This window comes from Erinaceus europaeus, chromosome 9 (genome assembly GCF_950295315.1).
Source record: "Erinaceus europaeus chromosome 9, mEriEur2.1, whole genome shotgun sequence".
Classification (NCBI taxonomy): Eukaryota; Metazoa; Chordata; class Mammalia; order Eulipotyphla; family Erinaceidae; genus Erinaceus; species Erinaceus europaeus.
Window position 1 is genome coordinate 45,502,997 of NC_080170.1, and position 102,250 is coordinate 45,605,246.

The 102,250-nt window shown below is 45.0% G+C and overlaps 3 protein-coding genes and 2 pseudogenes across 3 annotated transcripts; 1 reads left to right on the forward strand and 4 right to left on the reverse strand.

Moving 5' to 3' along the window:
• Nucleotides 1–24,214: 24,214 nt before the first annotated feature.
• LOC103115983 (peptidyl-prolyl cis-trans isomerase-like 1) lies at nucleotides 24,215–25,989 on the reverse strand (annotated as a pseudogene).
• Nucleotides 25,990–36,560: 10,571 nt separating this feature from the next.
• On the reverse strand, nucleotides 36,561–46,354 carry GLUL (glutamate-ammonia ligase). Its single transcript, XM_007525838.3, has 7 exons — nucleotides 46,226–46,354; nucleotides 43,131–43,309; nucleotides 41,606–41,767; nucleotides 39,694–39,840; nucleotides 39,040–39,167; nucleotides 38,659–38,858; nucleotides 36,561–37,552 (listed from the first exon to the last, which is right to left on the reverse strand). The coding sequence occupies exons 2-7, from the start codon at nucleotides 43,294–43,296 to the stop codon at nucleotides 37,234–37,236; spliced, it is 1,122 nt and encodes a 373-aa protein (XP_007525900.1). The 5' UTR covers nucleotides 43,297–43,309; nucleotides 46,226–46,354; the 3' UTR covers nucleotides 36,561–37,233.
• A 12,504-nt stretch (nucleotides 46,355–58,858) lies between these two features.
• LOC103115981 (transmembrane epididymal protein 1A-like) lies at nucleotides 58,859–59,755 on the reverse strand. Its single transcript, XM_007525837.1, has one exon. It carries the CDS (start codon nucleotides 59,753–59,755, stop codon nucleotides 58,859–58,861), a length of 897 nt encoding a protein of 298 aa, XP_007525899.1.
• Nucleotides 59,756–76,328: 16,573 nt separating this feature from the next.
• LOC103116004 (transmembrane epididymal protein 1-like) lies at nucleotides 76,329–77,245 on the reverse strand (annotated as a pseudogene).
• Nucleotides 77,246–89,534: 12,289 nt separating this feature from the next.
• LOC103116003 (transmembrane epididymal protein 1-like) lies at nucleotides 89,535–90,395 on the forward strand. The gene has a single exon (XM_007525858.1). It carries the CDS (start codon nucleotides 89,535–89,537, stop codon nucleotides 90,393–90,395), a length of 861 nt encoding a protein of 286 aa, XP_007525920.1.
• Nucleotides 90,396–102,250: the final 11,855 nt, after the last annotated feature.

The window sequence follows — 102,250 nt, forward strand, 5'->3', positions numbered from 1 at the left end:
CACACTCAGTTAAGCACACATAGTACTAAGCTCAAGGACCTGGGTTCAAGCCCCTGCTCCCCATCTGCAGGAGGTCTGCTTCATGAGTGAAGCAGGTCTGCAGGCGTCTTTCTTTCTCCCTATCTTCCTGTTTTTGCTCAATTTCTCTGTCCTCTCCAATAAAATTGGAAAAAATGGCTGCCAGGAGCATTCGTATTGCCAGTACCGAGCCCCAGCTATAACCCTGAAGGGGGGGAGGAAGAAAGAAAGAAAGAAAGAAAGAAAGAAAGAAAGAAAGGAAAGAATATATTTCAAAGGGAAGCTTTTGTTAAAAATGAAAAAGTGGGGCTGGGTGGTAGTGTACCTAGTAAAACTTCCTGAGTGGTGAAAAGTGCTTCAGTGCCTTTCTCTCTCCCTATCTCCTCTTTCCTCTCAATTTCTCTTTGTTTCTATCAAATAAATAAATAAATAAATCGGGAATGGTGGTGGCATACCTGGTTAAGTACAAGTATTACCTACCATGCACAAGGATCTGAATTCCAGCCCTGAAACTCCCACCTGCAGGGAGAAAGCTTCACGAGTGGTGAAGCAAGTCTGCAGGTATCTCTCTGTCTCCCTCCTTCTCAATTTTTCTCTGCTCTATCAAGTAAAATAAATAAAGTTTTAAAAGTTTAAAAAAGTGGCCCGGGAGGTTGCACAGTGGATAAAGCACTGGAGTCTCAAGCAGGAGGTCCTGAGTTCAATCCCCAGCAGCACATGTACCAGAGTGATGTCTGGTTCTTTCTCTCTCTCCTCCTATCTCTCTCACTAATAAATAAACTCTTTAAAAATAAATTGAATAAAATAAGTAAATAAATCTCCCAAATTCAGCATTCTGAGAGGTGATACAGCGGATTTAACCTTGAACTTTCAAGTGTGAGGTCTTGAGTTCAATAACTGCATTGCAGGTGCCTTATTTTTAGTTATTTATTTTCGAGGGTAAGAGGCAGAGAAAGCATAAGGAACAAGGAGACAGAGAGAGAGAAGAGACACTTTAGCACCCCTCCACAACTCCACTTATCACACTTCTCCTCAGCAGGAGATCCCATGTTCCCATGCGGTCCTCACACATGGTATGTGCACTCTACTTGGTGAGTGATCTCTGGGCCCTGTGACTTCTTGTGTGAGAAAAATAAGCCTCTTTGGGGTTAGGCCCACGGTCAGATTTTATGCTGACAAATGCAATCAAATAAATACACAGGGTCTAGAGAGGATCATTAGGAAAGAACAGCGGTACCTAAAAAGATCTTAGCTGGGCTGGCTCTGAGCATGCGTAAAGGGGTAGGGGTGATAGCATAAAGGTTATGCAAAAAGACTCTCAGGCCTGAGGCTCTCAGGTGTCAGGGTCAATTCCCTGCTGAGCCAGAGCTGAGCAGCACTCCGGAAAAGAAAGAGGGAAAGAGAAAGGAGAGAAAGAAAGAGAGAAGGAAGAGAAGGGGGGAGAAAAGAAAGAAAGAAGGAAAGGAAAAGGAAAGGGGAAAGGGGCATGTGTCTGCCACAGTGGCATCAGACAGCAACCCCCAGAGCCTTGAGCAGATAAAGGATGGGTCCAGGGGACTCCAGAGCTTCAAATACCCTAAGAAAAATACAAAGCAAGACAGCTAGAGCTGAGCTGAGTAACTTGATTCCAGCATTTAGGGCTATAGACCCCATTCTACTCATAGCACCAAGTGCTGCCCTGAGGGCTGGGGCTTCATTTGTCAGCTGTTTGTTTTGAATCTGGTAAGAAGTTCCTTGAATATCTGTTTCAAATGCAGGCAGCAGGGGGAAGGAGACCACTTTTGGAAGTAGAAAAAGGAACTTGAGAGAAGGGAAATGGGGGTGGGGGTTGAGGGGGCAGATAGCATAATGCTTATGCAAAGAGACTTTCATGCCTGAGGCTCCAAGGTGCTGGGGGGGGGGGGGATGGTATTTTTGTGGTTGAGGTCTTCTTCTAGCGTTTGCCCTTCTTCGGTAGCCAGTCAACAGCATCAGGTTGAGCCTGATGTAAAGTTTCGAGACCTCCTTTGAATCTGGAGAGGTGGCAGTCGTTGACTATGTGGGTCATAGTCTGTCTGGAGCCGCAGGGGCAGTTCGGGTCATCTCTGGCTCCCCAGCGATGGAACATAGCGGCGCACCGGCCATGGCCTGTTTGATAGCGATTGAGGAGGGCCCAATCATAACGTGCTAGGTCAAAGCCGGGTTGACGCTTGCAGGGGTCTGTGATGAGGTGTTTGTTCTTTACCTCAGCTGACTGCCAGCTCTGTTTCCAAGAGACTGGAACAGAGAAGTTCAATGGTTGAGGTGGTGCAATAAAGCACAGAACTCTCAAGCCTGAGGTCCTGTTGATAGAGAAGGCACCACCCAGAAATGGGAGTGGCTTCAGGTGTGGGTGGGGCCTTTGGCTTTAACTGGGGTGAACCTTTGAGGGTATGTTTTCTCCAGGGACCACCATGTGACCTTCAAGCCTGTAAGTGGGTGGGATTCTCTTCTCCTTCTCTCTCCTCTTTCCCTCTCCCTCTCCTCTCTTTCCCTCTCCCTCTCTATCTCAACATGTTTTTGTGTCCAGTTTAATTTACCTGAATAATCATCTCTTATCAATCCTTTGCTGGGAAAAGGCATAGCGAACTCTCAGAATGGGGGGACAGATGATGCCCCCCCTTATTCCTTTAACACTATCAAATGAAACTGATAATTTAAAAAATAATAATAAGGGGGTCAGGCGGTAGCACAGCGGGTTAAGTGCACATGGTGCGAAGCGCAAGGTCCCACTTAAGGATCCTGGCTGGAGGTCCCAGCTCCCCACCTGCAGGGGAGTCTCTTCACAGGCGGTGAAGCAGGTCTGCGGGTGTCTATCTTTCTCTCCCCCTCTCTGTCTTCCCCTCCTCTCTCGATTTCTCTCTGTCCTAACAAACAACAACATCAATGGCAACAATAACAACAACAAGGGCAACAAAATGGGAAAAAAACAGCCTCCAAGAGCAGTGAATTCGTAGTGCAGACACCGAGCCCCAGCAACAACCCTGGAGGCAAAATAAATAAATAAAATAATAATAAAATAAAAAGTTGTCAGTGTGACTAAAATACCAAGCGAGTGAGGGTTTTAGGTTGTATACCAGCTCCAGTTTTGCCACACTGCCACCCAACTTCCCATCCCTCACACCCATTTTGTTTGTCTGTTTTCTGCTTGTTTGCAGAGACACCAATAGGGAGGGAGGGAGAGGGAGAGGGAGAGGGAGAGGGAGAGGGAGAGGGAGAGGGAGAGGGAGAGAGAGACTACAGCACCAAAGCTTCCTTCAATGTGGTAGGGGTTGGGCTCAAATCTGGGCTGCCCACATGGCAAAGCAGCAAACTAGGGCTGGGCAGTGGTACACCTCATTGAGCACTATGTTACAATGCTCAAGGACCCGGGTTCAAGCCCCCAGTCCCCACCTGCAGGAGGAAAACTTCACAAGCGGTGAAGCAGGGCTACAGGTGTCTCTATTTCCCCCTTCCTCTCAATTTCTGGCTGTCTCTATCCAATAAATATAGAAAGATAGAAAAAAGCAGCAAACTACTCAAGTGAGCTATTCCACTGGCCCACCTGTCTACTTTTAGGATCTCACAATCATAAAAAATGGAAACATCTGTAAGGACTAATGACACAGTTATAATGGTGGCTGCTGAGTGACAAAGGTCCAGTGATCACTTAAGTGACACGACACAGAGTCAACCCTTAAGAAGAATCTGAAAGAATTGTCCATGGCCAGAAAGAGGTCAGAAGTCCAGAACTTGAAAAAGGAAGAAAGGGATTTGGGTCACCTAACACAACAGGAAGGTCAGAGAGAGGAAAGGAAGTGTCCATGTCACATATCTAACATAGGGATAGCAAAAGCAAAAACTTAAGACAGTGCATATACCAGGAAATGTATGACTTACATTCATTCATTTAATTTTTACATTTACCTTACCAAGTACATACTATGACAGGTAATGCAAAACCTGAGATCACAGAGACAGGAAGGGACAGCACTGGGGGATTTGAGATCACCTCATCTGGCTCCAGAGAGTCTGTGCTCTTATTCACTTCTTGTACTTCTCTTAGAAGTTTTTACTCCTCCACTGTAAGTCCCCCACCCCCTTGCCCAGCCCCCAATCCTCACAGTGACATCAGGATGCCTTTACCTTGCTCCTGTGTCTTCTCTGGTGAGAAAAGAGCAGCAGAAGAGGAACAAAGGGAAAATGGGGAATCCAGGAAGCTAGGAGGAGGCAGAAACTAGACAGGGCCCACAGTGAGTTCAAGTGGTGCCTCTCTCCCTTTCTATTGGGTTCCAGTAGGGTTGGTAGGGGAGGCCAAAGAGATTTGATGTGCTGGCGTGATGAGCCCCAGGGAAATGGTATGGAAAAAAAAAAAGTATACAATTTATTTATTTATTTGTTAGAAAGACAGGAGAGAGAGAAAGAGAACCAGAAATCGCTCTGGCAAATGTAATTCCAGTGGTTGAACTCAAGACCTCATTCTTAAAAGCTGAACACTTTGTTAAGCGCACATGGTGTGAAACTCAAAGAGCAGCATAAGGATCCCGGTTCGAGCCCCTGGCTCCCCATCTGCAGGGTAGTTGCTTCACAAGCGGTAAAGCTGGTCTGCAGGTGTCTATCTTTCTCTCCCCATCTCTGTCTTCCCCTCCTTTCTCCATTTCTCTCTGTCCTATCCGACAACAACATCAATAACAATAATAATAACCACAACAATGATAAAAACAAGGACAACAAAAAAGGAAAATAAATAAAATATATATTTTTTAAAAAGTTCAACACTTTACCCATTGTGTCATCTCTCAGACCAGCCAGTTTAATTCTATTTGAGTATATTAGAGACCTCTGAGTCCTAGTCTCCCAGGGACCCAGTAAATGGAAGGAAGAGACCCAGGAGGGCTTTAATTACTAAGAAGGAAAGATTGCCACTAGGGAAAGCTGTGTCCACAGAGCAAAGACAGGCACACCTGAATCCCTCCAAAAGGACTAGCACCCTCTGCAGAGGGGACAATGTCAAGTTCCCCCTTTTTTTTTTTTTCCAGCATCCACACAAATGTTGAAATGTGTAGCAACTGAGAATATTCCCATGTTGGAAAATGCTTAAAAAACAAAAAAGACTATATATATAGATAGATGGTATATAGACAACTAAGGCAAATGAATTTGCCAAACTGTTTTTCAGACTCTGAAAATTATGGTAGTTATCAAAGGGGAGAGGGACCACAGGAACTTTGGTGGATTTGGTGAGTTGTATATATACAACTAGGTATGAAACAATACCCCTTGTTGTTAAAATTTGTAGGGCTCTTGCCGGCCTGGCTTGCTTCACGGCGGGTAACAGAGACGCGGAGACAACGGCTGGGCAGGGAAGCTGTATTTCTTTATTCAGGAACCACGATTCATAAACTAAGACAAACTAATCACCAAACAGAACTCTGCTGTCTCTTTGCGGCGGCGCAAGCACTCTTTCTTTTACTCTGGAACTCAGGAACCCAGGAACTCTGTCTCTCTGGTACTCTCTCTTACTCTGTAACCCTGAAACTCTTGAACTCAGGAACTCAGGAACTCTGTCACTCTCGAACTCAGGAACCCTCTGACTCAGGAACCCTCTCTAGGGGTTCCTTGGGGCGGGGCCAAGCAGGCCCGCGAAATTAACAGGACTCATCCAATTCTCTTGGCGGGGGAGGGCTAGAACAAACCAATGTAAAGCATACGACAATTCCCCCTTTTCTTTTTAACTAAATGACTATAGTATCAAGGGTGTGGGGTGAACAGAAACATATATAACAAAAACCAGCATGTTGCCAAGGGAAGGCCTGAGGGGGCCATATCTGAAAAAAAAAAAAATTTCTTGCCTCTGGGGGGCTACTTGCCTCGACGGGCAACTGCATGGGGGCGGGGAACGGCCTAGGGTCCCACAGGCAGCTGGCTGCAACTTACTTACTATGAAACAAAACTTGTTATTAGCATATCTACTGCACGATCCAACGTTTCTAATAGAGAAGGAATTTGAGACTTTTACATATCAACAACGTCTTTTAACCTTTTGTTACACCCATTCAAGATGGAGACACACCCTAGGTGTGGGCCGGAGAGGAAACCTCAGGCATGAGAATAATTAGCATAGCCATTGTGCGATCTACTATTTCTAATAGCGAAGGTAGTGTTTTACATATCAACAAGTCTATTTAACCTTTTGTTTAGACTAACTTAGTTAAAATATATTGATTGTTAACTAATTTTTACCTTAGACTTTAAATGTAAGTTAATTTTATCTTTATGAGAATTACATTGAAAACCTTTTTCATTTAACTTTGACTAGTAAGAATTTAGCCTTAAAGCTACTGTTTACCAAACTTTAAACATACACATAAACATGGTCATTAATACACAAGGAGAGAAACCTTTGTTACGAAGACATGTCATTTTAAACACGAATTTAAATCTGTACTGTCTTAGTGGTTGGGGGGGGGGGTCACCATTCGGAGGTGGCTTCCCGCGCAGCTCCATTCTCGAGCAGCTCCACTTCTAGGAATTGCAGGTTGCGATCTCTGCACAAATCTCTGCGTACTCCAGCTTGTCTGTCTTCAGACCGGACCGGCGGCTGGAGATCTCGTGTGCCCAGTTTCGGCAGGGAGCCCGGGGGTCCGGGAGGCCCGGGATGGTTCCAGAATTCATAGAAAGAGGGCAGGCTGGCCAGTTTTGCAGAAGGCGTGGGCCTAGGTGCCCAGGGGTGGCGGCCATGATAGGCCGCCGCGGCCCTGCCCCATGGCCCTGCCATGTCTGCTGCCCTGTTCGCAGTGGCAGAGCAGTGTGGAGGGATCACGCGTCCAGTGCCCTGCGCCTCGCGGTGGAGATCTGGCTCCTGTGGGCTGGCCTTAGGCTCTTGCGTGTTGGCATCGGGCTCTAGCGTGTTGGCTTCGGGCTCCAGCGTGTTGGCTTCGGGCTCCAGCGTGTTGGCATTGGGCTCCTGCGTGCTGGCGTCGGGCTCCTGCGTGCTGGCGTCGGGCTCCTGCGTGCTGGCGTCAGTCTCCTGCGGGCTGCGGGGCTGCGGGCGCGGTGCGCAGGGTTGTCTGGGCGCAGCCGGCTGGCTGGCTGTTTGACCAGGTAGAAACAGCAGCTCCGCGCCTCGCCTCCCGCCCGCTGGCTCTTCCCGCTGGCTGTTCTGAGTTCGCCCGAGCGAGTGGAAACCACAGAGTGGTCCAGAGATAAATGTTCCAGAAACAGCAAAACAGTCTCGTGAAGAAAGAGCAGAGGCCTTTGGAGATCTCTTCACAAGCAGAAGAGAAGGCCATAGTGCATAGGTAGCCAAATTGTCTTTACTTATCTGAGAGATGCGCAGGTCAGGTCCACGTGGGCGCCATTTGTTGTTAAAATTTCGGAGGCTCTTGCCGGCCTGGCTTGCTTCACGGCGGGTAACAGAGACGCGGAGACAACGGCTGGGCAGGGAAGCTGTATTTCTTTATTCAGGAACCACGATTCATAAACTAAGACAAACTAATCACCAAACAGAACTCTGCTGTCTCTTTGCGGCGGCGCAAGCACTCTCTCTTACTCTGGAACTCAGGAACCCAGGAACTCTGTCTCTCTGGTACTCTCTCTTACTCTGTAACCCTGAAACTCTCGAACTCAGGAACTCAGGAACTCTGTCACTCTCAAACTCAGGAACCCTCTCTCGGGGTTCCTTGGGGCGGGGCCAAGCAGGCCCGCGAAATTAACAGGACTCATCCAATCCTCTTGGCGGGGGAGGGCTAGAACAAACCAATGTAAAGCATACGACAACCCCTGAAATCATACACTTTTGTGAACTAATGTTCAATCACTTTTAGACATAACATTAAAAAGCAATAAGTGGGGGTCGGGGTGGCGCAGTGGATTAAGCGCATGTGGCGCAAAGCGCAGGGACAGGCTTAAGGATCCCGGTTCGAACCCCCGGCTCCCCACCTGCAGGGGAGTTGCTTCACAGGCAGTGAAGCAGGTCTTCAGGTGTCTTATCTTTCTCACCCCCTCTCTGTCTTCCCCTCCTCTCTCCATTTCTCTCTGTCCTATCCAACAACGAACAATATCAACAATGGCAATAATAATAACCACAACGAGGCTGCAACAACTAGGGCAACAAAAGGGGGTAAAATGGCCTCCAGGAGCAGTGGATTCATGGTGCAGGCACCGAGCCCAGCAATAACCCTGGAGGGAAAAAAAAAAGCAGTAAGTATGTAAATACATACATACCAGGGAGAGATAAGAGCACTGTTCAGTTCTGGCATGAATTTTCATCCTAAGAATTTTTCTGAAAACACAAATAGAACCTGAAATGGAATTGGCGTATTGCACCAAAGTAAAAGACTCTGGGGTGGGGAGAATACAGGTCCATGAAAGATGATGAATGACATAGTGGGGGTTGTATTGTTAAATGGAAATCTGGGGAATGTTATGCATGTACAAACTATTGTATTTACTGTTGAATGTAAAACGTTAATTCCCCAATAAAGAAATAAATTATAAAAATAAAAAAAATAAAAGAATTTTTCTTTCTTTTCTAAAGGTTCATGTACTTATGAGGGACAGGAAGAGGAAGGGAGAATGTAAGAGAGTCAGAGCATCACTCCAGAACATGTGATGTCAGGGTTACAACTCAAGGCCTCATGCTTGAGAGTCCAATGCTACCTCCCAGGTGATGCTGTCTTTACACCCCACCTTCTCTATTACATCCACTGATCTAGAATGAACTAGGCTTTGGATGCCACTCTCTCACACACCTCCTGGGACCCCAGGGAAGACACCATGACATGGAGGCAAGAGCACTGAGACTGGGTTAGAAAAGTGGGTTCAGAGACCCTCCATGCCACTTAACTAGCCATATGATTGCTATCAATTCACCTACTTGGATTTGGAGCCTCAGTTTCTTTCTTCTTTTTTTTTTTTAATTTTATTTATTTTCCTTTTTGTTGCCCTTGTTTTATTGTTGTTGTAGTTATTATTGTTGTTATTGATGTCATCGTTGTTGGATAGGACAGAGAGAAATGGAGAGAGGAGGGGAAGGCAAGAGAGGAGGAGAGACCTGCTTCACCGCTTGTGAAGCGACCCCCCTGCAGGTGGGGAGCCGGGGACTCTGAACCAGGATCCTTACCCTGGTCCTTGTGCTTCGTGCCATGTGCGCTTAACCCGCTGCAATGGTGCTCGACTCTCCAGTTTCTTTTTCTGATAAGTGAAAACAACCTGCCTCTTATCTATAGGAACTTGTTGGGAAACAAGCTGCCAGTGAGCACACCTCTTCAAGGGTGACCTGAGCCAACCCACAGATTGCTGTCCCCTCTGACTCCAGGACCTACACCCCGAGTCTCAGGGGCACCTGAGAGTCTCCATGACAGGAGCCAGTTGAAAGAGAACTTAGAAATTTAGTGTGGGTGGGAGTAGATAGCATAATGGTTATGCAGAGACTCTCAAACCTGAGGTTCCAAAGTCCCAGCTTTAAATCCCCGCATCACCATAAACCAGAGCTGAGCAGTGCTCTCATTTAAAAAAAAGAGAGAAAAAAACAAATGTAGTGCCTCAGGCATGCAAGTCTTTATGCATAACCATTATGCTATCTCCCCAGCCTTTAACTTAGAAATTTGATTTTCACTCAAAAACCCTATTTTGTCACAGCATCAAACACCCTGTTAAAAATCAATTTTAAATGTTTGCAGTATATAGCCACACTGGTCTTGGGGAGATAATACAATGGTTATGCAAAAGATTTTCTTGCTTGAAGTTCTGAGGTCCCAGGTTCAGTCCCCAGCATCAACATAAACAAAAGCTGAGAAGTGCTCTGGTTGGTGTCTCTCTATATCTGTCACCCACCCCCACCCCACCCCACCCCTGCATCTCTCTTCGTCAAGACAAAAAAGTAAAGTGAAATACTTTTTTTAAAAGGGGGGTGGGGTAGATAGCATGGTGGTTATGCAAACAGACTCTCATGCCTGGAGGCTCTTTAGTCGCAGGTTTAATCCTCTACACCACCATAAACCAGAGCTGAGCAGTGCTCTAGTTTAAAAAGAAGAAGAAGAAGAAAAAAAAAAGGCATGGGGTAGAGGGTAGAAACCAGTATTCTGGTTTCTTTGTATCTTTCTCTCTGTACTTCTCTCATTTAAATAAATAAAACATTAAAAATAATAAAGGGGCTGGGCGGTAGCACAGTGGGTTAAGCACACATGGCATACAAGCGCTAGGACAGGCACAAGGATCCCAGTTCGAGCCCCCTGGTGGGGAGCCGCCTCACAAGTGGTGAAGCAGGTCTGCAGGTGTCTGTCTTTCTCTCCCCTTCTCTGTCTTTCCCTCCTCTCTTGATTTCTCTGTCCTATCCAACAATAACAGCAATAATAACCACAGCAATGATAAAACAAGGGCAACAAAAGGGGAAAAAAAATAGCCTCCAGGAGCAGTGGATTTGTGATGCAGGCCCTAAATTCCAGCAATAACTCTGGAAGCAAATAATAATAATAATAGATGAGTGAAATTAAAAAATCTGCAGGCAAAGAATGAAAGGAGAAGAGAGAAACCTGATGCAAGTGGTGCACTCTCACTTCCGAATTCCAGTGTCTCCAGTGCAAACCTTGGCAGACTCTATTCTAACCATCAGCTTGCACCGCACCCAGTTTGAAAAGGACAAAAGGCTGGGTGTCCAGGGCAGAAAGTTGTTCAGACCTGGTAGGAAATGCCCTCCACCCAGCCTCGGTCTCCTTCTTTGACTACATTTGGGCTGTCACACAAAGAACTGGGTTTTGTGAATAAATAAAAGAATAAAATAAAAGTACAGTTAAAAAGAGAGAGAGAAAGGGGAGGAGAAAACATCAGCCTAGCACATATGATGCTGGAGATCCAACTCAAGACCTCAAGTTTGAGAATCTCTTTTTTTTTTGCCTCCAGGGTTATTGCTGAGGCTCAGTGCCTGCACTACAAATCCATTGCTCCTGGGGTCGGGCCGTAGCGCAGTGGGTTAAGTGCATGTGGCATAAAGCACAAGGTCCGGCTTAAGGATCCTGTTTCAAGCCCTGGCTCCCCCACCTGCAGGGGAGTCACTTCACAGGCGGTGAAGCAGGTCTGCAAGTGTCTATCTCTCCTCCTCTGTCTTCCCCTCCTTGCTCCATTTCTCTCTGCCCTATCCAACAATGACAACAATAACTACAACAATAAAAAAAAACTACAACAATAAAACAAGGGCAACAAAAGGAAAAATAATTTTAAAAAAATCCACTGCTCTTGGAGGCCATTTTTCCCATTTTTGTTGTCCCTGTTGTCGTTATTATTGTTATTGTCATTGCTGTTGTTGGATAGGACACAGAGAAATCGAGAGAGATGGGGAGATAGTGATGCTGTTGACTGGCTACGGAAGAAGGGCAAACGCTAGAAAAAGAAAGTGAGGGGGAGAGAAAGACAGACACCTGCAGACCTGCTTCACCGCCTGTGAGGCGGCCCCCTTGCAGGTGGGGAGCTACAAGCTCGAACCGGGATCCTTATACCCGCCCTTGTGCTTCACCCGTGTGCACTACTGCCCAACCCCCTAGAGTCTTTATCTTTAAAAGAACTGGAGTCGTGAGCATGTGGAAGTGAGTCTACCACTTGCATCAGGTTTCTCTCCTCTCTGTTGTTGAGCCAGATGTTGTTGTGCGCGGGCCGCAGAGATGAGAGAGAGGAGGTCTAGAGCGCGGGAACACAAATCTTTATTTGTGCTGGCACCTCAGAGTTGGGTGCTAGAGAAGCCGGTTGGGCCACGTGGAGGTGGCGAAAATGGCCGCCTCACGCAGTAACCTTTCCTGCGTCTGAACACCGGAGTGAAGCGCTGGCAAGAGAGTGAGGTGCCAAAAACGAAGGGTTTTTATAGGAGTAGCTTTCGCGAGAATGGGAAGGGGGAGGAGTAACCAAAGCACTCCAGATATCGCGGGGATATAGACAATGTCCTGAGGGCACAACATGGCTGAACAGGCACTCCTAGAATGTCCCAACTCTCGGGAACTAGCAGTAGCCTGAGGGGACAACATGGCAGATGTGACTGCATCTGCACAATTTCCCAGCATCTCTCCTTTCATTTTTTGCCTGCAGATTTTTTATTTCATTCATCTATGTTTCTTAAATTTATTATTAGATAAAGACAGAGAAATTGAGAGGGGAGGGGGAGATAGAGAAGGAGTGTTACAACCAAATGTAGACAAAGAACACAACTAGCGCAGTGATCAGCTCTAGCTCAGACCGTTTTTATTTCTAAATAACTGTAACGGATTTTTCCCAAAACGTAATAAATAAATACTCGACTCTCAAACATGAGGTCTTGAGTTGGATCTCTAGTATCATATGTGCTAGACTGATGTTTTCTCTTCCCCCTTTCGCTCTCTCTTTAAATATTCATTTTTTATTTTAATGAGCGAGAAATACAGAGAAAAAGATACAATAAGAGAAACCAAAGCACTGCTCAGCTCTGCCTTATGGTGGTGCCTGGTATTGAACCTGGGACCTCAGAGTCTCAGGTATGAAAGCTTTTTGCATACCCATTATGCTGTTTCCTCAACCTCTTTCCCTTTCTCTATCATAAATAAGTAAATAATTTTTCGAAGAATAATTTTTTAAATAAAATCTACTATTCTTAAGCTTTGGTTTAAAAAAATTTTTTTTAATATTGTTACAAAAAAATTGGTTCTTGGGTCTGGGTGGTGCACATCTAGTTAAGCACACATGTTTCAATGTGCAAATTAATGAAAGAGACAGCCAGAAATCAAAAAGGGGGATACAGAGGAGGGAGAGAGATTAGGACACTTGTAGAGCTGTTCCATCACTCATAAAGCTTCCCTCCTGTAGGTGGGGACTGGGGGCTTGAACCTGGGACTTTGCCAGTTGTAACATGTGAGCTCAACCAGGTGTGCCACCACCGGGCCCCAAGAACCAATTTTTGTGTAAAGCTTTGTGGAAGCCATGTCAGTCATTTGCCCTTGAGTGAGTTTAGCTTTACCCCAGGAGTTTTCTAGTAGGCTGTGGTCCTGTGTGTGTGTTTCTCATGATAGCAAGACATTGGTTTTTTAGACTGCATGATGGGGTGGAGGTTTAATCACATGGCTTTCTTGGTGGGGTCACTTGGCTTGAAGGGACCAGACAGAAAAATGACATTCTGCCAGTGCCTTGTAAGGAGAAAATGAAATGTCTATCTCTCTACCTCTTGTGCCCTAGAAAGCTTGCTAGTCCAGCCCAGCTGTTGTAACGAAGCTCCGTCGCTACAAGAGAGGGTTTCCGGTAGCCCTGGCAAGGAAGAAAATGAAAACTCTGGCAGAAGAACAGGGGCCAGGGAAAGGATGGGAGCTGGAGCCACGAGCCCTGCTATTTCTATCTTCTCTGAGATTACTGGTCTGGTCTGGCTGGCTTCTCTATCAAGAGAAATGTGGTGAGCAGGAGCGCCAGTTGGTCATGTGGGCCTGCAGCAGGCATGGCCCCACCCCTGCCCCACCTCCCGACATCATCAGCCTTAGTCATCAAACTGCCTAAGATAGAGGTGTCCTGGAGCTTGAGCAGGAAAGGTCAGTGGATTTAAATAGTTGTGGCGTCTGCGGCAACTTTCCTGGCCTGAGAAAGGAAACCTAAGTCATGAGAGATGATGTGCCCAGGCTCTACCTATGGCAGAGGGTGGGCAGAACCGGAGCCCAAAAAGCATCTGCTAGATATCTGCTGTGTTCCCTGCTATGTGTTTGGACACGTCTGCACTGTGGCCTCACTTAATCCCCAGTCTGTACATTATTATACCATGTTACAGGTGATGAAGATCTCAGCCAGACTGACTTGCCTAAAAGTAATAGGTGCAGACACCTGTCCTTTACTGACTGGCTTTAAAAAAAAAAAGATTTTTTTTTTCAGATGGTTCTAGGGTTATCACTGGGGCTTGGTTCTTGCAGGAGGACTCCATCACTCTTGGCAGTCAGTTTTTTTCCTTTTGTTTATTTTTTAGTAGGCCAGAGAGAATTTGAGAAGAGAGGGGCGAACAGAGAGACACCTGCACTACTTACTTTACCACTTGTGAAGCTTCCCCTTGTAGGTAAGGAGCAGGGGCTCAAACCTAGTCCACACGATAACATGCTCGCTTAACCAGATGTGCCTCTGCTCCCTCCCTTTTAAACATACCTTAAGTGTTAATTGTTTTAAAAACTCTTAACTGTAGATAAAATCAGCTATCATTTTTCTCATTGTTAAAGTGTTTGTTTATTTACTTATTTATTATTGGATAGAGACCCACATAGTCAACGACTGCCACCTCTCCAGATTCAAAGGGGGTCTCGAAACTTTACATCAGGCTCAACCTGACGCTGTTGACTGGCTACGGAAGAAGGGCAAACGTTAGAAGAAGAAGAAGAGACAGAGAGAAATTAAGAGTGGATGGGGAGATAAGAGAGAGGGAGAGACACAGAGGGACACCTGCAGCCCTGCTTCACCACTTGTGAAGCTTTCCTCCTGCAGGTGGAGAACAGGGGCTTGAACCTGCATCCTTGAGCAGTGTAATGTGTGCACTTAGCCAGGTGCTCCGCCACCTGGCCCCCATTTTCTCATTTTTATAGAGAGGGGGAATGGGTACAACTTCCTTCTTTCCTCCTTTCTTTCTTTATTTCTCTCTCTCTTTTACCAGAGCGGTCACTCATGGTGCTGGGGATTAAACCTGGGCATGAAAGTCATTTGCATAACCACTTTCTTCTTCTTCTAGCGTTTGCCCTTCTTCCGTAGCCAGTCAACAGCGTCAGGTTGAAAGCTGTCAGGAGCTGCTTGTTGCTGGCTTTGAAAGTGACTGGGATCCATGTGGATTCAGTCGGCTAGGAAGGATCATCAGTTTCCCCAATGAATGGGTACTCACGGGATGCACCACGGGAAGGTCGATCCAATGCATAACCATTAGGACAGAGTTTCTCTTTTTTTTTCTTTTACCAGAGCACTGCTCAGCTCTGGTTTATGGTGGTGGGAGGGACTGAACCTGGGACTTGAAAGCCTCAGGCATGAAAGTCTCTTTGCATAACCATTATGCTATACCCCCACTCTCTCTTTCTTTCTTTCTTTCTTTCTTTCTCTTTCTTTCTTTCTTTGACAGAGTTTCTCATCTCACTGTGTTAGGTGTCTGCAGAACACTCTCACCTCCAATTTAGGTCCTATTCTATCATCATGCACCAAGACCCCAAGCCTTTTTTCACCTCCTCCATCTCCTTCTTCCCGAGTCTTTTGCTTAGCTATCATTTTCTACTGTTCCTTCTAAATAAGTCACTACTATCAGTACTGAGACTTTCAGAGTCTGTAAGTGTACGTGTGTGTGTGTGTGTGTGTGTGTGTGTGTGTGTGTGTGTGCGCGCGCGCGCACACTGTGTATTCATATATGCAGAATCTACCCTCAACAGATTGTATGGGGCTTCCCACATTTGTTTTGTCCATGTTTTCTCTGTATTGTGTACACAGAGAACAGCACCTTGTTCTTTTCACCGAAGGAAGCTATGTCCTGCTTCCCTGTTGGCACACACAGGCTTCCTTCATTCTCGGTGGCAGTTGTGTAAGACTTGCACAAGTAGGCTGGGGAGGCCCTGTGACTTGCCATGACAGTGGTACAGGTTCTGGCCCTGGGAGGTGTGAAAGGGTGAAGGGCCAGTGCTGAAGGGGGTGGAAGAGGGTCTCGGTCTCTCTTCCCCTTTGTCTCTACTGGAATGAATTAAAAAAAAAATCCACTGGGGTTGGAGGAGATAGCATAATGGTTAGGCAAAGGAATTCACGCTCTGAGGTCCCAAGTTCAATTCCCCCCCACAGCTCCATAAAAAAGAGGGCGGGGGGCGGGGCCGCGTTGGTAACAGAATCGCACATTGGTGAGGCCCCCTGTTCAGGGGGGAAAAAAAACAACTTACAGATAGAGGGGCAGCATTTCTTTGGTCTCCTGTTAATGTGTACACCGGGCCACTGAAGTGTCCACACAGGTTCCTAGACATTCCCCGACGTCTGGGCCACTCCTCCTTCGAGCTGGAAATTCTTCACAGCACTTTCGCCTCCGCCCCATGGGCCTTTCGCCACAGGCACTTTCGCCACAAAACTAATTGGCCTTCAGGCAGTTTTGCTTTTTTTTTTTTAATTATTATAATTATTTATTGGATAGGAACAGCCAGAAATTGAGACGAAAGAGAGGGTGATAGAAACGAAGAGAGATACCTACGGCACTGCTTCACTACTGGCAAAGTTTTCACCCTGCAGGTGGGGATGGGGTCTCAAACACAGGTCCTTGCCCACTGTAACATGGGCACTCAACTAGGTGCATCACCACTCAGTCGCAAAGTTTTTATTTTTTAATTTTTTTATTTGTTTTTACCAGAGCATTGCTCAGCTCTGGTTTATGATGGTGCGAGGGACTGAACCTGGGATTCTGAAGCCTCAGGCAAGAGAGTCTCTTTACAAAACCATTATGCTATTTACCCAGGGTCCCACCCCTTTCGGGTAGTTTTACCATTAAAAAGGGAGAGATAAAGTTGGGGGGGGGAAGAGACTTTAATTTAATTTAAAAGGATATAATGTGGGGCTGGGAGATAGCTCACTGAGTGAAGGGCGTATTTAGCCTTAGGGCTAAGGGATGGGGCTCACCACCGCATGGGGAAGCTTGGCCGGTGGTGGAGCAGTGCTGCATTGTGTCCTCTCCATTTCTCCCTCTATCTGGGAAAAAGTGAAGGAGATTAACAGTCAGCCTGAAGCGATGGAATCATGCAGGTGCAAAGTCACAGCAATATCCTTGATTGGGATATATATATTAAAAGGATATAATGAAAAATTAGTAACAGAGTTAAAGCTGAAATGACGGTAAATTTTACAGCCTGATGACTTTAGCAATGGTGTAAAGGTCACAGGACTCTCCATCAGGGGATACCAAAGGAATGTAGGATGCTATTGTAGATAGCAACAGCATTTCTGCTAAACAGGCCCAGCGTCCTAGGGCATCTCCCTGCTGCCCAGTGCTCCCCCCTTTAATGGAACTGTGCTGGTCCTTGAGCTCCTGTCCGGCCAGGCTGGCTGGGAATTCCATCTTAGCACCATTGCAGTTCCTTGCTCCGATCAGAGTTAAGACTGCCCTGGACTAGAAAACAGGCAAGGTGGCATGGAGTCTTGCTGAGATGTATAGTGGAAGACTCTACAGACAAATGGCCTGCTCACTGCTGTGGTCTCCCCTCTTCAAGGGAGCTCTACATCTCTTTCCCTAGGAACTCTTGTCACCTTCTTGACCTCCGAAACAATGTCAGAGTCATTTCTGTCTTGGGGACCTAGTTTTCTCTGAGACTGTTTCTTGGGTACTACTCTTTTCCCTTCTCTATAAGAATTAAAGACTAAAATAGAGCACAGAGTTAAAGCTGACAGACTCTTCACCCAATCTGGTCCCCTACGCCTACACTGAACTTCTCTGTTCCAGACTCTTAGAAACAGAGTTGGCAGTCAGCTGAGGTAAAGAACAAACACCTCATCACAGACCCCTGCAAGCATCAACCCGGCTTTGACCTAGCACGTTATGATTGGGCCCTCCTCGATCGCTATCGAACAGGCCATGGCCGGTGTGCCGCTATGTTCCATCGCTGGGGAGCCAGAGATGACCCGAACTGCCCCTGCGGCTACAGACAGACTATGACCCACATAGTCAACGACTGCCACCTCTCCAGATTCAAAGGAGGTCTCGAAACTTTACATCAGGCTCAACCTGACGCTGTTGACTGGCTACGGAAGAAGGGCAAACGCTAGAAGAAGAAGGCTGGCAGACACTCCTTGGTTATGAATTCTGTGCCTGTCAAGCACCAAAGATTGCAGTGCAGGCTAGAATATAAATCTCTGCGGGAAGAAGTTTGGCTGGGAACTGCAAAATGACAGGTCTGGGGCTGGGAAGACAGTATAATGGTTATGCAAAAAGGCTTTCAAGACTTAGGCTCCCAGGTCCCAAGTCCAACCTCTAGTATTATCATAAGCCAGAGCTGAGCAGTGTTCTGGTATTTCTTTTTTTTTTTTAAATAATTTATTTCTTTATTGGGGAATTAATGTTTTACATTCAACAGTAAATACAATAGTTTGTACATGCATAACATTCCCCAGATTCCCATTTAACAATACAACCCCCACTATGTCATTCATCATCTTTCATGGACCTGTATTCTCCCCACCCACCCACCCACCCCAGAGTCTTTTACTTTGGTGTAATACTCCAATTCCATTTCAGGTTCGACTTGTGTTTTCTTTTCTAATCTTGTTTTTCAACTTCTGCCTGAGAGTGAGATCATCCCATATTCATCCTTCTGTTTCTGACTTATTTCACTCAACATGATTTTTTCAAGGTCCATCCAAGATCGGCTGAAAACGGTGAAGTCACCATTTTTTACAGCTGAGTAGTATTCCATTGTGTATATATACCACAACTTGCTCAGCCACTCATCTGTTGTTGGACACCTGGGTTGCTTCCAAGTTTTGGCTATTACAAATTGTGCTGCCAAGAACATATGTGTACACAGATCTTTTTGGATGGATGTGTTGGGTTCCTTAGGATATAACCCCAGGAGGGGAATTGCAGGGTCATAGGGTAGGTCCATTTCTAGCCTTCTGAGAGTTCTCCAGACTGTTCTCCACAGAGGTTGGACCAATTTACGTTCCCACCAGCAGTGCAGGAGCGTTCCTTTGACACCACACCCTCTCCAGCATTTGCTGCTGTTACCTTTTCTGATGTATGACATTCTCACAGGAGTGAAGTGATATCTCATTGTTGTCTTGATTTGCATTTCTCTGACAATCAGAGACTTAGAGCATTTTTCATGTGTTTCTTGGCCTTTTGGATCTCTTCTGTGGTGAATATTCTGTCCAAGTCTTCCCCCCATTTTTAGATGGGGTTATTTGTTGTCTTGTTGTTGAGTCTGGCAAGCTCTTTATAAATGTTGGTTATTAAACTCTTATCTGATATATGGCATGTAAAGATCTTCTCCCATTCTGTGAGGGGTCTCTTGGTTTCTATAGTGGTTTCTTTTGCTGTGAAGAAGCTTTTTAATTTGATGTAGTCCCATAGGTTTATACTTGCCTTAGTCTTCCTTGTAATTGGATTCGTTTCATTGAAAAGGTCTTTAAAATTTATGCGGAAAAAAGTTGTGCCAATATTTTCCTCTAAGTATTTGATAGTTTCTGGTCTACCATCCAAGTGCTTGATCCACTTGGAATTTACTTTTGTATTTGGTGAAATACAGTGATTCAGTTTCATTCTTCTGCATGTTTCAACCCATTGTTTCCAACACCATTTGGTGAAGAGACTCTGCTTTCCCCAAGTAATAGTCTGGGCCCCTTTGTCAAAAATTAGCTGTCCATAGGTGTGGGGCCTCATTTCTGGGCTCTCAATTCTATTCCACTGGTCAGTGTGTCTGTTCATGTTCCAGTACCAAGCAGTTTTGATGACAATGGCCCAATAATACAGTTTGAGATCTGGGAGTGTGATGCCTCCGGTTCTGTTCTTTTTTCTCAAGATTGTTTTGGCAATTCTAGGTCCTTTCTGGTTCCAGATAAACATTTGTAGCATTTTTTCTATTCTACTAAAAAATGTGCTTGGGATCTTGATGGGGATAGCATTAAATTTGCAGATGGCTCTGGGTAATATATTCATTTTGATGATGTTAATTCTTCCAACCCATGAACATGGAATATCTTTCCACTTCTTTGTGTCTTTTTCAATTTCTTTGAGTAGTGACTCATAAATTTCAGTATACACGTCTTTCACTTCTTTGGTTAGGTTTGCTCCTAGATATTTTATTGTTTTTGTTGCTATAGAAAAAGGAACTGATTTCTGGATTTCAATTTCTTCTAACTTAGTGTTTGCATAGAAGAATGCCACTGACTTTTGAATGTTAATTTTATAGCCTGACACCTTACTGTATTGCCTGATGATTTACAAAAGCTTCTTGCTGGATTCCTTAGGGTTTTCCATGTATACTATCATGTCATCTGCAAATAAGGAGAGCTTGACTTCTTCTCTTCCAATCTGTATGCCTTTAATATCCTTGCTCCTGCCTGATTGCTATGGTAAGAACTTCCAACACTATGTTGAATAGTAATGGTGATAGTGGGCAGCCCTGTCTAGTACCTGATCTGAGGGGAAATGCTTCCAGTTTTTCACCATTAAGTATGATGTTGGCTGTAGGTTTGCTATATATAGACTCCACTATCTTCAGGAATTTTCCATCTATTCCCATTTTTTGTAGTGTTTTGATCATAAAGGCATGTTGTATTTTGTCAAAGGCTTTCTCTGCATCTATTGATATGACCATGTGGTTTTTGGTCTTGCTTTTGTTGATGTGGTGGATCACATTGCTTGATTTACGTATATTAAACCAACCTTGCATGCCTGGGATAAACCCCACTTGGTCATGATGAACAATCTTTTTGATATACTGCTGTATCCGGTTGGCTAGAATTTTGCTCAATATTTTCGCATCTATGTTCATCAGAGATATTGGTCTGTAGTTTTCTTTTTTGGTTGTGTTCCTGTCTGCTTTTGGTATCAGGGTGATGTTGGCTTCATAGAAGCTGGCAGGGAGTATTCTAGTGTATTCAATCTTCTGGAAGACTTTTAAAAGTAGAGGCATTAGTTCTTTGAAAGTTTTGTAGAATTCATTTGTAAAACCATCTGGTCCAGGACTTTTATTTTTGGGAAGATTTTTGATAACTGTTTCAATTTCATTAGCTGTGATGGGCCTGTTCATGTTATCTACTTCCTCTTTACTTAGTTTTGGAAGTTGGTAGGTATCTAGGAAATCATTCATTTCTTCCAGGTTCTCTAGCTTGGTGGCATATAGTTGTTCATAGAAACCTCGCATGATATGTTGAATTTCTGCAGTGTCTATTGTGATTTCTCCTCTTTCATTTACTATCAGATTTATTTGGGTCTTCTCCCTTTTTTGTTTTGTGAGTCTGGCTAAAGGCTTGTCGATTTTGCTTACTCTTTCGAAGAACCAACATTTACTTTCATTGATCTTTTGTATGGTTTTCCTATTCTTAATGTTATTTATTTCTGCCCTAACTTTAGTAATTTCTGTCCTTCTGGTTGCTTTAGGATTCGTTTGTTGTTCTTCTTCTAGGTCTTTGAGATGTGCAATCAGGCTGTTTATTTGTGCCTTTTCTTGTTTCCTAATGTGTGCTTGTATAGCTATGAACTTCCCTCTTAGGACTGCTTTAGCTGTGTCCCAAATATTTTGATAGCTTGTGTCTTCATTTTCATTGAACTCTCGAAACATTTTGATTTCTTCCTTGATTTCCTCTTTGACCCAGAAGTTGTTAAGAAGTGTACTGTTGAGCTTCCACATTTTGGGACTGTTACTAATCTTTTGTTGATTGTTAAGTGTTAGTTTAATTCCACTGTGGTCTGAGAAGGTGCTTGGGATGATTTCAGTGCTCTTGAATTGGCTGATGCTGTCTTTGTGGCCTAACATATGGTCTATCCTTGAGAATGATCCATGTGGATTTGAGTAAAATGTGTATTCCAGTTTCTTGGGATGAATGACTCTGAAAATGTCCAATAGTTCTAGTTTATCTATCTCTTCATTTAGCTCCCTTATGTCTTTACTGATTTTCTTCCTGGATGATCTGTCAAGTTGAGAGAGTGGGGTGTTGAAGTCCCCTACTATGATTGTGTTACTGTTAATATATTGCTGTAGCTCTTTCAGTATTTAGATGGCTTCTCATTGGGTGCATAGATATTAATAATTGTTAAGTCCTCTTGATTGACTGATCCTCTGAGCATTAAGTAGTGTCCATTCCTATCTTTTTTAATCTTATCTATTTTCAAGTCTATCATGTCAGATATGAGAATAGCTGTTCCTGCCCTTTTTTGTGGGCCATTGGCTTGAATGATAGTTTTCCATCCTTTCACTTTAAGTCTGTGTTTGTCTTGTTGCGTTAGGTGAGTTTCCTGTAGACAACATATTGTTGGGTTGTGTTTTCTGATCCATCTTCCTACTCTGTGTCTTTTAATAGGTGAATTCAGGCCATTGACATTTATTGATATCAAAGATTGAAGATATTTTAACGCCATTCTTGTAGAGTTTTAGAGTGTTTTGATATATGTCCTATTTGTGGTGCTCTGGTTATTTATAGGAGACCTTTCAGAACTTCTTTCAGGGCAGGCTTGGTGATAGTTGATTCCTTCAACTGTTGCTTGTCTGAGAAGGTTTTGATGCCTCCCTCTAGTCTGAATGACAGTCTGGCAGGATATAGTATTCTTAGCTGAAAGCCTTTCTCATTGAGCACTCGATAGATATCTTGCCATTCTCTTCTGGCCTGTAGTGTTTGTATGGAGAAGTCTACTGCTAATCTTATGGGTTTTCCTTTGTAGATGACTCTTTGTTTTTCTCTTGCAGCCTTGAGGACCCTTTCTTTATCCTTGTTCCTTTCCATTCTAAGTATGACATGTCTTGGTGTCTTTAGGTCTGGGTTAATTCTGTTTGGGACCCTCTGGGCTTCTTGAATCTTTATGTCTTTGATATTGTCTAGAGAAATTTTCAGCTATTATGGCCTGGAGAATGCTTCTTCCTCTCCTTCTCTTTCTTCCTCTGGTAAGCCAATAATGAGTATATTGTTTCTTTTGAAGTCATCCCATAGGACTCTGTTGTTGTTTTCAGCATCTCTTAATCTCTTTTTGAGATCTCTTACTTCTTTTTTAGTTGTCTCTAATTCATCCTCAATCTTGCTAATTCTGTCTTCAGCCTCATAGATTCTATTTTCTCTGCCCTCTACTGCTTTCTGGAGTTCATCTATTTTGTTGCCCTGCTCTGATACTGTTTTAGCTTGTTCAACTAGTTGCCTTCTTAGCTCAGCGATTTCAGCTTTCAGCTCTCTAATAACCATGAGATAATTAGAATTTTCTTCCATATTCTCATTTGTTGTTCCTGCATTCCTGATTACAATTTTTTCAAATTCTTTACTCACTCCTGTGATTATTTCCTTAGCTAATGTTTGGATGTTGAACTCGTTATTTTGTGCTTCACCCTCTGGAGGACTTTTAGCTGGACTCTTGTCCTGGTTCGAGTCTCCAATATTTTTTCTTGTTGTTTTAACCATTTTATATATTATGTTATGAGTTCCCTTTATCAGTACTTTTCAAATTATTGATCACTATTGCCTGGATTGACTTGTGTCTAAGTAATTTAATTAAAGGGTTTACCGTGGTGGAAATTAACAGTTTTTTCAATCCCTGAGTTGGAGCTCAGTGGTGTAAAAGCCTCTTTTTTTTTTCTTCCTTGTAGGCTATGGGAGCCTGAGGGCTTTTAAACTATCAATAGGCTTCTTAGCTTAATCACTGACTCCTGACCAAGAGATAAAGCAGGGTGTGGCAGAGATAATCCAGTGGTTATGCAAAGAGACTTTCACAGCCCCTCAGCTATGCCACCGAGGTATAGGTCTTCTCCTGAGTTTCCCGGTTAGATCTCTGTCCCCTGGTGTCCCTCCCTGTTGCTGCTCCAGATTCTGAGGGTAGTAGCAATGGAGACTCAGAGTTGCACTTGGTGAGTCTCTGGGGAGTCCTTTCCTCCCTTCAGCTGTCCCCTTGTTATGGAGCAGACTGGAGGTGGTGTCTCCACTGATAAACTGTTGAACTGTTAGCAGTCACTTAATCTCTCCTTAGGCCCCTCTCTCCTCTCTGTCACCAGCCACGCGTGTTTGTACTCACGGGTGATTTACTGGGTTCCTGTGGTCATTCTAGTCCTGTCTTGTTTTGGTCCAGGTGGTCTCCATTGGTATTCCTAGTTGATCCGGGAGAGGAGAGGAGAGGAGAGGAGAGAAAGCGATCTGCTGCTCGTAGCTCCGCCTCCGGAAGTCGAATCCCTGGTATTTCTCTCATTAAAATCAAATAAAAATATTTTTAAATGACAGTTTGTTCCATTTTTTTTCCCCCTCAAGTTTCTCAGAGCAGACACACAAGAAGGAACAGTGTGGGTCACTGGTCCTGGACAGTAAGTAACCTGTGAGTCAGCACATAGGAGCACCTCTGACTTTTTCAAACTATATAACAGGGAAAGAAAAGAGACATCCTGTTAAGATACACTTCCATCTCTAACTCACTCAAGACCCCAGACCTCCTTAACTTCATGATTTGTAAAAGTCAAAACATTCTAGGTCATCTGGACACTGATTTGCTGTCATCTCAGAAGACCTGAGTGTGCCCAAGAGCAGTGACAGTCTACCCTGAAGGGTACTTCTTAATGATCTTCACATAATCTAGAGGTCAGTCCTGGGGGTTTGTTTCTACCATTCCTATTCTATTCACCATTCTGATACCTAGGCATACATGGCCAAAAATGGTGTGTTTGTTGTCAAGCCACTGGGTGAGAGCAAGTGCCAGGGGCCAGCCCCAGCAGGTTATTAGAGTATCCTGAAAGATGAGGGGTGTTGGCAGAGAATGAGGAAGAATGAGAGTGAGTTGATGTTGAATCAAGCTCAAGCATACATCTCTGTCATATTTAAGCAGAATTTTGTTTTTATAGTCTCATAAGGCTTAGCTCATTAAAACAAAAATCACCAAAGCTTTAATTATTAATACAAAAACCACCAAGGCTTTGGTCACTAATACTTAAATCACCAGGGCTTTGATTATCAAAACAAAAATCACCAAGTAAGAACAGCACAGGCAAGGAACACCTCTTGCCTTGTGGAACATTCACATTCCAGGGACACTTTTCTCCCTAGAGATCACATCACAGTTTCTATGTCTTTTGTTATTCCTGTACCTGTGTGCTAGGCAGATGTCCTAATGATTAAGATTAATATTCTACCTGCATGTTTATGCCATTTTCTTGCCCCTATGCATCAGAAGCCATGGTTCATAGAAAGTTCAAGCTTGTTATGTTTCTAGGGGCCTTAAACAAATTGAACAGCCCATTTTTCATAAAATCTATTCCATTGTTTGATCAAGGAGTTTTGTTTTGTTCCTTACTGAGAAGGCACCAAGGTGGTGCTGACCTGGCCAGCTTCTTCATAAAGTTAAGCTCTCTAGCTGGAATACATCTTCTGTGTATGCTCACTATGTGACCTGGGTTCTTGTGTACTATTCCTGCATAAGGAAGTGGGAGCATAGTGGTGGGTGGTAGATTAAAAGGCCCATTGTATCTAGGCAGGTACCATAACTTTCCACTTATTAATTATGCTATGTAAGGTGGCCCCTTCACTGTGGGAACCACCAATCTTTCTCTATATTTTAGGGGGAATACTAAAGGACATGGTATAGATAAAGGGGAAAACAATTTTTCCTACTGGAGTCCTAAAAAAATTCTGCATTACTGATATTGCTTGTTCCATTATGATCAATCTTACAGAGTGCAGTGCAGGTTTTGTCATTATTTTTGTTATTGGTCAGGCTCTGAGCCTGGCCATAGGTAAATATTATTATTAAGACCACACAGAGCTTAATCCCAAGCCCTATACATGGCAGAAGGTAATATGGTTTCAGTTTGGCCTGGAGAGTCCAGCCCTGCTCAACTTCCTGCGAAGCTGGTACCATGTCAAGCAGCTTGCATGGTGGTGACTGCGCCAAGCAAGGGTAATAAAGAAGTAGCTGCCATTGGTGTCTGGCCCTGCATTAGCCATTGCAAGGATTCCAGCTCCTGTGAATTTCAAGTCTGGATGAAGTTCATCTTCAAACTGCTTGCCATAGATGTAACACCTGTTGGGTCACCTCCCTGGATCATAAAGTCTTTGATGATTCTGTTGAATTTGGTGCCAATGTATTCACCTCAATGAGCCAACTCAGCAGAGTACTTACAGGTCTTGGGAGCATGCTTCCAGTACAACTCCAGCACAATGATCCCCATGCTGGTCTCCAGATACATAGCGGGCAGCTGCCAGGAGTCCAGGGGAATTGCTGCCATCGCCAGCCCAGGAGTCTCTAGCAACTCGCTGCTACCTTTTCTGATGTATGACATTCTCACAGGAGTGAAGTGCTATTATTTTATTTATTTATTTTTACCAGAGCACTGCTTAGCCCTGGTTTATGGTGGTGCAGAGGATTAAACCTAGGGTTTTGGAGCCTAAGGCTTGAGAGTGTCTTTGCCTAACCATTATGCTATCTGCCTCCCACTCCTCAGCTAGCTTTTTAAAAAGAAATGAAAAAATAGATTTAAAAAAAAATCTCTTATGGGGGTGCCAGAGGTGGTGGCACACCAGGTTAAGTGCAAGGACCCATGTAAGGATCCCGGTTCAAGTCCTCGGCTCCCCATCTGCAGGGGAGTTGTTTCACAAGTAGTGAAGCAGGTCTGTAGGTGTTTATTCTTCTCGCCTCTCTCTATCTTCCCCTCCTCTCTCAATTTCTCTCTGTCCTATCCTATAAAAAAAAAATAGTGGAAAAAATGGCCTATAGGAGCAGTGTATTCATAGTGCCTGCAAAGAGTCCTAGTGATAACCCTGGAGGCAAAAAAAAAAAGAAAAGAAAAGAAAAAGAAAAATCTCTTATGGAGCTGAGGTGATCACAGCGGTATCTACAGCATATTTGTGTGCTTGAGAATCCAGAGGTCCCCAGGTTCAATCCCAGACATCTCTTTCTTTTGTGAAAATAAGTACATATTGGGAGCCAGGTGATGGTGCACCTGGTTGAGCGCACATGTTACAGTGCTCAAGGACCCGGGTTCGAGTTCCCAGTCCCCACCTGCAGAGGGAAAGCTTTGCAAGTGGTGAAGCACGGCTACAGGTGTCTTTCTTTCTCTCATCCTCTCTATCTCCCCTACCCTCTCGATTTCTGGCTGTCTCTATCCAATAAATAAAGATAGTTAAAAAAAAAGAAAAGAAACATGAAGTGACAAAAGAATGTCGTGTGGATTAGTATCTGGTAGGATAACCAATATTCATAAGAGTACTGATTCCAATCTGAAATAAATCTCTCAACAGAATATTCTGTTTCATGCCTCCAGTCAGTCTTCTGTCATTTGTCAAAAAATGTAATACGTTTATACCATTTATCAGTGACTGCTAGAGGGAAAGACAAAATACATTCCCAAAGATCACAATGGCATGAAAAGATTTTATCAAAGTTAGCAAGATGAAATGTAACACGGATGAACTTTATAACTTTATGAAAATCAAGGGCTTAAATTGACTTAGGAGTAAATTGCTCCTTCTTTCAAGATGGCAAAACAACAGGTGTGAAATAATTTTCTGGGAGTGAATGTTTTCTTATGCTAATTAGACATTTGGTATCCAGAAGGAAAAAGAGGTTGCCTGTTCTGAAATCATACCACTAAGTGGGCTATGGGCAACTCAGAGAATATCTAGAGGAATGGGAAGGGCTGGTGAAGGATCTAGAAATCATCACAGCACAAAAGTAATTGGGGATGTTTATAAGACACATTTTGTGTATTGGTTTTGCTTTAAGAATTGACAGTTCTTGAGGTGTCTGAAGACAGGACTCCTGCTTCCACTGAGCCAACTTCATCAGGCTAAACATTCTCAGATCAGCAGGCTGAGCAGTGGTGCACCTGGTTTAGCACACATATTACAAAGCTCAGGGACCCGGGTTCCAGCTCCAGCTCCCTACCTGCATGGGGTCTGGTTCACAAGTGGTGAAGCAGGTCTGCAGGTGTTTACTTTCTATCTCCTTGTCCTCTTTCAGATCAAAACATTGAGTCAGTGGAACTCTCAAGAATGGTCATATGGAAAAGAGTTTACCCTTGATGTGGATAAAGACAGAAGAAGAAGAAGGAGGGGAGGGGGAGGGGAGGGGGAGGGGGAGGAGGAGGAGAAGAAAGCCAAATAGCAAACAACTACACAGAACAAAAAGACTTTCTTAGCTGAGGTGCTTAAGTTCAGGTTCAAGTCCCTACACCACCCTGAACAGTGCTTTGTTAAAAAAATTCACAAGGGTGCTGAGTGGTAGTGCAGTGGGTTAAATGCACATGATGCAAAGTGCAAGGACTATGTAAGGGTCCAGGTTCAAGACCCCAGCTCCCCTCCTGTGGGGAAGTCGCTTCACAAGCGGTGAAGCAGGTCTACAGGTGTCTGTCTTTCTCTCCCCCCTGTCTTCCCCTCCTTTCTCCATTTCTCTCTTTCCTATCTAAATAAGATGATACCAATAACAACAAAAACAGTAACTACAACAATAAAACAACAAGGGCAACAAAAGAGAAATATATATATATATATATATATATATATATATAATTAAAAAACATTTTATTTTTTAAAAATTTTTAAAAATTTTTTTAAATATTTATTTTATTTATTCCCTTTTGTTGCCCTTGTTGTTTTATTGTTGTAGTTATTATTGTTGTTGTCGTTGTTGGATAGGACAGAGAGAAATGGAACGAGGAGGGGAAGACAGAGAGGAGGAGAGAAAGATAGACACCTGCAGACCTGCTTCACTGCCTGTGAAGCGACTCCCCTGCAGGTGGGGAGCCGGGGTTCGAACCGGGATCCTTATGCCGGGGTCCTTGTGCTTTGCGCCACCTGCACTTAACCCGCTGCGCTACAGCCCGACTCCCTAAAAAAAAAACATTTAAAAAAATCCACAAATCAATAAGGCTTCTTTATAATGCAGTGACTTCCCTGCCCTGTGCTCAAACTGAATGACCACTTTTCATGGAACTGTAAATAAGGATCCTGAACGTTGAAGCTAGACAATATGACCTGTGGGATTTTGTCTCCAGGATTGGTTATTGCTGAGTCTTGGTAGTGGCACTGTTGTTGTGTGCCGCGGAGAAGAGAGAGAGGAGGTCCGGAGCGAAGAGGGAACTGGCACCTCAGAGTTGGGTGCTAGAGAAACAGGTTGGGCCACGTGGAGGTAGCGAAAATGGCCTTTCCTGTGTCTGAACACCGAAGTGAAGCGCTGGCAAGAGAACGAGGTGTGGAAGAAGAAGGGTTTTTATAGGAGCAGCTTTTGCGAGAATGGGAAGGGGGAGGAGTGACCAAAGCACTCCAAATATCTTGGGGAAATAGACAATGCCCTGAGGGCACAACATAGCAAAACAGGTACTCCGAGAATGTCCCAACTCTCACGGGAAATAGCAGTAGCTTGAGGGGACAACATGGCAGATGTGACTGCATCTGCACAATTTCCTAGCATGGCACTACAAATCCAATGCCCCCAGTGGCCATTTTTTCCTTTTTACTTCATTTTCATTTGACAGGACAGAGAGAAATTGAGAGGGAAGGGGAGATAGAGAGAGAGAAAGATAGATACCTGTAGACCTGCTTCAGGTAGGGAGCAGGGGCTCGAACCCAGATCCTCAAGCATCGTGATTTGTGTGCCATCACTGGTTCCTGGGACAGGAACTTAACCTGTCTCCTTCAAGAAGACCCTAGGGGGTGGGGGCAGATAGCACAATGATTATGTAAAGAGACTCTCAATACTGAGGCTCCAAAGTCCCAGGTTCAATACTCCACACCACCATAAGCCAGAGATGAGCAGTGCTGTGGTTACAGAAAAAGAGAAAGAGAGAGAGGACCCTAGGGATACTAACGTTTACCTTAAAGCATGTTTTGGAGGAGAATAGCCATATTATCTTCATCATCATAGCACTGCTCATCTCTGGGGTGGAAATGAGGGTTGTATCTGGGGCTTTGGAGCCTCAGGCATGTGAATCTCCACATAATTATTATGCTATCCCCCCCACCCAAATGGTTTACTCAGAGCGATTTACTCCAGGACCCAAATCTATGCTCCAGCATCTTGCAGCACCTAAATTCAGTAGAATTTCTACAGAACAGGACTGATGAGAAGGAAGAGAGGCCAGGTGATGGTGTAAACGTGGGAATCTGAACAAAAGGCAAGACACCTGGGATACTGAAAAACAGAATTTTATTCAAGTGGCACCAGAATCAGCTCATGTTAACAATTTCTGGGCCTTGATGTTCAATAAGATTTCCCTTTTGGGCAGAGGGTAGATAGCATAATGGTTATGCAAAGAGGTTCTCATGCCTGAGGCTCCAACATCCGAGGTTCAATCCCAGGCACCACCATATGCCAGAAGTGAACAGTGTTCTGGTAAAATAATAATAATAATAATAATAAGATTTCCCTTTTGGGCAGGGTTATGCAAACACTCATGCCTGAGGCTCTGAAGTACCAGGTTCAATTCCCCGAACCACTATAAGCCAGAGCTCTGGTTTTTCTTACTGTGTCTTTCTCTCTCTGCATCTCTCTCAAAAATAAAAATAAGTGGTCCAGGAGGTGGCGCAGTGATAAAGCTTTGGACTCTCAAGCATGAAGTCCCGAGTTTGATCCCCGGCAACATACGTGTAAGAGTGATGTCTGGGTCTTTCTCTCTCTTCCTGTCTTTCTCATAAACAAATAAAATCTTTAAAAAATAAAAAATAGGGAGTTGGGCGGTAGCACAACAGGTTAAATGCACGTGGTGCAAAGCACAAGGACAGGCCTAAGGATCCCAGTTTGAGCCCCTGGCTGGCTCCCCACTGCAGGGGAGTCGCTTCACAGGCGGTGAAGCAGGTCTGCAGGTGTCTATCTTTCTCTCCCCCCTCTGTCTTCCCCTCCTCTCTCCATTTCTCTCTGATCTATCCAACGACAACATCAACAATAACAATAATAACTACAACAATAAAACAACAAGGGCAATAAAAGGGAATAAATACATTTTCTTAAAAATTAAAAAAAAAATAAAATACTTAAAAAAAGATTTCGCTTTTATACTAAAAGAAAGGTTGACAAAAAAATAATTCACACTTATGCATACAAGGACTAAGAGGTGGGCAGAAGTCATAAAGATCAAAGGCTGTCAGGACTTTTATAAATACCAGAAGCTGGCTTTAAATATGCCAGGGCTTTTACAAACACCAGGAAGAAGAGGGAGTTAGGTTTAGAATTTACGGGTGGCTTAAAGGAGCCTGGTACAAGCAGTTGCCATTAATTTCTATACACTACTTCGGTGGTGCTAGGTAGAGTGCATAAGGTCCTAAGTTCGAAGCCTTGGTCCCCACCAGCAGGGGGAAGTTTCACAAGTGGTGAAACAGTGCTGCGGTCTCTCTCTCTCTCTCCTTCCCTTCTCAATTTCCTTGTCTCTATCCAAACTAAATAAAAACTAACAAACAAATGCCCTTAGATGCTTGGGACAGAGATGCAGACCCTGCCTCAGCAACAATGGCTTCACATTTCTTTTGAGAAAATCAAATTAAGTGACATTCTGTGGCTATAAATTCGGAAACTTCCACCTGGTCTTTGGCTCCTGACATCAGAGTTCTTGGAAGTGAACTATACTATGACTACATGCTTCTGAATAAGAAAATAGGAAAAAAGGCCTCAGGTCTCTCTGAGGTTCCTTTACTCACAGGCCCCCTGATCAAGGGGTTGGGGTGGAGGCTGAATGTGGGTGAATGGAGACAATGGAATGTCTGTTTGTTTTCCACCAGGAACACTCAGTGCTACACCCATGCCAGGCAGCCACAGCCTCCAACTAGGATATCAGTGCCCCTCCCCACCCCAGCCCCACCTCCTCTCGATGCCTGCAGGCAGCTGGCACTCGGCAAACTCCTCCAAGATTGTGGACGCACAAGCCTCTTGTCCAGCTGAATCCAGGGAGAACTTTTCAGGCAGCCTCCGCTGGCCCTGGAGATCAAGATGAGATGAACAAGCAGTTGTTTTTTCAATGGTCATGCTCTCTCCTCTCCCCTTCCTCCTCCCTTTCCTTATTTTCTCTCCATTCTTTTTTTTTTTTTTTTTTAATTGTTCCACCCCTCCTCTTATGCTGTGACCTCTGAATTGGCTCAGCCTTCCTGCTGGAGATCTTAGTTACATAATAAGGCTTATGAAAGCAAAATAAGCCTGCTGCTTGCCCTACCAGGCTTGGTGGAGCCCAGGGAGAAAAGCAAACACCTGGTGCCTAGGACTTCTGGGCCTTTTTGGACTGTGCAAGAGAGGGCTTGCATGTGCCTTGTCTTGGATGCCCAGACATCAAAGTCTTGCCAGACACTAACTTGGTCACATCATACAGTCTTTTTTTTTTTTTTTTCAATCCTTCTTCTTCTAGCATTTGCCAATCCTTTAAAAAGCAGAGACAGTAAGTGTCAGACATGGGGGCGGGGTGGTGTGGGGTGGGTAGTGGTAGAGACACTCTGGAGTCTACTCTCAGCACTGGCTCTAGAATTCTCCATATCAGGTCTAAAATTCCAATCCACATTGGTATAGTAGTCCCTGGAAGTGTTTTTTGTTTATATTATTTATTTATTATTGGATAAAGACAGAGAAATTGAGAGGAACCAGGAGATAAAGAGGGGAAAAGGAAGAGAGACACCACTTGTGAAGTTTTCCCCTGCAGGTGGGGACCAGTGGCTTGAACCTGGGTCCTTGTGTACTGTAATGTGTGTACTTAACCAGGTGTACCATCACTACCCTGGCCCATTTGTTTTTATTTTTAATGCTTTTATTAGGTTTGATAGAGACAACCAGAAATCAAGAGGGAAGAGGAAAATAGGAGACAGACATCTGTATCACTACTTCATCACTTATGAAGCTTTCCTCTTGCAGGTGGGGACTTGAACCCGGGGTTCTTGTGCGTTGTACCATGTACACTCAACTAGGTGTGCCACTACCCAGCCCCCTGTTTGTTTTTACTAGAGCACTACTCAGCTCTGGCTTATGGTGATGTGGAAGATTGAACCTGGGACTTTGGAGCCTTAGGCATGAGAGTCTCTAAATAACCATTATGCTATCTACCCCCACCCTTTTTTGGGGGTGGGAGGGGGGCTTTATTTTGTTATTATTATTTAAAATTTTTGTTCTCTTTATTTATTGGATAGACAACCAGAAATTGAGAGGGAAGGGGGTGATAAAGAGGGAGACACCTACAGCACTGTTTCACCACTCCTGAAGCTTCCCCTACCATGCAGGTAGGGACCAGGGGCTCGAACCTGGGTCCTTGCACACTGTAATATGTGCGCTCAACCAGGTGTGCCACCACCTGGACCCCTTTTTTAAATTTATTTTTTACTTTTACTTTTTATTTTTTTACCAGAGCACTGTTCAGCTCTGGCTTATGGTGGTGTGGGGGATTGAACCTGGAACTTCAAAGCCTCAGGCATGAGAGTCTGTTTGCATAACCATTATGCTATCTACCCTCCACTGCCTGGTCCCTTTTATTTTTAAATTTATTTGTCTATTACTGGATAGAAACAGAGAGAAATTAAGAGGGGAGGGGGCGATAGAGAGGAAAAGAGACAAGAGACACCTACAGCCCTGCTTCACCACTTGTGAAGCTTTCCTCCTGCAGGTGGGGGCCAGGGGCTTGAACCCAGGTCCTTGTGCATTGTAATGTGTGTACTTAACCAGGTGCTCATGCCTGGCCCCTTGGGGGAACTTTTCAATGGTAGTGTGGACAAAAAGGTCAGGGCCATTATCAGTGTTTTTAAGCTTCCTAAATTGACTCCTACTAACTTGACCCTGGGGTATGCTTTGATTGCTAATGCTTCCTTACTCCCAAACCCTTTCTGGGTTACTGTGGCTTCTGCAGAGGGCTTGCCTTTCTCTTCCTTAGGGCTGATCTATGAAGGCACTTTTAGGCATTTGAGTAAGCCTAGCCTGGGGTCAAACTTGTGAACTCATACAAGCAAGTCCAGTGTTTGGCAACTGAGCTATCTCATCAATCCTAATAAGGACATCTCTGTGTGTGTGTACATATATATATAATCTTGTTTATTTTACCAGTGTACAGTTCAGCTCTGGCTGATGGTGGTGCTGGAGATTAAACCTGGGACCTCAGAGCCTCAGGCATGAAAGGCTCTTTGCATAACCACTGTGCTGTCTCCCCAGTCCTATACACACACACACATATATATATTTTTCCCTTTGCCACCAGCATTATCATTGGAACTTGGTGCCTGAGGATTCCACTAATAGTTAAAAAAAAAATCATTTGTTGAGTCACTGAGAGGGAGGGAAACACCTGCAGCACTGCTCCACAGCGTGTGAAACGTCCCGCCTACAGGTGCATGATCTACTGGGTGTGCTACTATCCAGCTCCTTAGTTCAGTGCTGTGGTCAATTTAAAGATTCACCCACAAATTCTACTCCCTCAAGAGGTGATTTTTTTTTTTCTTCTAAATGTGGTCTTATAAAGTGGGGAGGTATCTGGGACAAGGTGGTGGTGGATTTTTTTTTTACATAAATCAAATGAAGAACTTCTTTGATGAATTCTGACCTGTCTCTTTCAGGCTTAAGACTTGGCCATCATTTTTAATCTATCACTGATAGTTAGTGTGTAACCTAGTGTCTGTTCAATGAAATATATATATATATCTTAGAAATACAAGTTCTGCACTGTGACCTCTAGGTCACAGCTAATACTGTGTGATAGGGTGGAGAAGGAAAATTTACTAGTCATTTCCACCAAAGCTGTGACCCTATTAAATTAGAGTAGGTTTACAGTTGGGAGTAATCACATAATTTATCAGCAAAACCAGGAAAATACTAAGAAGAAAAAAAAGAGTAGCACAGTAATCAGGCTTGAACAAGTACAAACCAGGGCCACACAAGGGAACTGAGAGGCATGGCCGCCCTGTTTATTTGCCACTGGGGTTATCAATGAGGCCTGGTGCCTGTATGAGGACTCCAGTTCCCAAAGGCCCTTCTCCTCCCCACCCCTTTGTTTTCCTTCTGATAAAGGGTAAGGCAGAAATATATGGACAGAAAGAAACTGCAGCATTGTTCCACTACTGCTTCCCTGCTGCAGGTGGGGGGAAGGGGAGGGCTTAACCCTAAGTCTTTGCACCAAAGATCACTGGTAGAAGGTAGAGTCCTTCTAAAGACAGGCATTGGTGGGCAAAGGTGCTCAGAGTCCAGGATTGGAATGCACTAGGTCCCCAAGTTTGATCTCTAGCACAACATATGCCATGGCAGAGATATTCAGGCCTCTTTTTTTTTTTTTTAATTTTTTACTATATTTATTTATTGGATAGAGATAGCCAGAAATCTAGAGAGCAAGACAGAGAGACACCTACACTTCACCGCTTGTGAAGTTTCCCGCCTGCAGGTGGGGACCAGGGGCTTGAACCTGGGACCTTGCACACTATAATGTGTGTGCTTAACCAGGTACGCCACCACCTGGCCGCCTGCCTTACTTTCTTGAGCACTGTTCAATTCTGGTTTATGGTGGTGTGGGGGATTGAATCTGGGACTTTGGAGTCTCAGGCATGAGTCTGCATAACCATTATGTTATCTACCCCCTGCCCCCCCTTTATTTTTTTACCAGAGAACTACTGAGATTTGAGCCTGAAACTTTGAAGCCATAGACATGAGCATCTCTAAGCTTAAATTATGCCAAGTTCCCCAGCCCTCAGGTTAAACTTCTGAGTGTTTGGCCTTTTATTGATTTAAAAAAGGAAAAAAAAAAAAAAAAAGATGGGCTAGGTATATATAATGGTTATGTAAAGTAGCTTTTGTTCCTGAATCACCAAAGGTCCCAGGTTCAATTTTTAGCATCACTATAAACTAGAGTTGAGTAGTGCTCTGGTTAAAAAAAAAAAATAGACCTTGCCTTCATAAGGGAGGGAAAAAAAAAAAGAACAGCACAGAGTCTTGAAAAAGTCAGAGAACTTGAAAAAGTCAGTGCTATGTTGGTCTATAAGAGCAGCTCTGGGGGCCAGGTGGTGGCGCCCGGTTGAGCACACACATGACAATGTGCAAGGACCTGGGTTTGAGCCCCCGGCCCCCATCTGCAGCGGGAAAGCTTTGTGAGTGGTTAAGCAGAACTGCAGATGTCTCTGGCTCTCTTTCACTATCACTATCTCCCCCTTCCTCTAGATTTCTGGCTGTCTCTAATAAATAAATAAAAATAATTTAAAAAATTTAAAAAGCAGCTCTGGGTGACTGAACAGCTTGTTTACAATGAGGAGTTATCTAACTCTGAACATACTATACACAGCAGGCAGTTGTTATAGCGAGAAAATCACAGCCTGCTTGCCACAGCCAGCACAGAACCAGTCACAGACCACAGGGAAGTGCAGATATAAAGAGTGGGGTTGGGTGTTTATTATAAAAGATTAATTCTTTAGCAAATAAGTTTTTCCCCACTTGAGGATGTCAGGATACAAAATGAAAAGTGTTTGGACTCTAGCTCTGAACCCACCCAGGTCATAAGAAAGCAGGATCGAGCAGACAATTTGAAACTGTCTTTAAGACCTTACAAAAAATAAATCTGCTTTACTTAAAATTCCTTTTTAATCTATTAAAAGGCCTACTTGAATGGCATGTTGATTCCACTAGAAAAGTACCCCAGAATCTTTTGGGAGAAATGTTCTCACACTGACCAGGCAACTTGGGTCCTCAAGTTCTTGTGTACCTTTTAAACCAAAGCGACAGGGCTAAACAGCTTCCTCCCACAGGCTACTGGCTTCTCCTAAGTTAGCGCAAGCGCGCGCGCGTGCGTGTGTGTGTGTGTACACACATGCAGAGAAATCAAATATAAGGGAATGAGGGCCCGACTGTGGGCTTCAAGAAAAGATCCTCCCTCTCAACCAGTTAACACACCCTTTAAAATGGGTTTCCCACAACATAGATGGTCTTTCTCCTTTAGGAAAAACAAAAAACCACACGTGTCCACATACTCATATATAGAATTCTTTTTTTTGTTTTCACATTTAAATATAAAAATACTACTCTGCTTTGTGTTATAAAAAGGGAGGACCAGGCCCTTAGGAATTTCTTTTCTTCAGAGGTGGGCCTGCTGTTTGCTTTTCTCTGAGCAGAACTTGTCCCTTCTCGAGGCGGAGAGTAAGAACATATTCTCCCCCTCCTCTCCTAGTCCTCACTCTTGATAAGGTGACTGCTATCCTTGTAAGAACTGCAACTTCCCCGCAAAAGGGGAAGCCCTAACCTAACTTCAGAATAAGCCAGCTACCTTGAAGAAGTAAGTCCTCCCCTCCCTTGACAAACACTATGCCACCTGTCCGGAGCTATACCTACTGGACAAACACACCTGATTAAATGGAAGCAGTGGTTATGATGTTCCCCAGCCCTTCCTCCCCACTAGTACACAAGGAAGCGTCAGTGATGGGGGAAAGGGGCTATAGGGAGGTGAAGAGATTAAAGACTTGACCCGTCTATTCTGGCCAGAAAAAAAAAAAGCAAGAGATATTAAGTGGGCATGAGGAATAAAAAAAAGACCTTGATATTCCGCCCTTTGAGTTACAGCTATTAGGACAATGGGGAGGGGGGCATGTGGGGTGTGGGATGAACAATTAAGGGACCCGCTGGCTGCCAGTCTAGTCCGCTTAGTTTTTGTACTGGAAGGGCTCGTCTCCGGTCTCATTGAGGAGACACGTGCGTATGAGGGCTTCCGTCACCGCAAAAGGGTCGCAGTTGGCAGAGGGGCGGCGGTCCTCGAAGTAGCCCTTCTTCTCCTGGCCCACAGTCCGGGGGATGCGGATGCTGGCGCCACGGTTGGCCACTCCAGCAGAGAAGTCGTTGATGTTGGAGGTTTCATGGAAGCCCGTCAGGCGCCGAGCATTGTCCAGGCCCCCCTTGGGGTCATAGGCCCGGATGTGGTATTGGTGCCGCTTGCTTAGTCTCTCGATGGCCTCCTCGATATGTCTGAAGAAAAAGGAAAGGCCAAGAAACAGGTAAGGACCCAGAGGCAATACAAATTCTACCTGTGTGTTCCAGGGCTCAGAAGGGTGCTCAGCACGCAACGTGGTACTTGAAGGTTTTTTGGATGTGAGGACTTTGTACCTGTGTGACTCTACCTCTTATGGTGGGCACTTCTCCTAAAGAAACCAGAGAGTTCACAATACAGTGCATGAGGACCAAGGTTCAAGCCCTTGGGTTCCCACCGGCAGAGGGAGAAGCTTCACAAGCTGCAAAGCAGTGCTGCAAGTGTCTCTCTCTCTCTTTCTCTCTCATCTCCCCCATCCCTTCTCAATTTTCTCTGTCCCATTAACTAAATATATTAAGAAAAGACAGACACCAGAACACCTGCTATGCATGGTGGTGCCAGGGTCCGCAGGCAGGCAAGTCCCGCACTCTACACAGGCCTACCTTCTGGTCTGCTGTTCCTGCTCTTGCTCTTACTGACCACTTGAATGGATTTTCTTCCACTTGAGGCACCAAGCTCTCTTTCAAGTCTGAACTGTCACCATCAGTTCTTACTATCATTGTCCCCCATCACTTTACACCACTTTTTAGAGACTTCTTTGGGAAAGAGACCATGGTACTGAAGCTCCTTTCCATGAGGTCGGGGCAAGACTCCAACTGTGGCTGCACACGTAGCACAGCAGCGGACTATCCAAGTGAGCCACTTCATTGGCCCACTACCACTTTCCAGGCACACCAACCCTTGCCATCTTTCCCCTGTCTCCATCCTTGAATTTCCTTCCTGAACTATTACCTGACAATTCAAAGAGGAACAAAATGATGATTTGGAAACATTATTGAAGCCTGTATCAGGAGCTAGGTGAAGTATAGTGGAAACATCCAGATACCTCAAATCCTTGATCAGGATTCTAACTAAGAGAATAAGAGCAGGTGGGGGTAGATAGCATAATGGTTATGCAAAGAGACTCTCACGCTCGAGGCTCCAAAGTTCCAGGTTCAATTCCCCCTACCACTGTAAGCTAGAGCTTACAGTGTAAGTAGCACTGTGGTTAAAAATAATAATAATAATAATAAAAATTAAGAGAGCGAGATGAGAAGGTACTTACTTCAGCCCATTATCCTCCCGCATGGCCTTGGTGCTGAAGTTGGTGTGGCAGCCAGCACCATTCCAGTTGCCAGGAATGGGTTTCGGGTCGAAGGTCGCTATCACACCAAAGTCTTCACAGACGCGGTGCAAGATGAATCTGGCCACCCAGAGGTGATCGCCCATGTCGATTCCTTCACAGGGTCCTACCTGGAATTCCCACTAAAGGACAAGAAGGTTGGTCTTTGAAATAAAGCCAAATCCTATTCCAACCTAGCTCTAAAACCAGCTCTTCTCCAGGGTTTAGGATGAGGCAGCAAAAGCCATCAATAAGTAAAGGAAGGTCCCCCCACTTGTTAACCCTGAAGCCCCCAGATGGAGCTATGTAGACAGGGTCACTTACCTGGGCAGGCATGACCTCAGCATTCGTCCCCGCAATCTTGATGCCAGCATACAAGCAGGCCCGGTAATGGGCCTCCACAATGTCTCTGCCATAGGCTTTGTCCGACCCCACACCACAGTAGTAAGGACCTATGGGGGAAGCATCAAGAAATGTCAAACGACAGGAAACCCTTCCGCATAGGATGCTAGCCCCAGTCAGACATCATAAAGCTTGCTCTCTGGAATTGCTCTCCTTGATTTAACTTGGAGGTGAGGAGGACAGAGATCCTCCTGGTCTCACCCTCAGTGGGTCCCATGGTTCCCCCTCAATATCAACATATTTTTTAAAAAATGTCCATCTGTATATGGATAGTCTGAGTGCTACCTCCTTACAATATATCCAGTCCATTTCAATATTCTCACAGTTTTCTGACCCAGAGTCAGCCCTAGGGTGGAGGTAGCCAGCATAACGATTATGCAAAAGATTCTCATGCCTGAGGCTCCAAAGTCTCAGGTTCAATCCTCCACACCACCACAAACCAGAATTGAGCAAGCAGTGCTCTGGCTTTAAAAAAAAAAAAAAGTCACTCCCATTTTCTGGAAAGACTTTCCCTCATACCTAAGCACTTGGGGGGGGGGGGGTGGCAGCTCAGATTCACTTCCCAAATGGACTTACCTTGGGGCCCAGGGAAGCCATTGGAAGGCCAGCCAAAAGGGTGCCCGTCTGTGCCCATCAGCGTATATTCCTGCTCCATCCCAAACCAGGGGTGCTGGTTGCTCACCATGTCCATTATCCGCTTACAGGTGTGCCTCAAATTGGTCTCTACAAAAAAAAAAAAAAAAAATCAACATCTGTCAGAGGTGTAGGAACATATAGGCCTCATCATGTAGGCTGAGTCCTAGAGTTGATGGGAAAACAACGCTCAGACCCTGTGCAGCCTAGACATGGGCCACTAGCTGAACTGAAATAACATAACCTTTCTGTGCTGCTTGGCATGAGAGGACTGTGGGAGGTCTAACTGCCCATCTGTAGGCAAAAGCCTTCTAAAACTGAACTGGGTACTAAACAAGTCATATGGGAGTGGATATAGAATAGGGCAAGGCATCACCTAATCTGTTTGCCAACCACCATCTAGGTACCATAGGGCAGGTGCTAAGCCTCCATTCCTAAGAGAGCTGCTTCTAAAAAGATGCTATTAACACAAGAAGAGAAAGAGACAACCAGAATATCATTCTGGTACATGTGCTGGATGCCAGTGACTGAACTTGGGACCTCATGGTTGTAAATCCAATGCTTTAGCCACTGTGCAACTTAAATTCCTGGCTACTAGAAGTTTCCACCTAGGACAAGTGAGATACCAGGGTCATCCTGGCTCTAGAATTCTGCCTTACTCGTTCTTCTTCTTCTAGCGTTTGCCCTTCTTCCGTAGCCAGTCAACAGCATCAGGTTGAGCCTGATGTAAAGTTTCAAGACCTCCTTTGAATCTGGAGAGGTGGCAGTCGTTGACTATGTCGGTCAGTCTGTCTGTAGCCGCAGGGGCAGTTGGGGTTGTCTCTGGCTCCCCAGAGATGGAACATAGCGGCGCACCGGCCATGGCCTGTTCGATAGCGATTGAGGAGGGCCCAATCATAACGTGCTAGGTCAAAGCCGGGTTGACGCTTGCAGGGGTCTGTGATGAGGTGTTTGTTCTTTACCTCAGCTGACTGCCAACTCTGTTTCCAAGAGACTGGAACAGAGAAGTTCAGTGTAGGCATAGGGGACCAGATTGGGTGACGAGACGTCAAGCGTTGGACAGGGTGGGCAAAGATATCCGCGTATATTGGCAGGTCCGGTTGAGCGTAGATGTGGGAAATGAACTTAGATGATGCCGCATCCCGACGAGTATCTGGCGGGGCGGTGTTGCTAAGAACTGGCAGCCATGGAACCAGGGTGGAACGGATAGTTCCAGAAATTATCCTCATGGAGGAATATAATTTGGAATCGACCAAGTGGACATGGGGGCTACGGAACCATACTGGGGGGCACAGTATTTTGCAGTATTCTTACTGGGGTACAGTATTCTTACTCCAGTATGTTGCTGCTTCTTAAAAACACAAGCAATCAGGGCCCAGAATCAATGAGTAGCTTGTCTCACTGGCAGAGTATAGGTGGGAAGAAAATCCATCATGAATCTCCAACTGGGCTTAAAAAAGATGTCTGAGAGTTTGCACCAGACAAAAACCAAAGGTGCTGTGACAGTAAGACTCCAGCAAGTCACCAAATGTGCCCTTCAAGTCTGCATGACAGAACTGGTCTAATCCTCCAAACAACTTTGAGATACATTTTACTATGTCTTCTATTTGAAAAAAATTAGGGAGCTATAGGGATATATAGGGAATAAAAAATGAGTTGTCCAAGTTCACAGTCTGTGAATTACAGATCTAGGACTCAAAACCCACATTCTAAGCTCCCAAATCAACGTGCTGACACTGTGGACAGGCAGGAAGGGGCTCCAATGGCAGGCTAGTTTTCCCAACAGATGCTGGACTGTCCTCTCCCCTCTTGTTAAGCATTCACGATGCATTGGAGGCCCCCCTCCCATACACACCTGCGGGCTTCCGGTTGTACTTAAAGACTTCACAGAACACCAGTTTGTTGGGGTCCTTGCGGAAAGGGTCCCGAAACATGGCAGCAGGGACAAGATACATGTCGCTGTTGGAACCTTCAGACTGAAAAGTACTAGAGCCATCAAAATTCCACTCGGGCAATTCTGGGATAAAGCCAAGAGAAAAAACAAGTTTAAAATGCAGGGAGCTCTCTTGGAGCAGATGGATGCAGCTCTTACATACTTCCCCATCCCTAGCAATCACCTCTCCCTCCCAGAAAGTCAGTGAGGTATGAACACCCACCAAGGCTATGCAAAGCCTGGCGTCTGCCTGTCAGACTACACTACCTGGCCAACTCCCACCATGCGCCTCCCCTTACAGCTAGAACTCAAACACGCACAAAAAAAAAGCGGTACTCCCTCCTAACACAAGTCTGGACACCAAAAGCAAGTTGAAATGTTCTAGCGAGCTCCAAGAAGCCAGCCGTCCTTTAAAATATTTAAGTAGGAGAAAGGCAATAGTCCTGATTCCCAAGAGGCTTTCTGTGTTACTTCCTGCTCTAAGCCACCTCCCCAGTGTCCATGGATAGACCTAGCTCAGCTGGTGTCCTTAGATTAGCTGGGTGGCTCAGTCAAGGATACCACTTGTTCACTTTTTCCACTGTGTTTTTAAAGGCCAGCTTCTTGTCAGTGAGCTATGAGTTATCTGAAAGCAGACACCAGACTCAGCGTATGTCCTCAAAGCAGGTCTCACACCTGCCACGCAACAGGTGTAACTATTTCATAATATGGTTGTTCATCACGTAAATTCCAGAACACACTATCCTAAAATTAGATAAGGGAGTTTTCCTCCTTTGATCCCTTTCTGGAAGAATGACTATGGACTGTTCTAGACTGAAAAATGAAGGTCATAAACTTAAAGTAGTAGCCACTTGTAACAAGTTGGACAAGCAACTTGATGGTGGCAAGAATTTTTAAGAATGTCATTAACTAAAACAAATAACCTGCACTGGGGTGGGGTGGCAGAAAACACCAGGTTGAGTGCACATGTGGAAGGACCTTAACAAGTGGTGAAATAATACTATCTTCCCTTCTTTATCCCAGCCCCTCTCAATTCCACAGTCTTATCAAATAAAAGGGAAGCAAGTTCTATTTAGAAATCAGGGCACGTTTTCACCTATAATCCCAGTGATGGGAGTGAGGTACAGTATAAACACTCAGTAGTCAAAGAGTTTTTAAGGTCAATGGCATGACCAGGTTGGAGCAAGTTTTCACACTGGGTTCCTGGGAGTGGCCTAGAGTCAACTCAGTAGAGATGCCCATCTATAAAATTTCTAGGAAACTCCCACCACACTTTAATTTGTACTTCAATATATTGGTTTTCATATAAGTCTCACAAAACAGACCCACTGATGCTCTGCTCAGAAACAGTGGCAAAGCTCAATGTTGAAGTCTGAAAAGCACTGCCTTTTGGAAATTTTGCAAACACAAGGCAAACTCAGGCCCACTCCCAGTCAGCATGCCTCACCTTCGATGGACTTGGGCTCACAGTCCAGGGTTCGAGTCTTGCAGCGAAGGCCTTCCCCAGTCCCATCAATCCAGATGTACATTGCTTGTACCTTCTCACCCTGAGGCAGGCCCATGTACATCTGCTTGATGCCTTTGTTCAGGTGGGAGCTTGCTGAGGTGGCCATGGCTGAAGATGTTCTGGATAGGAAAGAAAAAGACAAACTAAGAACAGAACTCCAAGCAGATCTAGAGGAACGGAACGACTGCAGTCATACTAAAGGCTTGGTGAGTGGCAGCCCCTCCCTTTGGGAGTCACACACCCAAAGGCATATATTTTATTTGCTTTGCCTAACTGGATTAAAAGTAGGGATTAGACCGAAACTTCCCTTACATAATCTTCACCAAATTCAAATGTACACTTAACAAGTTCTTCTCTGTGATAAGGTACTGAAAATTGTTTTACTCCTTATAGAATAGTAAGAGGAAAAAAGGAAAATATAAAAAAAGTTCAGCAAAATTTCCAGAACAAACAGCTTATTCCCCACAACCCACACACCCCTCTAGAACACTGCTCAGCTCTGGCATGGGAAACTGAACCTGGACCTCTGGTGTCTCAGAAACAAACATCATGCTGTCTTCCCTGCCACCCCCCCCCCCCCCATACACACTTTTTACTGGAGAGGCAGAGAGAGACTACCACAATATTTTTTTTTACTGCTCCTGAAGCTTTCCCTTCCCTTTGTATGAGCCCCACCACCATGAGTGAACTACCCTCCCCTGCCTCTAGAACTGGTATTTGCTAGTGAAAAAAAATCAGACACAAAGGCCTGGCTGTTATAGTTTTGTTTTCAGTTAGCATTTGAGTATTTAAAAAAAAATTTATGCAGAGAGTAGATAGCATAATGGCTATGCAAACAGACTCTCAAGCCTGAGGTTCCAAAGTCCCAGGTTCAATCCCCTGCACCATCATAAGCCAAAGCTGAACAGTGCTCTGGTTAAAAAAAAAAAAAAATTATAAAAAAAAATTTATGTATTAGTGAGAAAGATAAGAGGAGAGAGAAAGAACCAGACATCACTCTGGTAAATGTGCTGCCAGGGATTGAACTTGGGACCTCATGCTTCATAGTCCAATGCTTTATCCACTGCATCTCCCAGACCACACATATGAGTATCTTAAAACTTGGGGACCAACTAGGAAATTTAAAAACTGATAGCTTCTAAAAAGTCTATAATTACTATCATCACCAAGATATGAAAGCAACCAATCTAAGCTGGATGCCAAGACCACACGGTCATGCTGTCCATGAGTTGGACAAAGTTCTACCCACAGGAGATGACATTCTGGAACTACAGGAGGCCACATCTCTTCAAGTGGCGTTAAGAGTTTCCCTTTATCAAAATCAGCTGGTGTTTCAAAATCACAAGTAGAAAAACTGCAAAACAAAACCTCTGAAAAAAGACAAACCCAAAGCCACAAAACCAGTCTCAACACCAAAGGAAACTTCCCCTGTCCCTCCTCCCCAAGGCTCAGGGTGTCTCCAAAGGGAACACGTTGTCCTCCTCCAACTCCTGCAACTCTCTGAAGCTCAGTAGCAAAGTTTCTACGGGCAACAGTCCATGTTTGCCCAACTGAAAACATAACTGCCTCTCTTCCCAACAGCCTCACCCACTTCCCTGGAGGGAAGACCTTGCTTGTCAAATCCTACCAGGGGGGAGGGCAAGGAAGTGATTCAGCAACAGAAAACATGCCTAGCTTGTGAGAGACGGCCTGGGTTCTAACCCTGGCGCAGTATTTAAAAAAAAAAAAAAAAGATATAAAGCCTACTAGAGAAGAACCAATACCTTTGCCTACAACCTCTCCCAGACCAGGTGAGATCCACACCCTCTCAGAGGGAACTTGTCCAGTTCACCTGCCACCCTGGCTACAAAGCCTCACTTTCCCTCCCAGTCAACACCGAACCCCGCACTTGCTCCCTGAAGCCCTGGCTCCAGATCTGCTTTATCTGGGTGGGCCGGGAGAAGGCGGTCAGCCTGGTTTATCAGCTGGGGCCCTGTCAGCGCCGCCTAGTTTACACGGTGGGGTTGAACTAAATGCTGCAGTTTTCGGTTGTTTTTCTTTCTTTTTTTCTTTTGCAGTTTCCAGCGGAGTCCGTGGTAGCCTGCGGCTCCGGGGTGTCCAGTCGGCCTCCGCACTCACCCCAGCCATCTAAGGTCAACCATGTCATTGAGCGGCTCCTTGGTTCTCCTCCGCTTGCAGGGCCGCTCGCGCCGCTCCGGGGCCGGGGGCTCGGGCTGCAGCTGCTCCAGGCATCGTAACTTCCTGGGCACGGGGGCCGGGGCGCGGTCGCAGTCGTCCGACCGGGGCGAGTAGCTGCTCGCGGGCTGCTGCTGGCCCAGCGTCTGGATCTTCACCCGCTGCTTCTCCCCCGAGTTCACCGAGTAGGCGACGAAGCCGAAGCAGTTGGTGGTGGAGCCCGAGGAGTGCGACTCCTGGTCGTCATCTTGGATGGGGCTCTTCTGCACCGACTTGCGGCTGGCGGGGCCTCCCCGCTTCCCGCCCCCGGGGCAGTTGGGGAAATCCACCTTGAGAGCGGCCCTGGCCCACCGAGAGGTCCCCAAAGTCGGCGCCCCGCCCCGCGGGCCCCCGTGCGGATCTCAGGGCGTCGCCGAGGGGGCCATTCCCCCGGGAAGGGCAGTGGGGGCGCGGGCGGGCGAGCGAGCGGGCGGGCGGCGCCGCTGCTCCTCTGAGCGGCCGGGGCCCTGCACGCAGCGCCCACCGGCGACGCCGCGGCCCGGGAGCCCCATTGTTCAGTCACAGAGGCGGCCTGGGGACCCCGGCGAGGCGCGGCGGACACGGCACTCGCCCCGGAAAGTGTGGGCGGCCCAATCGGCCGCCAAGCTAAGCCGACCCCACCGTCGCCCAACGCGCACGCCGGGCCCCTGCAGCCAAGGCCCGAGGCAGCTCCCCATGGCGCTCGGCACCCCGGGGTGCGCCGCGGCCCCGCAGATGGGCGGCGAACCCCAGCAAGACCAAGCACAGCCCTCGCCCCCCGCTCGGCCACGGCCAGCGCGCACCGAGCGTCGCGCAGAGTGCAGCCTTCGATGGCCCCTTACCTGGGCCGGGAGGGCAAGACGGGAGGCGAATGCGAAGCTCAGAGGCGAGCGCAGAGGAGGCGGCTGAGCTGCTCAGAAGACTCAGGCTCGTCCCATCCTCTGCTCTGCACTGCAAGCTGCTGCCCGCGCTCTTTAAGGGCCGCTGGGACCGCCCCCTGCACCCTGATTGGCTTCCCGCGGGCGGATCGGCTGATGCGCGCCCTGGCGCTGCGGCCATTGGGCAATCGACTCGGGGTGGGGGTGTCTATGGAGCCGCCCAGCAAAAGAAAGAAAGGGAAAGGGCCGCGGGGGAGGGGAGCAAAGGCGCTGCTTGCAGGGCTCGGATGCGGAAGAGCCAGGCCTGTAGCCCGCTTCGTGCAGAACCTACAGCCTTCGAGATGGTTGACTTTGCAAGAAAGGGCTCTTTCTGGAGTTGGGCTGCTCACCCCAGCCCGCCCTGGTCCCCAGTTCTGACCCGCGGGAACCTCAATTCGTTTCTTGTTGGAAAACCTCCCGCCTGGGCGGGTTCTCATTCTAGTTGGAGGGACGGCGCCCGGCGTCTAGCAAGCACCTCCCCCCCCTTTCCGGGTCTGTCTTAGGGAGGTCTGAATGAGCCCCCCCTAGGGAAGCTTGGGTGAGCCGCTCCCAGTGGATTTTGGGAAAGCCAAACGAAGTTCTCTTGTTATTCACGTGCTAGTTTGAGCACTCCACAGGCCCTGGAGGGGTGGGGTGGGGATACAGAAGTGTCTGATCCCACGGATCCCACAGGGCTGAGTCTCTAGGCTTAAGACCCCCTCCCCTTTTATCTGCCCAGAAAACAGCTTAAGGCAGACCCTCGAGGGTCTGCACCGGATTGGAAATGTGCATTTTGTAATGTGTATGGACTGTCCTCAAGGGCAGCTGGAAGGAAAGCCTGGACTTTGCACACTTTGCCCAGCCCCCGTCCAAAAAATAGAGTTCCTTGAGCAGCTACCTGGCTCTGCCTTTCAAGTCATTTACTGTATTTTCTTCATAATCTAGAAATGGGAATAAGCGCACCTTCCTCCTCCATATGCCTTGCTGTGATGTTGACAAAATGTGTGTGTGAACACAGTATTTTAAAATATTTTTTTAAAAAAAACGTTAAAGATTTTATTTATTAGAACGATAGGAGGAGAGAAAGAAACAGACATCACTCTGGTACATGTGCTGCCGGAGATCAAACTCAGGACCTCATGCTTGAGAGTCCAATGCTTTATCCACTACAACACCTCCCAGACCACTAAACATTTTGTTTTTTGAATAGGGTCAGAGAGAAATAGAGAGGGAAGGTGGAATTATATATAGAGAGAGACCTGCAGCATTGCTTTACCACTTGTGAAGTGTCGTTCGTTCCCCCCTCCACCCCTGCAGTTGGGGACTGGGAGCTTGAACCTGGGTCCTTGCACATAGTAATGTGTACTCACCGGATGTGCCACTGCCAAGCCCCAATGAACATAATCTTGAAATTCGTATCAACAAATGCACCATAACAACACACAGTAAGATTGCCACTAGATACCAGCAGTGCAACTACTTGATCAATCTGTTTATCAATCCATTTTTATTGCTTGAAACCCACCCAGTGGTATCTTTTTTAAAGCTGCATTTTCCAGGAGCCTTCGTAGTTGACTGAGATTTCTCTGAAGACCAAGAAACCATGTTTTCTATAGCAATTAGAAAGGGGAGAGAAGAGTATTTTGGTGACTTTTCACACCACAAATGTGGAAAAGTAATGTTGCCCATGACCACATACTCATAACTCGGCTTCTCTGGTCAACATACCTCGCCACTAACAGTGTGTCTGACACGGACTATAGCACCCACCAGCAACAGAGGCAGCATTCATTGCACATGGTGCTGGGTATGTTTCAAACTAGGAATACTAGGGACTGGGAGGCCCCTTGCAAATGGCAGGGGTTCTGTGTTAAATTTTGGTGCTATGTGCTGAAACTTCGTGATGTGGTGATTAAGGCTACAGGTGTTGTAAAACTGGGTTCAGATCTGGGCTGTGACTCTCCCCAGCTTTGCAGGGACCGAGTTTCTGAAACTGGTGAGTCTTTGTCCCTTGATGGCAAAGCGGGGCTAACAGCTACCTTTTTAATTGCCAAGACTAGGACAGTACGTATGAAACAGAAGAGAGGGTGTCTGGAAGATGCTACCTGTTAGACAACTGTCATTATAGGTCAGGAGAAACTGAAAAGGTTTCCTTCCCCATCACCACCTGCTCAGTCCAACTTTTTTTAAAAAAAATTTTTATTTAAATGAGAACAAGAGTAGAAAGAGAGAGAGAGCTCAGCCCAACTTTCTAATTCAGTGACATGCTGAACAATGGCAGGGAGGTGGGTTCTGAACCTAGGGTATTTAGTGGCAGTTAGCAATGTACTTTCTATTTCTTTAAAGTCTTGAGTTGAAGTGACCCAGGAAGGGGAGTGAAGGAGGGAAGAAGTGATACAAAGCACAGGTAGAAGAACCCCCGCTGGCTCTGATACTGATAGTGTGTCCAAGGTACTGGGTGATTTCCCAGGTTCAAGCATTCTCAGCTTTTTATGGAGGGGGTAGAGGACAGAGTGGTGGGTGGCACTTTGGGGAGAGCAGGAAGGAGAACAAAGGCAGCAGATGCCACAGAGTCAAACTGGATGGAACAGGTCCTCCTCCTCTGAACTTCTCTAAAAGTACAGCCTGGCCTTCTGGGGGCGAGCCCCTTTGTGAAGGTCCAGCCTCTGCTTTTTCTTCCTCTTTCCTGCCTCCTCAATCAGTCCTGGGACTCCTTAGGTCCCTGACCTAAGGAGGGTTTCAATGAGCGTGAGGTCGGGCAAGGACAAGTCTGGGGCTCCTCCTGACAGCCCAGCCTGCATGAAGCTTGCCCCCAGGTCACATGGCAGGATCAAAGCAAATCCACTTCCATTCTTGGAACATTGGCTCAAAGCTCAAGTCCTCTTGATGGTGCCGCTGTCCTTTCTGTGATCAACAAACACCATTAACTGAACCCTCACCTTGAACACCAGTGGAGGACACAAAGCTGCTGGAGGAGGTTGAGACCCCAGCAAGAAGAGCAGACTCTCAGGAGTCAGGTGGTGGTGCAGCGGATTAAGCACACATGGTGCAAAGTCCAAGGACCAGCATAAGGATCCCAGTTCGAGCCCCCAGCTCCCCTCTTTTCCCACTATTTTTTTCCCCCGTTATGATGATAGAGGCAGGTAGAAACAGAGTGAGAAAGCGGGAGAGAGAGACACCTGTAGTTTGCTCTGCTGCTCATGAAGTTTCTTCCCTGTAGGTGGGGACCAGGGACTTGAACCCAGGTCCTCAGGCATGTTAATTTATGTACTTAACCAGATGCGCCACTGCCCAGAGTCTCCTAGGGCAATCCAGCTGTGGTCTCATAACTGCCACATCCTGCTACATCCCAGGTGCCCAGAATAGTGTATGGCACATACTGAGTGCTCAAGTGCCTGAAGATTGCATTCATGAATGAGGTTTTTATGTCACAACCTTTCTTCTTTTTTAAAGAAGATTAATGGATGGGGAATGTTAAAATTCGGAAGGCGTATGCTTTACATTGGCTTGTTCTAGCCCTCCCCCTCCAAGAGAATTGGATGAGTCCTGTTAATTTCGCGGGCCTGCTTGGCCCCGCCCCAAGGGACCCTGGGAGAGGGTTCCGGAGTCCGAGAGTTCCTGAGTTCCCCAGTGACAGAGTTCCTGAGTTCCGGAGTTCGAGAGTGCGAGAGTGCGAGAGTTTCAGAGTTCGAGAGTAAGAGAGAGGGTTCCTGAGTTCGAGAGTGCCAGAGTTCCTGAGTTCCTGAGTTCGAGAGTTTCAGGGTTACAGAGTAAGAGAGAGTGCCAGAGAGACAGAGTTCCTGAGTTCCTGAGTTCGAGAGAAAAGAGAGTTCCTGAGTTCGAGAGTTTCAGGGTTACAGAGTAAGAGAGAGTGCCAGAGAGACAGAGTTCCTGGGTTCCTGAGTTCCAGAGAAAAAGAGAGAGTGCTTGCGCCGCCGCAAAGAGACAGCAGAGTTCTGTTTGGTGATTAGTTTGTCTTAGTTTATGAATCGTTGTTCCTGAATAAAGAAATACAGCTTCCCTGCCCAGCCGTTGTCTCCGCGTCTCTGTTCACCACCGTGAAGCCAGCCCGGCCAGCCAGAGCCTTCCGAATTTTAACAACAGGGGAAGAGAGATAGAGATTATTCAAAACAATTTTCATACCTGAGGCCCCAGAAGCTACACATTCAATCCCCAGCATCACCATAAATCACACCTGTGCAGTGCTCTCATGAAAATAAATAAAAATAAAAAAACAGACTTATGTATCATGTAAAAACATGATTTACTTTAGTCAGAGCTCTGCTAAGTTCTAAGTACTAGTGATACTGATGATTGAACCTAGGGCCTCCTGAACTCAGGTCGACGTGTGCTAACGTGGCTCTGGCTCCTTTTCCCTTAATTTAGGGACTTATTTTATGAGAGGAATGGGGGAGAGGGAAGAGAAAGAGAGAGAGAGAAAGAGATAATCAGAGCACTGTTTGGTCACATGCAGTACCAGGGATCAAACCTGGAACCTCACAGTTGCAAAACATGCACTCTACCCTTAGAGCTACTCTCGCAGCTACAGATGTCTCTTTACTCTTAAGCCAGATTTGGGTGAGGGCGGACAGGAGAGAGGGTTCATGCAGTTGGCCAAGTTTTCAAATATCTTTCTACACAGTTTTAAGTAGGAAAGACAGTGTGTTGCCACAGTGCTGTCCCTAGCCCTGAATACAGAAGGATTGAACTTAGAGCCCTTGTGATTGTTTGGTATCCTCAGACATGGGCTAGAAAGAGGAAGTTCAGGTCTCTACTTTGTGTGCCCTGGTTTGAGTCCTGCTGAAGGCCGTTTAAGCCATGAGAGCAAAGGGGATGTCCTATCTCCCAGACCTCACATTACAACTGACTACTTGGGTCTGTGTAGGTCTCACAGCAAATCTCATCTCTGTCTGCTAGGAAAGAAACTGCCTAAAGAGTGGGGAAGCTTAGCTAGCACCACGGGAGAAACTCTGGCATGAGATCTGCACATTATTCTATCCTGAACAAGAGGACACTATGGACTCCCTGACTGTTTCCTGCTGCCTGGAACTGCAGGAGTACAGGGCCACAGCCGGATGTGGTTCAGTGTGACTTCCAAGATAGCTTTTCTTTCATTTTCCAGACTGCTGAGCTTGTGGGTGCTGCCTGCCTGGACTCCCACCTCTCAGTTACTGAACTTCTGGGACCTGGGTAGAAGCTCAGCAGGTAGAGCAGGGACTTGCATGTGTGAAGCCTAGGGTTGCACCTGCTGTACCATATGTGTCCTAGTGCTCTGACCCCCTCTCCCTTGTTCCTGAAGGAAACAAATCTTTAGATACACATACAATGGCCAGGTGGTACCACACTTGGTTGACTACATATATTACCATGTGCAAGGACCTAAGTTCAAGGGCCCTACCCACACCTGCAGGGGGAAAGTTTCATGAGAGGTGGGACAGGGCTGCAGGTGTCTCTCCTTTTTCTATCGACACCTTCCATTTCAGTTTCTGTCTCCATGCAATAAATGAATACATAAAATATTAAACACACACACACAAACACACACACACACACACACACACACAAATGTCTCTCCCTTCTCCTACTGAGGAAAGGACCAAATACAGGGTCCAACCAGATTACCTCTGAACTCTGTGTGCTGGTTTAGCAAGAGCCTTATCTCTAGTGGGCATTCAGTGTATTCCTTGTGAATAACTAGATTACAAGGAATGTTTAAAATCAATCAAAACTTTTTTTTTACGAGAGAGAAAGAGAGAGAGAGAGAGAGAGAGAGTCAGTCCATAGTACTGCTCAGTGCTGCTATATGCAGTGCTGGGATTAAACCTGGAACCTCAATCATGGCAGTTTATCTGTAAAGGAACCTTGAGGACCAGAAAGGTAGCTTACACGTATAGTGTGCTTCTTTGCAATATACTTGACCCAGGTTCAAGCCCAGTCTCAACTATGTTAAAGGAAGTTCTGGTGCTGTGGTCTCTTTCACTCATTCTCTGCCTCCATCTAAAAAAATAAATAATTAAATAATTAAAAATATAAAGGAACATTGGAAAATCATACTGCATACTGACTTATCTGTCATTAGTTGCACTGTTTTGTGAGCCTGGGATTTTCCATGAATAGATTCTTTTTTTTGTTTGTTTTTTGTTTGCCTCCAGGGTTATTGCTGGGTCTTGGTATAGGCACTATGAATCCAGGGCTCCTGGCGCCACTTTCCCCCCAGTTTTTTTCTTTCTATTTTTATTTTTATTTGACAGGACAGAGAGAAATTGAAAGGGGAGAGTAGATAGACAGGATGAGAAAGAGAGCTGGAGCTCGAACTTGGATCCTTGCACATGTGCACTTAACCAAGTGTGCCACTGCCCGGTCCACTAAATGTTGGTTTTTATTCTCTGTGTTAAGGATTTATCTTTATTCTCCAGAATAATTGGAATACTGTTGAAACTTATGAAAAAGCGTAGGCAGTGAAGTATCGGGACCCCCGAGTCACTGGGATCGGAGTATGTGTGTTCTTTCAGATCTCAACTCTTTCTCCCTCACCACCATTTCATTTCTTGACCTGAAGCCCTGTTTATTTCACGTACACTTGCCAAATTTTAACGCCAAACAAACAACCCTGGGGTTTGTTTTCTGAATGTTTGGGCAATACGGGTTCTGTTTTTCCTGGACTCCTTTCCCCTCCCCCTGCTTTTAAAGTAGTTCTGGGAGACTTGTTTACAAGATTAGTTAGCCAGAGGCTTGGCTGGGCCATGTGGATGTGGTGTCCTCTGGTGGACATCTAGGTGAATTACAAGTTCCTGGGGGCATCCTCTTAAATTACTACTAAAATTACTTATTATTAATACTAATAAGTTAAAAACACATGGTTTATTAATACATGGCTTATTATATGCATTGTATATTTCACATAATATGTTGGTTGTATCAACTGACCATCAGGGGCTTGTTTATCATGATAAATAGACTTTTTGGGATCAAGAAAATGTGAAAGTTGCTTCCCTGGCACCACATAGGAGCACCATGCCATAGCGGTTGCTGTGGTGTTTCTCTCTCTCTATCTCTTTCCTTCTTGTCTCTGTTTTAAAATTTATAAGAAAATATGTGCATACATGAAGCTTAACATGCAAAATATAGATATTAGATCTCCAATGACTGGAAATGGGTAGCCCTCCGTGTCTTAGTTCCCTTCCTTCCTTTAAATTTTGTTATTTTATTATTATTACTTTTTAAACTTTTTATTTATAAAAAGGAAACACTGACAAAAACTATAGGATAATAGGGGTAAAACTCCACACAATTCCTACCACCAGAACTCTGTATCCCCTCCCTTCCCCTGATAGCTTTCCTATTCTTTATCTCTTTGGGAATATGGACCCAGGGTCATTATGGGATGCAGAAGGTGGAAGGTAAGTCTTCTGTAATTGCTTCCCCACTGAACATGGGCATTGACTGGTCGATCCATACTCCCAGCCTATCTCTCTCTTTCCCTTAGTGGGGCTGGGTTCTGGGGAAGCGGGGCTCCAGGACACATTGGTGGGGTCCTCTACCCAGGGAAGTCCGGTTGTCATCATGGTAGCATCAGGAACCTGGTGGCTGAAAAGAGAGTTAACATACAAAGCCAAACAAATTGTTGAGTAATAATGAACCTAAAGGCTGGAATAGTTCAGATGAACAGTTGTGGGGGAGGGGGTCTCCATTTTGTAGATAGCTAGTAGGCATATTTGAGTTATATTCCAAAGGGTCTGTGGCTATACTAGTTTTTTTTTTTTTTTTTTCTTTCCCCTGAGCCTGAAATCTGATGTGCAAGTGTATCGAAGTTATTGTCTGAGGAGATGATGTCATGGCTGGAAAAAAGACCAGAAAGCTGGATCAGGGAAGAGAGTACCTCCCAAATATGGGAAAGGTGTATAAATGTTGTTGACTGTAAACCCCATCAAACTGATGTGATCTGGGGCCCATATTCAGCTTAGGAGCCTATGTGACCTCTGCATCCCTCTAGATCTGAATTCACATTCTGTGGTCATGAGTAGGAACATTCTAAGCTGCCCCAGTTTCAGGACCCGTCTTCCTTAGGTGGAAGATAGTGTATGTTGTCCAGCCTTCCTTTGGAGAATGGAACATTCTCTGCTATTGTTGACCCACATTGAGGGTAAGGTCCTATGGGGGTCACAGAGGGGTCTATTTTGTTGTTTCTGATAGAGATGACTGGTAATGACGGAAAGAGGGATTTATTCAAGGTCTAGGCCCATCATATCTGTTTGGGAATCTCAGGACACCCCGAATAGGGCCCCAGCTGATGGGGTGGCCTGATAAAGAGTCATCATTAAAGTATGCCAGTCTCTTGCCCTTATTCAGCTTTTGTAGTCCTTACTTTGATAAGATTAGCTTTGGAGTGAGTTAGGGAAGTATAATAGGAAGTAGGTGAGGAGGGTATCTAAGTCTAAGTAGACACTATTTTATTATGAACTTTATGGTGTCTTTTTAGGTCTTTCTACTTTCTTGCTGCATATACTGACTCACTGCATAGTATTGTGCACTTTTGCTTTCAGGTACATATTTTGCCCAAATTTATGGATACATGTGAACATATGCTCTATTTCATCGGACCTGGTCTATATCTAGGTTTTGGGGCTTTGTTAGGAAGTGAACCACCTGGAATGGAATTAGAGAATCCTATGAAAGGAAAGGTCTCACCCGAGTAATGAGGCTGAAGGGCTGACATTCCATGACTGACTTTTCTGGACACAGTCTGAAGTGAAGCATGCTGAGGTGGTACTCGTTGTGTTGATTAGGTTGGGATCAGCAGATGTGATATCATTTGGTATGAATTGAGAGAAGCACACAGGAAAGTGAGCCCCACCCTAGAGGTTCCAGGACTGGGAGAAATCTAGACTTTATAGAGGAAGTGGAAGGTTCCTGCTATTTTAGGGTTTAAGAAGTCAATAGATAGTTATTGCTGTAATCAAATTATTTGGCAATTGGGTTAACTTTGAAAATCCCTTTGTTAGTATTTGCTGTATCATACACAACATCATCATAATTTATGTCCTTTGACATTAGTTATATATAGCTGTGTCTTATAGAGTAATGCTACTGGTTGCTTCTGTTCTCCTTGGTCAAAACTTTTAAGAGAGTCAACATTTCAAAGACTCAGCCTATGGTTTGTGCATTAAAAAGTTTGAGACATTCAATCATTTTTTTCCCTCTCATATTAATTAAATAGTGATTTATATAGCTACAAGTTAATAGGAGTGTACGTAAACACCATTCCCACCACCAAAAGACTGTGTCCCATCCCCTGCCCCTGCTAATGAAGCTGAACATCTACCTTCACCATCCACTTTGGTGCCCTACTACAATTTATTATTATTACTTTAAAGATTGACTTTTCTATTTTAGATTTTATTTATTTATTCATGGAGAGTGATAGGAGGGAGAGAGAGAGAGAGAGAGAGAGAGGACCAATAGCACTCTGGTACATGTCCTACGGGGGACTGAACTCAGGACCTCACATTTGAGAGTCCAGTGTTTCATCCATTGCACCACCTCTGGGATCACTGCCTTAGCTTTTTTCATCAGTATAGGTGAGAAGTGAACTGCAAAGGAGGACCCTAGAAAGAAAATGAAAAGAGGAGGGTGAGGGTATAGCATAATGGATATGCAAAGAGACTCTCAGGCCTGAGGCTCTAAAATCCCAGGTTCAGGTTCAGGTTCAGGTTCAGGTTCAGTCCCCCCAGCACCACCATAAAACCAGAGCTGAGCAGTGCTCTGGTCAAAAAAAAAAAAAAAAGAGGAAGTATAAAAAAAAAGGAAGAGAGAAAATAAAGAGCTTAGGAATGCTGAGGAAACAGCATAATGACTATGCAAATGACTTTCATACCAGAGCTGAGACATGGTATGGTGCAAAACAAAACAAAACAACCGAACAATAATAAATAATAGAGGTTAGGAGCTTGGAACTTGCAAAGACTAGGTCACAGGCAGGCTTATCCTCTGTCTTCACTTGGGGGAGGGGCAGAGTGTGACCCAGACACCTCTTTTAGGAGATGTAGGGGATTGTAGAGGGACACTTACTCCTGCTGCACCTCCAAACTGAACTGTTTTCTGTTTTATTTATTTATTTTTTTCCAGCAAAGTCTCTGTGCCCCAGTAGTAATAACATGTTATTGTGATTTACAGGAAATCACTGTCATAGGCTATCAGATGGCCAGGGTCTATATACTTCTCATACTCGCTTGCTTTCCTGCCCAGTTCCTGATTCAAAGCTCCCTTAAACACTTGGAAAGTCTTCAGTGAGAAGAGCAAGGCAGGCACCTATTGTTATGTCAACGAAGGTAATTTAGAGGAAGTGTCTGCAGATGCCAGGTAGGGGGTGGGATGGGGGTGGCACCGTCAGCCTGGGAAACTGTGGTGAATAGAATGTCCTACCTCCAACCTCTGGGGGTTTTGGGGGCTGGAGATGGAATAAGTCCTTCACAGCTAATGATTTACAGTCAAGCCTAGATTAGGAAGCCTCTAAGAAAACCTAAGAGAGGGACCAGATGGTGGCGCACCTGGTTAAGAGCACACGTTATAATGCTCAAGGTTGTAGGTTCAAGCCCCTGGTCCCCACGTGCAGGAGGGAAGGCTTCACAAGTGGTGAAGTCAGGCTGCAGATGTCTCTCCGTCTCTTTCCTTCTCTGTTTCCTCCTCCCTTCTCAATTCCTGTCTGCCTCTATCCAATAATAAATAAATAAATAAATAAATAAATAAAATTTTAAAAAAATGTTAAAAAGCACTTTGAGGGACTTCTGAGTCATGAGGGCTGTGGTATGGTGAGCCTGCCCTACACATCTACACATCGTGCACCTTCCTAGTCAGCTGGTAAGATTGCTGACTTCCTATGTTCTGGTCCATCCTAACCAACCTAAAGCTGAGGAGGGGTTCCTGGCATAGAAGCACCTGTGACAAGGAGGGGAGGGTGGCTATGAAACACTGCACCCTTCACCTGTGCAGCTGGGGACCACCTCAGGGAAGATGGCCTCAGAATCAGAATTTGGATTCTGAGTTCTTGGTTTCCCTGCTGGTACCCCAGAATTACTTGTTGGGGTGGGATGTCTCTACCCACTGCAGGACGCTCATTAACAGTTCCTGTTAATGGGCCTTGTTTACAGACACTAGTCCAGTCTTGCCTCTTTCTAGGGGCAGAATTGCTTGTGAGGATTAAAAAAACAATTGAATTAAACACTTCAAAAACAGGTGGTGAATTTTGTCATCCCGAGAATGAGGAAGAAGGAGACTAAATCCAGTCATTACTCAGCCGGTGACCCAGGCTCTGGGGTTGTTGCTGTCTTCCTGAACCTCCAGAAACATGTAGGAGGAAGGGGCAGGGTAGGGGAAGATTCTGGAAGCAAATAAACCTCTATTAGTCATTACCTCTGCCTATATTTAGAGCATAGAAAGAAAACTAGTATCTGTCTAGATTTTATGTAAGGAGGGGAAAACCTCCCTAGTAACAGAGCAGAACAGAGAGCTGAGTGGATACACAAGCAGTAAGGCATGTCAGTGGGCTGGCTGTGAGTGCCTTGGGGTCCTAGAGCAGGGGAGTCAGAATTCTTAGGGAACTTCCATTGGGCAATGGTGCATTTAAGCTGGATACCAAATGGCAAAGTTTAAAAAAAAAAAAAGCTGTGATTGTAGGATGAGTTTCTGTAAGGCCAGAAATGAAATTTGCAGAGATAGGAAATTCTACATGCAAAGGGAGTACTGCTGACACAGAGGTGCTTCAGCAAGAATCAGAGAAATCAAACATGAAGCTGGGGAGGCAGTGAGCATACAGATTCTGCAAATATTTGAATCATGCAAATTGAAAATGCTTCTCTATTCAGTGCTAGGAAATCTCACATTCCCATTTTGCATTTAAAAATAATGATGGGGGCAAGGGTAGATAGCATAATGGTTATGCAAAGAGACTTTCATACCTGAGGCTCAGAAGTCCCAGGTTCAATACCCTGCACCACCATAAGCCAGAGCTGAACAGTGCTCTGGCTGAAAAAAAAATGATGATAGGTGCATCCTTTAGAGCTTGGGGGTGAGAAGCAGAAGTTTGTTCAAAGAGCAGAATTTCAGTCTGTGTCAACTGAGGATAAATTCTGTCCTGCCACTCACATGTGATTCTTCCATTTGCTGAACAGATAGATCTTTACAGGAGACTCAGAGATGCAGCCAGAGAATTGTGCAAAATCTTTATTCCCTTGGCTAAAGACAATCACCTGGAGGTCCCACCTTAGAAGCCAGTGATGGTATGACCTCTGGATTTCAAAGACCCCAACCTTTTTTTGGATCCCTCTCTCACCCCATGGCTTTTCTTGTCCCTGGGGTCTCTTCTGCCCCGTCTGTCCTCATCTCATCATATCACAAGCATCCCTCCCCTAGGCCTCTCTCCTTGTCTCCATGGTAACTGCAGGCTTAGGGCAGCACCTGCTGCAGCTGTTTGTCTCCCCCACGGCTTCCCTGGGGAGTAGAGAGGGTGCAGGACACAGAAATGAGACAGCCCCAGGACCAAGGTGGGGAAGGGGGACGACAATGTGCATTCACAGCCTTTCCTCAGGGGGTGCTGTTTGCCAGGAGAGCCTGGTCTTCTCCGTCTGGCTGCTCCATTTCCTGTAGCAACTTATAGAGCCCCCCACTGGTGCTGGGGTAGCCTGGGGCTTCTTTGGACCTCGTGAGTTTGGAACCTTGAGAGCGATGGCAAAAGGAGCAGAGACCATAGACAGCCAGCAGGCACAAGGCATCAGCCATGACGTGCCAGCAGAAGAAGGTGGTGACAAACATGATGTCGCTGATGTCATCGTCCTGCCAGGGGTAGCCGGTGATGGGCCTGAAGAGTATGAAGCCCGCCTGCATGAGCCAGGAACCCATGAGGAGGAAGAGCAGGGTCTGGATGAGCTCAAGGCGGGCGGTGGCAGGGGCCCAGAGCTCTGCGGTGAGCACCAGTGTGAGCAGGAGCACCACCAGAATGAGTAGGCTGTGCACCTGCAGCTCCACACCTGCTGAGTCCTGACTGTGCGTCACCAGCAGCAGCAGCAGCACATAGAAGGTGAGCACCAGGGCAGCCTGCTCCAGGACCTGGCACCTCCGGGGCAGTAAGTTCCTGCTGGCGATGTCCACGCAGCCGTTGAGGGCCAGCAGGATGAACATGGTGAGGTGCTGCCACTGTTTGGGATACATGAATCTGGGAGGCAGCTCCCTGTTCATCAGGACCAGGCCACCTTTCACACAGCTGATCTCGTAGGCCACCAGGAGGGTGCCTGTGACCAGCTTCAGCCACCCCCCGTAGGAGATCCTCCATAGCCTGGCCCACCTGCCCTGCTGCCTGGTGGGTGCGATAGGGTGCAGGAGGGAGCTACTGGTGATCACGGCTCTGGAGACCATGACGGCCTGACACAGTCCGTAGACGAGTAGGAATAGTCCCGGGCACACATGACCAATGAAGGTCCCCATTGGACCCCCAGCGTCACCAGCAGTAGACCTGGGAGCAGAACTCAGTCTGTCTACACCTTCCAGGGCCCCTCGGACGTCTGCATTTCTGAGAGTGCCACCTGCTTTTATCATCTCAACCCACCCACAACTCCCCCCAAAGGCAGGAAATGGTTCTTTATTATTTCTTTAAAGCCGTTTTTAACTTGTGATTATTAGTGGTTTATAAGATTGAAAGATTACAGGAAGGAAATGGTTCCTGCAGCAAGCCTACATCTTTGGTGCTACCTACCTACCTGTGCCATTCCATTCTGGGACATTTGGAGTCAGATGGCTTTGCTCAGGAAGAGGCTTGGTGGCTGTGTTTGAGACATTTCCTGCCATTCATGCCCCCTTCTCCATGGGCTCCCCTGCTCTGTCCTGCCTCAAGCTTAGCAGAGAGCCCCATGGAGTGGGGTTGCTGTGATGTCCAGGGTAATTGAAGCCAATATCCAGCTCCTGAGTGTCTGCAGTACTTCTCAGATATAATTTAGGTGTAGAAGTGAGGTCTTAGGTTGCTCTAGACTCTTTCTTTATACCAGAGCACTGCTCAGTTCTGGCTTATGGTAGTGCAGGGGATTGAACCCAGGGCTTTGGAGTCTCAGAGGCAGGAGAGTCTCTTTGCATAACCATTATGCTATACCCCTCTTCCTATCTAGAATCTTATAGCTACATTCTGAAGATCTCCAGGATAGTCCCCTTCACCTCTTGCCTTGAGTCCATCACATCACAATTGCCACTTGACTCACTCATTTCAACATCCCTGTTGGCTAATGAATGAATCTGAAGAGCTACCTTTTTTGTCTATGCCAGTATTTCACACATGCGTGACACCATTGTCCTGTACTGTTATTTTATTTTATGTTTTTCATTTTTTATTTAATGGAGAGAGGGAAATAAGAGGTGAGACAAAGAGACAAGAAAGATAGCTCCACCATTCGTGGAACTTCTAGTTCCAATCATGGTGCTCCTACATGACGCCAGGGCTCCAACCCAGGGACTCTTGTTCACAAGGATGCCTACCCTATGGAACGGACTATCTTCAGGCCCAAGAACCCCCTCATAATTTGAGATACTGTGTGGCTTTGTAATGTGTCAACTTAACTATGTTTGAGCCCTTATTCCCAGAATTCCCTGCCTCTTATGACTGCAGGTTGGTTTTGCTACAAGAGAAGTTTGTAGGAGAGTCTGGAGGTAGAGAAGAAGCCACAGCCAGAGTACACTGTGAAGATGTGGGTCAGGCATCTCACCTGCTACCCACTTTCTATGCTGGGGACCACCCAGGCCCACAGCTCTCTCACTGTGGTTTGGGGAACGGCACTGGCTGCTTCTGGGGGCTCTGCCTCTAGCATGAGTCATGGGCTCCAGCAAGTCCCCAGAGCTGTCAGCTGGCCCTTGTTCTTTCCTAGCTGTTTAGATCAACCTCCCTCCTGCTATACGTGGGCGACAAGTGACCTGGGACTGTCCCTGGGCTGAAAGGCAACAGGCTCCCTCACTAATCATGGCTAAAGTCTGACTTTATACAGACCCTACATTTCATGTCCCCTCCATGATCCAGCCCTACCCAGCACAAGGAATTAAGGTTATCCTCCTTAAAACATAGCTCTTGAAAATGAACTCTGCCAAGGTGGTGCTGGTCACTTGTCTTTTAATGAGAGGTAGTCCTCCAGCTTCATTTCCCCTATAATTTAAAAAACAGTTTGTTTATTTATTTATTTATTTATTTAGTTTGGATAGAGACAGAAACTGAGAGGGAAGGGAGACTTAGAGATGGAGAGAGAAAGAGAAGCACCTGTAGTCCTGCTTCAGGGATTGGGGGCTTGAATCTGGATTCTTTCACATGGTAACATGCATGCTCTCCCACGTGTGCCATCACCCAGTCACTGTTTTTCCCATAATTAAAATTTTTTTTTAAAACTTATTTTAAGGAGAGAGATACAGAGAAAGAGAAAGACCAGAGCACTGCTTAGCTTTGGCTTACTGTAGTATAGGGATTGAACCTGAGACCTCAGAGCCTCAGGCATGAGAGTCTTTTTTTTTTTTTTTTTTTTGTCTATAGGGTTATTGCTTGGGCTCTGTGCCTACACTATGAATCCCCTGCTCCTGGTGGCCATTTTATCCACATATATGTGTGTGTGTGTGTGTGTATATATTTTGTAACGTGTGTGCTTAACTAAGTGCCACCACATGGAACACCTATATTTTAACTTGTTTGTTTTTGTTTTTTAACATTTGTTACTAGAACACTGATCAGCTTTGGCTTATGGCGAGGTGGGGGATTGAACGTGGGACTTCAGAGCCTCAAGTATGAGCATTTTATTATTATTATTATTACATAGGACAGAAAGAAATTGAGAGAGGAGAGGGAGAGAGATAGACACCTACAGACCTGCTTTACTGCTTGTGAAGCGTACCACCTATAAATGGGGAGCCTGGGACTCAAACTGGGATCCTTGCGTGGGTCCTTGTGCTTAGTACTATGTGCACTTAACCCTGTGCGCCACTTTCTGGCCCCTGCATGAGAGTGTTTTACATAATCATTATACTATCTCCCCAGCCCTTTGCTGTAATTTTTTAGAAAAGATTTACTTAGGGCCTGGGTGGTGGTGCACCTATTTGAGTGCACATGTTACAGTGTGCAAGGACTGGTGTTACAGTGTGCAAGCCCCTGGTCCCCACCTGCAGGGGGAAAGCTTCATGAGTGGTGAAGCAGGGGTGCAGGTGTCTCTCTGTCTCTCTCCCTCTCTCCCTCCCCCTCCCTTCTTAATTTCTACCTGTCTCCATCCAATAATAAATAAAGATAATACAAAAAAAGATATTTAATTATGTGTTTTTTTGGGGGGGGGAGGAGAAAGAGGCAAACAGACATCAGAATTACCATCAAGCATATGCATGACAAACCCATAGCTCACACATGCAAGACTTGTGTTTTAGCTCATACATGCCAGACTTGTGTTTCACCCTGTGCCATCTGCCTACTCCTTAAAATTTTTTTAAAAATTATTCTTGGAATATAACTAATAGACGCCTACTAGCTATCTACAAAATGGAGACCCCTCCCTTCATCTGCACTTTCCAGCCTTTAGGTCCATGATTGGTCAACAATTTGTTTGGCTTTGTATGTTAACTCTCTTTTCAGCTACAAGGTTCCAGATTCCAGATGCTAGCAGGATGTGACCAGACTTCCCCGGACAGACAACCCCATCAATATGCCTTGGAGCTCTGCTTCCCCAGAGCCCTTCCCCACTAGGGAAAGAGAGAGACAGGCTGGGAGTATGGATCGACCAGTCAATGCCCATGTTCAGCGGGGAAGCAATTACAGAAACCAGACCTTCAACCTTCTGCATTCTACAATGATCTTGGGTCCATACTCCCAGATGGTTAAAGAATAGGAAAGCCATCAGATGGGATTCGGAGTTCTGGTGGTGGGAATTGTGCGAAGTTGTACCCCTCATACCCTATGGTTTTGCCAATGTTTCCTTTTTATAAATAAAACATTTAAATTTTCTTTATTTCTTTATTTGGATAGAGACAGCCAGAAATTCAGAGGAAAGGGGGTGATAGAGAGGGAGAGAGACAGAGAGACACCTATAGCCCTACTTCACCACTTGCAAAGCTCTCCCCCTGCAGGTGGGGGCTGGGGGCTCGAATTAAGGTCTTTGCACACTATAACATGTGCACTCAACCAGATTCATCACTACCCAGCCCCCTTAATAAAATTTTTCATTAGTGATTTAGTTGTAGTTTATAAGATTATAAGGTATAGGTATAGTTCCACAGTGTACCCACCACCGAAGTTCAGTGGCATTTCATATCTGCCCCCCCACCCCCAACACACACCCATGATAACCACTGTAGTTCTCACAAAGCCTTAGAGACTTTGGCTACTTCCGTTTCTGTTTGTTTGTTTTTGTTTTTGAAAGTTCACGTTTTTCAATTCTCTCAATTCTTCTTCTTCTTCTTCTCCTTCTTCTTCTTCTTCTTCTTCTTCTTCTTCTTCTTCTTCTTCTTCTTCTCCTTCTTCTTCTTCTTCTCCTCCTCCTCCTCCTCCTCCTCCTCCTCCTCCTCCTCCTCCTCCTCCTCCTTCTTCTTCTTCTTCTTCTCCTTCTTTTTTTGCCTCCAGGTTATTGCTGGGGCTTGGTACCTGCACTATGAATCCACTGCTCCTGGAGGCTATTTTTCCCCTTTTGTTGCCCTTGTGGTTTATCATTGTTATTATTGCTATCATTGTTGTTGGATAGAACAGAGAGAAATCGAGAGGAGAGGGGAAGACAGACACCTGCAGACCTGCTTCACCTCCCAGAGGCCACTTTTTTCTCCTTTTATTGCCCATTATTATTGTTATTACTGTTGTTGGGTAGGACAGAGAGAAATGGAGAGAGGAGGGGGAGACAGAGAGAGGGAGAGAAAGATAGACACCTGCAGATCTGCTTCACCTCTTGTGAAGTGAACCCTCTGCAGGTGGGGAGCTGGAGCTTGGACTAAGATCCTTGCTCCGGTCCTTGTGCTTTGTACCATGTGTGCTTAACCTGCTGAACTACTGCCTGCCCCCCACCCCAATTCTACGTATGAGCGAAATTCCCTTACTTTTTTTTTTCTTTTTGTCACTGGGGCTTTTGAGTCAATATTTCTTCAGAGTGTGGATCAACCTGCCAAAGCTCATGTTCAGTGGGGAAGCAATTACAGAAGCCAGACCTTCCACCTTCTGCACCCCACAATGATCCTGGGTCCATACTCCCAGAGGGATAAAGAATAGGAAAGCTATCAGGGGAGGGGATGGGATGCAGAATTCTGGTTATGGGAATTGTGTGGAGTTGTTCCCCTCTTATCCTATGGTTTTTGTCAGTGTTTCCTTTTTTTTTTTTAATTTCTTTATTGGGGAATTAATATTTTACATTCGACAGTAAATACAATAGTTTGTATATGCATAACATTTCCCAGTTTTCCATATAACAATACAATCCCCAATAGGTCCTCTGTCATCCTTTTTGGACCTGTATTCTCCCTCCCACCCACCCCAGGGTCTTTTACTTTGGTGCAATATGCCAATTCCAGTTCAGGTTCTACTTGTGTTTTCTCTTCTGATCTTGTTTTGCAACTTCTGCCTGAGAGTGAGATCATCCCATATTCATCCTTCTGCTTCTGACTTATTTCATTCAACATGATTTTTTCAAGGTCCATCCAAGATCGGCTGAAAACGGTGAAGTCACCATTTTTAATAGCTGAGTAATATTCCGTTGTGTATATAGACCACAACTTGCTCAGCCACTCATCTGCTGTGGGACACCTGGGTTGCTTCCAGGTTTTGGCTATTGCAAATTGTGCTGCTGGGAGTCAGGCGGTAGTGCATCTGATTAAGCACACTTGGCACAAAGCCCAAGGACCAGGGTAAGGATTCTGGTTCTAGCCCCCGTCTCCCTACCTGCAGGGGATTTGCTTCACAGGCAGTGAAGCAGGTCTGCAGGTATCTTTCTCTCCCCCTCTTTGTCTTCCCCTCCCCTCTCCATTTCTCTCTGTCCTATCTAACAATGACGATGACATCAATAACAACAACAATAACTACAACAACAATGAAAAAAACAACAATGGCAACAAAAGGAAAAATAAATAAAAAAACAAAAACAAAAAACAAATTGTGCTGCTAAGAACATATGTGTATACAGATCTTTTAGGATGGGTGTGTTGGGATCCTTAGGATATATCCCCATGAGAGGAATTGCAGGGTCATAATGTACATCCATTTCTAGCCTTCTGAGAGTTCTCCAGACTGCTCTCCACAGAGTTTGGACCAATTGACATTCCCACCAGCAGTGCAGGAGGGTTCATTTGGCCCCACAGCCTCTCCAGCATTTGCTGCTGTTACCTTTTCTGATGTATGACATTCTCACAGGAGTGAAGCGGTATCTCGTTGTCTTTATTTGCATTTCTCTGACAATTAGAGACTTGGAGCATTTTTTCATGTGTTTCTTGGCCTTTTGGATCTCTTCTGTGGTGAATATTTTGTCCATGTCCTCTCCCCATTTTTGGATGGGGTTATTTGTTTTCTTATTGTTGAGTTTGGCAAGCTCTTTATTTATTTTGGTTATTAGCCTCTTGTCTGATGTATGGCATGTAAAGATCTCCTATTCTGTGAGGGGTCTCTTGGTTTGGGTAGTAGTTTCTTTTGCTGTGAAGAAGCTTTTTAATTTGATGTAGTCCCATAGATTTATGCTTGCCTTAGTCTTCTTTGTAATTAGATTCATTTCATTGAAGATGTCTTTAAAATTAATGGGGAAAAGAGTTCTGCCAATATTTTTCTCTATAGTATCTATAGTTTCTATAGTATCTATAGTATCTATAGTTTCTGGTCTAACATCCAAGTTCTTGATTCACTTGGAATATATATATATATATATATATATATATATATATATATATATATATATTTTAAATAATTTATTTCTTTATTGGGGAATTAATGCTTTACATTCAACAGTAAATACAATAGTTTGTACATGCATAACATTCCCCAGATTCCCATTTAACAATACAACCCCCACTATGTCATTCATCATCTTTCATGGACCTGTATTTGGAATATATTTTTGTATTTGGTGAAATATAGTGGTTCAGTTTCATTCTTCTGCATGTCTCAACTCATTGTTTCCAACACCACTTGTTGAAGAGACTCTGCTTTCCCCATTTAATAGTCTGGGCACCTTTGTCAAAAGCTTCTTGCTGGATTACTTCTGTTTTTCTATGTGTACTATTATGTCATCTGCAAATAGGGAGAGTTTGACTTCTTCTCTTCCAATCTGTATCCCTTTAATTCCTTGCTCCTGCCTGATTGCTATGGCAAGAACTTCCAACACTATGTTGAATAGTAATGGTGATAGTGGGCAGCCCTGTCTAGTACCTGATCTGAGGGGAAATGCTTCCAGTTTTTCACCATTGAGTATGATGTTGGCTGTAGGTTTGCTATATATAGACTCCACTATCTTGAGAAATTTTCCATCTATTCCTATTTTTCATAGTGTTTTGATCATAGAGGGATGTTGTATTTTCTCTGTATCTATTGATATGACCATGTGGATTTTGGTCGTGCTTTTATTGATGTGGTGGATCACGTTGATTGATTTACGTACATTAAACCAACCTTGCCTGCCTGGGATAAACCCCACTTGGTCATGATGAACAATCCTTTTAATAGAGTGCTGTATCTGGTTGGCTAGAATTTTGTTCAGTATTTTCGCATCTATGTTCATCAGAGATATTGGTCTGTAGTTTTCTTTTTTGGTTGTGTCCCTGTCTGCTTTTGGTATATAAAAAAAAGTGATGTTGGCTTCATAGAAGTTGGCAGGGAGTATTCCAGTGTCTTCAATCTTCTGGAAGACTTTTAAAAGTAGAGGTATTAGTTCTTCTTTGAAGGTTTTGTAGAATTCATTTCTAAAACCACCTGGTCCATGACTTTTATTCTTAGGAAGGTTTCTGATAACTGTTTCAATTTCATTAGTTGTGATGGGCCTATCATGTTATCTAGTTCTTCTTTACTTAATTTTGAAAGTTCGTAGATATCTAGAAAATTGTGCATTTCTTCCAGGTTCTCTAGCTTGGTGGCATATAGTTGTTCATAGAAGCCTCGCATGATATGCTGAATTTCTGTGGTGTCTATTGCGATATCTTCTCTTTCATTTAGTATCCAAATTTTTTGGGTCTTCTCCCTTTTTTGTTTTGTGAGTCTGGCTACAGGTTTGTCGATTTTGTTCACTCTTTCGAAGAACCAACATTTATTTTCCTTGATCTTTTGTATGGTTTTCTTATTTTCAGTGTTATTTATTTCTGCCATAACTTTAGTGATTTCTGTCCTTCTGGTTGCTTTAGGGTTCCTTTGTTGTTCTTCTTCTAGGTCTTTAAGATGTGCAATCATGCTGTTTATTTGTGCTTTTTCTTGTTTCTTAAGGTGTGCTTGTATGGCTATGAACTTCCCTCTCAGAACTGCCTTAGTTGTGTCCCAAATATTTTGATAGCTTGTGTCTTCATTTTCATTGAACTCTCAACACATTTTGATTTCTTCCTTTATTTCCTCTTTGACCCAGCAGTAGTTAAGGAGCTCAACACTACAGTTGAGCTTCCAAATTTTGGGACTATTACTCATCTCTTGTTGATTGTTAAGAGATAGTTTAATCCCACTGTGGTTTGAGAAGATGCTTGGGATGATTTCAGTGCTCTTTATTTGCTGATGCTATCTTTGTGGCCTAACATATGGTCTATCCTTGAGAATGACCCATGTGGACTTGAGTAAAAATGTGTATTCCAGTTTCTTGGGATGAATGACTCTAAAAATGTCCAATAGTTCTAGTTTATATATCTCCTCATTTCGCTCCCTCATGTCTTTTTTGATTTTCTGCCTGGAAGATCTGTCCAGTTGAGAGAGTGGGGTGTTGAAGTCCCCTACTATGACTGTGTTGCTGTTAATATATTGTTGTAGCTCTTTCAGTAGATGTTTGATGTATTTAGATAGCTTCTCATTGGGTGCATAGATGTTAATAACTGTTAAGTCCTCTTGGTTGACTGATCCTCTGAACATTAAGTAGTGTCCATCTCTATCTTTGTAAATTTTATTTATTTTACAGTCTATCGTGTCAGATACGAGAATAGCTGTTCCTGCCCTTTTTTGTGGGCCATTGGCTTGTATGATAGTTTTCCATTCTTTCACTTTGAGTCTGTGTTTGTTTTGTTGAGTTAGGTGGGTTTCCTGTGTTTTCTGATCCATCTTCCTACTCTGTGCCTTTTAATAGGTGAATTCAGGACATTGACATTTATTGATATCAATGATTGAAGATATTTTAATGCCATTCTTGTAGTTTTTTAGAGTGTTCTAATATATATTTATGGTGGTCTGACTGTTTATAGGAGACCTTTCAGAAATTCTTTTCAGGGCAGGCTTGGTGATAGTTGATTCTTTCAACTGCTGCTTGTCTAAGAAGATTTTTATGCCTCCATCTCGTTTGAATGACTGTCTAGCAGGATACAGCAGTCTTGGTTGAAAGCCTTTCTCATTGAACATTCGATAGATATCTTGCTTCTTTGGGCCTGTAGTGTTTGTTTGGAGAAGTTTGCTGCTAATCTTATGGGTTTTCCTCTGTAGGTGACTCTTTGTTTTTCTCTTGTAGCCTTCAGGATTCTTTCTTTATCCTTGTTCCCTTCCATTCTAAATATGATGTGTCTTGGTGTCTTTAAATCTGGATTACTTCTGTTTTGGACCCTCTGGGCTTCTTGAACCTTTATGTCTTTCATGCTTTCTAGACTAGAGAAGTTATGTTCTGAAGAATGCTTTCTTCCCCTCCCTCTCTTTCTCCTTCTGGTAAGCCAATAATGTGTATATTATTTCTTTTGAAGTCATACCATAGGTGTCTGTTGTTGTTTTCAGTATCTCTTAATCTGTTTTTGAGGTCTCTTAATTCTTTTTTAATTGTCTCTAATTCATCCTCAGTCTTTCTAATTCTGTCTTCAGCCTCATTTATTCTATTCTCTCTCCCCTCTACTGTTTTCTAGAGCTCATTCATTTTGTTGCCTTGTTCTGATAGTGTTTTAGCTTGTTCAGCTAGTTGTGCTCTTAGGTCTGCTATTTCAGCTTTCAGCTCTCTAATAACCTTGAGATAATTAGTGTTTTCTTCCAGAGTCTCATCTGTTGTTTCTGCATTTATGATGACAATTCTTTCAAACTCTTTACTCACTCCTGTGATTATTTCTTTAACTAGTGTTTGGATGTTGACCTCATTATTTTGTGCTTCAACCTTTGCAGAGCTTTTAGCTGGACTCTTGTCCTGGTTCGTTTCTCTAATATTTTTTCTTGTTAGTTAGCCATTTTATATATTGTTATGAATTCCCTCTCTCAGTACTTTTGAAATTACTGATCACTATTGCCTGGATTGACTTGTGTCTAAGTAACGTAATTAAAGGGTTCACAGTTGTGAAAATGGCAGTTGTTTCAATATTATTTTAATCCCTGCATTTGAGCTCAGTGGCTTAAAAGCCTCTTTTGTTCTTTCTCTTCCCTGTAGGCTATGGGAGTCTGAGGGCTTTTAAACTATAAGTAAGCTTCTTAGCTTAATCACTGACTCCTGACCAAGAGATAAAGCAGGGTGGATCAGAGATAACCCAGTGGTTATGCAAAAAGACTTTCAGTGCCCTACAGCTAGCCCACCAAGGCATAGATCTCCTGAGTTTCCTAGTTAGTTCTCTGTCCCCTGGTGTCAGCACAGGGACTCCCTGCTGCCATCGCTCCAGATTCTGAGGGCAGTAGCAGTGGAGACTCACAGTTGCATTTGGTGAGTCTTAGGGGAGTCCTCCCCTCCCTTTAGCCATCTTTTTGGTGGTGAAACAGACTGGAGGTGGTGTCTCAACTGGTAAACTGCCGGACTGTTACCAGCCACTTAATCTCTCCCTAGGCTGTTCGCTGTATATGAGGCACACGTGTTGCACTCACCAGTGATTTCGTGGGTTCCTGAAGTCATTCTAATCCTGTCTTGTTGCAGTCCCAAGTGGGTCTCCTTTGGTATTCCTAGTTGACCTGGGAGAGGAGAGGAGAGAAACACAGCTTCTGTAGCCCCACCTCCGGAAGTAGTGTTTCCTTTTTATAAATAGAAATTAAAAATAAATCAATAAAATAAAATAAAACAGAGACAGAAGTGGTGGGGAGTACTACACTGAAGATTCTCCTGGATTCTTTTTTATTTATTTTTTTTTTTTTATTTAAGAAAGGATTAATTAACAAAACCATAGGGTAGGAGGGGTACAACTCCACACAATTCCCACCGCCCAATCTCCATATCCCACCCCCTCCCCAGTAGCTTTCCCATTCTCTATCCCTCTGGGAGCATGGACCCAGGGTCATTGTGGGTTGCAGAAGGTAGAAGGTCTGGCTTCTGTAATTGCTTCCCCGCTGAACATGGGCGTTGACTGGTCGGTCCATACTCCAGAACACTGCTCAGCTCTGGCTTATGGTGGTGTGAGGATTAACAGTAGGACTTTGGAGCCTCAGGCATGAGAGTCTGTTTGCATAACCATTATGCTATCTGTCTTCCACAAGATTCTTGTAATGTGGTTAGTGGAGGCTGGTCTTAAACCTGGCAAAGTAGATAAACTATCCATGTAAACTGCCTTGCTAGTGCAGTCCCTTACTGCTGTTCTCTCCTTTTTTATGGTACTGGGGCCTCATACATGTGTGATTCCACTGGTCCTGGGAAGATTTTTTTTTTCTTGCCTCCAGGGTTATTGCTGGGGCAGGTAGGTGCCTGCACTATGAATCCACTGCGCCTGGAGGTCATTTTTCCCCTTTTGTTGCCCTTGTTGTTATTATTGTTGTTGTTATTGTTGCCATTGTTGTTGGATAGGACAGAGAGAAATGGAGAGAGGAGGGGAAGACAGACAGGGGGAGAGAAAGACAGACAACTTCAGACCTGCTTCACTTCTTGTGAAGCAACCCTTACATCGGTCCTTGAGCTTTGCTCCCTGTACACTTAACCTGCTGTGCTACTGCCTAGTCCCCAGATTTTTATTTTATTCACTGAATAGATATAGAGAGAAATCAAAAAGGGGAGGGGAGATATGAAGGGATAGGGTGGGGTGTGGGAGAAAGCATAATTCTTATACATGGTTATGCAAAGAAAATCTCATACCTGAGGCTCCAAAGTCCTAGGTTCAATGCCCCCTAACACCATAAACCAGAGCTGAGTAGTGCTCTGGTTAAATAATAATAATGATAATAATAATAACAAAACAGAGATTGTGATTTTATCTCAGTGCCTCTTCCTTTCCTGGGAATTATTAGGACACTTGGAGGCACTCTGAAGCTCAGAGGAGAGAGATTCTAAGAGAAAACCCAGAGTGAAGCTCAAGGGGGAAATTCACACATGGAGTTGTCAGTGCAACGCTGACCCCATAGCAATGCCAGGTTATAAGTCACCCTGATGAGGACAAGAGCCCATTTCAGGTTGCACTGAGACAATCACACCCCACCTGGCCAGGCACCTGGGCTTTATGCGGTTCATCAGAATACAGACTTCCTGATCCCAAGACTTTGAAGATAGGAATCACCCGTCCCACGCCAGACACTGCCCACAAGCAGCCCACAATGAAGCCAAAGGGGGTGAATGATTGGTAGAGCTGGCAGACAGAGCCAGGCTGGGGACAAGTGGTGCTTGGAAGGTAATTTCATGGGGACAACTGAGTGATGGCAGGAGCCTGTAGAGGTCCTTCAAGATCTGGCTGCCCCATGCCAGACCCCTAGACCTACCCTCCAATATACCCTCATATTCTGGAAAGTCCGCATGTTCAGCCTCTGTCCCTAGTCTGGACGAAATGTCAGAGTGAGGAAGAAAGACCCCTGGAACTTAGTCCACATGAATTTACTAACTACAGGGAAGTGAGCTGTCCTTATATCCTCCTTTAGTGTGGTTAGAAGAGTTCTCTACAGACAGATTACATATAGAGACATTAATTATAGAATTATTGAGAACAACAGAGGCTGGGGAATGGGGAAGCACAGGACTTTCATGGCTGAGGTCTCAAGTTCAATCTCTAGAATTGCATGTGACAGAGTGAAATTCTGGTTCTATCTCTCTGAGTCTCGTATGCTTCAAGCCTCAGGTTCAATCCCTGGCACTGAATATTCTGGAGCCATGATCTGCCTCTCTCTTCCTCTCATAAAATAAAAATAAATCTTACAAAATCAAACAAACAAAAGCCTAGGGAGTGTCAGGCTGAGTGGAGTGCAGAGTATACTCTAAAAGATTTCAGTGAGAGTAGTTGCTCACTAGACTGATTCAGGGTTCTCTGAATTATCCCTAGTTGTATTCTAGAAACCTGATAGTAATTCAGGGAAGGTTGTAGTGTCAGGTTCTTTCAAATTCTTCTATATTAAGTTTAAAGAGATCTTTCTTTTCTTTTCTTTTCTTTTCTTTTCTTTTCTTTTCTTTCTTTCTTTCTTTCTTTCTTTCTTTCTTTCTTTCTTTCTTTTCTGCCTCCAGGGTTATTGCCAGGGCTCGGTGCCTATACCACGAATCCACTGCTCCTGGAGGCCATTTTATCCCCTTTTGTTACCCTGGTTGTTTTTACCATTGTTGTAGTTATTATTATTGTTATTATTGATGTCATTGTTGTTTGATAGGACAGAGAGAAATGGAGAGAGGAGGGGAAGATAGAGAAGGGGAGAGAAAGACAGACACCTGCAGACCTGCTTTACTGCCTGTGAAGAGACTTCCCTGCAGGTGGGGAGCCAGGGCTCGAACCAGAATCTTTCTGCAGGTCCTTGTGCTTTGTGCCACATGCGCTTAACCCACTGTGCTACCTCCCAACCCCTGATGTTTCATTTCTTATAGTTATAGGCCTCAGGAATTTACTAACTGATTCTCATTCTACTAAATACAGCAATGACATTGTTCTGATCCTCAGTGACCTTACAACTTAGTTGACGGTATATGCCACCATAAACATACACTAAAACACCAAAGAACTGTTTAAAATGCCTCTGCCCCATGGGGGAGCAGTACTGAAGATGTCTCTGTTTCTCCCTTTTATTCTTCTCTGTATAAGAAAAGAAAAAAAAAGTCACTCTCACCAGTGGAGTTATTGTGTAGGCACTTAATAACCCCACAATGATCCTGCTGAAAAAAAAAATCCTGTATCTCATATGCATGTCTTATATGTAATTTGTTTATTTTATTTTTTTCCCTTTTTATTGTTGTAGTTATTGTTGTTGTTATTGGATAGGACAGAGAGAAATGGAGAGAGGTGGGGAAGATAGAAGGGGGAGAGAAAGATAGAAGTATGTTATAGATTTCCTTTTAAAAAAACCACTTTATTGACAGTTAATAATTCATGGTATAGTTAGTGATACATGAATACATTTTCTCATTTTCCCATGATAAGTGTCTACAGACACTTTTACCCTCAACTTAATTCCTTTCCACCATCTTGCACCAGGACACCAACACTCTCTTCACCTCTTCAGCAGTCTCCTCTCTTCCTTATCATTCGCCATGACTCTGTTTCTAAATGGCAATAAAAAAGTGGGAAAACGACCTGTACAAGAATCCAGGTTCAATCCCCCTACACTCTCCTTCTCTGTCTCCCCCTCCTTTCTCAATTTCTCTGTCATAAAATAGAAAAAAGGAAAAAAAAAATGCTGTCCGGAGCGGTGAATTTGTAGTGCCAGCACTGAGCCCCAGCAATAACCCTGGAGACAAAAACCAAAACAAAATCAAACTGATATAAAACAAAAAATAGGGAGAGAGACTACAGGACTACACAGCTGTGGTATTTGCAGTGCCAGGAACTGAAGCTGGGGTCTTAGGCAGGCAATTCCTGTGCTAGACTGCTTCTTCCTTGTCCTCAGAAACTTGGAGCTTACTGAAAGTGGGGACTGGGACAAAACAGAATGCAGCTAGGGAGAAGGGATAAGTAGTTTTAGGTGAAAGCACTCCAGATGAAAGGAGAATTTGCTCTCTCCAGCCCCATCTGGAGAAGGACTCTAGGTGGTTGTGGTATGAGAAGCTTGAATGATTAGTTGGATACAGAAAAATCAAGAGGAATGGCTAGATAGAGGAAAGAGAAAGAGGGGACGTCCCTGGGGACTTGAACCTGGGTTCCTGAGCATTGTAACATGTATACTTTACTGGGTACACCACTGCCTGGCCCTAGTGCAAGGATTTAAAAAAATTATCTTTATTTATTTATTTGATATAGATATTAATAAACGAGATACTGCTTCCCAGCTCAGCCATGAGTCCCTGGTCGTCTGTCTCCCGTCTGCGAAGCTAGACTGGCAAATGGCGCCCGAACAGGGACTGACATGACCCACTTTTTATTTATTTATTTATTTATTAAATATTTATTTATTTATTCCCTTTTGTTGCCCTTGTTGTTTTATTGTTGTAGTTGTTGTTGATCTCGTTGTTGTTGGATAGGACAGAGAGAAATGGAGACAGGAGGGGAAGACAAAGAAGGGGAGAGAAAGATAGACACCTGCAGTCCTGTTTCACCGCTTGTGAAGCAATTCCCCTGCAGGTGGGGAGCTGGGGGCTCGAACCAGGATCCTTACACTGGTCCTTGTGCTTAGCGCCACCTGCGCTTAACCCGCTGTGCTACCACCCGACTCCCTTTATTTATTTTTTTAACCAGAGTACTGCTCAGCTCAGCTCTGGTTTATGGTGTTGGTGGGGTATTGAATTAAATTTGGGACTTTGGAACCTCAGTCTTGAGAGTCTCTTTGCATAACCATTATGCTATCTATCCTCACCCAATTATTTCTTTTTCTCTTTTCTCTTCTTTTCTCTTCTTTTCTCCATTCTCTTTTATAATTGTTATTGATTTTTACAAATTAAAAATATCAACAAGACCATAGAATAAGAGGGGCATAATTCCACACAGTTTCCACCACCAGAGTTTCCTATCCCATCTCCTCCCTTGAAAACTTTCCTGATTTTCAGCTTCCTTCTCTTTCTTAACCAGAGCAGTGCTCACCTCTGGTTAATGGTGGTGTGGGGGTTGAACCTGGGACTTTGGTATCTTTGCATAGCCATTATGCTATCTGCCTCCACCCTAGTACAAGGATTTTTCACATGGGGCATTGAATAATGCTGTGAAGTGAAATGTGCCAGGCAGCGGCTGACTGGGGATGGCAGCACATATACAGGTGGGACACCTGGCTTTGGCTGGGACAGAAGCCAGGAGTGACATATGAAATGGCAGTTTGTGACAATTCAGTTTAAGGAAACTTGAAACATGGTGATATGAGAATGTTAATGCTGACTTTGTGTGCCAAGTTTGAACTGATGCTTATCTACCCAAGGTAACAGAACACATGAGATTATTTTTTCTTCAATATTTTATTTATCAGCACTATTTATTTAAACATTTCTTCAATATTTTATTTATTTTAATGCAGTAAGTTCAGCTTTGGCTTACAGGGGTAGAGGGTAGGGGGGATGAACCTGGGACTTGAGAGCCTCAAGTACAAAGTCTTTTGCATAACCATTATGCAAAAGAGTGAGGTGTGGAACTGACCCATAATTGTTTAGGCTGTTGCTCCTTGGTGGTGCCCTTTGAGTTGGCAAGCAGAAGTCCCCTGCACTCCACTTGGGGCTTCTGAGCGCTCTTCCTCAAGCAAACCCCCAGGAAGCAGCTGCTCTGGTGTAACTATGGGACTCATCCTCTTCCAGACAGAGGCCTCTTCCCACTGCCTCTCCGCCAGGCCACTTATTCCTGCACTAGGTTGCTTGGGCCTCTTCCTTTCCTCCCCAGGTTCCCAGTTTCCCAGAATCCCCTCTCCCTGTCTCCATGGCAACTGCAGGCTCAGGTGCTCAACTGCAGGCTCAGGGCAGCACCTGCTGAGCTGCTCTTCTCCTTCAAGACCTTCCCAGGTGGGTAGAGCGGGTGCAGGTCACAGAGATGAGACAACCCAGGACCGAGGTTGGGGGTAACAATGTTCATTCATAGCTCTGCCTCAGCCTCAGCCTCAGCCTCAGCCTCAGCCTCAGCCTCAGCCTCAGTCTCAGCCTCAGCCTCAGCCTCAGCCTCAGCCTCTGGAGTTGCTGTTTGCCAGGAAAGCCTGGCCCTCTCTGTCTGTCTGCTCCACTTCCTGTAACAGCTTATAAAAAGTCCCCAGCCCCCACTGGTGCTGGGGTAACCTGGGGCTTCTTTGGACCTCATGAGTTTGGAGCCAGGCCCATGAGAGCGGTGGTAGAAGGAAGAGAGGCTATAGACGGCCAGCAGGCACAAGGCGTCAGCCATGACATGCCAGCAGAAGAAGGTGGTGACAAACATGAGGTCACTGAGGTCGTTGTCCTGCCAGGGGTAGCCAGTGACAGGCCGGTAGAGGATGAAGCCCACCTGCATGAGCCAGGAGCCCATGAGGAGGAAGAGCAGGGTCTGGATGAGTGCAAGGCAGGTGGTGGGGGGAGCCCAGAGCTCTGCGGTGAGCACCAGTGCGAGCAGGAGCACCACCAGTATGAGCAGGCGGTGCACTTGTAGCTCTACGCCTGTTGAAGCCTGGTTATGGGCCACTAGTAGCAGCAGGAGAATACAAAAATTCAAGACCAGGGCAGCCTGCTCCAGGACCACACACTTCCGGGGCAACACATCTCTGCTGGCGATGTCCACACAGCCGTTGAGGGCCAGGAGGATGAACATGGTGAAGTGCTGCCACTCCTGGGGGAACATGAATCTTGGGAGCTTCTCATCACTCATCAGCACCATCCCACCATCAAGACAGAAGACTACGTATACCGTCAAAATGGTGCCTGCGACCAGCTTCAACCACCCCCTATAGGAGAGTCTCCACAGCCGGGCCCACCTGCCCTGAGGCCTGGAAAGGCAGTAAGGATACAAGAAAGGACCATTGGCTCTCATAGTCTTAAAGGTCACTGTTGCCTGGTACAATCCATAACAGAAAAGATACAGCCCAGGGTAGAAATGGCCATTGAACTTTCTCATGAAGTCACAGGTCTCTCTGACTCAGGAGTAAAGACCCAAACTTGGTCGTGCTCAGCTTTCCTCTCCCTTGAGGGCCACTGGGCTTTGAGGAGCTTATATCTGCCTACTTTTATTAGCTCCTGCTGCCTACTGCTCCTTTGACGGAAAGTAAAGTTCTGGCCAAGAGCCAGTTCTGTTGGAATAGTGGGCCGCCCTGTTCCATTACCATCAAGTACATGGGGAACCAGCTAACTTTTGCCAAGAGAAAAGTCCCCTAGCCTGCACCTGTGACAGTGAGTGTTCCCCAGAACTCTGTGTTTGCACGCCTTTAAGATATTTCTGGCCACTCATGTCCCTCTTTCCCATGTCTTTCTTTCCCCCCTTTTTTTTTTTTTTTTTGTCTGACCACCTCTAAGGTTCAGTTTATGTTGTACTGGGAATTGAACCTGGGATCTTCGGTGCCTCAGGCACAAAAGACATTTTACATAACCACTAAACTACCTCTCCCCAGCCCTTCTTCTTTTTTTAAAATATTTATTTATTTTCCCTTTTGTTGACCTTGTTGCTTAACATTGTTGTGGTTATTGATGTCGTTGTTGTCGGATAGGACAGAGAGAAATGGAGAGAGGAGGGGAAGACAAGAGAGGGGGAGAGAAAGATAGGTCCTGCAGACCTGTTTCACCACCTGTGAAGCAACTCCCCTGCAGGTGTGGAACCGGGGGCTTGAACCGGGGTCCTTAAGCTGACCCTTGCGTTTTGTGCCACGTGCACTTAGCCTGCTGTGCTACCACCCAACTCCCTTTCCTCAGGGAGCAGTGAAGAGGCTGCAGGAGATTCTCTGAAAAGGCAAGACTTTTCATTCACTTATGTGCCCTGTAAGACTCCTTCATAACTTTGCTTTTATGTTGAAGGCCTATATATTCTTTTTCTCTTTTTAAATTATCTTTATTTGATAGAGACAGCCAGAAATTGAGAGGAGGTAGAAGCTAGAGAGGGAGAGACACAAAAAGACACCTGTAGCCCTGCTTCACCACTTGGGAAGTTTTCCCCCTGTAGGTGGGGACTAGGGGCTTGAACCCAGATCCTTGCACACTGTAACATGTGTGCTCAACTAGGTACGCCATCACCTGGTCCTGGCTTATATATCCTCTTTGAGTATGAACATAAAAGTGTATAAAAACTTGGGTGTGAGGCTGAGTGGTGGCACAACTGGTTAAGTGCTCACATTACAGTTTATAAGAGTACGGGTTCAAGCCCCTGGTCCCTACCTGTAGGGGGAGATTTTCACAAGTGGTGAAGTAGGACTGCAGGGGTCTATCTCCTTCTCTCTCTACCTCCTCACCCTCTTTATTTCTCTCTGTCTCTATCCAGTAATAAATACATAAATAAAAATGTATAAAAAAAGACTTGTGTGTTATTAGACACACACACACACACACACACACACACACACACTTCCTGGTTTCTCCGTCTTTCTATAATGATGAAATTCAGGGGACACTGCAAAAGTCCCTCTTCTGCCCCCAAATTTCTCTCTACTGGACATAGATGAACCTGGAAAATAATTTTTTAAGTTAGTTTTCTTCATTCCTCTCTCTCTCTCTCCCTCTCTCTTTCATTTCTTCTTTTTGGTCATTACTGGGACTTCCCTGCCCCATGCTGGCTTTTTTCAGGTAGAAAGAGATAGACATCACTGCACCAAAGTTTCCCTCAGTGTACAGGGGCCCGAGATTAAACCTGGGTTGTACCCATGACAAAGAAAGTGCACTATCCAAGTGGGCTAACTTGCCTGCTCTCTCTTAATATTTTAATGTGGTGCCAGGGATTGATTGAATCCAGGACCTTGCACTTGTACTGTATCTCTGAGTTTTCTCCAGTTTTCTATGAGAGAGAGAGACAGGCAGACATGGAGAGAGACATCACAACACTGTTCAGGGAGGAACACCTATTTTGGGGAATGTGAGGACAAGAATAAACTTTTTGGTTTGGGTAAAGCAGTGGGAAATTTCACATTTCTTTGTAATAGCAGCTGGTTTGTCCAGGCAAATGCAAAACTAATGCACACAGAAAGATGTGGAAAGATTCAGAAGCAAGAGAGTAAACTAAAGACCTGCAATGCCAAACCTGATCCGGATGAAGACAGGTAGTCCCACTTCAAGTCCCCGTCTGGCCAGGTGCCCAGAGCCACGTGGCTCATCAGAACACAGACTTCCTGATATCAGGACTTTGAAGATAGGAATCGCCCGTCCCATACCAGACACTGCCCACAGGCGGCCCACGAGGAAGCCAAAGGGAGTGGGTGAATGATTGGCAGAGCTGGCAGACAGAGCCGGGTTGGGGACAAGTGGTGCTTGGAAGGTCATTTCATGGGGACAACTGAGTGATGGCAGGTCCTTCATGACCTGGCTGTCCCCATGCCAGACCCCCAGATCTGCCAGTATCATCAGTTCTAACCACCTGTGATGGTTGGTCATTGAAATATGGTAGTGCTGGCAAGGTGGTGGTACACCTGGTTGAGTGCACATGTTACAGTGTTCAAGGACCTGGGTTCAAGCCCCTGGCCCCCACCTGCAGGGGAAAGCTTTGTGAGTGGTGAAGCAGGGTTGCAGGTGTCTCTCTCTCTCCCTCTCTGTCACCTCTTTCCCTCTTGATGTCTCTATCCAACGAATAAAGATAATTTAAAAATATCATAGTGCTATTGAGAAACTGAAAATACACGCTATATATATATCTCCATCACCTGCGTTATCACTGGGGCTTACATATAAGCACAGTTGATCATTCTGGAAGCCATTTACTCCTTTTTTAATTTGATGAGACAGAAATTGAGAAGTAAAAGGAGATGGGGAGAGAGAGAGAGAGAGAGAGAGAGAGAGAGAGAGGACCTGCAGCATTGCTCATAATGCTTCCCCCTGTAGGAGGGGACTGGGGATTTGAACTCCTTGTACATGGTAATATGAGTACTCTACTGGTGTGTCACAACATGCCCCCACCCTTTTAAATACATCAGCACATAGCTTGCCTCATATGGCTAGTGGTTGTTGTATTTTCTTTCTTTTATTCTTTCCTTCTTTTTTTAAATTTTTTTATTTCTATTTATTTATTGCATAAAGACAGAGGAATCAAAAGGGATGAGGGAGATAGAGAGAGGGAGAGAGACATCTGTAGCCCTGCTTCACCACTCATGAAGCCTCCCCCTGCAGGTGAGGCCTGGGGCTTTGTAATATGTGCACTCAGCCAAGTGCACCATCACTTGGCCCTGTGTTTTCTTTCTTCCTTCCTTCCTTTCTTTTCTCTCTTTCTTTCATTCTTTCTTTCTTTCTTTCTTCCTTCCTTTCTTTTTTCCTTTCTTTCTTTTCTTTCTTCCTTCCTTTTAAAATTTTTATTGATTGTTTGCCAGCAGCGTTATTACTGTGGTTCGGTGTTTCCATGATGAATCCACCATTCCCAGTAGTCAATTTTTTTGATAGAGTGAGAGACTGGGGGAGATAGAGGAGAGAGAAAGAGAGAAGGAGAGACACTGTCAACATCACTCCATTGCTCATGAAGCTTCCCCCTGCAGGTGGGGACTAGAGGCTTGAACAGGTAACATGTGAACCCTACTGAATGAGACACCGGTTGGCCCTAAGTGGCTGTGGTATTGATGGTGGGGATCTCTTGTGAGGGGACAGGAAGAGGGGCACAGGCAAGGAGACTTCCTTTGTACAGAGTCCACTATGGCTGCAACCTGCAGGCTTTGCTCTGTGGAGTGTTCTTGATAGCATCCACTTTTTTTTTTTAAGACTTTCCTTTTTTAAAAAATGTACTTAAAAATTATTTTATTTATTTAGAATAGAGACAGAGGGAAGTTGAATGGAAAGGAAGAGACAGAGAAGAAGAGAGAGTCACCTCTGCAGGTGTCTCTTTTAAAACAAATTATCTTTATTGGATAAAGACAGCCAGAAATTGAAAGATGAGGGGAAGATAGATAGATAGATAGATAGAGATACAAAGAGACAGAGAGACACCTGCAGCACTGCTTTGCCACTTGCAAAGCTTTCCTCCTGCATGTGGGGTCTGGGGCTCAAACCTGGGTCCTTGCACATTGTAATATGGGTGTTGATCCAGCTGCACTCCAAGCGGCCTCCAGGTGTCTCTTTACCATTTGTGAAGCTTCCCTCCTGCTGATGGGGACTGGGGGCTTGAACCTGGGTCTTTGTACACTGTAACATGTGCACTCAAGCAGGTGTGCCACCACCCAACATCTGGCATCTACTTTTGAACAATTCTCCTCCACCATTTTTTTTTTCTCTTGGGACCAAACATCTCTTAGAACAACTTCTTGTAAATTTCAAATAAATTGTATCCTATGCCCTTCCTTCCTTCCTTCCTTCCTTCCTTCCTTCCTTCCTTCCTTCCTTCCTTCCTCTCTCTTCTCTTCTCTTCTCTTCTCTCCTCTCCTCTCCTCTCCTCTCCTCTCCTCCCTTACCCTCCTCCCTTCCCTTCCCTTCCCTTCCCTTCCCTTCCCTTCTCTTTTTTTTCTTTCTTCACTTATTAATGATAGTGAGTGGGAGACCAGAATATAGACTCCAGTAACACTCTGCCAGTATACTCAACTTTCTTTCTTTCTTTCTTTCTTTCTTTCTTTCTTTCTTTCTTTCTTTCCTTCTTTCTTCTTTTTTAATATTTTATTTATTTATTAAGGAGATGGCTAGGGGAGAGAGAGAGAGAGAGAGAGAGAGAGAGAGAGAGAGAGAGAGAGAGAAACCAGATCTCTCTCTGGCACTCATGCTTAAGAGTCCAGCACTTTATCCACTGCACCACCCCCCAGACCACTATACTCAGCTTTTCACTTCTCTTCCATTCAGTACTTGTGAGAGCTCAGTCCAATCACTTCTCTAAGCCTCATCCCCCACAAGTGATAGGAGTGAGGGAACATGGAGATATGAGAGAAATGACCCATGTAAAAACAACACACTCTTTGGTGTATTGTATGAACTCATGCTATTCATAGTAATTAGATTTGGCTAAGCAGGTAGAGCACAGGACTTGCCTTAATGAGGCCTGATCTCCCAGCACCAGATCCCAGAGCAGTGCTCTAGTCTTTTCTCTCTTTCTCAATAAGAAATAAATAATTTAAGAATATATCTTCTTGTGCCCCTCCCGGGAGCCTGCCCTCAAAGGGCACCAAAAGTAAATAAAGCATTTTCTCAGAGCCTTAAACAAGACATTTACACACAAACTGTCTTCCTCAATAACCACGCCAACCCTCTCCACCCCTGCCTGAAGGAGAGGCATGGAGCTCCTAGAAGGCTTCTCTGAAGGGACATAATGCACAAGAGACAGGGGTTCCCTAATTTCTCCACTTCCCTGAAGTCAGCCTTGAGCAAGGGTGTCCTAATGCAACTGCCTCCTTCTCTGGCCTGGCACTGCCAACCTGTGCCCTATTTTCACATCATATCTGTAGTCACTGCATTAAGAAGACCTGGCCTTAATGGAATGCTCATTCCTGGATTTTTATGTGTCCCAAATTAACTCTAATGAGCAAACAGAAGATCAAGAGGGCCGCCATGGGAGCTGAGGGGGCACTTTGAAGCAGTAGCCAGGATGGGGTAGATGCCCTCTGGAGATGAGCCAGCATTTGCTTTTGACTGCAGCCAACCCTCAGATCTTGTTCATTTGGGCTGCAAACAAGGGGCTCTGGTACTAGAATCACTGAGATTTTTGTCTTTTGCAATACCTTCTTGTTCTGCATTCTGGAAATAGGGGATGAATCCCTACTGTGAGCCAGGTGTGAGCTCCAATGCTCATACGAAATGCTTCGCTTTGGGTGATACCAAGGCTGATGGGAAAGACACACACCATCATGGTTCTCAAGGGTTTTATGTTCTAAAAGGAGAAACCAGATAGGAGCATGTGGTCATGTTAGCGGGGGCTTGTGACAGGTCAAAGGGGAGAAAAGTCCTGTCAGGTGGAGGAAGGAGAGGCTGTTTCCATCTTGGAAGCTGGGTGGGTCCCCTCTCTCTGTCAGTGGGATCTGGAACAGTGCTATTTCAGGGAGTGCTCGGTGGGAGTACTCTCTGTTGGGAAGTTCTGGGGGTGACAAGATGCATGGACTCTCTTTTCTGTTTTCTGTGTTTTCATGGAAGAATATCTTACTCCATTTGAGCTGAGGTTTTCCCTGAAGTGGGTGGAGGCTGTCTCAGTGACTTGTAGCAGATAGCTACAGATCACCCCCCTCACCCCGCCCCGTGAATGTGAGTAGCAAGCTTGCATGTGCCTCACACTGAGGTCTCCCATTTATTTCAGCCCCACCTCAGGTGAGAAGCAGCTTCCCAACGCATTTATTTCACTTGTAATCACCATCCCTTTAATTCCCAAAGTCACGATGTCATCACTTTCCCCCACAGATCTTATGTATTTATTAATGAGAGAAAGAAAACCAGGCATCATTCTGGTACCTGTGCTGCCAGGGTTCACACCTGGGACCTCAGGCCTGAAAGTGCAACATTTTATTCACTGTACCACCTCCTGGACCACAAATGTCATAATTTTTTGTTTGTTTGTTTTGCCTCCAGGGTTATTGCTGGGGCTCAGTGCCTACACTACAAATCCACTGCTCCTGGATGTCATTTTTTCTCTTTTGTTGCCCTTATTGTTTATCATTGTTGTTACTGCTGTTATTGTTGTTGGATAGGACAGAGAGAAATCGAGAAAGGAGGGGAAGATAGAGGGGGAGAGTGATAGACACCTGCAGACCTGCTTCATTGCTTGTGAAATGATCCCCTCTGAAGGTGGGGTACCAGGGGCTCAAACCAGGATCCTTACACCGGTCTGTGCGCTTTGCGCCATGTGCCTTTACCCACTGCGCTACTGACTGGCCCCATGTCATCATTTTTAAATGGCTATTCCATGGATTATATATCCCACAGCTTCTTCAACCAGTTGCCCATGAACATATTACTTGAATTCAGCTTTCTAGATTTAAATTTAGAACCTGGTTCTGAAACTGTAGCATGGAAACACTCATTAGTTTATTTATTTTTTTGGGGGGGATTAATGGTTTACAACAAATACAGTTTTTTGATATATGCATAAAATTTCTTAATTTTCTGCAAGGCATTCTCACCCCCAGCCTAGGCCTTCTCCCGCTATCATGCACCCGGACCTGACAACTTCCCCATCCTCACCCCCACCCCCGCCTGTGTCCTTTACTTTGGCATAATACACCATAGTTGGTCTTTTTTAATAATACCTACCTCTTATTTCTTTCTTTCTGTGCCCCCGCCCCTTTGTGTTTTAGGCTCGTTCCACTGCCTGTCCTAGGTCTCAGATGGCATCGACATGGGCTTTAGCCATGTTGGTGGGGATGCAGGTATTGAGGCAGGCCAGCATGCTGACTCCCTTGCTGGTGGGGAGGGCTTAAGGTGCTGAGGTGATCTCTAGCTCAAGGACGTTGTTCAAGGAGGAGCCTGCTCTGGGGCTCCCAGGTGAAGGCCTCTCCAATCATAAAGGGATACATGACATGAGGACTTGACACACTGTGCTGAACAGGATGCAGTACATAGAGGTATCACAGGACAATGCCATACAGCTGCAGTTTGTATAGTGTAGTACATTAATCTTGCTTCAACATTAAAGAGAAAATATATATGTATTTATTTTAATGCTAGAGAAAGATACAGAGAGGCCACACTTTTTTTTTTTTTTTTTTTTTTTTTTTTTTTACCAGAATAATGTTTAGCTCTGCCTTGTGGAGGTGCTGGGAATTGAATCTGGGACTTCGGAGTCTCAGGCATGGAAATATTTGCATAACCATTATGATATTTCTCCTGCCCTAAAACTTCTTTCAATTATTTATTTTATTTTAGATAGATAGATAGATAGAGAGAGAGAGAGAGAGAGAGGGAAAGAGGGAGGAGAGAGAGAGAGAGAGAGACTACAGCACTGAAAGCTTTCTTCAGTACAGTGGAGCTTGAACCCAGGTTGCACACATGGCAAAGGAACACACTATCCAATTGAGTTATTTTGATACCCCCCCCCCCAAATTTCTTTCTTTCTTCTTTTTTTCTCACCTCCAGGGTTATTGCTGGGGCTTGTTGCCTGCATTACAAATCCACTGCTCCTGGTGGCCATCTTTTTTTTTTTCATTGTTGTTGTTGCTGCTGTTGTTGTTGTTGGACAGGACAAAGAGAAATTGAGAGAGGATGGGAAGACAGAGAGGGGGAGAGAAAGATAGACACGTGCAGACCTGCTTCACCGCTTACAAAGCACCCCCCTGCAGGTGGGGAATCAGGACCTCAAACAGGATCTTTGAATAGGTCCTTGTGCTTTGCACTATGTGTGCTTAAGCCGATGCACTACCTCCCAGCCCCCTATGCCCAGCAAAATTTAAAGATTTATTTACTCATTAATTAGAGAGGGAGAGAGAGAGGAAACACCATAGTATCACTCTGGCATATTCAGTGCCAGTGATCAAAATGCAAGACCTTATGCTTGAAAGCCCACTGCTTTATCCACTATGCCACCTCCCAGGCTGCTCAACAAATTCTATTTAGGAAATACATTATAGAGCCTGGGAGATAGTATAATAGTTATGCGAACAGACTTTCATGCCTATGGCTCAAATGTCCCAGGTTCAATCCCTAGCACCACCATAAGCCAGAGCTGAGCTGTGCTCTGGTGGAAAAACAACAACAATAAAACAACACGTTAAATGTATACATTAAAAAGTGCATTTTGGAGCTGAAAGCTCACACAGCAGAGTTCATTCTTTGCTATTCATAAGGACCTGGGTTTGAGCCCTAGTAGCCCATAGGAGAACCACACATGACACCGGGAGAACCTTAATGAATGGCATAGTGGTACTGTTGTGTCTCTCTTCTCTTTCTGTCTCTGTTTAAAGTTGAAAGGTGTGGGAGGAGAGAGTCTACCAAGAGCAGTGGAATCACAAAGGCTTGATATTCCAGTGCCAAAAAAAGAAGAAAAAAAATAAAAACATTCTTTTCTCTGGACATCCTATGGGTCCATGGGATCTGGGAGTGTGACCACATCTTGAAACCATGACAGTGGCTCTTATGAGGACAAGGCCCAGGAGTGTCAGAGAGAGGACTGGGAAATTTCCTGCTTCTAGATGGCTTCTTTAACCACAAGAATAGCTTTTGGGCTGCACGGGCTTAAGCTAAGCACTTCAGCTGATGGCGTCAGGGTTTTCTGTTACCTTCAGCCCAATCTTCCTGAATGGTCAACCTCTCATAGATTTGTGTGGAATCAATGAGGTCATTTCTATGAACTGTTTAGTTCTGTGAAATGTTAACATTCTATCATTAGAAGGACATTTTGCTAATGAAATTTTCAATTGCTTTTTTTTTTTTCTAAGATGTGTTATATTCTTCCAACTATACGTGAGAACACTTCTGGCCAGAACCCAAGCTTCTGCTTCTTTGGCTTCCAACTCAGTTGCTAAATAAAATGCAGCATAAACCTTTAGTAACTATCTCCTGCCATAGAGTGTACATATGTGGTAGCATTTCTGCCTAGAGAGAATATATACTATATACTATTATCATGACACTAATACTATTATTACATATAATAATATATACTATTATCATGACACACATGTACATATATATGTACATGTATGGTTACATGTATGCATTTACTCCCTAAATATAAATTTGATGGACAATATGACTCAAATTAGATTGTAAACTAGATAATTGTGTGCCCAAGATAGTTTTTTTCTCCACTGGGAAGTGAATTCCAAGAGACTCCAAGTAGTCTGACAACAGGGAAAGTGGTAGGTTTTTCTTTTTTTGCCTCCAGGGTTATCACTGGGGCTTGGTGCTGGCACTACAGATCCACTGCTCCTGGAGGCTATTTTTTTCCTTTTTTTAAATATTACTGGTTAGGATAGAGAGAAATTGAGAGAGGAAGGGGAGGAAGGGGAGATAGGGAGAAAGAAAGACCTCCTGTGCCACGTGTGAAGTGTCCCTCCTGCAGGTGGGGAGCTGGGGGCTCGAACCCAGATCCTTGTGTGGGTCCTTGCACTTAGTACTATGTGTGTTTAACCAGGCGTGCCACCACCTGGCTCCAAAAGTGGTAGCTCTAGAATTGGAAGATGCCAGGAGCACAGGCCCACTTGCTCCAGAGCCCACTTCCCTTGCATCCTGAGTGAGAGGCAGCCTGATCCTTGGGGCCACAGTCAGAGGGAATCAGTGCTCTTACCAAGGTCACTGGGAGAGACAGCTCTGCCCCACCCCAGGGAGCTGGCATGAGATCTGAGATTCACATCCTTTGCTAACAGCAAATACAGGCCCCAGCCCCAGGTCACAGGGAAGAGGCCTCCCTCTGCATGTCCTGGGAAGCTCTGATTACCTACGTGAAGTGGTGAAGTGTTCTCATTGGCTGCCATGGTTTCCAAGCACTTAATGAGCTGGAGAATCAGCATTGAGGCGGGAGTAAAATGCACGTGTCAGGATCCCATTCCAGAGGCCTTCCTTCCTCAGTCAAGTCAGAGTAAAACTTGGAAGCTGGTGACATTTGTTTATCAGGGCTTCATAAATGTGTAGTTTCACTGCTCCCAGTGAAAGAGCTGACTTTTTCCCTTAGAGAGAGAGATATACATACACAGAGGGAGAGACATTATAACACCAGAGCTTCCCTGTTTCAATAGAATCTTCTTTCTTTTTGGTACCTACATTTAATTCAAAATTATTCTCAAAATCTAGTGTACAAAAGAATTTCCTGTGAAGGCTGAAGGTATGGATTGACCCATGTCCAGCGGAGAGGTAATTACAGACGCCAGAACTCCCATCTTCTGCACCTATTTTGGTCCATACTCCCAGTGGGGGAGAAATGATAAGGGGAAGATGAATAGAAGGTTCTGAACTCCAACTTCATCTGGACCTGGAGAGAGAAGAGATAAAAAGGAAAGACATTCAGAAGTAGTGATAGGTGTAGGTGTGACTTGGAAAGGAAGAGAAGATGGGACTATGGGGAAAAAAGGCAAATATATAAATATAGACAGAGAGTTATAGAAATAATAGTCAACTGGAGCTCCAGTGGTGCAATCACTTAGCACGAGGTACTTATACAGAAATAATAGTCAACCCATATCTGTGACCTTGGGAGAACTACTGTAGTCTCCAATGGAGAGAATGGGAATACAGAACTCTGGTGGTGGGAACAGTGCAGAATTATACCCCTGTTATCTTATAATTTCCTAAATCAATACTAAGTCATTAATAAAACTAAATAGCAATAAAAAAGAATTTTCTGTGACTATTTACTGACATGTCCATTACACGGCACCACCCAACACAAACCAAGAAACCCTTATTCCCTGGTTTTTTGTTTTTTGTTTTTTTGTCTCCAGGGTTATTGCTGGGGCTCAGTGCCTGCACTGTGAATCCACTGCTCCTGGAGGCCATTTCCCTCCCATTTTTGTTGTCCTTGTTGTTGTTATTACTGTTATTGTTGTCAATGTTGTTGGATAGGACAGAAAGAAATGGAGAGAGAAGGGGAAGACAGAGAGGGGGAGAGAAAGATAGACACCTGCAGACCTGCTTCACTGCCTGTGAAGCGACTCCTCTGCAGGTGGGAAGCCAGGGGCTTGAACCAGGATCCTTAAGCCGGTCCTTATACTTTGCACCATATGTGCTTAAGCCACTGAGCTACCACCTGACCCCCTAATCCCTGCATTTTAACTTGGAGGAGCAAAGGAAGGAATTTTTGATGGTGGCATCTTGGTTCTACATGAAGATCTGAGATTTTCACTTATGAATAGCTTTCTGGCAATTCTCAAAGCAAACCAGAGTTGACTGGACCCTGAGAGTGTTTTCTTGTGTCTTTGAAGACTGTCACCTGGGGAACACACTTCTATCGAATCTCTGTATGAGGCGACAGATGACTGACTGCCAGGGACCCACCTATCTGGTGCTTTCTCCCTGCTCTTTCTGGATTCTCCCTGTCTTCTTCAGATTCTTCTTGGCATTCTGGGAACTCGGGAAGGTATGAAGGAAGATAGTAATGGTGTGAAGAAGGGAGAGACATTTCCCTCCGAAATACATTCTCTGAGGTGGGCAGATGTGCAGGGAAGAGGCCGCTTTCATTGCCTAGTAACGGCTGATTAGTTGCCACTGAAGTAGAACAGAGGCCCAGAACGGACATGCCACCCACCCTCCATCGTCTGGAGCTTCCTCCACTGCCGCTGCCCTTCTCTGGGTAGATGCAGTGAGCTGGACAGAGGACGGGGATATAAGCAGACTTCAGCTCCTCCAAACATTGCAGCCCCAGCAGCCTGAGCCTCAGGGTGTCCTTTAGCCCCATGGGAGGCTTCGAGGGCCATCTGTATCCGGGGCTGGCTCTCTTTCTCTATGGGCTGTACCATGCACTCTGTGCCTCTCGGGCCCTCATCTGTAGCCGCCCTGCCCAGTACCCACTGCGACGACCCTGGAGTGGGGGACGATGGGCACGACTGGGGCAAATCCACTATGTGGGGCTGGCAAAACTCCTGAGTGCCTGCATCCTGGTGGTCCAGGAGCTGCACAGTGTCCAGTGGCAGCTTGTCTTTCTCAGCAAGAAGTACCCCCAGAGGATTTTCTTCCACCGCAAGCAGTGGCAGCACATCACGCTCTACGCCACCTTCTTCCTGAGCGGCTGTGCCGACCTGCTGAGCCAGCATCTGCTGCCCCGGAGATGCCCTGAGCTGGAGCGGGGAGCCCAAGCCCTGGGCATGGCTCTGCTGCTTCCCCTCATGGTGTCTCACCTGCAGGACACAGAAGGAGTGGAGCTGCGTGCTCACGGGCTGCTCACCCAGGCCCTGTTCCTACTGATGCTGGTGGCCATGGCTGAGCTCTGGGCCCCCGACTCACCGCAGCTCTGGGTGCTGAAGGCCTTCCTGTACATGCTGGCTGGATCGTGGCTCATGCACATGGGTGTCACGCTGTTCAAGCCCATCTCTGGCCACAGGTGGATGGACGACGACCAGCATGATGTGATCTTTGTCACCACCTTCTTCTGCTGGCACGTGGTCCTTGATGCCCTTGTGATTCTCTGGGTCTATGGTGCCTCCTCTGTGTGGTATCGGTACTTCAGGGGGAAATCTGGACTGGAGGAGCCTGGGGTGGTACCCTGTCACCTGGCTGAGAAGGTGTGGGAGGCGGAGCTGCCTGAGAGGAGGACCTAGAGTCCTGAGGCTGGACTCTTCTGGGATGTTGCTGACACCCTGACCCTCACTTTCAGCCACCCAAGTCTTTTCCCCATTCCTCAACTCCTGCCCAGTGATCTCTCTAAAACTGCTCCTAGGTGTACCCCCACTCCTAAAGAGAACAGGAAAATGAAATTCTCCATATCCTGTCTCTGAGTCTTTCTAAAAAACTCTCCATTTGCTGTACAGATACCCAGTTCCTGGGGCCCTTCAGTGCCGGGTGCTTGGCTGTTCATTACAGGAGGATCTCCTGACTCTGGGCCTCTCAACACTGCCTCAGACTGCTGATACTACCCCGTGGGACTCACAGAGCGGTTCCTCAGGTCTTCCTTCCTTCCTTCCTTCCTTCCTTCCTTCCTTCCTTCCTTCCTTCCTTCTTTCCCTCCTCCCTTCCTTCCTCCCTTCCTTCCTCCCTCCCTTCCTCCCTCCCTCCCTTCTCTCTCCCTTCCTCCCTCCCTCCCTTCCTTCCTCCCTTCTTTCCTTCCTTCCTTCCTTCCTTCCTTCCTTCCTTCCTTCTTTCCCTCCTCCCTTCCTTCCTCCCTTCCTTCCTTCCTACTTCCTCCCTTCTTTCCTTCCTCCCTCCCTTCCTCCCTCCCTTCTTTCCTTCCTTCCTTCCTCCCTCCCTTCTTTCCTTCCTCCCTTCCTCCCTCCCTTCTTTCCTTCTTTCCTTCCTTCCTTCCTTCTTTCCTTCCTTCTTTCCCTCCTCCCTTCCTTCCTCCCTTCCTTCCTTCCTTCCTTCCTTCTTTCCTTCCTTCCTTCCTTCCTTCCTTCTTTCCCTCCTCCCTTCCTTCCTCCCTCCCTTCCTTCCTTCCTCCCTTCCTTCCTTCCTACTTCCTCCCTTCTTTCCTTCCTCCCTCCCTCCCTTCCTCCCTCCCTTCTTTCCTTCCTCCCTCCCTCCCTTCCTCCCTCCCTTCTTTCCTTCCTTCCTTCCTTCCTTCCTTGCTTCCTTCCTTCTTTCCCTCCTCCCTTCCTTCCTCCCTTCCTTCCTTCCCCCCTTCCTTCCCTCCTTCCCACCTTCCTTCCCTCCTTCCTTCCTTCCTTTTCCTTCTTCACTTCCTTCATTCCTTTCTTTCCTTCTTTCTTCTTTCCTATCTTTCCTTTTAAAATAAAGCTTTTAAAATTATTTTATTTTATTGGAAAAAATACAGATAGAGAGCACAGAGAGCGACCACAGTACAGCTCAGCTCTGGCTGATGGTGGTGCTTCAGAGCCTCAAGCATGAAAGACTTTTGCGTAACCATTATGTTGTCTCTCCTGCCCATTAAGGTCTTTCTTTTGCTCAAGATTCATCACACAGGAAATCAGATCCTTTCTGTCCTTCTCTGCTTTATTGAGTCACGTTCAGTAATCCTCCAGTTGCTCATGTGGGGTTCTGTGTTTTGATGGTCTTGGGCAAGGGGGCTTCTAGCACCACCATTCAGAAAGCCAGTTTCTTGGGGGATGGCAGTAGGACAATTCCCATCTGCTGAGTAAGAGCTCAGAGTTCTTGTCTGCCCAGTACCCTACCAAACTTTCTGTCTTCCTGGGTATGGGGTATGAAGCCTGTCAGACTTTCTCCCTAGAGGACCAGTGAATGCTCTGTCAAGGCTCATCGATTTTCTTTTTTTTTTTTTTTTTTAATTTATTTCTTTATTGGGGAATTAATGCTTTACATTCAACAGTAAATACAATAGTTTGTACATACATAACATTCCCCAGATTCCCATTTAACAATACAACCCCCACTATGTCATTCATCATTTTTCATGGACCTGTATTCTCCCCACCCACCCACCCACCCACCCCAGAGTCTTTTACTTTGGTGTAATACTCCAATTCCATTTCAGGTTCGACTTGTGTTTTCTTTTCTAATCTTGTTTTTCAACTTCGGAGTGAGATCATCCCATATTCATCCTTCAGTTTCTGACTTATTTCACTCAACATGATTTTTTCAAGGTCCATCCAAGATCGGCTGAAAACGGTGAAGTCACCATTTTTTACAGCTGAGTAGTATTCCATTGTGTATATATACCACAACTTGCTCAGCCACTCATCTGTTGTTGGACACCTGGGTTGCTTCCAAGTTTTGGCTATTACAAATTATGCTGCCAAGAACATAAGTGTACACAGATCTTTTTGGATGGATGTGTTAGGTTCCTTAGGATATATCCCCAGGAAGGGAATTGCAGGGTCATAGGGTAGGTCCATTTCTAGCCTTCGGAGAGTTCTCCAGACTGTTCTCCACAGAGGTTGGACCAATTGACATTCCCACCAGCAGTGCAGGAGCGTTCCTTTGACCCCACAGCCTCTCCAGCATTTGCTGCTATTACCTTTTCTGATGTATGACATTCTCACAGGAGTGAAGTGATATCTCATTGTTGTCTTGATTTGCATTTCTCTGACAATCAGAGACTTGGAGCATTTTTTCATGTGTTTCTCGGCCTTTTGGATCTCTTCTGTGGTGAATATTCTGTCCAAGTCCTCCCCCCATTTTTGGATGGGGTTATTTGTTGTCTTGTTGAGTCTGGCAAGCTCTTTATATATATTGGTTATTAAACTCTTATCTGATGTATGGCATGTAAAGATCTTCTCCCATTCTGTGAGGGGTCTCTTGATTTGGGTAGTGGTTTCTTTTGCTGTGAAGAATCTTTTTAATTTGATGTAGTCCCATAGGTTTATACTTGCCTTAGTCTTCCTTGTAATTGGATTCGTTTCATTGAAAATGTCTTTAAAATTTATGCGGAAAAAAGTTCTGCCAATATTTTCCTCTAAGTATCTGATAGTTTCTGGTCTAACATCCAAGTCCTTGATCCACTTGGAATTTACTTTTGTATTTGGTGAAATACAGTGATTTAGTTTCATTCTTCTGCATGTTTCAACCCATTGTTTCCAACACCATTTGTTGAAGAGACTCTGCTTTCCCCATTTAATAGTCTGGGCACCTTTGTCAAAGATTAGATGTCCATATGTGTGGGGCCTCATTTCTGGGCTCTCAATTCAAAAATATCAATCATCCAACTGAAGATAGGTCTGGGGAAGAACAAAAGCAAACTAATCCACCAGTTTTGCAGAAAGATGTGATTCTCACTGCCATCCACCAGAGGGCACCATCTCTACATAAGCCTGTAAAGGACCGCTGCTGCTTCTTCTAGCGTTTGCCCTTCTTCCGTAGCCAGTCAACAGCGTCAGGTTGAGCCTGATGTCTGCTTGTTGCTGGCTTTGAAAGTGACTGGGATCCATGTGGATTCAGTCGGCTAGGAAGGATCGTCAGTTTCCCCAATAAATGGGTACTCACGGGATGCACCACGAGAAGGTCGATCCAATGCATCCTCTGTGGAACTGAACCATCACCTCCCAAAGATGCAGAGGAAGGATGAAGAGTACAGAAGAATTCACAGCAGGTGTCCCAAGACCCAGGAATCAGAATTTAAAAACTCATTACGTGGTAAATTTAGATGTATGGACATGAAAAAGCATATAAGTAAATTGATGCAGAATTTGTAGCTCTACAAAGAAAAACCACAATAAAAAACATATACTTCTTTTTCACATTGCCTTTTTGCTTGCTTCTTTCTTTTCTGAAGTCATTGGTCTAGATGAATAGGGAAGTTATTGGGACAAATAGTGGAGGGGCATACAGAGAGTGAATCAGAGAGACTCCATTATTTGTGAAGCTTCTCCCCTGCAGGTGAGGCCTGGGGACTTGAATTGAACCCTACTTCTTGCTCATTGTAAGATGTGTACTCAAGCAGGTGCACCACTATCTGGCCCTTATATATCTTGTGTATGCCAGCATTTGATGAAGATTTGAGTTGGGTTTCATTTGATCTTCAAGTAGCTGATTTCCATATTGATATAATTTACTTTTTCCTTTAAATCACTTATACGAAAAAGTCTAGTTAGCCAAGGATATACACAAGTAGTGACAGAAGCAATTTTCAAAAAAAAAAAAAATGGCTGTGAGGAAGCCACGGACCTTAGTTTTATTACACTGAAATGCATTTTCATCAAAAAGAAGGTTTGATTCAAGCAAAAACTATGATAGTCATAGGCCCCTTGGAACATATTCTAAAATAGACTTCCTCAATTCTTTCTATCCTAAGATCCCTATTCTCAGGGGTCAGGCAGTAGCACACCAGGTTAAGCCACATAGTCCCAAGATCCCTATTCTCATCTGCTCTGTTCCTACTTTTTTTTTTAATTCTTTATTGTGGAATTAATGTTTTACATTCGACAGCTGTTCCTACTTTTTGACTCCTGTTCATTAATCATTCCGTCCTGCTTTATATCTTACTGTCTTTCAGCCACCAAGTTGCAGATGTTATCATGATTCCATCCTGACTTCCCTGGGCAGACAACCTCAACAATGTGTCCTGGATTCCCACCTCTCCAGAGCCCTACCCCACTAGGGGAAGACAGAAATAGGTGTGGGGGGGTATGGATTGACCTGCCAACATCCATGTACAGTGGAGAAACAATTACAGAAGCCAGAACTCCCACCTTCTGCACCTCATAAAGAATTTTGGTTCATATACCCATGGGGGGGGGAATGATAGGGCTCTAAATTCCAACTCCATCAGGACCCAGAGAGAGGAGAGAGAGAGAGAAAAAAAATGAAGGATGTTCGGAAGTAGTAACAGCTGAAGGTATGACTTGGAAAGGAAGAGAAGATGGGACCATGGGAAAAATGGACAAATATAGACATGCCAAATAGTTATCGAAATAACAGATAGCCAACCCATATCTGTAACCTTAGGAGAATTGCTATAGCTTCCACTGAAGGGGATCCTGAACTCTGGTGGTGGGAGCAATGCAGAATTACACCACTGCTGCCTTGTGATTTTTGTAAATCAATATTAAATTACTAATAAAATTAAAAAAGAAATAAAAAGTTAAAGGGAAAAAAGAGGTTTAATTTACTGGCATATTTGAAATGACATAGGTGCTTGAGTCTAACAGTTAGCATCAAGTGTCCGTGATGCAAAAGTTGTTTGCCTGTGGAAAGGAGGGGTGAGTCTTTGCAGGACTGAGACTTTAGTGAAAACAAAGTATATGTACCTGCTCTAACTTCTGCCTCATGAAAGACATTTGGCTATAGTCTACTAAAATCAACAGGTAATGAAGTCAACCAGAAGGAACCATTTGGAATGAGAAGAGAGGGAGGGAAATAAAACTTGGATATTCATATAATTTATTCACCTGAGAGAAAAATGAAGTTAGTCAACATTCACTGAATACCTCTTATACTTCTAGAAGGATATGAAATATATATATATATATATATATATTAGAAATAAATAAACGAATGGCCTAGGAGATGAAACAATGGATAAAGTGTTGGACTCAAGGGCATGAGATACTGAGTTCAGTCCCTAGCATTGCATATACCAGAGTGATGCTCTGGTTACATTTTTTAAAAAGCAAGATTGAGGGGCTGGGTGGTATTACACCTGGCTGAGTGCACATGTTTCCAGGCACAAGGATTTGGGTTGGAGCTCTCATTCCCCACCTACAGGGGTATAGTTCATGAGGTTTGCAGACATCTATCTTTCTCTTTCCCTATTTCCCCCTCCCCAGTCAATTTCTCGGTGACCTACATACAACTGAAAGGAAAGAAATATCCACGGAAGCAATGGATTCATAGTGCTACCACTGAGCCCCAGTGATAACCCTAACAGCAAATAAATGGGAGGGAGAAAGAAAGAAAGAGAGAAAGAAAGAAAGGAGAAAATGAGTCCTTATTTTCATGAAGCATCAAGTTAAAGAAACAGAATTCCCGGCTCTGGAGCCATACTCAGGACAATTCTAAAGAACATGAGAGGATAAGGAAGATAGCATCATGGATATACAAAAGACATTCATGCCTGAGGTTCTGAAGCCCCTGTACTCTGGTAGAAATAATAAACCAAAACAAAGAACCTGAGAACACACATAAAATATCTTAAGAGACAGAAAGCCCAACTGTAGGAAAAGTCAGGTACACTTACAGGGTTCAGGTGACTGAATAACAAAAGGGCACTTCCAGCCTGCTGTCCACAGAGCTCTGTGGGTCGCTTCCTGATAGACTCTGGAACCCCCAGAAGAATGTCACAGTATGCTCACAAGGATGGAGTTCTGTTGCCTTGGGGCTAATTCTGTTCTTAGTGCCAGTGGCTGCAAAAACATGGTAACATGAGCAACGCAGGTGAGTCTCTAAGGGGGAGGTCTCCAGGCTCTGAGCCCCCAAATAAGACAAACTACTCCCTTTGCCAGTCACCAACAGGTCTGAGTCATCTGGTGATATCTCACGTTCTCCCCTCCCCAAACTCCATGTCCCTTACCTTATGCCACTGTGATGATAGGACAGGGGTAAAGAAAGCTATCAGAGGAGGGGATGGGATACAGAGTTCTGGTGGTGGGTATTGTGTGGAGTTGTACCCCTCTTATCCTATGGTTTTTGTCAGTGTTTCCTTTTTATAAATAAAAATAAAAAATGTTTATTTACACAAAAGAGATAGAAAACCAGAGCATCACTCGGGTATATACTATGCCAGGGATAGAACTTGGGATTTCACATGTGCAAATCTAGTGCTCTATCCATTGTGCATTCTATTTGGCTGCCTGGGTGTCACTTTTTTTTTTAGAAGAATTATATTTATTTTTTAAATATTTCTTTATTCATTTGTTGGATAAAGACAGAAACTGGGAGGAAAGAGGGAGATAGAGAACGAGAGAGAGACAGACAGACAGACAGAGAGACAGACAGACAACCTGCAAGCATTACACCACTTGTGAAGATTTCCCCCGCAGGTGGGGACCAGGTGCTTGAACCATCTCCTTGGGCACTCTAACATGTACCCTCAACTGATTGCACCACCACCTACCCCAGTGGATGTCACTTATAAGGCAGCTAGGAGGGACAAGTAAGAGGGAGCAAGCCAAATGCAGCCCCAGCCATCTTGTCCCTTACCTCCTCCAGAAAGAAGGCTAGCAGGATATTTGCAATTCTCCAGTGCTGCCTTTTATTCCCAGCCTAATGTTATTATTGTATGGGATGGCTGTTGGAAGCCGCCTAGATTGTGGGGAGGCTTGAAGATAGAACAGATGAGAATAGGAGAAAAAGAAGAAATAGTAGAATGGGCAGGGGATTCCATTAAGATTCATAAATAAGTCTTATTGCCATCCAGCCCCTGCATCACCAGTTTTGTGCAAAGCAGTGGAAAACAATGGGTTGAAACATTTCTGCCCAACCCGACTCTCCTGTACTTAAATTGTCTCAATGATTACATTCAACAAATCCAAGCCAGTCTCTGCAAATGACAGACAATAGCTCCAAAGACGAAATATCTTTTTTTTGGGGGGGGGGGGGCTGAGTGGTGGTGGCATAGCCAGTTAAGTGCACATAGTACCAAGCACAAGGACCCATGTGAGGCTCGAGCCCCCTGGCTCCCCTCCTGCAGCGGGTGTGCTTCATGAGTGGTGAAGCAGGTCTGCATATGTCTTTCTCTCTCCCTCTCTATCTCCCCCATCCCACTTGATCTCCAGGAGTAGTGGATTTAGTGCTGGCACTGAGACCCAGGCAAAAAAGATATTTTCTTTGGGGGAATAATTTATTTAACACTCATAGAACTTAGACAGCATGTAAGCACTTTGGGGGCCTAGGGAAAGAAAGATGATAAAGCTAAGCCCCTCCTGCCGCTCCACTCCCCAAAGCCCTATCTCCCCCAGACTAGTGAGCAAGGGGCTACATTGATGGATTCCAGTGTGATCATGGAAGACAGACACGATGGAGCCAGAGTGGGTGGATGGGTGCTGATTTTTAAAAATTTATTTATTTTAAAAAGGAGACATTAACAAAACCATAGGACAATAGGGGTACAACTCCATAAAATTCGAACCACCGTATCTCCATATCCCATTCCCTCCCCTGATTGCTTTCCTATTCTTTATCTCTCTGGGCGTATGGACCCAAGGTCATTGTGGGATACAGAAGGTGGGAGGTCTGGCTTCTGTAATTGCTTCCCCGCTGAACATGGGCATTGACTGGTTGATCTATACTCCCAGCCTGCCTCTCTCTTTCCCTAGCAGGGTGGGTCTCTGGGGTAGCGGAGCTCCAGAACACATTGGTGAGGTTGTCTGTCCAAGGAAGTCTGATCGACATCATGCTGGCATCTGGAACCTGGCGGCTGAAAAGAGAGTTAACATATAAAGCCAAACAACCATGGACCTAAAGGCTGGAATAGTGCAGATGAAATGTACTCACTGCAGACTATTGTGTACTTTTGCTTTCAGGTATATATTTTGCCCTAGTTTATGGATACATGTGAACATAGGCTCTATCTCTTGGGACCAATCTATATCTAGGTTTTGGGACTTTGTTAGGAAGTGAACCACCTGGAATGGAATTAGAGAATACTATGAAAGGAAAGGTCTCACCTGAGTAATAAAGCTGAAGGGTTATCATTCCACAACTGAAGTCTCTGGACACAGTCTGAAGTGAAGCATGCTGAGGTGGTACTCATTGTGTTGATTAGGTTGGGATTAGCAGATGCAATATTATTTGGTATGAATTAAGAGAAGCGTGCAGGAAAGTGAGCCCCACCCTAAGGTTCCATGACTGGGGGAAATTTAGGCTCTATAGTGGAAATGTGAGGTTCCTGCTGTCTTAGGGTTCAAGAAGACAATAGGTAGTTATTGTTATAATCACATTGTTTGGTAATTGGGTTAACTTTGAAAAATCCCTTTGTTAGGATTTGCTGTATAATACACAATATCACCACAATTTATGTCCTTTGACATTATTTGTATATAGCTGTGCCACCGGTTGCTTCTGTTCTCCCTGGACTAGGCTTTTGAGAGAGTCAACATATCAAAGACTCAGCCTATGTATTAAAAAGACTCAGTCTGTGCTTTAAAAAATTTGAGGCATACAATTAATTTTCCCCTCTCATATTAATTAAATAGAGATTTATATGACTACAAATTAATAGGAGTGTACAAAAACACCATTCCCACCACCAAAAGGTTGTGTCCCATCCCACCCCCACCACCCCCCACCTCCCCCCGCCACCCTGGGAAACCGAATATCCACCCTCATCCTCACCCCAGGGTTTTTACTTTGGTGCCCTACTCCAGATTTAGTCAAATCCTGCTTTTAGTTTCCCTTTCTGTTCTTCTTTCTCAACTTCTGTTGATGAGGGGGATCATCCCATACTCATCTTTATCTTTCTGACTTAGTTCACTTAACATAATTCCTTCTAGCTCCATCCAAGATGGGTCAGAGAAGGTGGGTTCATTGTTCTTAATAGTTGCGTAGTATTCCATTGTGTATATAGACCACAGCTTTCTCAGCCATTCTTCTGTTGTTAGGCACCTGGGTTGCTTCCAGGTTTTAGCTATTATGAATTGTGATGCTATGAACATAGGTGTACACATATCTTTTTGGTTGGGCATTATGGAATCCTTGGGTTATATCCCTAGGAGAGAGGAATTACTGGGTCATATGGAAGGTCCATGTCTAGCCTTGTGAGAGTTCTCCAGATTGCTCTCCAGAGAGGCTGAACCAATTTACATTCCCACCAGCAGTGCAGAAGGGTTCCTCTGTCCCCACAGCCTCTCCAGCATTTGTTGCTGCTGTCCTTTTTGGTGTATGCCATTCTCACAGGGGTGAGGTGGTATCTCGGTGTTGTCTTTATTTGCATTTCTCTGGCAATCAGCGACCTGGAGCAATTTTTCATATGTTTGTTAGCCTTTTGGATCTCCTCTGAAGTGAATGTTTTGTTCATATCCTCTGCCCATTTTTAGATGGGGTCATTTGTTTTTTTGTTGCTAAGTTTGCTGAGCTCTTTGTATATTTTGGTTATTAGTCTCTTGTCTGATGTATGGCATGTGAATATCTTCTCCCATTCTGTGACGGGTCTCTCTCTGTGTGTGATAGTTTCTTTGGCTGTGCAGAAGCTTTTCAATTTGATGTAGTCCCATTAGTTTGTTTCTCCTTTAGTCTTCCTTGCAGTTGGGTTTGTTTCATCAAAGATGTCCTTGGGATTTAGGTGGGAAAGTGTTCCACCAATGTTTTCCTCTAAGTATTTGATAGTTTCTGGTCTAACATCCAGGTCCTTGTTCCATTTGGAGATGCTTTTTTTTTCTGGTGAGATAAGGTGGTTCAGTTTCATTCTTCTGTATGTTTCAACCCAGTTTTCCCAGCACCATTTATTGAAGAGAGCCTCCTTCCTCCATTTAATACTTTGGGCCCCCTTATCAAAGATTAGATGTCCATAGGTGTGGGGGTTATGGGTATTTTACCACTATGATAAATTCTACCACTTTTTGACTCACCAAGGTCACTTGTAGAGCAGTGCTTGATGGCTCAACTCGTGACTTTTGAAGCAGACAGATTGAAAGCATGGGGACAAAGGAAAGATGGTGGTTGGAGTCTGGGCTGGTAAGCTCTGTTGAGCTTCAGAGGCAGACTGCAAATGGAGAGGAGAGTAAAGGCAGGTGGTTCCTAGCAGGCACAGCCATTCTGCCGGTCGTCTCAGCATAAATGAGATGGACATCCTTGTGCACTGAAGCAGAGTGACAGTGCAGGAGAGCCTGGGGGAGGAGAGAAATTGAATCAGGAGACCCTGAGGGCCACCATCGTGCTGAGATTTGTCCTGTGGAATGTCTTCTTACCCCCACCCAGTGTGATCCTTCTTCTTTCTCCCTCCCCACAGAGATAATCGAATCTACAAATCTCATAATTCTGTTGGAGGATGAAATCTTTGCTGATTTTTTCAACACATTTCTTTCCCTCCCGGTAAGCATTTTAGGCTTAAATCCCAATGTTTTATCAGCAGCTGGATAGTGACTCTCACTGAGTGTCATTTTTATTCAACTTCTTACCAAGTGAAAACAATTTCTGTTTGAGCCCACGCTTAGGAGCCAGAATCTCCTCTAAAATCTTCAGAAGCTTCCCATTAATCAATCCAGTTATCAAACCTCAAGCCCCAGACAGTTTCTGCTCATGCTCAGAGAGTTCCTGCCCTGCCCTCTATGGTTACCAGTTTTCTCCTGATACTTGAATTCATTCTAGAAAAGCCACATGGGAAGTGGACCCCTCCTCCCACTCTGAGTCATAAGTGTGAGAGAGTCCTGCTATGGAGAGCTATGGACCACTTAGAGAGTTCACACTGACTGCACCACCCTCCAGTGAGGTCCTCAGCGGTCCTCACTTACAGATGCATTGCAGGAGTTAAATGACATCTTAGACCACAGGACCAGCCTGAACCAGTTCTGGGAGTCAACTAAGTCCACGGCTCCAAGCCTGGGGTGTTTTTCATCAGCCTTGTGTGTCTTCTAGGGAAAACATGTCCACAGATAGGCTCACAGTCTCACTATCTACCTCAGGGCATAACAATCCCTCCTCATAGCTTCCCAGGCATCTGTCATGTGCTGTGTGCAAGGCTAGAGGACTCACCAACCGAGTTGCCATCCAAGACTGATAAAGTTCAGACCCGATCTGACAACTCACAGCTCCAAATGAAGGGGGCACAGACTGATCAGAGTCAGAGGGTCTGGTCTTGGGCAGATGGTGAGATTGACATGATGTGTCCGTGAGCTCACCCAGGAGTTGGGACTGCGACTCTATTTTTTCACAGACATGCTGGGGACACTTTGAGATATTTTGGTGTCTCCAGCAAGACTGCTAAACTTGGATACCTATAGACATAGAGGCTTTGCCCACAAGTAGCGAAGCTGGTTGCCTAGGTGATAGTTTCCTCTCCAAGATAAAAGGGGACTGGAGCTTGGAGTTATCTGTCAATTGAGGACACCCTTATTGCAGAGGAGTGGTTTGTACGCCCATCCTCAGACTTTCAGACCCCTCCACTTTCTCC

Excerpts from the sequence above, each read along its gene's own strand:
- LOC103115981 (XM_007525837.1), bottom strand. The coding sequence starts at position 59,755 with ATGGGGACCTTCATTGGTCATGTGTGCCCGGGACTATTCCTACTCGTC.
- GLUL (XM_007525838.3), bottom strand. The coding sequence starts at position 43,296 with ATGGCCACCTCAGCAAGCTCCCACCTGAACAAAGGCATCAAGCAGATG. Across the intron at positions 39,168-39,693 it reads TGGCTTCCCTGGGCCCCAAG|GTCCTTACTACTGTGGTGTG; the intron begins GTAAGTCCATTT and ends CTTCCCCCATAG. Across the intron at positions 38,859-39,039 it reads CTGAGGTCATGCCTGCCCAG|TGGGAATTCCAGGTAGGACC; the intron begins GTAAGTGACCCT and ends CTTGTCCTTTAG.
- LOC103116003 (XM_007525858.1), top strand. The coding sequence starts at position 89,535 with ATGGGAGGCTTCGAGGGCCATCTGTATCCGGGGCTGGCTCTCTTTCTC.